Source organism: Mya arenaria, chromosome 10 (assembly GCF_026914265.1).
Source record: "Mya arenaria isolate MELC-2E11 chromosome 10, ASM2691426v1".
NCBI lineage: Eukaryota > Metazoa > Mollusca > Bivalvia > Myida > Myidae > Mya > Mya arenaria.
This window is the reverse complement of record NC_069131.1, coordinates 26,287,567-26,431,745: the sequence shown is the minus strand read 5'-3', so window position 1 is coordinate 26,431,745 and position 144,179 is coordinate 26,287,567. Positions and strand designations below refer to the sequence as shown.

General features: G+C 34.6%; 3 protein-coding genes and 2 long non-coding RNA genes across 5 annotated transcripts in view; 3 read left to right on the top strand and 2 right to left on the bottom strand.

The window, feature by feature from the left end:
• Positions 1-1,598, bottom strand: part of LOC128205368 (uncharacterized) — a 2,164-nt gene extending 566 nt beyond the window's left edge. Inside the window, exons 1-2 of the long non-coding RNA XR_008256227.1 lie at positions 1,494-1,598; positions 167-295 (exon numbers count right to left, since the gene is read on the bottom strand). This is a non-coding gene — a long non-coding RNA (uncharacterized LOC128205368). The remainder of the gene's footprint in view (positions 1-166; positions 296-1,493) is intronic.
• A 34,299-nt stretch (positions 1,599-35,897) lies between these two features.
• On the top strand, positions 35,898-37,507 carry LOC128205562 (uncharacterized). The gene is made up of 3 exons (XR_008256277.1): positions 35,898-35,982; positions 36,325-36,396; positions 37,416-37,507. It is a non-coding gene; the product is annotated as an uncharacterized LOC128205562 (long non-coding RNA).
• A 22,049-nt stretch (positions 37,508-59,556) lies between these two features.
• Positions 59,557-89,436, top strand: LOC128206419 (pre-mRNA-processing factor 6-like). The gene is made up of 23 exons (XM_052908833.1): positions 59,557-59,650; positions 60,762-60,821; positions 65,993-66,077; positions 66,599-66,796; positions 68,088-68,182; positions 69,400-69,481; positions 70,026-70,148; positions 70,776-70,870; positions 72,504-72,696; positions 76,010-76,136; positions 76,730-76,848; positions 77,295-77,457; positions 78,376-78,484; positions 79,180-79,249; positions 79,903-80,024; positions 82,394-82,487; positions 83,037-83,201; positions 83,827-83,928; positions 84,160-84,234; positions 85,873-86,074; positions 86,651-86,789; positions 87,180-87,306; positions 87,927-89,436. Exons 1-23 carry the CDS (start codon positions 59,562-59,564, stop codon positions 88,077-88,079), a joined length of 2,787 nt encoding a protein of 928 aa, XP_052764793.1. The 5' UTR covers positions 59,557-59,561; the 3' UTR covers positions 88,080-89,436.
• LOC128206420 (uncharacterized) lies at positions 64,615-65,486 on the top strand. Its single transcript, XM_052908834.1, has one exon. It carries the CDS (start codon positions 64,678-64,680, stop codon positions 65,377-65,379), a length of 702 nt encoding a protein of 233 aa, XP_052764794.1. The 5' UTR covers positions 64,615-64,677; the 3' UTR covers positions 65,380-65,486.
• Positions 89,437-92,032: 2,596 nt separating the features above from the next.
• LOC128205563 (uncharacterized) lies at positions 92,033-138,068 on the bottom strand. Its single transcript, XM_052907298.1, has 11 exons — positions 137,558-138,068; positions 133,646-133,952; positions 129,636-129,775; positions 123,951-124,093; positions 119,515-119,649; positions 113,154-113,264; positions 110,316-110,474; positions 108,607-108,947; positions 108,179-108,400; positions 106,122-106,271; positions 92,033-100,420 (listed from the first exon to the last, which is right to left on the bottom strand). Exons 1-11 carry the CDS (start codon positions 137,639-137,641, stop codon positions 96,435-96,437), a joined length of 5,778 nt encoding a protein of 1,925 aa, XP_052763258.1. The 5' UTR covers positions 137,642-138,068; the 3' UTR covers positions 92,033-96,434.
• Positions 138,069-144,179: the final 6,111 nt, after the last annotated feature.

Sequence of the window (144,179 nt, the reverse complement as noted above, 5' to 3'; positions counted from 1 at the left end):
AAAATAATAACGTTTCCATATGCTTTTGTGTTTTTGAAGCAGGAGCTCAACTACTTTGTTATTGATGAAAACTTATTAGGTGTGTCAGGATATATTATAATTTTAAAATTAAATTTATGAAAATGAGTATCTACATGACGCATATAAAGACACAAACCAACAATACCTGTTGGTTTAGACATTCGTCTGTTCCACAGATAGCAACCAGCAGCTGTGCAAATAAGCGAAATGCCCAAAACTACCGATAAAGCTGAGAGGGCACTTATTGTTGTAGAACCAATGTAAATTCGTCGTTCTGAAATAACAAAATAACAAAATTTGCATCAACTTGTAGCCAACATTATACAATTACTGACTGTAAACACTTCATATGTCACTAAATCTTATAATGTAGGACTAATCATCAGTCCACCTTATTTGATAAAATGCATGGCGAATTGTTAACATCTTTTTAAATTGTATACATAAACTGTATACAAGTTTAATTATTTTCACTAAAATCAGTGCCCGTTTGTATCAGGTAGATATCAAGAAAAACTGATCAATCGTCCGATCCTTCTCCATGTCTTAACCAATTAGTTGAACCCCATGATGTAACAGATTATATACAAACATGTTTCAAAATTCCATATATACGTCCTATATATAGATCCTTCTCCATGTCTTAACCATCGGATAACTAGTTAAACCCCATGACGAGAAGATTGTATACAAACATACTAGTAACACTATTTTGTTTCAAAATTCCGAATATACGTCATAAAGTGCAAGGTAAAAATAACAGGAAAACCATTGTAAATACTGATAAAGCAGAGAACGTGTACTAAAGCTTATTGCTACCTTTATCGTTGTAGAAATCGAAAACATCTACGTTAATCATTTTACCCTTGAACTGAAGTTAAAAAAGTTATTTTTGTAGATTAACAAGTCGACAAATTAATATAACATTAACCTCATTATTTGTGGGTTAACGCTTAAGCCCTACACCCGGCAAAACGTTTTAAACAAGTAAAATGTACTTCAATGTAACCATCTGTATTTTCCATAGTTGTTATAAAAATGGGCTAAAGTAAAGACATTCACGTTAACATTCAAAGCCGGAATTGATCTCCAAAAACCGAAATACCAATTGTTTATAAATTGCATAGCACTCAAGCAATAATTATTTTAAAGAAACACGGTGAAGATGCGAAAAAATGGAGCAAAAATGATTTTTGTCAGAAATTTCCGTTCTGATCATTTGTTTACAGCAAAAAAAGTTTTTATATGAAACTTATCTTTCAAGCATGATTTAGAATTTTATATATGTAAAAGTAAATTTTGCATTAACAATGTTACTCCTGATTCAGCGAATGGTTTGATATGCAACATCCGATCGGAATGTTTATAAAAAAACTACCTAATTTCAAATGATTTTGAAAATTTAATAGTGAGTCTACAGACAGTCGTATCAAATATGTTTACGCAAACATGTTGATTGCAACAACACGTACCTGAGCAATCTTTGTCTTCAAGACCATCAATGCAGTCATTTACTTTCGCAGAATTGCAAAGCCCACTCATACAGCTAATACTGCAATTTATGCAGCTTCCATAGTCATTTGGATAAAAACCGCCGCTACATTCCAGACACTTCCCATACGTCTGATTGCATCGACAACAGTTCGCACTCAGGGACAAGCAACTTTGAGAACAATCCAAACCGTAAAAGCCGTCCATGCAACCAGAAATACATTCAGGTCCATTCATGCAGACACCATCTTTGCAATGATCAGGACATAAACAACACGCATTGTTATTAACGTAAAACGTCTGGTTAATACATTGATCACATTCATTCTCGAGACAAAATTTCGATTGACACGTGCATTGTTGTTCAGGATTTTCATAACCATTTGTACAAGAAATACAAATATCAAGTCCAACCGCACAAATGCAGTTAGGAGGACATCGGCATGTTGTTCCAGTGTAACCATTTAAGCACGAAACGCAGTATAATGTGTTATATTGTAGACATGTTGCGCATATATTGTCACACGGGGTTGTGCAATTGTCACCCGAATATCCATCAACACAACCATGTGTGCATGTCCCATCATTTCGTGAGCATGTACCCCCTTTGCAAGTATCCGGACAATGTAAGTAACATGAGTGTCCGTAAAGGCCGCCTATGCATTGTTTACATTTATCGCCTGTAAAATTAGGAAGACATTTACAGAAGCCGTTGTGTCTATCACAAGCCATTGTTTTGTTACAACCAACACTGCATACTTGATCACAATGATCACCGTATCGTCCATCTGAACATGAATCACATGTTTTTCCTTGAAAATAGTCTCGACAGAAACAAGACCCATCTTTTGAACATTGTCTATTTACACAGCCTACGGAACAGAGTTCATCGCAGTTTGTCCCGTGATATCCGGATATACATTCACTGCATGTAGTTCCATTAAATCCTGAGGTACAATTACAAGTTCCATCATCATTACAAACACCATTTTGACATCCAGTGGAACAATGTGTTTGACAATAAGTGCTGCTGCCATAGAAGCCATTTTTTACAAAAAATGCAATCTCTGTCAGTCGTACAGTGGCAGTTCTGATTTGCGCAGTTTAGAATACAATTTGAACCATATTTTCCTGGTATACATGACTCGCATCTAGGCCCTTCGAAATCAGCTTTACAAGGGCTACACATTCCATCGTCATAACAGATTCCATCGTTACACCCGACAGAACACCTCTTGCTACACAAACTGTTATTATCATAAAATGTATCTTTGCAGCTGTAACATACGTCGCCAGTATTATATTCGCACGTGAAGCAATTTTCGGGACAAGCTTTATGACATATGTGACCAAATATGGTTTCAACACATTCTTTACAGACGTCTTTATGTGCACACTTTCCTCCTTGACAGCACACACAATTTTGACTGCATTCCACCTCTTTCCCGTCTATAATTACCGTCACTGGAAGAAATTTGTTCCAAAGATGGCAATATTCTGTACCAAATGTTTCCTATGTTTCTTTATCTTTAGATAAAACCAAAACTTTAAGATACACTTAAATATTTAATCTACTTTTACATTTACATACCTGCCATACATGATCGAACAAAGCAGAGTACAGTAAATATCCAAAACATCATTATGTTGGTGTAGTGTCTCTGAAACGAAATAATGAAGAAAAAGGCTTTTTGATAGCATGTTCAATTTCTCAATCAATTTCCATTAACAGTTAGATCATTTATTGACAGTTCATCTGTGTAAAACGAACGAACTCTTGCTTCATCGCAGGCATTAATAACGCCATTCCGAACATTGATTGGCGATTAATATAAAGATTCAAATTAATACAATGATTAATCGATCGAGGTATTTATTACTATTTTCACATGATGATATTATATATAAATAAATTATTTCTGATTGGCGTTTTTATCATAGACAGAATAGAACGTCATATGTACCTAGCTGTAAATAGAAACTAGGATTTATAGGACTTTGAAGACAAAATGTAAATATTTTCTTACCTATAAACATATCTATAGGTCAATTTAGGTATATATTTAAGACTGAGAATGGTACTTCAAACCTATGTATTGTTTAAGTCTAAGTAATGCACATAATTTATAGATGATTCTTGATATTTAGTCCAATACCTGCACTCCGAGTGAAAACAAAACATTATATTCTCAAAGATTTAACATTTTCTGCTGTACTAGAACTTTGTGATTACTTAGGGCTTGATGCAGCATGGCTTCCGTTAACTTTAAACTTTTAACTTTCCGTTAAATTTTGTTTAACTTTAAACTAGTTTAAAGTGAGAGATTTGTCATAGACTTGAAGAAACGTGAAATTCCCCGTTCCCCGTTTTATGTTTAAAAAATGCACTCTTACTAAGGTTAACCACATATACTACGATTGTTTTAATTTATCAAAAAGGATGAAAAAATGTCGAAAGCAATGGTTCCTATGAAGGATACTGAATTTAATTTGAAAGAAATGTGCAGAAATCACGGTATTTCTACCTTATGAGACGATAGTAGTTCACAGTATACATTTTTAGCACACACCAATCATATAATTTGTTTGCGTTTTGCTTTTACATACACGGTTACAATCTTATAAATATTTTACATAAATGCATTATATAGTAAGTAGTTAAAGGTTTATCACTTTAAATAAATTGGCTTTGAGCTGTTTTTAAGGAAATGTATGGTAGTTAATACGTGAAACGCTAAAAAAATTATCATAACTCACTTTGATTGAAAGAGTCCAAATCCAACAGAAACAACCTCATTACCGACTATTAAATTCTTTATTTCATAAACAGGAAGAAAAAAATTTAGAATACATATACGCATTACTACCCTATAAACCTAGGACAGAGATGTTTAACATGATTCAAAACGTTGAAATGAATGAAGAAAATAAATATAACCATATACACATGTTGAAATTTCGAAATATATTTCCGTATTTGTTAAAGGATAAAACAAATACAAATGGCCGGTTTCTATTCTCATCCTGAACATTATTTAAAACTGCAATACTTTTATAAATGATGTGTACTTTATTTTGCTTACGTGTACTGATATTATGTAAACAATACACTTTCATATGCTGCAACAGCTATAAAAGGTGAAAATGCATCAGTTTAAACACTATTAATGTTAAATCAAAACAAACAATCTTAGTGGTTTAACTGGACGCCTTTGCTGCAATATACATAGAAGTATTACCCATCAAAAACAGCTTAAGCTCTTTTCAATATCTACCTTAACTATCTCAGATGACACCTAATCCATTTCAATACCGACACCCTGCGATACCTCTTAATAACAGAGGTCATTGTTATAAGTAAACAATATTATATTTCGTCTTTCAAGCCCTGTTTACGTTTAAAATGCTACACGCGGTTGTAATAAATTACCCATGGAAGATATATCTCCATCAATTTGCTCTGTTCAACAGGAACATTAATGATATCATTCCATTATTTATGCAAAAAGCTACAGAAACAAGCTCAGTAGCTAACTGAATCATATTCTAAATGCATGTATATCGTCGGATGTTTCATGACCGGTTTGAAAAATAAAACACAAGGTTAAATAAAGAATGACAAGTTTCGACTAAATGCAATTAAATCAAGGTAATGCACTTCTACCGTAGACAAAAGGGTTTGAACATCACACACGGGTGATTGCATTTACACATATGTTGTTCTATACACGAGGTTTACATATACACGGATTTGCCATATACATGTATTTTGTTCTATAAACGGGTGTTGGCATTAACACGGGTGTTGGCATTTACATGTATGTTGTTCTATACACGTGGTTAACATATACACGAGTGTTGTCATGTACACGTATGATGTTCTATTCACGGGTGTTTTCATTTACACGTATGTTGTTCTATACACGGGGTTTACATATACACGAGTGTTGTCATGTACACGTATGATGTTCTATACACGGATGTTAGCATTAACACGGGTGTTGGCATATACATGTATGTTGTTCTATACATGGGTGTCGGCATTTACGCGTATGCTCTTCTATACACGGACGTTGGCATATACACGGATTTGATCATATAAAGGGGTGTTAAAATATACACGGGTAATGTCATTAACATGTATGTTGTTCTGTACAGGGTTGTTGGCATATACACGTGTTGTAATATACATACTCATTTCGGAATGACGCACCCGGCATGGCTCTGACATATTTCGTTCGTGCGCTTGTAAGGCAGTCAAGGGTAATCGAGCTGATGATTGACCTGGGATTTATCTAGGTCACCGGTTTTCAGCATGATTATATATAGAGAAAACTAGTGCCGTAGATGGAGAAAGACTATCTGCCAAGGCGGAGGAATTCATCAGATGAGCAAGATAAACTTTTACAGACACATTGCTGATACACTTTCTCCATCCACGGCCTTAAATGAAATATATATTTCCTGTTAATTATCAATTGTGTCAATAAGTACGTACACCGCCACGATCTTAATACGCAAAAGTTGACTCTTGACCTGTATATCGAGCTAGTTTGAGGTGAACGTCATATCCTGTTGAAAATCATTGTACCTTGATTATGTTTCAGTTATCTTGATGGCAAATCGCTTCGACGCGAGCTCTTGATCAAATCGATGCCAGTTGCAAATAACTGCGATCACTATAAAATGCATTGTAGCTGAAACGATTCGATTGATTTGTCCCCAGAAAACGTGTATATGTACGTTCACTCACGACCAAGACATTGTAAGAGGAAAACACAAGGAGTTGGTATTACACTCCAGTTATTGAAACTGGCAAGAACAGGTTTACTGCATAATGTTTATCATCAGTCAATGCTAGGATACCCAGTTCTTCAGTTTTTGTCATGCGTCTACCGAATTGTGATTTAAGTAAATGATACTGCTCAATGTTATAAATGTTTTTTAAATGATATATAACAAGTGCGACGTCGTGTATTATTAAGTAGTTTGACCAATTCAAATGTGGTTCCGCAGAAAAGGAAAGTATTTAAATGTTATTATACAAAAATGACTTTTTCTGTTTACGCTGTTTCAATGACCACATGTTAAATTTAATACCATCTGAAAAACAAAGATCCTTTATATATTTATAGAAGCGGAACTTGTCAATAGTGAAAATCGCAAGGAACACCTGAAAAAATATTAAGGTACGAGGGCTGTATGACAAGTGGTGCCATATTCTTAATTTCAATCGTATAGTTATGAAAATGCTACACATTACAAATATTAATGTCACAAGTAATATTATGAAATACACTCAGGATAAAGTGTCGTTTATAAGCATACACGTGGCTTCTATTGCAGCCATGCAAACAACACCCGGAGCACGTCGATTTTTAAAAAAAGTATACCAGTATTAAATTTTATATATAGAACTGCGCCAAAATATCACGCTCACGTGCGACGTCATTACGTCATTTCCGTTGAGTTTTAGTGTTGTGCGTTGTTTATAACATATGGTATAGCAAAAACAGTGTCATAAGCTGAAAAAAGGAATGACGTCAACAGCCGACGTGGAAGTGCGAGCAAACATAAAGTTTTCTGTCAACCTGGGATTAACACCAACGCAAATATTTAAAAAGCTACAAGAAGGTCATAAACAAAAATGTTTCCGTACATTTGTGTTCAAGTGGCACGAAATGTTCTGGAATGGACGCAAAACATTAGAGGACGATGTACGAACATGACGATCACACATTGTCTACGATGACTCTAAGGAGAGAACCGTTCAAATACTGGATTGTGCCCGTCGTGTTACCGTACGAGAAATATCAAATGAGGTCGGGGCATCATTAAATACTGTACACAAAATAATACGGGAAGAGCTTGGTATGAGTAAAGTTAGTGCGCGATGGGTCCCCCGTCTGCTGTCTAATGATGACAAGAGTAGACGAATGGAAGCATCACGGAAATTTCTCCGACGCTACCGCAGAGAAGGAGAGGAATTCCTGGACAGGATCGTTACGACAGATGAAACCTGGCTATGGCACTAAGATCCCGAATCAAAGCTCCAGTCTTCTATCTGGAAAACTACAGATGAACCTCAACCCAAGAAGGCACGTGTCTCACGATCTGGAGGGAAGTTCATCTGTGTAAAACGAACGAACTCTTGCTTCATCGCAGGCATTAATAACGCCATTCCGAACATTGATTGGCGATTAATATAAAGATTCAAATTAATACAATGATTAATCGATCGAGGTATTTATTACTATTTTCACATGATGATATTATATATAAATAAATTATTTCTGATTGGCGTTTTTATCATAGACAGAATAAAACGTCATATGTACCTAGCTGTAAATAGAAACTAGGATTTATAGGACTTTGAAGACAAAATGTAAATATTTTCTTACCTATAAACATATCTATAGGTCAATTTAGGTATATATTTAAGACTGAGAATGGTACTTCAAACCTATGTATTGTTTAAGTCTAAGTAATGCACATAATTTATAGATGATTCTTGATATTTAGTCCAATACCTGCACTCCGAGTGAAAACAAAACATTATATTCTCAAAGATTTAACATTTTCTGCTGTACTAGAACTTTGTGATTACTTAGGGCTTGATGCAGCATGGCTTCCGTTAACTTTAAACTTTTAACTTTCCGTTAAATTTTGTTTAACTTTAAACTAGTTTAAAGTGAGAGATTTGTCATAGACTTGAAGAAACGTGAAATTCCCCGTTCCCCGTTTTATGTTTAAAAAATGCACTCTTACTAAGGTTAACCACATATACTACGATTGTTTTAATTTATCAAAAAGGATGAAAAAATGTCGAAAGCAATGGTTCCTATGAAGGATACTGAATTTAATTTGAAAGAAATGTGCAGAAATCACGGTATTTCTACCTTATGAGACGATAGTAGTTCACAGTATACATTTTTAGCACACACCAATCATATAATTTGTTTGCGTTTTGCTTTTACATACACGGTTACAATCTTATAAATATTTTACATAAATGCATTATATAGTAAGTAGTTAAAGGTTTATCACTTTAAATAAATTGGCTTTGAGCTGTTTTTAAGGAAATGTATGGTAGTTAATACGTGAAACGCTAAATTTTTTTATCATAACTCACTTTGATTGAAAGAGTCCAAATCCAACAGAAACAACCTCATTACCGAATATTAAATTCTTTATTTCATAAACAGGAAGAAAACAATTTAGAATACATATACGCATTACTACCCTATAAACCTAGGACAGAGATGTTTAACATGATTCAAAACGTTGAAATGAATGAAGAAAATAAATATAACCATATACACATGTTGAAATTTCGAAATATATTTCCGTATTTGTTAAAGGATAAAACAAATACAAATGGCCGGTTTCTATTCTCATCCTGAACATTATTTAAAACTGCAATACTTTTATAAATGATGTGTACTTTATTTTGCTTACGTGTACTGATATTATGTAAACAATACACTTTCATATGCTGCAACAGCTATAAAAGGTGAAAATGCATCAGTTTAAACACTATTAATGTTAAATCAAAACAAACAATCTTAGTGGTTTAACTGGACGCCTTTGCTGCAATATACATAGAAGTATTACCCATCAAAAACAGCTTAAGCTCTTTTCAATATCTACCTTAACTATCTCAGATGACACCTAATCCATTTCAATACCGACACCCTGCGATACCTCTTAATAACAGAGGTCATTGTTATAAGTAAACAATATTATATTTCGTCTTTCAAGCCCTGTTTACGTTTAAAATGCTACACGCGGTTGTAATAAATTACCCATGGAAGATATATCTCCATCAATTTGCTCTGTTCAACAGGAACATTAATGATATCATTCCATTATTTATGCAAAAAGCTACAGAAACAAGCTCAGTAGCTAACTGAATCATATTCTAAATGCATGTATATCGTCGGATGTTTCATGACCGGTTTGAAAAATAAAACACAAGGTTAAATAAAGAATGACAAGTTTCGACTAAATGCAATTAAATCAAGGTAATGCACTTCTACCGTAGACAAAAGGGTTTGAACATCACACACGGGTGATTGCATTTACACATATGTTGTTCTATACACGAGGTTTACATATACACGGATTTGCCATATACATGTATTTTGTTCTATAAACGGGTGTTGGCATTAACACGGGTGTTGGCATTTACATGTATGTTGTTCTATACACGTGGTTAACATATACACGAGTGTTGTCATGTACACGTATGATGTTCTATTCACGGGTGTTTTCATTTACACGTATGTTGTTCTATACACGGGGTTTACATATACACGAGTGTTGTCATGTACACGTATGATGTTCTATACACGGATGTTAGCATTAACACGGGTGTTGGCATATACATGTATGTTGTTCTATACATGGGTGTCGGCATTTACGCGTATGCTCTTCTATACACGGACGTTGGCATATACACGGATTTGATCATATAAAGGGGTGTTAAAATATACACGGGTAATGTCATTAACATGTATGTTGTTCTGTACAGGGTTGTTGGCATATACACGTGTTGTAATATACATACTCATTTCGGAATGACGCACCCGGCATGGCTCTGACATATTTCGTTCGTGCGCTTGTAAGGCAGTCAAGGGTAATCGAGCTGATGATTGACCTGGGATTTATCTAGGTCACCGGTTTTCAGCATGATTATATATAGAGAAAACTAGTGCCGTAGATGGAGAAAGACTATCTGCCAAGGCGGAGGAATTCATCAGATGAGCAAGATAAACTTTTACAGACACATTGCTGATACACTTTCTCCATCCACGGCCTTAAATGAAATATATATTTCCTGTTAATTATCAATTGTGTCAATAAGTACGTACACCGCCACGATCTTAATACGCAAAAGTTGACTCTTGACCTGTATATCGAGCTAGTTTGAGGTGAACGTCATATCCTGTTGAAAATCATTGTACCTTGATTATGTTTCAGTTATCTTGATGGCAAATCGCTTCGACGCGAGCTCTTGATCAAATCGATGCCAGTTGCAAATAACTGCGATCACTATAAAATGCATTGTAGCTGAAACGATTCGATTGATTTGTCCCCAGAAAACGTGTATATGTACGTTCACTCACGACCAAGACATTGTAAGAGGAAAACACAAGGAGTTGGTATTACACTCCAGTTATTGAAACTGGCAAGAACAGGTTTACTGCATAATGTTTATCATCAGTCAATGCTAGGATACCCAGTTCTTCAGTTTTTGTCATGCGTCTACCGAATTGTGATTTAAGTAAATGATACTGCTCAATGTTATAAATGTTTTTTAAATGATATATAACAAGTGCGACGTCGTGTATTATTAAGTAGTTTGACCAATTCAAATGTGGTTCCGCAGAAAAGGAAAGTATTTAAATGTTATTATACAAAAATGACTTTTTCTGTTTACGCTGTTTCAATGACCACATGTTAAATTTAATACCATCTGAAAAACAAAGATCCTTTATATATTTATAGAAGCGGAACTTGTCAATAGTGAAAATCGCAAGGAACACCTGAAAAAATATTAAGGTACGAGGGCTGTATGACAAGTGGTGCCATATTCTTAATTTCAATCGTATAGTTATGAAAATGCTACACATTACAAATATTAATGTCACAAGTAATATTATGAAATACACTCAGGATAAAGTGTCGTTTATAAGCATACACGTGGCTTCTATTGCAGCCATGCAAACAACACCCGGAGCACGTCGATTTTTAAAAAAAGTATACCAGTATTAAATTTTATATATAGAACTGCGCCAAAATATCACGCTCACGTGCGACGTCATTACGTCATTTCCGTTGAGTTTTAGTGTTGTGCGTTGTTTATAACATATGGTATAGCAAAAACAGTGTCATAAGCTGAAAAAAGGAATGACGTCAACAGCCGACGTGGAAGTGCGAGCAAACATAAAGTTTTCTGTCAACCTGGGATTAACACCAACGCAAATATTTAAAAAGCTACAAGAAGGTCATAAACAAAAATGTTTCCGTACATTTGTGTTCAAGTGGCACGAAATGTTCTGGAATGGACGCAAAACATTAGAGGACGATGTACGAACATGACGATCACACATTGTCTACGATGGCTCTAAGGAGAGAACCGTTCAAATACTGGATTGTGCCCGTCGTGTTACCGTACGAGAAATATCAAATGAGGTCGGGGCATCATTAAATACTGTACACAAAATAATACGGGAAGAGCTTGGTATGAGTAAAGTTAGTGCGCGATGGGTCCCCCGTCTGCTGTCTAATGATGACAAGAGTAGACGAATGGAAGCATCACGGAAATTTCTCCGACGCTACCGCAGAGAAGGAGAGGAATTCCTGGACAGGATCGTTACGACAGATGAAACCTGGCTATGGCACTAAGATCCCGAATCAAAGCTCCAGTCTTCTATCTGGAAAACTACAGATGAACCTCAACCCAAGAAGGCACGTGTCTCACGATCTGGAGGGAAGCACATGTTTGTTTTTTTCATTGACCGGCGCGGCATGCTACTACAACATCAAATACAAAACGGGCAGACCGTCAATGCGGCTTAGTACTCTGCTGTAAGGTTATTACTCTCGCAACTTATAATAATAATAATAATAATAATAATAATAATAATAATAATAATAATAATAATAATAATGATGATGATGATGATGATGATGATGATGATGATGATGATGATGATGATAATGATGATGATGATTAATATTTACCATTATGTAGGTAAAATCATAATATTCGTTATTAACAGGTGTTACGGCGCGATCTCGTGCAGGCGCTACGCAAGAAGCGGCCAGGGTTGGACCTATCAAGCGTCATCCTACACCAAGACAACGCCCCCGCCCACAAGGCTTACTCAACCCTGCTGGAAATCCGCCTCCTGGAGTTTGACATCTTGGTGCATCCCCCTTACAGTCCTGACCTTGCCTCGATATCCGGGTATTCCCAGAAGTTAAACGGCAACTGAGCGGACAGCGCTTTGACGATGTCAACGAACTTAAAATTGAAGCGCAGAGAATTGTTGGGTCATTTCCAGAAGACTAGAACATGGAAACATATGACAAATAGATCTCACGCCACAGAAAATCCGTGCAACTAAATGGTGACTATGTTGAAAAAGGAAAAGTTTTTTAACACGTTTATGTACTTTTTGACGTAAAGATGTTGTTTTTTCGACATCGTGCTCCGGGGGTCGTTTATGTACTGTATTAATTCCAGTGTTGTTTGTAAACCATTTGATGTAACTTTAATTTGTTTTCTGTTTTATATCTTATTGATGTTGATAATCATGCCCATTTAAATTTCATAACGATATTCAGTTTTACCTTCAATACGTTGTCCGCGAACTTATCATACAGCCCTCGTACACTAAAAACTCGAAATGTTGAAGTCGTTGAGACCAAGAAGATACTTCGAAATGACGAAAATTCAATATAACCGATATACGAAACAAAGCTTACTAAACCCAACATATTTAAACAAAAGATTGACATATCCAGAACATCGAGAAAACAGATTTCGACTGTACTTTAAGACATCAATGCATGCCAACAGTCTACTTACTATAATAATGATTATTACACTTTTAGAACAAACCGCTCAGATAATGTATCAACGCCCTACCATTTGACAACATTTAAAATTGTTTCACATAAGGGAAGCATCTTGTTATTATTTTTATAAGAAAGATATATTATGCCAAGTGTATACTTTCAAATTATGCTTACGAAGATTATTTCAATACTGATACTTACGATACATCATTAAAACAATAGCTTCTGTATTACGGCCTCGGTCTTATTGTAAAATTAGTGAAAACTCACTTTGATTAAAAGAGTTCAATTCCTATTAAATCGAACCACATTACCGACTTTAATTGTTAATTTCAAAAACAGGGAAAAATATACAAAATACACGTACACATTACTAGCTGATAAACTTAAGACAAAGATATATATCGTGAACTGAATAAGGAAAACTGCTATAACCATATTTACTATCATTATGAAACTTCGACATAAAGTTCTGTATTAATTTTGTTAAAAAAAAAGGATGGTTTCTATATTCGTCGTGAACAGAAATTCAAACTGCAAAACATTCGGTGTTTTTTCGGACAATTATTTACATATGTTTGATAAGACTCAGCATAATATATTAGTAAAATAGCTTTTTTTAGTTTGGGTTTGGATGATGTAGTTCACATAGCCATCCAAAGTTTTCTGAAATAAATGGAGGCTTAAGAAAGGTTTATACCGTCTAGATCATGAATCCATTAAATATCCGACACAAATACGTATGATGAAGTTGTGTGGGACAGTTATTTATTTTTAATGACCCTTCAATACTTACCCATTCAAATGCTACTATAAGACACTGCTATGCATTTGAAATGTTATATTACGTTCGAATTTTATCTCTCAATAAAGTGTGTTTATAAACAGATGTTCAACTAATAATTCCTAAAATATGATAATTTCTGTAACTGGTTGGTAGACGCATTTGCTGTAATTGATTTAAACGCATAACGTATAATGTATAATGCATAAAAATTAAGCCTTATTTCATACCTAGATTTACTATCAAAGGTAGCATACAATACATCTCCAATACCGATGCCCTTCGATACCATTGTTAAAATATAACACTATTCTATTTTACCTTTCAAGCCCTGTTTAAGAACAATAGTCTTCACGCGGTTGAAATAAATAGCTTAAGGAAGTTTTGACTCCATCGAGTTGCTCTTATCCTGTTAAACGCTGTTCGCTATTCATATTCTATATATATCTTTTTACCTATTTGAACTACGAACTAATTAAAAGTTTAGTGAGTATGGACTACATGTAATGTATTGTATCAGTTGGTAAGGTACTTAAATATAAATAATAGGTTTTGAATTCGAAACTCGCATAGGTCTATTAAAGTAACTCGCTCATGGTTTGTAAAATGCATTTTATTTAATAACGAAATAAAGTTTGGCAAATCAGAAGCAGTTTAAACAAAAATACCGAAAGCTGGAACACTTCAGCAAATGTTTATATTTGCTCAAATATCGTCTTTGAAGACCACCAATTTTCATTAGTGTTAGTAATGCGATTAGAAATAATTACGACTATGGTGTTGCGTGATTGGGTGATTGGCATTATCACGTGATGTTATCTTGACTTTACCGGCGGTGGTTCGAATCCCACTAAAACCAAAATACTTTTTATGCTCTAACTGGTTTTTTTCCTGCAATTTCGATATCATAGAGTAAAATAATGATAAAATAAGTGTTTTCAATTGCATTACTGGAAACACTTATTATTGGTCAAAAACATGAGCGGGTCTATTTAAAAGAAAAGAATCATCTTATATTTTATTTTTGTTTTTGTCTTAGTCACATTTCATGGATATTTCTGTCATTATATTTTGTCAAAATTATTTTGATTGTGAAATTATATATCACAATCAATTGTCTTGTGACAATGTAAGACATTACCAACTACCTTGGCCTTTGTTGTCTGTCGAACATCAAGGGTTTTGCACCTTTATTACGGAAACTGGTTATAAAACATTTTATCGAGCATTCGTAGTAATTTTTTAATACCGATAAAAACATATTGCACAAATATTTCAATTATAATGAATAAGAACATATAAATTATTATTTGACAGTTAACTTAAATACCACTACTTTAATAAATTGAACAATATCAATCGCAGTTTGTCATCTGCATTGTAAACTGAACAAGCGTTCCATACAAACTATATACTTTTGCTAAGATTTGGAGAAAAACAATTTAAGATATATTTACCCTAAGTTCTGATCCTTTTCTCTAGATTGTATATGTGTTTCTGTTTGTCTTGATGTTATGTAAGTAAACGCTGATGAATGTAATCTATTTGGATTAAACAAAATAGTGCGTCATTGATATTATTTATGAACACATGTGTCTTTTAAATTATTCAAACAGTAACCTATATAATAAAGGGTTATAAGTAACGCGTTTTTATTCGTTATGACGTATAAGTCTCTCGTGGAATTATTTCTAGTTATTACCTTTACAAAAAATAAGAATTCATTTGATCAAGCCAACAGTTTGGTGCATTGTTCTTGCATTGAACGAAAATTGTTCATTGCGTTACAATCTAAAATCGCCTGTATATAACAAGCGCATTACATTACTTGCTTTCAGATTTGTATCAGTAATTTCCAGTTTTTTGTTAGCACATGCACCTTTTGCGAGTCCATTATGTAATGCCAGTACGATGCATGGCTAAAGGGACTCGCTCATGTTTTTGCATCAAAAAGTATTAAAAAAACAACCTGGTTGAAGTGGGGAGCAAAACGCACGCGTGTACAGTAAAGAATGAATTCGAAAAGCGATAAATGATCCACCCGCCCAAACGGACTCATACTAAACTGATAAATATTCAAACATTTATGAAAAACATTGGAAGCATCACGTGATAATGTCAATCAAACAAACACGCTATAGCCTTTTGTTGAGTCGCCTAAGTAACTCATTTCAAAATTGTAAACTTTAACGACAATATTTTAGCGTGAAGGAATCCATCCGTCAGTTTCTTAGTTTTAACACTGATATTTTACAAACCATGAGCCGATCCCTATAATACCGTTTTTATGTTTTTATACCCCATCTTTATGTTATTATGCCTTCGATATTGATAATTGACCTATGGCAGGGTCAATGACAATGACAATCCCTATAAGCCACATTGACACGATGTACTTAAGAGGTTGAGAATCACTATAGGTTGAAAAACACCATGTGCACGTGAACTTGTACTTGTAGCCTAAGTTACATATAAAAGTTGCACTCTAGTCGTATAATTTATAACTTGTACGTATGTTTTACGAACTTCCTGGCAATTCTCACAACAATTAACTGATTAACTTATGATTTATTTACCCAATCCATGCCACGTTATTGTTCAACAACCTAGCGTGGTCTCCACCTGGAAAACAACCTTTCTTCAAGATTGTCAGAGTGGGGTCTAATAGTGAGAGATGACTGATACCCAGGTATCATAAAATAAACTCTAAAACAAGGGAATGGTTTATCCAATGAGTATACGCAATTGTTTTGCTAACACCTTCGACCTTTCAAATTTTCATTCAATAAAGTAGCGGCGTAGTAATTAGGTCATGTTTTCATGCTCTGTTTAATTTAAAAATGCTTTCGTGCATTAACTGTTATTATTTGGAATATAGATGCATTACTTAATGTTCATTTATTAATGTTGATAAAGTGTTTGCACTTGAAAATGAATGAATAATATTATTATAAAAAAAAACGAATTCTCCACGAACCGGAAACTAAAAATCGAAAGCTACGTCATCAGCTATTATTTTTGCGTGAGGGGCGTCCAAGGCAAAGCGGCACAGAAAACAACCTTTTTAAAAAAAGTGGGATATGTTGAAAAACAAATTAAGGTACTAATAAGACTCCAAAAAAAGATAATTCAGAAACAGAGCATTTGTTGCTTTGATGTGGTTTCTTTCACTTCTAAGGTTGCAGTGAAAATATCAAATTCAATTATGTTATGTTCCTGATAAGTGGAGAATATTGTTGATTTCAGGGTAATGTCGTATTTAACTCCACTCGTAATCATAAACAAATTATATATTCACACGTGATTTCGCCATTCTTGAAAAAAGGTTTTTCTATGACACTCGTAAATATCTAGGTATCATTTACCCATTTAATATCATGAAACAATGTTTACACTTTCAACGTTTCAAATACCCTGTCCAATTTAAAAAGAATACGTGCATTTACTGTTATTACTTTGAACGTTAATGCATTAATGAAAACAGTTTATAAATCGTTGCACTGAAACACGAAAAACATGTTTCAACAATCTGGTTTATTTATCACAAACAGCACAAATCAATAATAATCAAAACTTTTTATTAAATGGTGGTGAAGTTATATTGATCAAACATGAACAATGTGTATTTTTTCTTAAGTTAAAATAACAATATATAAATTGGAGTCATATTACTTATTAGGAAAGAGCACACACACACACACACGCACACGCACACGCACACACGCATACACACACACACACACGCACCCACGCACGCACACACACGCACGCACGCATGTACCCAAAACTTGTTTTGTTATCATAATAATTCCTTAATGATAGTTATACAAATTAAAATGTATAAAAGAAATGCATTGATATAATAGAAAGTGTGTAACAAATAACATAAACAATTGCGCATTTGACCCTTTATGTTCTCTCGATGCATTGATTGGGATGTATTTAAAAATAAGTTCATGGTAAAATTTATGCTGCTAGACCTGTTCATGCAATGTTCCTTGAACTAGTTATATTTATATCATTAAATGTAATATGATGATAAATAGCACAACAGACATACAAAGCCTCTATATAACACTGGAACGAATACTGTTGTTAGTACAGTTTTTAAGAATGAAATTGTGGTCGTGAGCTAGATGAAACACCTTCAGGTTTGGATTATGTTGTAGTGTATGTCTGAATTCATGTCTGCAGTTCTATTTCGTCGAAGGTATTGCATTTATTGTCGGTTTGTAGGTATAACGCAATTCACATACAGCAATTTACATACCGTATGAAAAACATATCGGTACGCGATATTTTGAATTTATTCGTCTCATTGAATGTTTTAAGCGTTGCAAAAATGTATTCAAAGTATTATCAAAGGTAAGAATTAAGTTGCTCCATTCTTCCGAAAATAATGTGAAAGTTATAATGATAATTACATGTTCCGCCTCTGACACAATGGACCTATAAAAAAACGCTAATGAAACACAACGTACATCTCCGAGTTTTTTTAAAGAATATGCTCGGTCTATGCCCCAAACATAAAAATCTGAACTGTTTCTGTCAATTCGTTGCATTCCAGCTCGTTTACAAATAATTTTGAACGAACTTTTTATTTTTATGTTGTTTTTGTCGGAACTACAACCATAATCTCCTTACGATGAGATAGTGCTAGATAACCCTTTTTGATACATGGTAAGCAATTGCAAGTTGAATTCGTTCAAACTATAGTATTTTTACTGAACAATATATATGCAAAAAGCTACAGAAACATGCTCAGTAGCAAAATGTTTAAACATAAACCCGGTTTAGTGGCAATGGGCAAACGCCAAAGACATAGAACACAAAATCACAAACAAGAAACATAGAACAGCACAAAACTCTACAAACAGCACAGTGCATAAATACCGTATATATATAAATAATTGGTATGTTTTTCAAGAATTGTTAGGTACCGCCTTGGAACGGTCAGTAAAATGTAAATTTACTGGGGGTTTAAACCAGTTTATGTGAACAAACCTCACTCTTATCCCAACAATTCTTAATAAAGATAAAACGCAAAAGGTAAATCTTATCAAAGTATGCATTAACTTGAGGAAACTTATCAATAAAACAAAAAGTAATAAAAAACCGAAAAGGTAAACCCCAAGTACTTCAATAATGAGAGATCCCAACTCTATCTAGCCTAAAAATGTATCCAAGATCCTGTTTAAATGCTGGGTTAACCATCAACGGCGCTTACTTAAACCAGTCTGTGAGCGCTCAACCTCACACATGTCCGATCATTTACCAACTGCTTAGAGCATACGGGTACAATACAAGACATGTCGAACAAACACTGCTATATGTACATCAGAAACATGTGTGTGTGTGTGTGTGTGTGTATATATATATATATATATATATATATATATATATATATATATATATATATATATAACTATTAATGGTGAATAACTGGTTATAAAGTTCTGAAAAAATACACGATACATATAAGGACTTCATTATATCTACAAGTATGAGATGTCAACATAAACCTGATTATGTTCTTGTTTCAAAACTGTCGCAACATCTCTAATCGCATAAAAATGACACAGTGTTTCGAACATCTACGTTGAAAGAACAGAATAATTTTCGTCAACATTCTTGTATGTTGGTTAGTTAGTCTGTCTTTGAAGCTGTTCGTAGGTCATTTCGGTTTCACGCTGATTTTCCTGTTCTGAAACTGAAATATTGCACATATCAGAGTTCAAGGATAATACAGTAAAACCCCTCTATTCAGACCAAAATGTTCATTATAGAGCGTTGGTCTAATTACTGAGGTTGTGATGATAAGGTTTATAAATGGTCAAGTGTGGTGGTTGATATTAGATTCTTACTAAGTGTAGCAGAGTATTGGTAATGCACAGAACATACTAAACTTTTGGTTTTATCTTAAGTTATGTACCAGGCAATATGTGCCACTTTATTTCACAAATATGGAGCTATAGTATGAGTCTGCATCTGTGACCGAGTGAATGCTTATGTAATATTATTATGTTCACATATGCTTGTGAGTGTTTGAGGCAGGATATTTAATACGCTGTTTCTTATGATAACTTACCACGTTCGTCCGGATATATAATTATTCCGAAATTAAAATGAATGATGAATAGTATATACATGGTACATACAAATATTCATGATTTGTTCAACAAAAAGTTTATTTAAAACCTATAAAAAATTCAAACCTGTTGGTGATGACCTTCGTCTGTTCCACAGATAGCAACCAGCAGCAGTACAAATAAGTAAAATGCCCAAAACTCCAGATAAAGCTGCGGTTGCAACATTTGTGGGAGAACCAATGTAAATTCGTCTTTCTGAAAGTACAGCTTGAGCATCAACCAGTAGCAAATAATTACAAAGTGTATAAGAGTGTTGCTGCTTTCAGATGTTAAATTAAATGTAATATTATACATGTGCATAATAACATTATCTATAAATCACTTAAGATGCCGATTAATAAAAGAAATTTAAAAAGATTTGCAAATTTTTAACATCTTTCTGAATTAAGGACATGAAATTTATTGTAAACTGGTTATAAATGTCCCATTTAAAAAAAACAATCCGCTTTTGTTTAAGGTGATATAGGTTTTGAGGAACACTCATCATCTGACTGATTCACACGTAACAACACTCGGACAACTAATTAAACTCTACGGAAAAAAATCTATGTAACCAAAGCGTATATTTAACACTATCTTATTTTAAACAGCTGAATAATGGGCATGGGTTGCAATGTAAAATTATCATGAAAAAAAATGTTAATACGTAAGGGTTATTGCTAGCAGCAACGATGATAAAATAACAAAATTCAATATCAAATCTCCAAATACGACAATCGTGTAATTTAACCGATGTTTTTTTTTCAGAATATTTGAATTATAAAAATATCAATGGGTGCATGTTTGCCAAAATTTTGTCGATTTAGAATATGGAACTTTACTCAACAAAACATGGTGCAGTATCGAACAGCTTAAAGAATCAAAGGTTATTGTCAAAATGTTCCATTGCGACCATTTGTTTATAAAAAAAAATACTTTACATATTATGACCCACCTTCCAAGCATGAATTAAGATGTCTTATATGAAATAGATTTGTTTGCAATTAGTTGGCACTTTTAAATATCGTTAACAAAAAACGGATAGTTTTTTTGTTTGGTGTTTATCACCGAAAAAGGCAAAACAATCTGTGAAGATAAAAGGTATAGCTGGAAGAAACATTTTGTAATTTACGCAGTTTATGGAAGCTAGCTGATTTCGATTTTTGCATATCTACTTGTGTGTTATAAAGACAGTATAAAATATGTAACACAAGAATGTTGATGGCAACAACACATACCTGAACAATCTCTGCCTTCAAGGTCATTGATGCAGCCATACAAACAGTCGCCATCGATATTACAGCTCGTTTTTGAATCCCCTTGCTGACAATTTTCAGGGCATTTGATATCGCACATACTTCCAAAAGAATCTCTGGAGCACCCATTGGAACAATAACCAGTCTCTTGTTCGCATTTGCTTTCAAAACACGAGGTGCTACATGATTCGTTACAAGAAAGTCCATGGTAAGTCGTGTCTTTACAAGACAAACAGATTCCTGAATCTAGTTGACAAGTTTCACAATTTGGATCACACGGAATATCGCACTTGTCTCCCCAAAATCTCTCCGTGCAACCATTGATACATACGCCAGTCTCAGTATTGCACTGCCCACTCAAACAGTTATTGCTGCAACTCATGCAGCTTCCATTGCCGTTTGGGTAAAAACCGTCGTTACATTCCAGACACTTTCCATACGTCTGAGTACATCTTAAACACTCCGCACTCAGGGACAAACAACTTTGAGAACAATCCAAGCCGTAGAATCCGTCAATACAGCCAGTAAAACATGAAGGCCCACGTTCGCACGTACCATCTTTGCAATTATTTGGACAATCACAGCACGCGTTGTTATCAACATAAAAAGTTTGGTTAATACATTGATCACACCCACTCCCGATACAATATTTCGATTGGCACGTGCATTTTTGTTCAGGATTAGCGTACCCATGTTTACATGAAACACAAATGTCAATTCCAAACTCACAGTTGCAGTTAGGAGGACATCGACAAGTTGATCCAGTGTAACCATTGAAGCATGACTCGCATTGTGCTTTATCAGATTGTAGACATGTTGCGCATTTTTTGTCACAATGGGTGGTGCAATTGTCCCCCGAAAAACTTTCAACACAACCATGTGTGCACTTTCCCTGGTTTCGTGTGCATGTGTGTTCTTTGCAATTATCAGAGCAATGTAAGTTACATGATTGTTCGAAAAAGCCTGATTTGCATTGGTTGCATTTATCGCCAGAAAAGTAAGGAAGACATTTACAAAAGCCATTGCTTCGGTAACAGGACGATTCGATACATCCTACGCTGCAAATCGCGTCACAGTTAACACCGTATCTTCCATCCGCACAAGTATCACATTTCGCTGTATCAAAATTTGGGTGACATGAACAAGTACCGTCTCCTGAGCACAATCCGTTAACACATCCTTCAGAACAGGATACATTGCAGTATGCCCCATAATATCCTGACTGACATTCACTGCATGTATTTCCCGTATACCCAGCTCGACATTTGCAACTTCCGTCGTCATTACAAGCGCCATGCTGACATCCCGGGGAACATGGTGTTTGACAGAAGGTACTTCTACCGTAGAACCCCGTTTTACAAGAAATACAATCAGCTTCAGTCGAACATCGGCAGTTCTGATTAGAACAATAAAGTGTACAAAGTGAGCCGTATTTCCCTTGTATACACGTCTCACATTTTGATCCCTGGAAGTTTGCTGTACATGTACTACATGTTCCATCTTCATTACACACTCCCCCATCACACCCGACTGAGCATCTCTTCCTACACAGACTGTATGTATCATAAAATTTAGCCTTGCAGCTGTAACATGGTATACCAACTACTTGATTACACGTAGAACAGTTACCATAACAGGCATTGTGACATGTGTTGCCATATATTCCGTCAACGCAGCCATCATGACACACCTTGTTTCTTTGGTCACATCGTTCATTTCCTCCTTTACAACACACGCAGTCGAGCATACAGTCCAACACCTCCCCGTTTTGATTGACCGTCACTAAAATATATTTGTTTCAAACAGTCAACCTTGTCTATAAGATCTTTCACGAAACAAATTGTTTTAATCATATGGTAATATACCGTATAAAGCGTTTTCCATGTTTGTTTAATTTAAAATAAGAAGTAAAACATTCGCATTATTGAAACAATTTACACATACCTCCTAAACATGATTGGGCCAAGCTGAGCAATCCAAATATCCAAAGTATCATTCTGTGGTGATGTCTCAAATAGTTGTCTGCATAAGACAAAAAGTACATGTTTAAGTACATTTATTAATTTTCATTTACAGTTACATTATTGGTTTGAAAACACACATACACGCAAGCAAGCACGCACGCACGCATGCACAAACACAAACATGGGTTCACACTAGTTTACTTTTTTCAGACAATAGCCAGTTTAATTATATATATTGATTGCCATAAAAAGTGCATGGTTGATGAAACCAAACATAAACAGTACATGTACAATGATCAAAGGAGTTTATGGATACTTGATAAATCCATTCACATATCGATCCATGATATTAAACAATCATATATAGCTGATTAGCTGTGTTATAATGATTGATACATAGCTACAGTTCTAGACACACCACACAGTGCCCATATTTACTTACGCCTTGAGTCATAAGTTTAAGACTAAAGTTCGGAAGAGCATTATTTTAAACGTAAAAATAAAATTTAAATAATTTGCTTGGCATTTCATGCTATTGGATACATAATCAGCAAATTGCGTCATAAATGCCACAGCATTACGTTTACAATAAAACAAACTGCATTGTTGAGTCTTATATCCGTAACTTAGACTGAATATTGACAAGGATAGTATCGATAGTGCTTTTTTGACATTAAAATGACCATTTGAAGCAATCATTTTTCTAACCTTCATTTTGTTAAAAGACTACAAAAAATTCCATATTCCAGATAGATGAATAAATGCCTGTATTTGCGTATTGCGTATACGCAAAGCCGTTTTATATGTCCAATCTTGTCAGGCACCGAGATATGCATACTCTTTATGTAAGTATTTAATTGTCAAACATCCGTACGATAATATATCTGGAAATTCAGTTCAACACTAAGTAAATGTCGGAAATCGAATTCGATAGTTCAAATAACGTTTTCATTTTTACTATTTGCTTTATAGTTTCGAACAAAAAACTTCATCTTATCTTTAAACAAAATACATTAGGTATTCTGAATTGTATTCCTTCGTCTGATGATATAGTCAGGTTCTCTCATCATAGAACTTGGGGTTTACCTATAATTTTATTTTAAGTATTTACTTTATTATTAAGTGTCCTCAAGTAAATGCATACTTTGATAAGATTTAACACATACGTGTATACATTATTCGGGATTGTTGGAACAAGAGTGAGATTGTGAACGCAAACTGGTTTAAGCCCCCAGTAAATTTACTTTTTACTGACCGGTTCAAGGATGTACCTCACAATCCATGACAGACCCCATAGTTTATATAATATAGTGAGTTATTCGTAACATTGAAAAAAAATTTGCATACTGCTGTTTTGATAAAGAGACATTATTCTTAACCCTACAAATATATCCATACAAAGCAATGCCGTTCATATTTTGTTTTCTAGCTATATTTATACTTCACTATGTAAATGTATAAATTATATTCCAAGTGACATGTTGTGTAGTTTCTGTCAAAGACAAAGGTTTCGGCAACAATTTATACACTGGCCATCTTGTTGCCAAGTATTTAAAGAAACATATTGTTACGTAGAAATAAACAGACTATAAAGTAACTGCAAGTATACAAATAGTTTCGCAATTTTAAAAATTAATATCCATGTTTTAGGTCAAACGCCTGCCACATTCTCTAGTATTTAACAAAACATATGGTATTTATTTACAATTTTATATCGCTTACACGTTACATGACTAGTTTTCAAGCTAGTACAAGTGGATTCGATTAACTTTATTTACACACACTCACCTTATTGCTATGAATTTAATGCCAAAATGAATAATGCAAGTTCAGAGCTTATGACATGTATTCCTTGTGCATGCTCGATCACTTCTAATTTGTATTTAAAGCCATCGATAGTGATACTTAATCAAACAATTATGATGATTAAGATTACTCCAGTATAATATTTAATTGCTTTGATTTTTATCATGGTGAAGTTGATATCAGTAATCATCCCACTCCCTATTATCAATAATCACGTCCTGGGCAATCACTCAAAGCTTCAAAGGTGCTCTATCACATATTTCATATCAATGACAAATTATTAAAAACGTTCGTATAAATTCATTTACTGTAATAATTAGTATTTACATATAGAACACAATAGCAGCACTCATTGGAATATTAATCACAGACTACCATGCACTATTTTAATTTGATACATATTGATAAACAGTATTAAGTTTGGATGGATTTCAGAAGAGGGCTAACTTCTGTTTAATTTACTTTTCAACATTTTTTTGTGATGTTTCTATTTGTGTAAGTGGTGTAACTTTTCTCTTTTTTGCGGGGGGGGGGGGATTGTGTTTGTAATGTTAATATGTTTGTTTACATTTACTGTAATAATTAGCATTAACATATAAAAGACAACAGCAACACACTGGTACTTATTGGAATATCATTCGCAGACTCCCAATGCATTTTTTATTTATTTTTCGGGGAGGGGAGTATTGGTGTATGTAATGTTAATATGTGTATTTACATTTACTGTAATAATTAGCATTAACATATAAAATACAACAGCAACACACTGGTACTTATTGGAATATTATTCGCCGACTCCCAATGCATTTTATATTTATTTTGTTCGGGGAGGGGAGTATTGGTGTATGTAATGTTACTATGTTTGTTGCTATAACATATAAAACAAAACAGCAACACATTGATACTTATTGGAATATGATTCGCAGACTCTCCAATGCATTATTTTAAGTTTTTTTATATTTATTTTGTTCGGGGGGCGGGGGTATTTGTGTATGTGATGTTAGTATGTTTGTTTCTATAGATCATTGTATAATAGTTAGGATGGATTTCAGAAGAGGGCTTACTTCTGTTTAATTTACCTTTCAACATTTTTTGTGATGTTTCTATTTGTGTAAGTGGTGTAACTTTTCTCTATTTTGCGGGGGGGGGGGTATGCAATATTAATATGTTTGTTTCTATCGTTCATTGTCGTTTGGGCCCTTGACTTTTGCCCATAAGCACAGTTTCTTTTTGAATTTCCATCGTATTATTGCAGATTTATCATGTTTCTAGTCGTAGACGATGAAACCGGAGAACGTTCATTTAACACTCATTTATTAATTGTTAGGCGTTTATTTCCGGACTTGCTCTTACGTACTTAAAAAACAAATTATAAATATTAAATATAAACTTTGAAGTTAGTTGCCATTGCGAATAATGAATCAGCTGAGCGTATAGTTCGGAAGGAAACGTTGATGATATCACTTAATGAAATATTCAGATATAAATGTAGATTTGTATTTGAATAAAACTGCGACATTAAACAATTATATTAATGGTGACATGTATAGAACAAAAGTCTAACATACATATTAGTTCTAGGAAATGTCTTCTGTAATTTAATAACTTCGCACTTAACACTTATTTAAAGAGATATATTTCAAGGAACGATCAGGTTTTGTAACTTGACAATTGCATCTTGTGAAAACATATAGGATATAGGATAATAGGATATACCAAGCATCATATAAAGTAAACATTGCTTGAGAAAAAGACGCTTGCATAGTGATCGCCAAATACAGTGATATGTTATTGCTTTCTTTTGCTTGTTTTGTTTCTTAGCTTTGTTGTGGGCGCCGATAAGAAAACTGTTCATATGTAACATCAAGTCACTAGGCGTGGAAGTCATCACATAATATAGACAAAAAGAAAATTTATTTAATTGATCAATGAATCAAACAATCAATGAATGAATCAATGAATCAATGAATGAATGAATCAATCAATCAATCAATCAATCAATCAATCAATCAATCAATCAATCAATTAATTAATCAATCAATCAAGCAATTAATACAATAAATAAATATAAAAATAAATAAATAAATAAATAAATAAATAAATAAATAAATAAATAAATAAATAAATAAATAAATAAATAAATAATAAATAAATAAATAAATAAGTTAATTCTTTAATAAATTAGTTAATTAATAAATAACGAATAAAAGAATAAACGAATAAATGAAGAAATAAGTAAATAAATAAGTAAATAAAAACAAATAATAATAATAAACAAAATAAATAAATCAGCCAAATTGCACGCTAAAAACATATACATGTATGTATCACAAAAAGCAGATCGACATTTAAACTTTGAACGTATAATAAACTACTACTATTATATCTGACAGTGGTTTTGTAAGCTTCTATAGGCTGACTAGATAAGACCAAACAACACTTCAGATAATTTGGCGCTTTAAATCGTTTGGAAGTTCAAATTCGGAAAACGGAAAGGTACCTTTTTCAACCGTTCCGTTTTCCAAAATTGAACTTCCAACGCGTTATATGTTCTTCCTCCAAAATTTGTTCCTCTTAATTAAATGGGGCATTGTTCCATTTGTTTGAACAAAAGTTCTCTGATTTATATCAAGACTAATTACGGAAACGACCACTTCTTACCACTTCAAATGTTTATGATTTTGAACCAGGAAAGGTGTGTCATAGTAAAATAAGTCGAGTTTATAGTCTTCCTCGTTAATGTTTATCTTTCATCACTGACCATATTTGATTAACCATTAACAGGTTATTTTAATAAATGTTATATATTATAATTACTAAGCAATTTCCAAAATGTTAGGAATTTCCATCCACCATTTAGTGTTAAATGATCATTTCGAGTGATCTTAAGGTCGTTGAATTGGCGTTCTAGTCCCGTGCGCGTTGACGTTTAATTTGAAAGTGAAAGCGGAGTTAACTTTCAAAACAATGAAACACATCCAATTGTTATGACACTGTTTATAACAGTGAACTATCCTTTTTTAAGTTTTTTTTATTTGACAAATAGCACACAAACATACATACTTTAAATGTATAGAGATGAAATACATCACAATGTGTTCGAGGATTAGAAAACAAGATATAACTTATAGAATTCTGTTCTTCTACTCAGATAAAGTGCATAAGAAAAAACAGACGATACATGACATATGCTACGTTGACAATTAGTATAATTTATAGATTTTTTTCTGCTTAAGATTATCTTAAAATGGTAAAAAATGAAAATGTTGGTCGCACACCGATGAGGGGGTAGACGTGCTGAGCCAGATTCGCCAGAGAGGGTTGGTTGTCAGTTATTGTTTGTTGCTGCGCATTGCTAACCGAATCGCCTTCAAGCAATTATGTACGATTGCACACAAGTGAAAAAAATACTTGTTTTTTTTTCAAATGAAAGAGTATCGTTTCTGTAGAGAAGATTTTGATAAATGCGAACACATGGCATGTTGCTCAAGAAGCGGCGACGAATGTCTTCAAGCAGTGGACCGTACAATAAGATGTGTTCGGCAGTTTCGACGGATCTGCAACGACGGAAAGGGGAATCGATCACTGATCTTCGATTAAGGACATAGTTAAATGAGCTACAGCCAAGAGTTAATCTGGTGTGTAGTAATTGTCCAGTGAGTGATCCAAAGCTAAATATCGGTTTAGCTTTGGACATGTTTGAATTAAGAAATTGCTTAAATGATACCAAAGACGGTAGACTTCTGATGTTGTATGATAGTTTATTCAATTCACGTATAATTGCTGGAAGGAAAGAGTTTTCGTGCAATTGTGGTCTTGCTATTATACACTTTTATTTCACTGATAAATGTATATAAATCAAAAGCGAGCATTTTTTAAACCCGAGTCCATTTCCTTTTTAGGAAAAACAAAACTATTCTCATTGTTTATGGTTTTAGAACGTCCATTGGGTGGGCAAATACAATCCAGTAGCACATCAGACGGAAAATGTAATCATTTCTTCAAACTTCTATCCGGTAAGGCCTCGGGATTTGATGTTTAAAACACGAATTGTATTGACCAACCATAATGATGTGATAACATATCAAAACAAACTTGACCAGGAATAATACCAAAGTATGTTTTTAACTGACAAATAAAGTAGCATTAAACTTTAAACTTAAAAACTTTAAAGCCTAATTATCTTCAGAGTTGCTGCCCTGAGCTGTGAATGTCTGGTTGTTACTGTATTGTGTAAAGTTGTTGTCTTGGTCACTTGAGTAATACGATTAATATATGTTTTATAGATACTAAAATGCTTAATGTCTATACCTAAATATAAATACTTCAACACAACATAAAAAAGAAATATACTCAAAACATTTGGAAATGCAAATACATGCAATAAAATGTGCATATTCGAACACAAATTTCCGTACATATGTATAGTCAGATCATAACATTTGCTACTGATATTATGTCGGTGAAAATCGAGGAAACATTACTAGAAAAAAATGTTTTCTTACTCAGTTTATCAAACCTTCTTTAATGTTTTATCCTTATAATTGAATATTAGAAAGCAATTTATCAACAAGTAAAGTGCTTTATCTTTACGGTGACGTTGAGCCTTTTACTAGGCTGTTCTTGCTTAGCAAGTCAATATCATAACTTGTATAAAACGTCGAGGTTTTCAGGTATTTTAAACATAAAATTAATCACTGCATGTCCAAGTTATAACAAGGTTTTTTCCTGAGAGATAAAGTAAATGTTACAAATGTTTGCGTTTACTTAGTATGATTTATTAAGCGTATGACCTTCATGTACGTTGCTTTCTGCTTCTACGCATATGAAATATCATGCCTTGGTGCATTTTTCTAATTAATACAACTAAATGAAAGGAAATCATTCATATTGCGGTAAGACCCAATAGTATGTCACTTTGAACGTATTGAACCTAAAAGTTTGTTTAAAAACTTCCAAGTTGTTATCGCAGCAGACATTTGTTGGTATGATTTGTAAGCATATCTGAGAGTTAACAATGCACATTAATGGATTAAATATACATGGGTTTTTGTTATATGTATTTCATTTAGTAATTGACAATAAACATGACCTTAAAGCTGACGTGTGTATAATAAAGGAAATAGCCAGACATCAGACGATTGTTTGAAACGAACATTTGTCGATTTACTTGAATCAATGCTGATTATTAGCATTGGAGTCGAGATGAATGTATATGTTGCTTTATATGTATATAAAATATAAAATGAATCGTTGTTACATTCATGTCTGAAAGATCGTTTTGACGGCATTTTCTAGCACACCGGATAGGCATTTCCGGTGAATTCAGCCGTGCTGGAAAACTCCATCTGGCATCCCCCCATGCCAGATGAGTCACGCGCTGTGACGTAATAATTTCAATTTCTTTTATTATACACGTTATGTAATCATAATTATGAAATTTAAATTGATGAGTTCCATTAACATTAACTTTACAAAAATAAACTTTTAAAAACAAAATAACCCCTAAAAGACGTAATGTCGAAGGAACTTATTGACGTATGCAGTGAACACAAATTACTGCGCGTCATGACGTCAGTAAACATCATCGCACGCGCTTTTTGGTGATATGTACAAAAATGCGCCTTTTTAATATATTTTCTTCACAAAATATGTTATTTAATGAATGCTAGAAAAAATATTTATCATGTGTGTCCGTTTCAGCAAGCCTCGTTACCTTGCAACGCAGGTGCCCTCGGGCCGGATTTTTCTATCCGGAACGGAAACACATGACAGATATTGTTAGACTACGCTACGATTTTTAAACCGTCGACATTTTGTGTGAAAATAAAATACATGAAGTGTCAGGTTTTGTGCTCCTGCTTTCATTGTTTAATAACTGATTATACTCTAGACTGCTGTTATTTTACTAACCCAGTAATCTGAAAATGGGTATTCGAGACAGCATCGGGTCGGCAAGAACCAGAACCAAGGTTGGTATATGCTTTGTCCTATATTCACATTTTCAATGGTTTTCAAATTAAATTGGTACTTAATTGACAATTTTACTTTTGTGTATCGATAGTATTTATATCAAACTGCACGACGCTTGTTTGAACAAAATAGAGATGAAGAGTATGAAATGGTTTATAATCATAACAGAAGCACATATTTGCATTGCTTTAGTATACTCTTTCATAATGTATAGTACTAAGGCAGTGTGTCGCCTCCACACCCGCCGTGTTTGAGGCTCTAACTCTTACGTGCAGCCTATATCCGGGATTGTCACCGATACTTACGTCCGGCCACTTTTCGTAAACCGACGTCCCATCGTCCGCCTTGGATCACTTTCTTCCTGATTGTCGACATCATTTGGCTTGCAAGCGTCTTAATAAGCATACGTCCTGGTATATATATATATATATATATATATATATATATATATATATATATATACTGTAGAATGCTTAAATCGATATATGTTTTAATTTTTAATAAGATAATATAGTGAAACTGTGTCGGGTTTTGATGGTACCAGTAACTATCATCTCAACTCTTAATAAAGGTCTACTGATCTGTCAAAATGGTTTTGTAACACGTTTATGGAATAACTTCTGTATGAAAATAATAACAGCGGAAAGGCGATCGTTCAAAGGAATGATATCCATAGAAACACAAATATAACAGTCTCTGTTTCTTGAGACTTAAATGGTAGTTACATTTAAATAATTTGATTATACATATTATTTATTGATCCAGAAAAAAAATCTACAGTGTGAACAAATATGTTTTATCAGATTTTTAGTACTGTCTCCCGGCCAATGTCTGGTTAGCGCAGTGGTAAGCGCACTCACTTCTCACCAAGGCGACCCGAGTTCGATTCCCGGGCTTGGCGCATGTGCGTTTGTTTATTAGTCATCAAGCCGGACAAGTGGGTTTTCGCCGGTTGCTCTGGTTCACCCCCACCACAAGACCATACGCTCGCGAAACAGTGTGCCAATGAGAGAGACTTAGTAGAAGGTATCAAAACTTTCTTCACAATCGTTATAAAAAAATAATGTTTAAACTATATCACAATATATGCTTATAATTGTTTAGACGAATGTTTAAAACCCCGCAGAAAAGGATAAATGTGATATAAGTCAAGGCAATCATTGTCCACACTGAAAATAGAGTAAAGAGTATAAAGTAACAGTTTTTCTCAACTTATAAACGTGTTTTATATGACCTATCAAATAGACAGATTTTCATTGGTTATGAGTACGGTTGTCGACGCCAAATGTATCGCATATATCGTTGGTTTTGATATTTCCCTGTATACATCCAGGGTCAATAAGTAGCAAGTACGTGATAACTGTAGCTACTGTACAAACAATCGTTAGCTCGGACAAGCTTGGAAAAATCTAGTAATGTTAACTTTTTCCGGTGTTACGTTGAAAATATTTTTACGTCTTTTATAGAAAACAATTATAAGCGCATTATACTACATTATGTCAATGTCTTCATATCATATTTTTCTGTTGCACATCACGTTTCAGGCGTATTTGAGAACTAATCGAGATTGTGCGTTACAGGAAAATCGATTGCCAAGGTTTGATTATGTTTCGCACATAAGTATTACTTCAATACACAAAAGGTATTCCAAGGTAAAAAATCAAATTATAAAATAAAAACGCAGGACAAGTTGTGTGAAAAATGTGTGTGAACATTAGCAGTATATAATCTGAAATGTACAAGTTAGTGTAGGCAGATATTAATTAAAAGACATTTATGTCAACCGTATTAATAATGAAAATACTATAAATCTAAATACTAGAGCAATGCAGTGCCTTCGTATCAACATACAGCTATATCGTTAGCCTCATTATCACCAGCCACAATGATCGCACTTTCCATGATACCTCGTTTGATTAACAGGAAAATGTGTTTATAACGTACGTTCACGCACTTATCAAAAGGTATCATATATTCGAAAATAGATACACATTCAACCAACCGTTTACTTTTTTGTCGAATCGTATTTAACAATGTCGTTCAATTAACTTGTTTGATCAAACAACAAAATTATAAATTGATAAAGATAAGACCTTGCCATCATTGAACTTCAATTTAATTCCATTAAGAGGGCACATTTTCTTATGTATTTGCCAGTTTTTATATTTTCTTAATTTCACCATGGAACAAGTGTTAGATAAGAGTGCGCCTTTTGAAGCGCTGTTCTGAATGTTTGACTTGACTAAGATAAATCGAGGTTTATAGGTTGTACGTACTCGTAGTTAGGTCAATAAAATAAGGTTGACAGTATCGGTGTCTTCCATAACGATGAAATGTTTGGGAAAGGCAAATTGTCCTTATCTCGAAGTTCGTTTATGTTATATGACCATAACAACTTTTATTTAAGAACTATATAGAAGTTTTATTTTTAAAAGCCCCACAATAATAAATACCGTTTAACTTTGGCATTATGATCAAAACAACTTTTCTACACTAGTAATAAAGTTTCAAATTCGTTCTAGTACAACATTGTTCCTTTGTTGATTGGAACTAATGCTTCCTAGGATACCTAGATGAAACGACTCCCAGATTTTTATAGATACAACGACATGCCCAGAAGTCAAATATCAATTGAGCTTGTTTACAACGCATAATGATCAAAGCCCTGCAGTTACTCAACGGGAGACACACACAGCATTACAAGGAAACATGTGATCAATAAATGTTGACGTTATCGACTTGGAAAGGGCAGTTATGAATTGATTGGAGTTAAACCGGGCTACAAGATCACAACGGTCAAATAAGTTATCCAGTACACATAACATAAGTTGCAACATTTGAAGGCCTAAATGAAAATACCATACATTACACTTTAAGGTTACTCGCTACTCAGAAATTTGACTGTGTAAGATATGTTGAAAAAAAATTGTTCATTAAAAACAGTTTTAAAGTATGATTTTATAGAAATTATTAAAACAAAGCTTGTGTTTAAGATTGTCGTGCTTTTTGGGGTGAGAATAAGAAAACAGTTTAATATCAATTGCATTAATAATCTATGGAATTCAATGAAAACATTTATGATCAGTAAATTATTTTACCAAGAACAATGAATCCAAAATCATACAAGGAAGGTTCTATTTCTGTATATTTTGCTTTCAAACATACTGAAAACGGAAACTTATTTTCATCGAATATCGTTTGTTTCCACCATGTTTCTATAACTTTAACATCTGCATTATTGTTTGACTGTTATCTTGAATTTTGAATCAAATATTAGGTCAGTGTTTGATATAGTGATGGTTTGTTCAGGCGGGAAGTTAATTTTGGATATGAAGGACTTGTCTTTCATGATTTTGAACACTAGAAAAAAATGAAATATGAGACATTTAATGATTTAACATTAATATTTACACTAACATGCATTTATACACATGACTGTTATATTAAGTACAGATTAAGAAAACTCTTAACTGATTATGAGTGAGCAGAGCGATTTTAGCGAGATTACTGTTACCTTAACTAAAATATATTTATTTAATACGTATATATTCAATTACTAAGAATGTATGCTACATTTTGATTGACCTACACATTCGGCGAACCCTCCCGATCATGCTGCATTCATGTATAAAGCGTTTTATGTTTGAATATAGGCGCCTGTTTAGTTATGTTCCCTTGCAAATATAGTTAACAATACCAACCAGAAAGTTAAATTGTCTTATTTATAAAACAGTTAAGAAGTGGTTCCTTCCACATCCTTGCGTCGGATGTCATAAGTCTGTAGTGAGTTGCATTTAATACAATGTCCATGCAATATTTGCTTTACACAAAAGTTTAAAAAAAGCTCAGGAATATTTTTTTGTTGGTTTAGAATCATTACTGTTATAATAAACTAAAATACGAAATATGCTCCTGATATTTAAGAACGCGGACTACACATTAAGGCTTCAAAGTTGTGTTTGCCTAGAAATACTGACAACATTTATCGATTCTCTTTCAAATTGAGGAATACTATCTATTATATAGATATTAAATACTTTTTAGGTCATAAACAAGAATAAACGTTGTAATTACACACATCCCCCGGTAAACAAATATTACAATATCATCTTGAGAACAGAAAAAATAAAAAGCTGAACTTCACCTTTCCTTATATAACAAACGAGCTTTTTTGGCCTTGAAAGATCATTTTTAATTTCAGGTCCGAATTTAGTTTATATAAAGAACAAAAACACACAAAACATAACCTTTTTCTACGATAATTTTTCGGGTATTAAGTCAACATTTTAGTAATCTGCAAGCAATACCCTTTCAATATTTAATGGGTCCTCAGGCATCAACATTAATACCAATGGTCAGATAAAATGACATCGGATACCTTAATGGAGTTGTAAATGGAACATCAAGACAGGGTCGATAGGGAGCGCTCCGTAATCAAGAGGTCAGACATAAACGTTCTGCCTTATCTGTCCTACATCAGTCTGGATTTTAATTTAGACAAGGTAAGATGTGTAATTTTGGCATTCCTTTTCCATTACAACGCAAATATTCTTAGACCCTGTGTATTTCGTCAATCGTATGTTTAGTGTTTTATATTACTATATGCATCAATATTTTATCCAGATGCCAGTGAGGGATATCCTTCTCATCACATTGTTGACTATAATTCAATCAGGTATCATGACTTACGTGTTATGCTAGACTGAACGCGTACAATGGTTATATAAGGAAAACTATAAAAAATAAAGCACTACGAAAATTAAAGTTAATTTCGTTTTTCTTTCCGGGTATGAATATATCCTCTCATTTGTATTAAATTTCCTCAACATGAATTCTGTGTTACGGTTTAGTACCATCATATACTGTTCATAAGTTTGTTTTTTCAAGGGTTTGCATTGGTGTGTCTCCAATGTAGCGGTATATCTCAACCCCGACATTGTAGACTCGTTTCAACATGTGATCCAGGCGAGGTAAATTATTTTTTTCTTTGAAAAAATATGAAGGAAATAACTTGAATCTTTAACTTCGTTTGAAAATACTTCAAAACGTATCTGACCCAATATCGGTTAAACATTTTTTTCATTAAATTTATTGACAACCGAAGGCAGATACTTCACTTGCTATTCCTGATTATGTCCATGAGTCCAAATCCCAATATCACAATCTGTACACTCACAAAGGATACATTGTGTTTGATTGTATTCAAGTAGGCTGAAGATTCAACCTAACAGCAATTGCAAAATCGACCAACGCAATATAGTATTGATGATAATTATGGATATTTGTATTAACATTTAGTTTATATGTTTTAGGTTTGCGCTGTTGAAAAATTAACCACCCTAGAGGGACAAAATCTATACAATGTAGGATGTGTGTCCGAACAGGTACCTTAACATGATTCCGAAATATATCATTTTCATCAGATCCTTATTTGTATATATTTAAATCAATATGTCCAAGTTATTTATGTTTAATAATTCACTAAAATTAATTGTGAACTTCTTGGCGTGTTATATTTATAAATACAATCACAATTTAATATAAGTGTACTAGTTCTTCTGGTGCATGTGTTTTTGAACGTTCTGTGTCTCTCGTTCAGTGTACCTTTGGTTCCAGCATTGTGCCTCTTAATAGAGGTTTTACTTGTGTATATGATCCTACTTCTGTAGCTTTCATCGTATTATTTAAGTATACAGCATGTCTTAAAATGTAATGTAAGCAGTCAGCTCCATCAGCACATCAACATATCTAAAAAATAAACAATTTGTAAGTACGACCAAAGTACGTTTTGAATAAGAATATACTAATGGATCATACCATTTCAATGAAACAATTGAATAAACGCATGATTAAAATGTAGACGCCATACAGGTTACATGTATTAAAGCTTTATTTCATACCTGTTAAATATCCGTCCAAAGTTTGCCTGATTCAAACATAAAACATGGAAATCGGTTTCAAAATCCATATTAAACAGTAGGCTGATGCGCAAGCGCCAATCTACTATCACAATACCACCCAAAATTAATAGGATGCTTGTAGTGGTTTAAATGCTTTTGAAAAGACATTTGTGCAATGCTATTGTTCTAAGGTATAAAATAACTGGACATCTATGTATTTTGTTTGATTGTATCACATCTGGTTGCTTTGGTAAAGATACATCGCACTCGATCTTTGGTTTCGTTCGTTTTGGACATTAGTCAAGTAACTCGAAGTGATACAACATCACAGACCATATATTCACTATATATTGCTATAAACAGACTCTCTGTTATAGATAGTAATCGGTTGACTTTTGATCCACTATACTGTCCTGCTAAAACATACACGATAACTTTAGAGATGGTTACGGATTTCTACCATTTCGCCATAACACTGTTAACTATGTCCCTATCGTCAACAGCGATGCCAGGCAAACAACACAAACACCGTCGACAGCTGTCTGTCATGTTGTCAGTCGGACCTATGTAATGCAGAGGGCTGTGGAGAACCAGGTATGATACACGTTCACACGTTTAAATTTGATGATTTATCTGAATATATTGCATGTATTTATTTCACATAAGATCATAATGTGGGTATATATATATTGCAAGTCATATAACTGATATTATCATAATCAGTCTCACAGGGATGACGGTTTGCATGGTGTTGTTTTGAATGTAGCATAAAGTTTTAAACAGATGCATGCTCACAGCAGGTAAACCATTCGTGCACTATATCATTTATATATAACATGCTAGGTTATCCAGTAAACATGGGTCCAATATGCTACAACTGCCCATTCCATACAAACCCAGACTCCTGCAGGGCTATAGATTTCTGTGAACCACAAATGGTATTTGTATGCGTCAAACTTTATAATATTCACACTTACGTTAATAGAAAGGTTACGAGACTTTCGTGCACGGGTATGCTGAGCCAATTTTGAAAATGCTCATACGTTCCCACTTGTACTTTGAAGATCATTAGTATGTGCCCAGGACCCTTATTCATTAATATCTTGAGTCTCAGTCTCAGGGAAAATATTATGTTGTGTAAATCCTATTACAGAAGCAAAAAAGATCAAAACTGCTATATTGTTTTAACAAATAATCGGTTCTTCAATCGAAACCCGTCTGTTGTCAACAAATGCTGTATAATCAATAATCTTTTAAGAATTCAGTAACTTTAGCTTGACTCTCATACTAAGACTTTGACTACAAACGTTACATAGATACGTTCTTATAGTATTTTGCAACCTCTCGCAGTAACACCTTTTGCACATCTCATTACACGATACAACGAGCAGGACATATTACTATCCATATTATCAAATTCAGGTCTGCAAATACGATTTCTGGCGAGAGTTTGGAGACCTTGTTTATTCTGGCCATTGCGTTGATAAACATGTGAGTAGTTTATGTCATAGAAGTAACTATAATTTATTGCATTCATTTAGCGTCAAAACTGATAGTTGTAATGTATCTTGAATGGTGTATATTATTTATTTTTGGTACAAAACGCTCACGGTCATTAAATAATATTACGAATATTTAAGCATTAAATATCATTATGTTCTTTTGTTACAACCAAATTGCATAGAAAACAATCTGCATATGTAGATAGGCAACTTTCTTATGATCTTTCACAATGGAGTTCAGTTCCCAAGGTAATGGACTCGCGAATAAATCATACCAGCTTATTCTTGTCCTTACACTAAGCTATAATGATTAAGCATCAACTACGCAAGCTAAAGTAATCCCCTACGACTGAAATTACGGTTTTGAAGTCTTGGAATCTTAAACACATAAAGCATAAATACAATTACTCGACCAAACGATCGAATATTACAAAACATTGTACACAAACACCGACCGCACATTTTAGTTTACTTTCAGTTGCATGGCAAACTTTCAAAGGTTCGTTCATATATAGTAATTATATTTACATATTTGTAAAAAGAATGCAAGTCTAAGAGTTTAATCCAACAAAGACTTGAGATTGTGCTTAATAAACAACGCGTCAGTTGTGTAAAGTGCACTGTATTGAAGTTTACAATCATGTAGTACATTGTAACCTTTATGTTTGATAGCAAAACGTATACAAAAATTATGTTTTCTTTAAATACGTTAAAATTTCAATTTCTTTGATATTGTTTCAATTTAGATAATTGAAAATATTTCTAGACTTCAAACAATTACAAATATTGTTTGTTTGTGTGATTCTTTGGATCCTCCAACGGTACTAATGACAAACGACATTATTTATGATAAAGCTTTTGCACTGAAGATAAGAATAGGAAACACAGCTATATAAATTTGATGCGTTAAGTGTTGACATCTAGGCCTTTGCTAGGGTCCTGTCCTTGCAATAGAACATAAACATCGTCATAAATGTGTTATTCTTTTGAATAAGAATATTTATTTATTTTTACATTTCTCTTTCACTGATCATGTTTACTAGATTTGCACTCACGACACATTGGACGCTAGTACGTTGGTTGGACGGGCTTTAGATCAAGAACGTTCGCTTAACCAACACGTCTGTCATGGATGCTGTGATACAAATCTCTGCAACAAACAGTGTGATGCCATCTTGTCACAAGGTATACATGTTTGCCTTATCAACCTCTTGTTTGCTTTCGCAAACGTTAAATCTTGCTTTAAGATACATATTTCGTCATATTCGTTATATGGAAGATAGGTCTATTGACGACATACTATAAAATTATCAAATATGTATGTTCGTATAGTAGTTAACTAATCAATTTTCATTTGAAGTGTTGCTTTCGAACCTATGACCATTGGCATTGCCAAGTTGCACATACTGCAACTGTTCATTGAGCGGATGTAACCTATTGCGTGAGGGTTGGTAATAATTAGTTTACTTTAGTGCTTAGCCAAATAAATAATACTATTTGCAGCTTGCTGGTAGAGTCAGTTATTACACATAATAATAATACCACATATATTTCATAATTGGTTCAAGCTTTCCAAAAGAAATTCTTTTTCCAGATATTTGTAAAGATCGTCCGTGTACACATGGTACCTGCGTAGCTGAACGTAACGGCAACTTTAGCTGTTCATGTAATCACGGATATATGGGACCTACTTGCGACATTATCGGTAATTATTCATATTATTAATGATAGACCATCGTCTTATAAACATATATGGTGGACTAAAATAACAAAAGGACAGTTCGTTGAGGTACACTCGTTGGTTTTAAGGGTACATTTTCGACACGCATATTTTTTCACAGTTTAACTTGACCTGATGTTGCTAAACACTATATATACATCTTCATATCACCCGTATTAATATAATTATACATTGGCAGTTTGTAATTTGTTTTAAAGGCTCGCAATAAAGGTTTATGCACAAATATATTAGCGATATTTTGGCGTGTTTTAACTTTGGAATTTGTGGTCATGTAGCTATGAATTAAGAGAAAAACATATAATAGCAAATATTGTTTAATCTCTTCACAAATCATATGCTTCTTATTGTTATTATCATTTAAGACCTTATTCACGTGATTCTGTAGATATAAGTTACCTTCTTATTTTATTTTTTTTAAACTGATTCACTAGTCGCAATTGTCAGGTGTAGGTTGAAAAAAAGATTTTTTTCGTTCTGCTTTCAGACTTTTGTTCTTCAAATCCCTGTGTACACGGTTCTTGTCAGCAGACGACGGATGGATATACCTGCCAGTGTCACACAGGCTACAAAGGAAGGAAATGCAATGAAACAGGTACACTGACTTTTTGTTCACCACTTTGTTAGCATGTAACTTAGTTAAGGGGCCAATTGTTAAGATCTGTACTTTAGTTCATAACGTTGTTAACGGCATCGTTGTTAACTTTAAAAGATGAATCATTTTGTATGTGTTGATAATTTTAGTTAAAACAAGAATTGTTGAATCAGTTGTCTCAATATTTGTGAAAAGTACTACAGATGTGTGTCGTTGAACACTTTAGATGTATTTGAAAGTTAACAACGATGAAGTTAACTTGAACGCTTATCTAAACAATCGGCCCATGTTGTTTATTTTGACACAAAAAAAACAAATGCATACTATTTAAAAGGACAATTATAGAAGACAAATGATTATTCATGAGAGTAACATTTTTGTTTGTCAAAAGTTTATTAGTCGTCGTGGGTATTTATGGCTTGCATTTCTGTCAAATAACAGTTCCAATCAAATATAAACTTCTCTTTGCATACCCCACATCGAGAATAAAGTTCATGCTTTTGTTACATTTATGTTAGCTTTATAATGAATTAAAACGTATTTATTGTTAAAAATATTCGCCAAAATCCGTTGGTTTAAGACGATTAAAATACTACCGTACTGCCATTCTTATTTTAAAATGTGTACATGTACAATTACTTTTATAAAGAGTATGCTAAAGATACCCTTATACATAATTATTTACAAATTAAAAAAAAAGACTTCGGACAAAAGGCAAATTGCCAGAACGCTATAACTTTAATCAGAGCAATGTTCAATGTTTGATAAACGACATGAATGTTTCTTTACAGATTTGTGTGAACACGATCCTTGTAGTGAAAACGGAACATGTATTTCGTTCGGGGGAGGCTTTACATGTGTGTGTAAAAATGGTACATACGGATCACGCTGTGAACTGACAGGTATGATTAATTCAAATTAAACTGCCGACCTTCTGTAGGAATACGAAACTGCGTTGTTTTCCATCGCATTGATCATATTGTGGTACTTTCGTTGACAGATCATTGTTCCTCCAATCCATGTGTACACGGTGAATGCTTCTCAAGTAGGAACAATTACACGTGCCATTGTACGCAGGGGTACCAAGGAAGGAACTGCAATTTAGGTAAATTTACTAGGCAAATGTATCTCACTTTTATGAATGACCAAATTCATATCAACAAACAAATACCTGTTTTATTTCAGAGTGAAAACATAATTCAGTTTGTCATAATAAAACTCGAATAAATATTTGTTAAAGTATATGGGAAATATATGATACGGTTTTATCAAAACGGTATAATACTCAAAGGATATCTTTCAAACAGTCCATTGAGTTTATTTAATGATCTCTTTCATTACAATCATCGGTTGTTATCATACTTATCTCGGCCCAATGCGAGTCGGAATAAATACAAAGTAAACGGCCGATCATCTGTTTACGTATGAAACTGCATTGTTTTTCATCGCGTCTATCATATTGCGGGATTGTCGTTGACAGATCATTGTTTCTCCAATCCATGTGTACACGGAGAATGCTTCTCAAGTAGGAACAATTACACGTGCCATTGTACGCAGGGGTACCATGGAAGGAACTGCAATTTAGGTAAATTTGCTAAGCTTGTGTAACTCATTTTCATAAATGAACAAAATCATATCAACATATATATACTGATTAAATTTCAGAATGAAAACATAATTTATTTTGTCATAATAAAACTCGAATAATTAGTTGTTATAGTATGTGTAAAATATATATACATGTTTAATGAAACAGTTAAATACTCAATGATTATCTTTCAAATAACAAATTAAGTTTATTAAACGATCCCTTCTATTACAAACATCTGTTATAATCATATCATAGGTACAAAACACTTAACGTATTGATTTCAGAAAATTGTGAAAATAGCCCTTGTGATTATGGAAGCTGTGTTGCAAATGTCAGCGGGTTTACGTGTATTTGCCAAGCGGGTTATGGTGGGGCTACTTGTAGCGAAGGTAACATTAATTAACAATAACAGTTTGGGTTCTTAACATTTTACTATATTTTATGATAAAAGTAAAACGGCGTTTGTCACATTACTGTCTTAAATATGATAAGTATTGGTTATTTTACATTGTTCTTCAACACACGGAGATATATTTACAAGAAAGATGTAGGTATTGATAATCAGCGATATATTGGAACATTATAATTAGAATCGGCCCTATACATGTTCATAATTTACAAGGGTCTATAGATATTTTATTTCTAGATTGTAAGAAAAGTAAATACTCAATCACACATTTCTTTCAATTTTCCTTAATTTATGTTGTAAAGTTTCCGTTTTGATGTCCGTGAATAGTTACACAATCTATATATAGCACGTTTTTAGAAATACAATCGACTGGTAGTAACGATGACCTCTATTAATGGTCAAACGCAGTGGTTATTTCCCTTTGTCAAGGGAAAGCACTGCGCAGTTTAAACGAAAACAAAGACAGGATACGAGTCAAGGTTTACCGCATTGCTAGGATTATTGAAATAGCCTATTAATTTCAGGCTGCCATAATACAGCACCGTAAGACATGTTCTCCACATATTTCTGTAAATTGTTTTTCATATATTTACTGCGAAATGACTGATAGGCCGCCATTCATATGGTGGGGGATACATAGTTTGTGTTTCTAATAGAATATCGCTCTCTCGGTTAAATCAGTATTACATAAATTAATATCATCCCTGCTTATTCCAATCACTTTATAGAATGTAAAACCTTATGTTCAGACTCATTCGAATTATGAAAAGTATAAAATTTATGTTCACGCTAAAACCTATTCAACTGCACCTTTGATTTCTTGCATTAATATTCGTCTTTTTGTTTGTTTAGGATTTTTTTTACTAATTGTCATCAAATGACAAAACTTAGTGCATTGATATGTGTATAGGTGCGTTTGGTCTAGAATGATCCAATGCCCATCAAAATTATTTTACCCATCAGTTAACTAGAAAAAGTGCCATTTTTGCCGTATTGTTTTTTGCGACCTTTATGGAAATTGAAAGTAAATTATAGACAATATGACCGACAACTTCCGAACAAGACAAAATTATTTTTTCTGTCTCTTTAAGTAAATGCAACCGACTGCCTTGATATTTATCGCCAAGATCAGTCGGCAGCCGACGGTGTTTACAGTATTCGTCTCTGGAAAAGCCACACAGTTATTCAAGTATTGTGTGTCATGTCATCTGACGGGGCTGGATGGACAGTGAGTATTTTTATACAGTTCAGGTCACAGTATTTTAGTTTATGTTAATCGCCAATCCTATTTTTCAAACCAAGATGCATAATTAAATAGTACAATGTATGTAAATAGCATCTCAAGTTATCTGGGACCATATTCTCTTATGTCTTGATTTGTATTTGAGACAAGTATTTTGAAATTAAACAAAACATTAATATAATTTATGTTGACGAGAACATCACTGTTTGCTGTATAGAATATATATCTCAAACTCAGATTCAATAAGTTATTGAATACTGGCCCAGAGTCTGAGTTGGAGGCTCAAGACTCAAATCTAGAAATCCTAATATCCCTGTAAAGTTAATATTCTGTATAGTTTTTACTTATGATTAAACTATCATTAGGCACCAATGTACATATAAATTGTCAAAAGTCATTAAATGAAAGATATATTCTGTAATATACTCTCGTTTGAGATTTGGCTTTTTCCTGAGTCTGAATCTCAAGTTCATTCTCAAGACGTCAGTGAATTCAGGCCAGGTGCATCCTGTCGAGCTCCATACTGAACTTGTACAAGTTTTTCATATTCAATTATTGTTATTAACGAACAAGAACAAAAACTTTTGTTGAATTCTTAGGTTTTCCAGAACCGTTTCGACGGATCTCTGGATTTTTACCGATACCTGACGGACTACACCAATGGCTTTGGTAATATTTCCGGGGAGTATTGGCTGGGTACGTAAACCGGGGCTATAATCATTCAGTCATAAATTGTTGATCGTTTGAACGAAGTGTCCAAATTGCACAATATAGTTGTTGAGTGTCAGGTGCGTACCTTTAATACGTGTGTTATTTACAAGATAACGGGGGTGACATCAACATCACATTATTGTTAATTCCAGGCCTTAAGTATATCAAGGAGCTGGCCGACCAAGAGATTACCACAATCAGGATGGAGGTGACTGCGGCGGACGGGACGTCGGCGTTCGAAGAGTGGCCGGACTTTAGTCTCGGTGATGCCCCTGGATACATGCAACATGTTGGGGGGAATGGAAATGGAACGGCTGGTGAGTTGACAGGACTTACTAAATACTTGCAGTAACTGTAGATGCTATAACCATATGTAAATGACAGAAATCTTTGACTTTCTACCCAATAAATCAGGTTGCATCAATAACTTGACTTTAATGGGTGTATTCTCTTCGACAACAAGCCCTTCTCCATTCCCCGACCCACCTCCTTTCAGAGTTTTACAAAAGTGTCGGTCCATTACTTTGGAATTAATCTTTCACGGTTGCGAATAATTAAATTAAAATTCATTACATTTTGATTTATATGGCTGTAGCTAATGCAAAATACATTGTAATATTGCAAGGTATTTGTTTCCAAAACTTTTGTCATGTCGTTGAAATGATTTACCTTAATAAATTTAACTGTGAAAACTCAGTTTCTTATTTTAATCACAATCGCTACAGTTTCAAATTTAATTTCTAATACAATAAATCGAGTGTCGGTTTGGCCGTTACTGCAAACAAAAAACATTAAAGAGAAATTAGTTGCAGCCAAATAGTTCCAAGTTTTTTCTTCGTATATATAAAGTTATCAGTTCAGTTAATTATAGCAAAAAATAATGTGTACTAGCTAGCTAATTTCAAACCAAATTTTGTGCTAGTTTTACTTATCGAAGAATTCGATGTACAAGTACAGGACTGACCAGTTGCGTCGACGTCAGCTTAGTCGATTAAGACCTGGAACATTTGGGTTTGGTCATGTCTCAAAAAGTTAAAACAGTTGTTTAAGGCCTTTGAATGAAAAATAAATATATTTGCGCACGTATAGCAACTAATAACTTGAATTAAGCTTATTTATTCAAATAAGCCGATGCAAATTGCCCGTGAAGTCAGGTTATGCTGTTATGTTTATGAATACATACATCAGTGATTTTTAGTGCAATTTACTGCCTTGTTTCCCCTTGCGAAAAACTGTCCATTTTTCCCAAATTTTCATCTTTTTTTCCCAATTTGATAATTGCAGAATACGTTAATGAATAAAAAAGCAATGAATTCCTTGAAACATAAACAAAATCTTTATAAGACTTACTCTTTCACAGCATACTGTATGCATAAAAAGTTAAAACATGTATATTTTCCATTATATAAGCTATTTTGGCCTGATTTTGTATTTTTCCCAAAGTCGATTTTTTTCCCAATTTGCAAGACACAGGCGTTAAAAATAATTCCAAAAACAAATCAAAGTACATTAATTAAAATCACTTCCTCTCATGTTAGGAAACGCGTGACGTGGCTTGTATAATTGCTAAGTATTCCATTTTTTACAACTTAGGTTGTCTCTTTTGTTTGATTTCGGTCATATTTTATCAAAAGGAAAACAAACGAAATGCAAAAAATATATATGCACCTGTGACGGTATTCATAAAACAACTTAAGACATTTCTTATCTTAAGACCAATTCCTATGTTGTCCATGGATGACTTTGACTGTAACCTTTTGACCAACTTGTTTATTTTTTAAGCTAGAGCAATGAAATTTGGATCATGTGCATAATTTTACAAACAAATATCAATGTTGTCCTCAGATAACCTACACAAAACATTTTGACCAACTTTTTTTTATTTTTGAAGCTACAACAATGACATTTAAATTGTTTTACAAACAATATTGTCCTCGAATGAGCTGTGCTGTGAACTTTGTACTTACTTTCCTATTTTGAAACTATAGCAATGAAAGTTTGACCATGTGTAAAGTTTTGAAAACACATATCAATGAAGTTCTAAGATGAACTAAGCCACTCAGCATTTGACAATACTCGATCATAGTTTTATCCCTAGATGCATTGCCATAAACCAATAAACTCACTCATAGAAATCAACGGTTTAACAGTCACTCAGTTGAGCGATTTAGGGCCATCATGGCCCTCCTGTTTTATTATTATAGATCATTGAACATGATTCTGAAACCTTCAACAATCAATAAAAAAAACATTTCGAAAACGAAACAAAATTACAGTTCTATAAGGAAGTGAATTTAATCAATGTATGTATTCATAAACATAACAGAATAGTTATGTACAGATCCATCATATACACTGATACATTATGCCACACGTGTAACATGCATTCTTACTCAGAAAACAGTAGACAGATAAAGTGTAGTTCAAAGAAAAACATTCAATTGGTCATAGACGTATGTGTCTTTGAAACATTTTGCAAATACCATAATCTAATTATTAAAATAAGCAGACATACAATGTCAACTACATACTGTATTTTCATTTACATGAATATAAGGTAAGTATGTATGCTAAGCAGAACAGATATTAAGAATGATAATCGTGGCTATATTTTTGGAAAATCATGTTTGCCTTTGATCAATTATCGATAATATGTTGAAACATTTTCCCAAAATATATTGATGTAGCAATACGTGTTTTATTAACACCGATGATATCATGAAATGGTTGCCATTTTTGACACCATCGTATAGTTCGTTACTACGGGATTTCGCTATTCAATAGATCTCATATATTAACTGTCTTCACTTTTAAAGTTCAGACATTATGCTGCTTCATGAACCAAAATGATTTGAATATCACGTTGGTGCCCAAAAATGTTGTTGTTTTGTTTTACATTTGCCTAGGTTGGCTCCCTGACTGCTGTTAAACTACGTCTTGCTTTCTACTTGCCACCCAGTTTAATCCAACCTTAAAACATTCATCCTTCTATCATTAAGGGCAAATTACACTGAATTTGGCTGTGCCTATTCGCGGTAGCATGGCTTCTTTCTTTTTATTTACACATGATCAAAGCATGGTTATACAATCTCAGATGATTGCCTACTTTCCATCTTTATATGTTTTGAAGCTGAATGGTTTGTGATTTCAAACAACAGGCTGAACAAGCAATTTAACCGCCCTGTTTGTACTCCTACACCGGATTTGGTCACTTTATCGAATACACAGTCGTTACGTTCAACCAATTTTATTTTTCTTATAAGAAACGTAGCTTTTTTTCTAACGTTGTTGAATGTTTAGTACTCAAGTGTACCTTTCTCTCCATATATGGTGATGGGCGTCGTGAAGCACTAGAGATCAGTGTTATTGCTCGTGCAAATTTTCCAATTTACTATAGGATAAAGGAGGGGGAGAAAGTACAGTGCACTAGGACCAATGACAAGGAGGGGAGAGAAAGTGCAGTGCACAAGAATGGTTTTCAAATGGTGTCGGGTTACCATTATATGCTATCACCCTTAATGGGATCTGATAATTATTTTATCATACCGAACAATTATTTTGTGAAACATCAAGAATGAAGCCAATGTCAAAACGAAACCCTTAATATTTGTTTACACTTGTAACGTCTGCGAAACGCTGAACATTTTCTAACACGGATTTTTAACTTTTTCACATTTCCCATTTCACGTAAGCAGTCAACATCTGTCAATCATAAATGCTAATAGTCGCCATGTGCTTCCGTCAACTACGTCTGCATTGTCTAGATTTTGATTTTCTTTACGATTGTTCGTCGATATGGTTAGAATATGTCAGTGTAATTCTGGCAGCCGATGGGATGAAATTATTCCCGATTCAAGATTGAGAAATTCAAGCGGTGGATTGAAGTTACAGAACAACGACATTCAAGGTACGTATAGGGTGCAGTTATAAATTTCTATTTAAACAGATGCTTAATATTTGAATTTAGAATACGCAAATGTCGTAAGAAAAAGGAACCAATCGTAAACCAGCTTCGTCCTTCCGCATGTAGTTTTCTTCAAAATACAATTGTACGTAAACATGGCCAATTTTGCGGCACAGATGAATTGTAGACCGAAATCAGATGAAGCTTGTGTTCACACGGTGCAATTTCTGTAATTAAGTGTTTAGTGATAGTCTTACGTGATGCCATCAAGTATATTGAGTAAAAGAAAAATGTATAGTGATGTAGTCAAATTAACCTACCTTCAAACCTGGTATTGCCATTTGCAAATAGGTTTGTATAAAAAATACATTGTTATATGATCAAAACTCGTCAAAATATAGTGTATATTATTGATATTAATGCGCTAATTAAGTTATTTCCATACTTTATTTAAGTAAAACTGGGAATATCATCATATAGTTTAGCTCTTCTCAAGACGGACAATGGATAAGTATCCTGACCCTGTTCGGAGTGTTCCTGCTACCCCGCAAAAGTTGCTTGCGTGTCTTCTTTGCAGATTCTGATGTACCAAGAAACTGTGGCATGGCTTCAACAATCAAGCTGTCAAGTATTCCGAAACCACGAGATGCAACTATGAAGCCAATATTTCATGAGAATGAAAATGGTAGTCACCCCTGTAGGACTTGTGTGTATGTGAATACTTCAAAAGAGAGACGTTCAACAGCAAATCAGTTATAATTAAGCAACATATAAACAATGGGAAAGTGCTGTTCTCTTAAATGTATGACCATTTTAGCCTTGAAATATTTACTTAAAGTAGAAAATTTATATTTTGGCATAATGATTTGTTCTCTGCATTTTCTGCATCATGTTGTCATTTAACATATGAAAACACAAGGAATTATTATAAATCTTTCAGGGTTTTTTGTGATATATTTCCATTTCTCTTGTTGCGCCTATTGTCAGAGAAGCAACCAGTTTGGCATATAGTCGTTGAACCAAAGATTACTTTTTGCGTATTGTAAAACCAGTCAAATGAATCTTTTTGTTCTCAATACTAAAATTATTTGTTGATGTATGAACATGCACATCTGACATTTTGTCGGATGCTTTCTGTGTTGTTTTTAGGGAAAGACAATTGGTGTAGTCCATCAATTAATAATTGTAAAATGTAGATAATTAGCCTCAATTGTAAATATAAACTTATCATTGTAACATTGAAATTGTTGGTTTTCATATGTTTTAATGGGCTATATAAAAACTAAGTCATAAAAAATGGCGTTTTCTTTATTTGCATGCACAGTGTACATTAGAATAGTCACTTTTTTTTACTCATATAAAATAGTGCTACAATAGCTTAGCTCATTGTAGTGACATTTGACTCAATTCTTATTTGATAGGAAATCCGGTTCATACTTTGAATGTCTTGAACATTTTACATGAACTTAATCATAAAAAAATTGTTTCCTACAAGATGTAATAATTTACTGATGACATGATTATTCTTCATGAGTTTTACAACAAAATAATGCTGTCACTCTTTTTGGAGCAAAATTTGAGCATCACATATGCATTATAATGTATACAATAATATTGTACATGTTTGTGTATATATTAAATAAATTGTCAACTGCAGCAGAACTGTTTAGTATTTAAAAATAAGGTGAAATTGTTCCAAGTTGCATTAACATAGGACTTGTAAACGTGTCCCTTTCACTCCTGGTATGTATTTTGTAAACTTTAACTATAACGTTTCCGGCAATCTCATTTCAAGCCCGTAGATGCAGCGCCTTACTTCATATTACAATCTTCACGCATTTGCTTGTAGAATTCTAGAGTTATATAACTCAATATCGCCCTACTTATTTCGTAGCGGGTAATCATTGGAGCCATAACGTTTTGTTATGTGTTGAAAATGCTCCAAGGCGTCTTCCGTTATAGTGCCAATGAGAGGAATATTGATGTAGACAGCGAGTATGGTTTCTTATTTTTCATTTTTAGAGGTTTATACGAGTTGATTTATAAAAATGGAGAATGTAGTTCCACATAGGGATGGCCATGAGTTGTTCTAAATGTAAAAGTTCTGAATAAAATTTAATATCTGATCGTCTAGAATTAAAAAATTTGCATAACTTGCTAGACGTTAGTGTTGACAACATAAAAATCTGGATTTTCGTGAGAATTGTTCTCATACCTTAGTTTTAAGCATTTTCTTTACATGTGTGTGGCTTTTTTTATTGACAAAAGATTGCCGCGTTACAAATTTTAGAACTTAATGATATACTTGCTGCACTACGCTCGATTTTCTGAACGCTGTGGTGCCAATGAATAGGATGTGGTGCTCATGAATAGTAATTTAGTAGGAAACGAATTGTGAAAAATAACAATTAACTGAATTAATATTATTTTCGATCTTTTTAATGTATGACCTCCTACCACGCAGCTTCACGGACTTTAAGGTTCATTTGGTTTCTTATAAATTAATACTTGATAGAAAAATGATCTCAGAAAAAAAGATTCCTCCCTTGCAGCATTGGAAAAAGATAGTTACTAAACGAGCACGGTTTCTTTCGCCTATAATACATGCTGAATTATCCCCCCACAAAAGTTAAATCATCCAATGCAAACGAAGGAATTTTTTTTCTGAGATGGCAAGGGAGTGCTTGTTAATTTAGGTGATTGACTGTAAAATACCTTTTCTTGCAAAGTTTGAGCTACGGAGTGATTTTTTTCTCGACATGAATAGCCCCGCCTCCTTTTCCCTTTAAAGACACCCATCTAAAAATATGTAAACACAATCGTAAGATTTTTGCCTTATAATACCTGGAAATACAGAATTAGAATTACGACGATCATTTCTCTATCAAGCATTAATTTATTAGAAATCAGCGTTGGAGCATTTTCAACACGTAACAAAATGTTATGGCTCCAATGATTACCCGCCATGTATTTTGCATCAAACTTGATAAGAATTTTTTGGCGGCGAATTTGGCATGCGATAAAACATCTTACATGAGGTGCCATTTTGGACCTCCATATGGAAAATCATAAAGATCGCTAAAGGCATTTTTCATTTAATGGCAACTCATGTAAGATCCGAAATATAGCGCATTTCTCAATTTAATAACTATACGTATATCTTATTCCTGTAATCCCAATTTAAGTTATAGTGATATAAATTTAGCGCGATTTAACCTTTGACACGTATTTAGTCGAACTCGTAGGATATTCATGAACTATATATATCACGTATTAATTTCATATTATTATTATTATTATTATTATTATTATTATTATTATTATTATTCAGGTGACAAATACAACGATTTTACACAAAGCAGTATTTTCACCGCTCGAGGCAGCTTTTGTGGCGAGATTGACGATGGTGGATGGTGGTACAAAAGCTGTACCTACATCAACTTGAACGGGCCGTACCAGACACCAGGCATAACATCACTTTCGGTTCTCGATACACCTGTCATGTATTATTACTCATTTAAAAGCATGGAGACTTTGAAGACATCAAGAATGATGCTGAGAAGACCATAATGTACATGGTTTTGGGTTTTTTTGTAAATGTAAGTGCTTGTATATGTGCTTTTGCTTTCTTTTTAATAAACAAATACAGGTTCTCCATTACTTGTAAAGGTTTTAATTATACTGGCATGTATGTGCCATTACATTATTTATTATTATTTTGGATATTTTTGTACAGCGAAATATTATTAAAAATAATTGATAACTGTTTTGTCTACAGATTATCCGACACTAATGAACCTTTATAAATACTTTCCAAGATTGAATTTATGATTTTGTTATTTTTAATAATATTAATAATTTCAAATTTAAATTGTGTTATCATGTTAAATACAATTTTATTTTTTGCTATTTTAAAAAAAAAACCCATCTTGATTACTTCACTTAACCCATATACTACATTGCCTTATATCATACTTCTGCAATGTTAATTGCCTTTTGGATAAATGTGCATATGTAAATTGATAAAACACCGGAGCGTGATTATATTCATACGTATACAATTTTCTTACAACTATTTTAAACCAATAAAATGACTTGTTATTGTCGAATGATCAAATTCACATGTAGTAGATTCATTATTTTTTATCAGTTTTTTTTATCGCCGTACCAAAGAAAATGAGGACAACGCAAACCAGAACATTTATTTATGGATGGATTTCAGCATTAAAATCGGGACCCGAGCACCCGAAACTTTCAGTATACTATAGGTTACTTTTGAATTTTGACAAATCTCATTTTATGTTTAAGGCAATGTATTATATTGATGATATACATGTTCAAGTATGTGTAAAATATATTTTCCACTAGTAAACTGATGTTTTTATGAGCTCTTGTCATCAAGCCATTGTAAATCAGTTTAGCTGCATAGCTATAAATTTTCTTTCTTGCCTTACCTTTGCGTAATTAACACTACTGTGGCGTCACCTGAATTTTGTAACCCCGAGACCACTTTACCCCAGCCACCACATATCGATGTTTACTAACTCTGATTTGTGCCCCGGGGCACTTCCTGCTAGCCAAGAACGCTCGTTTTAGTAAGCATGAGCCGACCAGCTAAACTGGAAAATGTTAATAAGGAGCTGATAGTATGACCTTGGGAAACGGCGGCCAATATATATTTATACAATACATTAAAAGGGAAACCAAGTTCCGTCGGATGTAAGGGCGGACTGAGTCAGAACGCAACCTATCGGCGAGTTTTATTTAATCAAATTGCACCTAATGTTAGGATGTGGAGGTTGCAACCCCCCCCCCATGGGGGCTAAAGCAGGCAAAGTTTAGACCGGAGTGCAGCATAGATTTTTTAAAACTGCCGAGAATTGGTAAGGGAAACCATTGAGGTGACACAAGTGGGGACCGTCGGGTTTTGGTCGTATGCTTAAGTATCTAGACATTGATGTAACGGAGATTATCGGACCACAAGTTGCCTGTAATTCGATCAATTATGACGCCCTAAGTTGGTCAGTTTTAGAAAAGCGAAGCCTTATTTGCATGGAATCGTTACATAACATTAAGTCAGCTATTGATATTATTCTTTCTAGCGAATTTTCTTTCCTTTGTTTACAAATCCACAGGACCCAAGAAAATGCTATAATTTATTAAAAGTTTTTTTTTTTCATCTACGTTGCTACAAATAACTGTTAGTAGGCTAAAAACCAAGCTGAAAATCTGAGGCGTGATTGGTAAGCGTGTGTCCTTGCGGATACTCTGCCTTTTTAGTCCGTCCAGCAACTTCGGCGCAATAAAACTAGTAGATATAGATGTAGGATCAAATACGCCAATGAGTTTACATTGGTAACAAATAGGCGTGCATAGGCGGCCAGTGATGTTGAAGCGGCCTAAAAGCGATAGTGAGGAAATGAACAGAACTATAGTCAACGGGAAGTGGGCAGTGTTCCGTTAGTTAATGATCGCACCGGAACAGCGAGAAAGTGCAAATGCATTGTGTGAACGACAATCTTGTGTTTGTGGAATGGGCAGCAGTTAACATTATATCAGCTTCTTCGAATAGACCACTGATATAAACGCGTGCGGGAATGGGTCTGGGGTCTGGGGTCTGGATGGTATTTGGAACCGCATCACAAATTAAATTATTTTTGGAAGAAAGTGGTAAGCCTTAAATATTATGTTGTTTGATAGTATGCAAAGTATAACAGACCGAAGGTAAGACGTTGCTTGGTTTGATTTAGAACTTTGCTTATTCAGTCTGGACAAACCACGTGGTTTTTGTAATTGCTAATTACAGGAAGCAAAAAACCCCATCTCAATTCAGATAGGAACGCTGTAAATTCGTTCTTTTCATATCAATTTTAACAAACATAGCGCAGGCTTATGAAAAAAGTATGCTATAGTCGGTTTCTCAGCGATATGTTGAGCAATTTATTTTATTTTTTTTTTCAAAAATCGCGGGCGAATGCTCAGACACTATAAAATATTGTTTGTAATAGCGAAAAGCAAATTACGTTCTTGTCTTCATGTTTGAATTTGAACTTGCCAAAAATTATGTTTATATATGTTTTTCTTTAAAACGGAAGTCTCGGAATGCATATTATATGCATAAGGTATACTCATGCCTACAAATTAGGCTCAAATAATATAGTAACATGTAATGTTTGTGTTTTGTTATAACAAAAAGCAAAAATTATTAGGTGATAGCGAAAAGCAGTTTCTGGAGGTACAATGGTCAACCTTTATCTTTCTTTCCGTGAGCCCGATTAAAACATGTTTTCCAAAAAATGTTTGCAAAGACAGTAGATATGAGCATCGGTGATGTTTAACAGCAATTAAAAGACCTATATATGCGAAAATAATATCACAATCATACTGCTTAGTATGTCACTCAATTTATTTATCAGGGACATATCCCAACAATAGTTGCATATTCTTCATAAGCTCGTCTGTTTTTTACAAAAATGGAGGTAATGCATCGTATATAATTCTAGTTTTACTATTAACATTGTAAAAAACTACTGAAAGTTATACTCGCGTATTTATAATCAATATTATCAATACATCAAACACAAAGTTTGATTGATAAACCTTTAAAATAATTACTAAATAATGCATTTATGAAAAATATCAATAACTGATAACAAGAGTGTTACCGTGCATTTAATTGCTGAAAACGCATATATATTAAATGACTGGTGGATCCTAAATTATTTACGGAGGTCAACGATCGTTTACGCAAAAGCGTTCGGGTGATATCGTAAATGCCATTGAACCTATCTTGCGTACTAATGAGATAGCGGTAAAATCAAGACGAATGCAACAAGATTAGGAATATCGTCAAGTTCATCATTTAAACATGTTGCTTTACTGATAAACCATGAACTGGTGTCTCTTTCGGACACGTTCGAATGCGATTCACTTGTACTCTCCCGACTATTCACCAAAGTCAACGTAATATTATTTAGATCCGGTCTTTCACGGCAACAAGTTTAAATGCCGTGTTCAAACTTTAAATAGTCATTTCTTTTAAAATGAGTTTATAGCATTTCCCTAGAAGTACAATTATTTTCTTATTAAACACTTAAGTATTAAGTTAACTTCTTTTCCGCATTAAATTAATTATCAGTTTAATCAATGAAACTGACGGTAGCCACTTAATGAATTAATACATATTGTGTTTCCTTTCGTAGTAGTGATATAATACTCCCCATTTAGCAGTAATGATGTTGAACTATTGAAAAATTGAATTTACATACTTATGTCCAACGAAATCAATCATTTAATGAAAGGGTTCGAATGTGTATGTGTCCAGGATGTATTACATACAGCTTCTTGGACTTAAAGGCCTAGTTTAAGGAATGTTTGGCATGATAATCCCATGCTGTGCATCTCTTGCCAATTGCACTGGTGTCACAGTAGGGGCCAATTTCCTGTGTATTCGTTTATTGGCTCAGGGCCATTTAGGGTCCATTTCTATAATAAAACTTCCAAAACTGCACAGCAGGATACTCAGATCGGAGATCTGATAAGAGGGATCAAGGCAAGTAGATTAAGATCTATAAACAGAGATTGTGTTGTTGTTTTTTGTTGTTGTTGTTTTGTTTTTTTTTTGTTTTTTTTTGGGGGGGGGTGTCACTTATAGAAGGCTTAAACTAGGCCTTTAAGTTCTGTGTAAGTACATACATGTACTTTGTGAATCGAATAACACGTTGATTAAATTACATTTTGACCCGTTACGTACACCTAGTACAGTCATCACCAAATCATTTAACCAGCTGTTGATCAAAACCCATTTGACGTAACACTTTTTTGCCATATCAAAATTATTATTTTGCAATTAAACATAGACATCTTGGGTTGAGTGCAAAAAAATAGAACAACGTGTATACAGGATCAGAACTTTGCTATGTAAGCCCATTCTCATTCATCAGAGGTTCGATCGTGATAAATCTAACCTGTGGTACGCATAATATCATCACTCTGGTGAACGAGAATGTGTAAGCATTGTTAAAGAATATTTTGACTCGATGCAGATATCCAACTTGATTTGGGGAGTTTACCTTTAATAGATCATTATTCATAATGATTCCTAGCAAACGATATCATATCGATATCGTATATTACCATTTTGCCAATACTGAAGTACCTGAAACTTTAAAATTTTAAAGTATTTTTTTTAATTCAAAACCTACATCTAAACTGAGAGTAGAATTTTGTTTTTGGACCCAGATATAAACAAAAAAAACTGCGATACAATTTAACTTATTAACATCAAATAAACAATAACAAATGATAAAAAATACATTATAACTGTGTCACATCGAGCATCATAATTTGAACTCATTAAGGATACAGAAAAAATGATGTCGATTTTAACCAAAACTATTTTTTAGATCGAACAAAAGAGTGAAATAGTTATGAAACAAATGTTATTTTATTACTTTAATAACAAATGCCATAGAACTTGCCGATGGATAAGTCTTTCCCCGCTGAGATTACGCAGAAGTAGTGGCATCGATTTACTACTAGTTTTAAAAAAAAATGTTCAAAAAGGACCAAAATACATTTTTAAATTCATTTTTCAGAGAAGTGCATTTGAAAGAAAAAAAAATATCTGCATTTTTATTCGCTAAGCTTAGAGATCAGATGTCAATAAAAAACTTCGTAATTCATTAACATTATTCATAAACATATTTTTGGACCAGAAATTTGCTTTTCGCTATTTAAAACAAACAATATTTTATACATTCTGAGCATTTGCCAACGATTTTTGAACAAACAAAAAATGCTCAACATATCGCTCAGTTACCGAGTAAAGTGTACATTTTTTTGCCTAAGCCTGCGCTATGTTTTGTAAAAATTGATATGAAAATAGCAAACTTACAGGGATGATAACCTATCTGAATCGAGATTCCAATTTTGCTTCCTGCAGTAACCAAATGTGACGTCACAAACCACGTGGTATGTCCACACTGTACATATATATCTAATCTCAAGTATTTCATTATATTCGGTACGCAGACTTTTAAAACAGCTTTACCATATAAAGAAAAATACAATTGAACATAACGCAGATTGGAGCAGAAAATAAAATTGTATTCGGTACGCAATGTGGAAGAGGATAAAACCAGTATATTTGTAAGTTCATGTGAATTTCAAATTATGTATTTAATATACATCACCAGGCATCAACATCCATTACATTAGTCTATATATATTGGACAGATACCGTCAGTATTCAGGACTCGGATGATAAAAAAACTGGAGTATTGAAGACTAATAAAAAACAGTTGCTGGGACATATATATATATATATATATATATATATATATATATATATATATTGAAGATTGTTGTATTATATACACAACTCAAACACTACAATAGACAATGAATTAGCTTACTAGTACTTCCTTTTAATCATAAACTCTGCTGCATATATTATTTATTATAATGTAACGGTCCGCTGTATGCGGCGGGTGTGCGTTCATAGTCTCCACTTCTATGCACTTGCTAGAAAGCTCAGCTGTCCTGTGAGGCATAGTATTTTGGAACTTCAACAATATTTAAAGCTCTGCTTTCCTGATGGTTGAAGTGTAACGGTCCCCTGTAGGCGGCAGAGGTCTACAGCGGCGGAGGTGCGTTCATAATAATATTCCGTATAAAACGGAAATACGTTCATACCGGATGTAAATTTGGTTGGTAATATGCGAATTAGCAAATCTCGGGCTATGTGAGAATAGAGAAGTTAGTGTATATAAAGACCAGTGGACCCCTTAAGGGTCGAGCATGCTGTTTGACGTCGCACGTTACAATATACTGCTGTTGTACACCTTAATAAAACTTGTTAATTGAACTTCACACAGTATACATGCAACCATATTAACGTTGTGTCTTTGTACATCTCACACCCATCCCTAGATATACAACAAAGATCATCCAGGGCCTTTTGACTGGCTTAATCCCATCGCATTCCCTGTGCATTTTAAAGATATATTTAGACGCTAAATGGTCGAAATAACCTTCATCTTTGACTGAGATATATATAAAAAACAAAGATATTAATTTAGCCCCAAAAGTTGGCTGTGTATCAACGTTGAATGGCATTTATTCTAAACAATTTTTTTTTATTGAACCTACAATGGAAAATGCTTCATATTCGGTTAATATCTCAAATTTTATTGAAATTGATCAAAAAATGAGAAAGTTATATAGTAACAGTTATAGTGAAATCCACTCATAACTCATTTATGTTCTATTGTGTCCGGAGTAATGGACAACCTGGTTTCACTATGTATGGAAGTAATAACAACACACGTTTGAATTGAAATAAGGGCATTCATTCTAGAATGCCGTAAGTTTAAAGTTATTTTTCCATATCTGGACAGCTTAGTTATTAAATAAACTGCCACAAGGAACGACCGCCAGATAAAAACTCATTTATTTTAAACATATATTTTCTTCTATTGAACCTATAATGGAATATGCTTCATGATCGGTTTATATTTCAAAGTTTATTGAAAATGCTAAAAAAATGAGAGTTAAAGAATTTTTTTTTATCCCAAATCGAAGTGAAATCCACTTTTTGAGAAGTGAAATGCACTCATAACTCATTTCTTTTAACAAATATTTTTATAGAACTGATCATTGAATATGCTTCATAATGGGTTTATATTTCAATTTTTTTTAAAATAGATCCAAAAATGAGAAAATTATAGAAATATTTCGAAAAAAGATGTGAACTCGAAGTGAAATCCACTCATAAATCATTGATTTTAAACAAATATTTTCTTCTATTGAACCTATTATGGAATATGCTTCATAATCGGTTTATATTTCAAATTGAATTGAAATTGATAAAAAAATGAGAAAGTTATAGAAAATGTAACCGGTAATAGTGTTATGTACCCGAGGGTACCGGAGGCCGGTAAAGTAACAACAAAGATGTCGGTGCAGTCGCTCGTCAGTCGTAAGAAAAAGAGTTTCATTGGATTACCAGCTCCCCTTGGATATGTCCCAGGTCTCGGACGTGGGTATGTAATGTTATAGAGAAAAATTGTATATAATGTGCAGATAGTTTGTCAGTTATTTCTGTGAATTTTAGTAAAAGTTAAATTGTCATCTATTTCCGCGACTGTTATCTTGGGTTTTTGTTTTGCATTTTAGCGGTCTCCATTATCGCTGCCTATCAATTTTTGGAACAAATCCTTTTATGTCAGGCTGGCAGCAGAGTAACTCACGTATTGGGCAGGGGTGTTGGTGAATCAGCCCCATAATTACATGATGTCATAATTTTACACTTCTGGTAGCTAGCTAAAGAACTTCAGCGAACACGTTACAGTATATATTACCTTTTTGGACGTGTTAGCTGAAGAGAACGCTGTATCCAAACCCTACCAGAATTCGTGACATTTTTATGTCACGCTGATATTTCACTTGTATGCATTGTACAGACAAAATAACTATATCCTCAGGTAAATGAAGTAAAATGTAGTTCACAAACACATTTTCAAAACCAAAAGACACTTAATAGATAGTTAATTTATCATTTTAATAAATCCGATTATAAGCATTCCATAACTAGGTCATAGTTGTGTTCAAAGTTAATCACGTGACACCAAGATTTTCAGAAAATACCCATGTGACCTACATTTGACCACACAAATGTAGTGTTTATTTTGCTGTTATTTTTTCTATATTGAATAATTAGTAAATAACTAATTACAAATTTGGAATAAATCAATTGTTTTCCCTTATCAAAAGGTATTTTCAGCCTTACTGCAATTGGATTCAATTAAATGAACAATGTGAATCCGATACTATAAATAGAATCCATCGACGTCATCATGGTCATGTGATTGCATTGCATCATCACACTCAATTGATTCTGGTTGACTTTACTATGGGGGTTACGCCATAACTTTAATGTGTTGTAAACATCAAAAAAAAAATATCAACATTAAAGTTATGGAAGCCAGAACTACTGGTAGCGACTTAAGTTAATGGGGACCGCTAACTAAGTCTTTACATATCTTTCTTTAATTGTAATGGTAAATGTCACAGGACAACTTAATCGTGTCTTGTTACTGTTAAAAGTTAATTAATTATATTGTCTTTCATTTGCAATAACTCTTTATTTTACAGAGCAACTGGTTTTACAACACGATCTGATATTGGTCCTGCTAGAGATGCCGATGATATTTCGTAAGTAAACTTGTTTGTTTATTTAATCAATTCACTTGTAAAAAGCTTTTTGGCCCAAATCATCCTTAAATTCAGGCCCATTCCCAAATCTCAAAATGTTGAGAGAGAAAACACTGGTTGCCAGTGTTCTGCCAAGGATTGAAAAAGATGGGGCCGAATGGCCCAGCAGTCATGAAAATTAGGGGCCATTTTCAAAAGTGAAGGGTCATGACCTTTTCCAGGGGAAAAATGTAAACTTTTAAATGAAAGTGTTTTATTTACCCATTATATACATGGTGTAACATCCACATGACTTCAGTATTCTCAAACATTGGACAGATCAATTTAACATTTTGAAAAAAACTATAAACATGGCACAAATGAGACACAATGATATATGTTAATGAACAGTTTCACATGTCAATGTGTAGTTATGCTTTATCAGGGATGTGATTGACCTGGCAGCTTGAGGGCTGAAACCATTTCGGTCATTGGGGCACTTTTGGGGTCAAAAGCACACTGCCGTAGAAGAAAAACTGGCCCAAAAGCAACTGCCCAGTAGTATCTTTTTTAATCAACTAAAAAAAAAGAAAAATCTTTTTTTTTATTTATATCTTTTGTTGTTTTTTTTTTTGGGGGGGGGGGGGTCCTTGGGGCCATTAGATCCGCGGAATTTCGCGAATCCGTGGACAAATCACATCCCTAAATTATAATCCTCCCCACCCAGGCACATTTTCCTCTGTTTTGCATTCCTCTAATGCACCAGGGCCTCATTGAAATTGAATTTGTTTATATCTCCCCCCTCTAATTAAAGATGTCAGCGATTTCCGGTGGTAGCGAAGGGTCACTTCCTCTTCTTCTCTTGAAGAAAATATTTTTTCTCTCAATATCCAGGACCAATTTTGAACTAAATTTTTGTGCATATAATTTATTACATTATTTTCTTGAGTATGATAGATGCAAAATCACATTTCAGCTTTTTTCGGTAAATTTATTAGATTTTCTGTGTGAACCTGAAGTAGGTCAGGAAACTTCCGTCATTTTTCTTTTTCCCATGATGCAATATGGAAATGTAAACATCCTGAAACCCTTTTTTTTCAACTTTTAAGTAAGTAAAATGCTTTTTAAACACAATATTGTTTTTGGTTTCATAGCAGTTTCTTTGCTAGTATATAAATTGATATCTTTACCAGAGTCTCACCATTTTTGTAAGGACAATGCCCATGTTCTTCTTCGAAGCAGCCCGCCGTCTCTCCCCACCCAGTTCATCACTAGCATGAAGCTCGACATGGGAAACATCAAAGGCCCAGTATGTAGGAACAAGCTGGTTCTACTGTATCTTTGCTCCCTACTTCTTGCGGAGTCCTATGCACCTGAGCCTAATCCAGGACCAAGACCCCCCAAGTTTCCGTGTGCTGTGTGCGGCAAGGCCTGCAAATGGACAACACCCTGCATTTGTTGTGATACTTGCGATTGCTGGTACCATCAGGCATGTATGGGAATGAATGACCAGGTATTTAACGCCTTAGCCAACTACAGTTGGGAATGTGTTCAGTGTGGCATACCAAACTTTTCAACAGGAATATTTGATAGTACAATATTTGATACAAGCAACAGTTATGAGAACCTTTCCAATGTAACAACTACTGACAGTGAGATAAGCTTTTCCTGCCCAAACGCCACATCTTCACCTCATAAACGTGTTAACTCTACTTCTTACCAAGCACCAGATCAGCGTAACGACCTACCTATGAGAATCTTGTTATTGAATTGTCAGTCTATTAAGAGCCCAGGGAAGACTGGACAACTAAAGAACATGATCACAGCATCACAGGCAGATATCATCATAGGCACAGAGTCATGGCTTGATGAAAGCATCTGTTCGGCTGAAGTCTTTCCACCCAACTTCACTCCATATAGACGTGATCGCTCTACCGGATCACAAGGTGGCGGAGTGTTCATCCTAGTATCAAACAAGTATACAAGTGACAGTCCCCTGGAACTCACTGATGAATCCAATATCGAGATGGTATGGTGTAGGCTGAAGGTCATAGGATCGCGACACTTGTACATAGGGGCTTTCTACAAACCACCTTCAACGTCTGACCCCGAGTATTTAGAATGCCTAGCCAACACACTTAGTAGAATTCCTAGCAACGCCCACCTTTGGCTAGGAGGCGATTTCAACCTTGCTGATATTAACTGGAAACATGAATGTCCCACAGCTTATGCTTCTAATGCAAAACAGTGTCAACAGCTTATTGATATAACCAAAGATGCCTATCTTGAGCAAGTAGTGGATTCTCCAACCCGCATTACTGCATATTCAAGCAACATCCTTGACTTGTTCTTCACCAACAACAAATCACTTATCAACAAGTGCGAGATCCTACCCGGTATTGGTGACCATGAAGCAGTCTTCATTGAATCCAGCCTCAGACCAATGTAAGCTAAGAAGTGCCCTAGAAAAGTCCACCTATACAAACATGCAGACTACAACAGCATTAAAGAACATTTGGATTCCAACTATAATCAATTCATTAATGAGACGAGTGACTATTCTGCTGATAAAACCTGGACTACTTTTGAAATGACTCTGAAATCACTTATAGAAAAATTTATTCCATCTAAAGTGATAAAAGGTGACAAACTGAAGAAGCCATGGATAGATAAGAACATTCGCTCAAAACATAGGAAACTAAAACGTTTATACTCAAAACAAAAAGCAAGTGGAAAGGCTGAAGACCGCCGGAAATATGAAAAGGCTAGAAGCACCACGCAGAAACTAGAACGCCAAGCTTATTGGAAACATGTCGAAGACCTAATAGAGGGTGATGATGACGAACTAGACCAACCACCCAAGAAACAGAAAAAGTTTTGGGCCTATATTAAAGCTCTTCGTAAGGATAGCTGCGGCATTGCACCCTTGAAGGACAAAGGGAAACTACACAATGAGCCGATAGACAAAGCAAACATTCTGAATCAACAGTACCAGTCTGTCTTTACCCAAGAAAACAACTCAAATACACCAACACCCGATGGAGATCCATACCCATCCATGAATGACATAGAAGTAACACCAGAAGGAGTACTAGCTTTGTTAAAGAAACTTAACCCCAACAAGGCCACAGGTCCAGATATGATACCATCCAGAATCCTTAAAGAATTAGCCGACCAGTGTGCACCATACCTCAGCACGATCTTCAATAAGTGCCTACAGTCTGGGGAGGTCCCATCTATCTGGAAAACTGCCAACGTTTCTGCCATTTTCAAGAAAGGTGAACGTTTTAAGGCCAGTAATTACAGACCAGTGTCCCTAACCTGCATATGCTGCAAACTTCTTGAGCACATAGTTGTAAGCAACGTTATGAAGCACTTCGACAGTCACGATATCCTCACAGATAGCCAACATGGCTTCAGACGTAAGCGTAGCTGTGAAACCCAACTTGTAACACTGGTTGATGAACTCATATCTTCTATGAGTAAAGGAAAACAGTTTGACCTCGCCGTACTCGACTTCTCCAAAGCGTTCGACAAGGTGCCACACAGACAACTCTTGGCTAAACTAGACCACTACGGTATTCGAGGAACTACTCTGCCTTGGATTAGATCGTTTCTGTCAAACAGATCCCAGAGGGTAATTGTTGATGGCGCTACGTCCGAGCCAGCACCCGTAGTCAGCGGAGTCCCACAGGGAAGCGTACTCGGGCCCATATTATTTCTAGCGTTTATCAACGATCTGCCACTTCAGGTTTCATCCAGCACGAGACTGTTCACCGATGACTGTGTGGTTTACAGACAGATAGACAACCAATCAGACTGCAACCAACTACAAACTGATCTACACAACCTAGCTAAATGGGAAGAAAAGTGGGGGATGTCCTTCCATCCGGAAAAGTGCAGCATCTTGCGGGTTCACAGGAAGAGATCTCCAACTGTACACGATTACAAACTTAAGGGCCATACATTAGAAACAGAAGACTGTACAAAATACCTTGGTTTGAACATCTGTACCAACCTCTCCTGGGACACTCACATCAGTAAGATCGCTAAGAAGGGCAACTCAACCTTGGGATTTCTTCGACGCAATCTACGTATCTCAAGTGAAGAAACGAAAGCCCGCGCCTACAACGCTCTAGTGCGCCCACAACTTGAGTATTGCTCAACAGTCTGGAACCCCTACACCAAAACACACATTAGGAGGCTTGAAATGGTTCAGAGAAGAGCTGCAAGGTATGTGACAAAACGCTATCACAACACCAGTAGTGTAACATCCATGCTGGAAGATCTTGGATGGGAGACCTTAGAATCGCGTAGGACCAAGGCACAACTGACCATGATGTATAAGATCGTGAACAACCTGGTCGACATACAAGCTGATTCCTACCTCACTCCCTCCAACCGCTCCACAAGAACCTCTAACAACAGGAACTTTACACAGATATCAACTTCTACCTCTTACTACAAGTTCTCCTTCTTTCCACGGACCATCACAGAGTGGAACAAGCTACCATCAAGCATTGTTGAAGCCCCAGACTTGGTATCCTTCAAGCAGGGGCTGTCCACCGTCTTCTCTTAAGGGTTAGGGGTCAGTTACAAGTAGCTTTCGAGGATTCTTAAGGCTGTGCCGGCAGTGGCCACCATAACCGGATTGGCTTAGGTTAAGGAGGTGAAAACGTAACTGACAATAAGTACTTTAGACTTTTTTCTTCTTTTATCTATCCGCTTACTCTAATCTTTCCTATCATTTCATTCTTTTTTCTTGACCCTATACCACCCGTCACATAAAAGTCAAGCGTGACTGAGATGACGTAACATATAGATAGAGATAGATAGATGTTTTCTTTTTCTCAGCCATTATGATGACATTGAATTTGGGTAAAAAAAATATACTACCCCTCGCGGTTGGATAGTTACACGTATACGGACCAATGAAAATCGTTGTTTTATCGAATGAATGCTGTGCTGTAAAACTTCTGAAAAAAGAAATTGATTAAGTCAAAACGGCTCTTTAAAGATTTGATTAAGTCAAAATGGCTTTTTGAAAAACGGGCGCGCCGATCGGCCCGTCTACAGGTATTTTGTTGCGCCATCCCTATTTTTTCTGCGCCAATGGCGCAAGGGCGCGTCATTGGCTGAACACTGCTGGTTGCAATTTCATTTTGTTCACAATTATTAATAATCACTTTCAGAGATGATCGCCATGGTCCACCAGTAAAGAAACCGCGGGATGGTGATGATGAGGAGGAAGACCTTAATGATGCTAACTATGATGAGGTAACAAATCTTCTTCCTCATGCAGAATAATAAAGATAGCAATATTTGAATCGTTACACTTTTTATCTCTCGCTATAATACTGTACATGAGTTACAAAGTTCGGGAATAATTCTGAAGTCAGGATTGAGTGTTTTTTATTTTACTATTGAATAGTTGTTTATATCTTGTTTAGCTCATACCTTTGAATCAGTAACAGTAGGGAGTACCTTGAAATTTCTATAAACAACTTTGGAAACAATTGAAAAAAGTGTTCTAATTCAATTAACACTGCTTTAGACATGAATCCCTCATTCTCAAACAACCCCCAGCAATTTTTTTAGGGTTGACAATAATCAGATGTTTGAACCCCTGTTGTTATTGTGTTTTATTTGAAATTGTCATTATCTTTTTACCATTTCTTAATTTTTCATGCAATATTTTTCATATGAGGTGTATAGTTCTTTAATTGGAATCATCATCTTTAATCAAAATATTTATGGCACAGTGTTTAAAGCTATATAGTCTGTATTATGTTTCCCAGTTTACCGGATATGGAGGAAGCTTGTGCAGCAAGGACCCATATGACAAAGATGATGAGGAAGCGGATGCAGTGTACGAGGCAGTTGACAAACGCATGGATGAAAAGCGCAAGGAACGTAGGGAGAAAAAACTACAAGAGCAGATTGAGAAATATCGGCAGGAGAGGCCTAAGATTCAGCAGCAGTTTTCTGATTTAAAGGTGTGTGTTTGTTCTATTTAAAATAAAAAAAATATATAAATATTAGATATTTGTTATATTAGAAATGAAGCTGAAATTTGTCACCATTCACAAGTCCAAGATGTATAATTTGAAAACATACAAAGCTTAAAAGGTTAGAAGGAAAATACAATTTAGTTATATAAAGATAACTTAGAAAAATGGAAAATAAAAAAGTTTCTCTGTGACAGCATGGATAAAGGTTTGGGCCATGATTACAAACAGTCTCAAGTCTAGACTCAGACTCAGAAAAGCATGAATAAAATGAATATAAATGAACAAAAAATCATATTTATCCATTTCTTTAGCAAAAGTGTATGTTAATAAAAGTAAAACATTCAAATATTAATGTATTTCAGCTAATTTCACCATCATTGCTATAATAGAAGAAAAATTACATTGAAATGAAGTTTTGCCATAAGGAGTCTTGAGTCTGAACTCAGACTTGAGACTGTTCATTATCACTGCCCCAGGTCCTCTGGATGAATATGGAAAATGAATATCTGTCATATATTTCCAATATTCTGACTGAACTTGAAAAAAACTTTGTCCCTACCCTACCATGGGTAGAATTTTTGGGACTGTTGCCCTAAACTCACTCTCAGATAAAATGTTTAAGCCTTAACTTAATTTATTTTTTAAATTTTACCAGAAGCACTAAATATTGAATCACAAGTTGTCAACTTTTGAAAGTTAATGGTTATTATTTTCATGTTTTGCAAACATCCTTTTTAAAAAAAAACACACTTTTTGAACAAAGGTGTCTAGCATATCAGGTAGTAGGGTTATATTGAGAAGGGTTCAAGAGGCCTGTCAACCTGTCATTGATTTATTTTTATATATAAACAAACTGCCTTTAACAAGAATTTCAGTTTAAGTTCTCTATTTTCACTGTATTTAAAAGGACTGGTAAAAAATACTGAAATAAGAGAGAAAAAAGAAGCTAAGATGTACATGTAGCATAATTAACAATATTTTTTAATTGGCATTAAAGATATTCTCATTCCATTGAGTCTAAAAGATGCTATTTATCTGATTAAACTAAATACATGTATTTATTATATGTTTATCTCTTTGGTGATGGTTGAGTTTTAGTGTTTCAGGGAACACTGGATCAGAGGGTCTCTGGTTCGATCCTTCGATTTGATAATTTTGTACTGGTGTTCACCCAGTAATGGTAAATTGTTCTCAATTACATGTACATAATTAAAGTATATTATAAAACTGTGCAAATTTTTTCGCTATGAAAGTTCTCTTAACCTTCCATTCACAGAGAGACCTTGCAGATGTCAGCATGGATGAATGGCTCAACATCCCGGAAGTCGGTGATGCGAGGAACAGAAAACAACGCAACCCCAGGGCAGAGAAGTATGTACATTTGGTTGACGTCTGGTTTAGCTTGTCCATTAATTATTGAAGAAAAAAGTTAAGGTATTGTGATAGTTTTGGTGTAGGCATTGACAGTTTGCAAAATGTTAAATTAACTTTGCTTAGTCCATATTCAATACAGTACTTATAGTTATTCTTATACATGCCTCAATGATTTAATTCAGTTTATTGGCCAACTAATTGTATGGGAGTTTTAAAGTTCAGAATGAATTCTAAAATCGGGATCGAGAGCTTTTTACTTCAAACTATTGTAAAGATTGTGTTTTGTTGAGAAATTTGCATCAAAGGGGTAGGAAGTACCTTGAAATAAATTTAAATTATTTTGGAACAATTTCAAAGGGCTCTAAGCTCTGTTACTTTCTTTGGGCATGAATCTCTCTTGTACTCAAACAGACCCCTGGCTATTTTTCAGGACTGATAACTTGTATATTATTTTGTTAAAATTTGAAAGGGTTTTATGTAGAAAAAGAACACTGTAGTTGTTATACATAAAACATTAGATACAAGTTTATGGTCTTGAAAGATTGCAAAATACATGAATGTTGTTTCATATGTGTTTTCAATTGATATAAAGAAAATAATATGAATTCTAATTATAACATGATCAGTAATGGGTTTTCGGTCATTAATTGTTCATTTTAAAGGCCCACCATCACTTGAATGCATTATCATTTTGATGCATATTCGTTTGATATAAAATAAACAAGCATATGATTGAGTCATAAACAAAAAATGAAATATAAGCCTTTATAATAAAACAAAATGATAGCTATGTGGCCACAAATTTCCCAGTTAAACGGCGCCAAAATATCCCCAATATTTTTTATCTGTGCCTAAATCATAGGATATGCGTTTTTTTAAATGGATCATTTAAATCAAATGAGTTAATAGCAATTCAATTTATGCATTCAAATAAAAACAAATTGCATCTACCTATACATCTACCACCTTGACAGTCATCGAAATTAGACTTTCGGATGAACAAGCCCGAATTCTTATACTTTTGCATGGAATCATATTTTTGAACAAGCCCTGCTATGTAAATTTTAGAATTTGAGCAAGCCCGGAAGACATTTTACCAGTGCAGGGCTTGCGGGCTTGGGCTAATTTCGACCACTGCCTTGACCTGATGATCCAAACATGCATTTTGTTTTATTTAAAACTTGATGGTTAAAATCAATACTTTCCCTTCCCAGGTACACCCCAGTGCCAGACAGCGTGTTGTCGAGAGCCGCAGCACAGACTGGAACTTCCAAAGTTCTTTCAGAACACGATCAGGTATTTTAAAAAAAGAGTTTTAGCTAAAGAGTTATTGAAGGGCCCTTAGCATGAATTTTCCGAGGCACGAGGTACTTTCGCCAGTCCCTGGGAGTTTGAGCCAAAGGGATTCGACTGAAAACTACTGGCTATTCTGGTACTGTAATTGCATTTGTTTCTAGTTATGCTCTACCAAGGCTGTCTTTCTAATGATTTTAGGGGTGAATTTGTGCCCAATTTCCTCGCATCTTAAAGCATAAATTTTTCCAAAATTTAAAAGTAGTTCTGTAACTAGAACCCAGTTATTACTAAAGTTAATGTAACTGTCTATATGACACCACAGTTAACATACAGTTAACTATATTTTAGAATAAGAATATTTGTGTCTATGGAAATTCCCTTTTCCTTGCTAAAGTCTCCTTTGGCAGATTTGCCCCATTTCCTAAGTGTTGACAGACGGCCCTGTCTACCTTTCTGTTCAATGAGTAATAAAACTGTTACTTACTTTAAATGCTATTTGTGCTTTAAGTATCTTTATTGCAAATGTACTTTGTCAAAACTTCAGAAATTCGGAGGTCTTAACACACCATATGGCACTAACACGCCGGGTGGGTCAACTCCAGGAGACATTGATATGAAGAAAATTGGGCAGGCGAGAAACACACTGATGGACATTAAGCTAACACAGGTGGGTAATGGTTAAGAGATATTCAGTTGCATATGTTCGCCAATGATTAAGTTATGGTGTCAAAAAATTCCAAACTCCTAGTTCTTAATTGGAAGCAAAATTGCTGAGTGTGTCTCTCCCGTTTCTTATTTTTCACAACCATTGGTCCTGGGGCTGTATTCAATGAGCAACTTAGATTAAACTGAATTTAAGATTAGAAATTAAGAGTTTTGATTGGCCTGTATATTTAGCTGACCAATAGTTTGAATGTGATCACTGAGGCATAAATAAGGATAAGATCAATATTGAATATTGAATACCATTGTAGAAATGGCTGAAGTATCAATCCGTGTGCAATAAATCATGACAGTTAATATTGCATACTAATCTCTGAATGTGAAAAAACTACATCGCACAATAAAGGATGTTGAAAGAACCATTACAGGTCAAAAGAATTTCTTTTCTGTTTTTTTTTGTGATTTTTCCTAAGATTGGGGAAAATATCATATATTTTGCTAGGGAAATTGGTCTGATAGTTTGACCCGTGGGTACTGTAGAAAAATGGTTTTCCCCAATGCCATTGTGCCAACAAACATAACAAGTATATTGTTGTGAAATAACTTGTATCATAATTTCTTTCATCCTCAGGTATCGGACTCTGTGAGTGGACAGACAGTTGTGGACCCGAAAGGCTACTTGACGGATCTCCAATCTATGTTGCCATCACACGGTGGGGATATCAAGTAGGTTTCTTTGATATTGTTTCAGGGGTGTGATTTGTCGGCAGTTTCACAATTTAAGCTTTTGTCATACCATTGACCAGTGTTATGCAAAGACATCAAACTTGGCCCTTTCTCATAAATTGATCAAGATATTAATATAAACACGTGTAACTATTGACACAAATCAAGCAGGACCCATAACTCTTGCTTTGATACTTGAGCTTTGTGGAATATTTTCTCCTATAATAATCAGTGATTTTTTTTTGGTGCAATTTACTGCCTTCTAAAATGTCCATTTTTTCCAAAATCTTATATTTTTTTCCCAATTTGATTAATGTAGATAACGTTAATGAATAAAAAAAGCAATGAATTTCTTGAAATATAAACAAAATCTTGACAATACTTACTCTTTCACATCATAATGCATGCATAAAAAAATTGAACATGTCTATTTACCATTATATTAGCTATTTTGGCCTGATTTTGTATTTTTTCCAGAATCAATTTTTCCCAATTTGCAAGGCACAGGCAGTAAAAATAATTCCAAAAAAAATATCGTATGTTAAGCACCAAAATGAATACAAATTTGAAATGTTGATGAACTCGAAGGATAGAACTGTACTTGTAAAAATAGCACTTTTTTGTAAAATTATTTGGGCCAAAATCTAATTAACTTGATTCTCATTAACACATGCTGATAAATACCAAATTCTTCAAAAATACTTATCACTTTGTTTTATAATTCACTGTATAATATGTTTAAACAGGAGTTGAGTTGTTTTGTTTACAAATGTTTATCCGTTTCATGTACAAATCACATGCTATATGCCTTGATTTAGGATGCTATATGCCTTGATTTAGGATGCTATATGCCTTGATTTAGGATGCTATATGCCTTGAATTAGGATGCTATATGCCTTGATTTAGGATGCTATATGCCTTGATTTAGGATGCTATATGCCTTGATTTAGGATGCTATATGCCTTGATTTAGGATGCTATATGCCTTGATTTAGGATGCTATATGCCTTGATTTAGGATGCTATATGTCTTGATTTAGGATGCTATATGCCTTGATTTAGGATGCTATATGTCTTGATTTAGGATGCTATATGCCTTGATTTAGGATGCTATATGCCTTGATTTAGGATGCTATATGCCTTGGTTTAGGATGCTATATGCCTTGATTTAGGATGCTATATGCCTTGATTTAGGATGCTATATGCCTTGAATTAGGATGCTATATGCCTTGAATTAGGATGCTATATGCCTTGATTTAGGATGCTATATGCCTTGATTTAGGATGCTATATGCCTTGATTTAGGATGCTATATGCCTTGATTTATGTATAACACTTGAAACCTATGCAGTGATCTCCCTTGACTCGCAGAAAAGATCACTACCACCATGAACGCAAATATCTTGATTTTAGCTAAAGATTTTTTTTGGAAAAATGGGATTTTATTCACATATTTATGTGATATTCTATTTAAGTCCCATTAAATAATTTGGTTGTCAAATTCGAGTCGATAAAATTAAAGGGGCGGTGGAAAAAATAGAAAGAGGGCCTGTTTGTCATTTTAATAAAGAAAATGATCACTGAGTCCTGCATGCAGCACTTATGTCGTTATAAAACTATGGTATTTCAATTACAGTGATGTGAAGAAGGCTCGGCTCCTGTTAAAGTCTGTCCGGGAGACAAATCCCAAACATCCGCCAGCGTGGATCGCGTCTGCACGTCTAGAAGAGGTGACGGGGAAGATTCAGGCAGCGAGAAATCTCATCATGAAGGGCTGCGAGGAATGTCCGAAATCAGAGGACGCTTGGTTGGAGGCAGCCAGGCTTATGGTGAGAGATATGGCATATTTCATGTACATTTTGTACTTCACATTAGAGTTTTAGCGAAAGAGTTATTGGAAGAGTGCTGCATCCTGTCCTTTCTCGGTAGCTCTCTTCTGCCCTCATGCAGACCAGCAGGTGTAGAATTAAATGCTTAAGATAATAAAAAAATCTTTTGTTTTGTTTTAAGCTATAGATATTATTATCAATTCATACGCACTTGACATATTTGGCAGTTGAAACCTTCTATTACTTCAATTTAAAACAATTCCTACAATTGTTTGTGAAATTCATTTCCCCCTAAGCACCCTTTCCTCTTTCTGCATCACCCTGTCCCTTTGAAAACCTGGTAAAACCCTATTTATATAGAGGATAAAGATTACTGTAAACACTAAAAATGAGAAAAAGCGTCAGTCTTCCAGATAAGTGAGTGCAAAAAGGAAGCTTTAAGAACAGACTGGAACCCGTTTCTAAAATTTTATTTACCAAAATTGATCATTCTCAAATACATTGAATTAATCAGTCTAATAATTCTGAGAACTTCCAGTTGTCAGAAACATGTAAACAAATATTCAGATAAAAAACTTAACAGGAAATTTTCCTAATCATTTAAGTCGTAATGATTTTGAAAATCATAACGAGTATTATTGTGAAAAAAGTCTGGTGAAACATCACAAGCGTATTCGCAGTTGCAATATTAATTTAAAATTGAAAGAAAATATGCCTATTGGCAATAAAAAACAACATTTACACAAGGTTTTCATACTTTGAACATTGAAGCCTTCTACTTTTGAAGTTTATCCAAATTGAAGTGTCTGCACATCCAATTACTCAATTTGGAAGTTTGTGCCCATTTCTATGTAGTAATATACTTCTAAACTTCCTAAAAAGGGAAACTCTGTTAGCTGATTTTAAACTGTAATTGTTGGTCGCTATAAAAGCTTCTATATTTGTTCATCATTAGGCCGAATGTTCAGAAATTAACGTTCAATCTGTGAGAGTGCAGCTTTAAAAGAAAAGTTAAGATTATAATTAACGACTTGTTTTTAACTTTTAAACGTAAAATATTTTATTATCTGCTCATATATTTGAAAAGAAACAAGTACAGCCTAAACAGTTGTCTCAAATCTTGTTACAAATACAGCAGATCACAATTGTGTCCACTTTACACCCAGAGCAGTAATGATTTAAAATTTAACAATGCTGATGTTAACAACATTGTTAACTTGAACCATTTTCTGAACAAACAAGCCATTGCGATGTTAAAATACATCGTTCTTATACCTTATTCTATCTCACATCGTTCTTATACCTTATTCTATCTCACATCGTTCTTATACCTTATTCTATCTCACATCGTTCTTATACCTTATTCTATCTCACATCGTTCTTATACCTTATTCTATCTCACATCGTTCTTATACCTTATTCTATCTCACATCGTTCTTATACCTTATTCTATCTCACATTGTTCTTATACCTTATTCTATCTCACATCGTTCTTATACCTTATTCTATCTCACATCGTTCTTATACCTTATTCTATCTCACATCGTTCTTATACCTTATTCTATCTCACATCGTTCTTATACCTTATTCTATCTCACATCGTTCTTATACCTTATTCTATCTCACATCGTTCTTATACCTTATTCTATCTCACATCGTTCTTATACCTTATTCTTTCTCACATTGTTCTTATACCTTATTCTTTCTCACATTGTTCTTATACCTTATTCTTTCTCACATCGTTCTTATACCTTATTCTATCTCACATCGTTCTTATACCTTATTCTTTCTCACATCGTTCTTATACCTTATTCTTTCTCACATCGTTCTTATACCTTATTCTATCTCACATCGTTCTTATACCTTATTCTTTCTCACATCGTTCTTATACCTTATTCTTTCTCACATCGTTCTTATACCTTATTCTATCTCACATCGTTCTTATACCTTATTCTATCTCACATCGTTCTTATACCTTATTCTATCTCACATTGTTCTTATACCTTATTCTATCTCACATCGTTCTTATACCTTATTCTATCTCACATTGTTCTTATACCTTATTCTATCTCACATTGTTCTTATACCTTATTCTATCTCACATCGTTCTTATACCTTATTCTTTCTCGCATCGTTCTTATACCTTATTCTATCTCGCATCGTTCTTATACCTTATTCTTTCTCGCATCGTTCTTATACCTTATTCTATCTCGCATCGTTCTTATACCTTATTCTATCTCGCATCGTTCTTATACCTTATTCTATCTCGCATCGTTCTTATACCTTATTCTATCTCGCATCGTTCTTATACCTTATTCTGTCTCGCATCGTTCTTATACCTTATTCTGTCTCGCATCGTTCTTTTACCTTATTCTGTCTCGCATCGTTCTTATACCTTATTCTGTCTCACATCGTTCTTATACCTTATTCTGTCTCACATCGTTCTTATACCTTATTCTGTCTCACATCGTTCTTATACCTTATTCTATCTCACATCGTTCTTATACCTTATTCTATCTCACATCGTTCTTATACCTTATTCTATCTCACATCGTTCTTATACCTTATTCTATCTCACATCGTTCTTATACCTTATTCTATCTCACATCGTTCTTATACCTTATTCTATCTCACATCGTTCTTATACCTTATTCTATCTCACATCGTTCTTATACCTTATTCTATCTCACATCGTTCTTATACCTTATTCTATCTCACATCGTTCTTATACCTTATTCTATCTCACATCGTTCTTATACCTTATTCTATCTCACATTGTTCTTATACCTTATTCCATCTCACATCGTTCTTATACCTTATTCTATCTCACATCGTTCTTATACCTTATTCTATCTCACATCGTTCTTATACCTTATTCTATCTCACATCGTTCTTATACCTTATTCTATCTCACATCGTTCTTATACCTTATTCTATATTCTATCTCACATTGTTCTTATACCTTATTCTATCTCACATCGTTCTTATACCTTATTCTATATTCTATCTCACATTGTTCTTATACCTTATTCTATATTCTATCTCACATTGTTCTTATACCTTATTCTATCTCACATTGTTCTTATACCTTATTCTATATTCTATCTCACATCGTTCTTATACCTTATTCTATCTCACATCGTTCTTATACCTTATTCTATCTCACATTGTTCTTATACCTTATTCTATCTCACATTGTTCTTATACCTTATTCTATCTCACATTGTTCTTATACCTTATTCTATCTCACATCGTTCTTATACCTTATTCTATCTCACATCGTTCTTATACCTTATTCTATCTCGTTCTACAGCCCGGGGACCAGGCTAAAGCTGTAGTTGCCCAGGCAGTGCGACAGCTCCCCCAGTCTGTAAGAATCTGGAGCAAGGCTTCTGACCTGGAAACAGAACTCAAGGCAAAGAAAAGAGTGTTCAGAAAAGGTAGGGGAAGATTATTTCGATATACAAACATATAGGAATTAATTTATGGGGTTTTCCCGCAATAAGCAGGGGGTTTTAAGTTCCAGGTCAATCCAGGATTGAGAGGTTTAACTTAAGATTATTGTTTAGTACTAAACAGAGGGTTTTTTCCCCTGGACATCAGCAAATTTGCATCAGAAACAGTAGGAGGTAGCTTAAAATGGATATTAATGATTTTTGAAACAATTTCAAAAGAGGTTGGGCAAAAATTCTTCATATTCAAACAGATCCCCAGCTATGGTTCAGGATTGACAATTATCAGCTGTTAGAATAAGGTGATGGTAATTATTGGAAGGGAATGAATGTCATTTTCATTGCTTTGTAGAAATATAGATAAGTTATTGTGAGTTTTAGATGGTCAACAAATCCTTTTATTCTAAACGTTCTTACACCGTAAATCACTGTATAAAGGATACACTGTTTCCCCCAGAATTTCCATAAAAAATGCTAGCATCCTACATACGGTGATTTACGGTATTACAATAGTTTAATTTCTTAGAGAGTACTGTTACCTTTGTTACATCCTCACACAGAATACCTTCTATTAATTTCAGCTCTTGAGAACATACCAAACTCTGTGAAGTTGTGGAAACTTGCTGTCGAAATGGAGGATGAGGAAGAAGCTCGAATCATGCTTAGCCGAGCTGTTGAGTGCTGCCCCACCAGTGTTGAGGTATGTTGTGTCTTAACATTATTATGAGTTTAACTTTTTGATTAATTGAAACGACTTGACCTATTATTGTCAATAACAAAAAGTCATGATTTGGAAATAATTTTCAAGCTTTATTGTGTTATATTTTTTAACTGTCAAGAGCTGCAACACACTGTTGTCAACTATAATGCAGAGTTTCATCTCTTGACATTCACTGCAACAATCTTTAATGATGAATAAAAAGTGATTTTTTTATGAGTTTACACCCTATATATATTCCTATATATTCTGTATTTTGTCAAATGCATACAAACAAATTTCTGCCCTGGATTCTGGAACTATGAACATCAGACCTGAGTTTTCTTTGTTTTGTGTATTTCATAATTATGTCAATAATAACAAATTAAACTTGTAACCAGTTTTCTTTGTAAATGGTATGTAAGGAATGTTTTCATCATCTATTTCAGCTCTGGTTAGCCTTGGCCAGGTTGGAGAACTACTCCAATGCCCGTAAAGTGTTAAACAAGGCCCGTGAAAACATCCCCACTGATCGACTCATATGGGTCAGTGCTGCTAAGCTGGAAGAAGCCAATAATAACATACCAATGGTGGAAAAAATCATTGAAAGAGGTGAGCAATGGTCGAAATAAGCAGAAGCCTGCAAACCCTGCACTGGTAAAATGTCATCCGGGCATGCTGGGTTTTATAAAGCAAGGCTTGTTCACAAAATTGGTGCTAAGCATATATGTATAAGAGTTCAGGCTTGTTCATCCAAAAGTTTTATTGCCTGGGTGAGAACCTTTTGCTTCTCTGTTTCTTGAAGGGTGAAGTTTGTTACAGCCTTGGGGTCATTCAAATGTTGCGGTGTGCAGAAACTTTAACCATAATTCAAAAAGCATTCAAAACATGACAATTGAACTTGGTACACATGTTGCCGGAGGAAATCCACACATGCACAGCATGGTCTATAACTCTCGTTTATTGAAGGCAATGCACGAGTGGTAAGCACGTTGGATGCTGGTTCAGTAATTGCGCTCACAGCCCACAATTGTCATACATACACACATGTTAATGATTACATAAATAGAGATGATAATTCATTACATAGTGTAATAAATCTGTAAGGCTGTAAACAAATGGCAAAATTTTTATTTGGGAATTCTTTCGATCGAATATTTGACCAAAATGAATCTTATAGAAGTTTCAATAACTATTATTATCTGCTATAGTAATATGCAGAGCTTTTTAACCCTTCTTTGTTGTAGCTGGTACATGCTAAGGACCCTCATATTTCCCAAAATTAGCCTCTGAAATTGCCCTTTTAAAAAACAAAAAGCAACACATTTTGAACAAATAAAACTCATATTCAAATAATTTCCATTCCACTGCATTCATATTTGTAAACAATGCAAAATTAGATTGGCGAAGATTGTAAAATCCCAGTTAGATCCAAAGGACCAGCAGCCATTTATATTTGACATCTGTCATTGTTAAAAGTTGCTATCTCAAGTCACTGAACCCACTAATTGATAATTTAATTGCTTTCAGCACTAAACTCTCTCCGCGCCAACATGGTCGAGATCAACAAAGAGCAGTGGTTAAAAGATGCCGAGGACTGCGAGAAATCAGGCAGCATGCACACCTGCCAGGCCATTGTGTGAGTAGTGATGGGGGAGGGAGGGGTGAGGGGATGGGTTTAAAGATGCCGAGGACTGTGAGAAATCAGGCAGCATGCACACCTGCCAGGCCATTGTGTGAGTAGAGATGGGGAAGGCAGGGGTGAGGGAGAGGGGGTGGGGTTAAAGATGCCGAGGACTGTGAGAAATCAGGCAGCATGCACACCTGCCAGGCCATTGTGTGAGTAGAGATGGGGAAGGCTTGGGTGTAAGGGAGAGGGGTTGGGGAGGCAGGTGCTGAGGACTTTGAGAATGCAAACTTTTTCACTCAAAAACATCCTTGGGGTCCAATTGTTTCTTTAAAAAAATCTTTATGATTTAGCATTGGAAATGGAGCCAAACTTAGTAAAACAAATATGTAAGTCATATTTTATAAGCAAAATAAATGTATAAATGTTTTACTCCAATAAAGAGTCCAGATAGTGCCTTGACCTTGTTGATTGTGGTAATCATTGATCAATATTTCACAATTATACAATCAAACAGCTGATTTTCTATAAAAGCCAGCAGTCCATGCAAATATGAAGTGGAAAAAACATATCAATACTCAGGCAAATTGATGAAAACTAAAAAAGTATTTGATCAACATCATTTTCCTCTATGAAAAATAAAAATAAGACAAAAATATATATTACACAGAAACAAACATTGATTTTTTTCTAATTAACTGTTTCAGTCAAGCAGTGATCGGTATTGGTGTTGAAGAGGAAGATAAGAAACACACATGGATGGAAGATGCAGAATCTGTGAGTATTGCTTGTTTTGTTCATATGTTCTCACATTGCACAGTCCCTGGAACTCTCACTTTTTCTTTGAATCTCTCATTTTCGCTTTAGGACTCTCACTTTTGCTTTGAGACTCACACTTTTGCTTTAATACTTAAACTTTTGCTTTGAGACTCACATTTTAGCTTTAAGATTTAAACTTTTACTTTGAGACTCACACTTTTGCTTTGAGACTCACACTTTTGTACTTTGAGACTCACACTTTTGCTTTGAGACTCACACTTTTGCTTTAAGACTTAAACTTTTGCCTTGAGACTCACGCTTTGCTTTAAGCCTTAAACTTTAAGATTTTTCTGGTTCAAGACTCACATTGCTTTGATAGTTCTGCCTTCATAGAAATAATTGCTTAAGACTGTCAATATATCTTTTGTTTTAAATAAATTTGGTAGTTGAAATGTAATATTACTTCCATTTAACACAATTCCTAACATTTTCTGTCAAATTCATTATGTTCAAGACTTAGTTTTTCATAGACAGATATAATAAAATGTGTCTTATCTCCAAAAGCACCCTGTCCTTCTTTTGCATCGCCTATCCTTTTAAAACCTAGCTTTAACCCGTATATCTTTTAAAGGATGTATTCAGATGTTGACATCCATAATTCTCCATTACAGTGTGCGGTCCATGGTGCATATGAGTGTGCCCGCGCCATCTATGCCTATGCTCTTTCAGTTTTCCCCAGTAAGAAAAGCATCTGGCTGCGAGCTGCATACTTTGAGAAGAACTATGGAACAAGGTAAATTGTCATTTGTAAATTTAAATTAATAAACAAAATAGGTATAAAAATGATTTATTCATTGAAGTGTTTCTGTTGGTTCATAGAGAATAATAAGGTTACTAAAATACATTATAAGTATAATGCTCTTATAATGATGAAGGGATGATAAATTTCAGAGAAATATACCCAGTTTAATTTGTATATTTTAACATGAATATATACTATGACAGCCAAAAATGGGTATTACATTAACTAAGGATTAATCATAGATAGGCTTATGTTATTTGACATAAAGAATAATTAACTTGAAATGATAAGGAGAACAGGACTTATCTTAATTATATGAATGGTCCAGTGTTCTGCCAAGGACGCGCCCTTGCGCCATTGGCGCAGAAAAAATCGGAATGGCGCAACGAAATACCTAGAGACGGGCCGATCGGCGCGCTCGTTTTTCAAAAAGCCATTTTTTACTTAATCGAATTTTTAAAGAGCCGTTTTGACTTAATCGATTTCTTTTTCAGAAGTTTTACAGCACAGCATTCATTTGATAAAACAACGATTTTCATTGGTCCGTATACGTGTAACTATCCAACCGCGAGGGGTAGTATATTTTTTTTACCCAAATTCAATGTCATCATAATGGCTGAGAAAAAGAAAACAACTCAAATTAGAGGGGGGAGATATAAACAAATTCAATTTCAATGAGGCCCTGGTGCATTAGAGGAATGCAAAACAGAGGAAAATGTGCCTGGGTGGGGAGGATTATAATTTAGGGATGTGATTTGTCCACGGATTCGCGAAATTCCGCGGATCTAATGGCCCCAAGGACCACCCCCCCCCCCCCCCCCCCCCCAAAAAAAAAAAAAAAGATATATAAAAAAAAAGATTTTTCTTTTTGTTAGCTGATTAAAAAAGATACTACTGGGCAGTTGCTTTTGGGTCAGTTTTTCTTCTACGGCAGTGTGCTTTTGACCCAAAAAGTGCCCCAATGACCGAAATGGTTTCAGCCCTCAAGCTGCCAGGTCAATCACATCCCTGATAAAGCATAACTACACATTGACATGTGAAACTGTTCATTAACATATATCATTGTGTCTCATTTGTGCCATGTTTATAGTTTTTTTCTAAATATTAAATTGATCTGTCCAATATTTGAGAATACTGAAGTCATGTGGATGTTACACCATGTATATAATGGGTAAATAAAACACTTTCATTAAAAAGTTTACATTTTTCCCCTGGAAAAGGTCATGGCCCTTCACTTTTGAAAATGGCCCCTAATTTTCATGACTGCTGGGCCATTCGGCCCCATCTTTTTCAATCCTTGGCAGAACACTGATGGTCTAATCTTACAGGGTTTCAGCTGAACTGGCCTTAGGTTACAAGGAATAACTAAACTAGTCTTATCTTAACAGTGATTTATTTGAACTGGCCTTCTTTTACATGAATTTATCTTAACTGTTCTTATCTAACAGGGATTTAACTTAACTGGTTTAATATTTCAGGGATTTATCTGAACTGGTCTAAACTTGCAGGGATTTATCTTAACTAGTCTAAACTTACAGGGATTTATCATACCTGATCTATATCTTAACTGGTCTTATCTTAACTTTCATATCTCATAGAGATTTATCTTAACTGGTCTCACCAAACAGGGATTCATCTCATCTATTCTTATCTTTACTGGTCTAAGCTAACTGGAATTCTTTTGACGCCCTTTTACATTACTACTTTTGCTGATCGGGACAACCTTTTCTCCCACCTCAAATAAGTAGATCCAATAATTTAACCATAAGATTCTAGATATTCTTATCTTGCCCACGGGCGAAGATAAAATGCCCGTATGGAACTCCTTTTACCACATTGTAATTACCTCCCTTGTTGAAGACTGTCGTCAGTAGCATCAAGGAAATCTTGTCTTATGGTAATATTTAGAACGCGAGTTAATTATTTCTCGCTTCAAATGTCACCATAAAACAGTTTTCAGGCACCATTCAAGAAATAATGCTTCATTCTCCTTAGAACTATTTAAAAAGACCGATTTGACTATTAACATTAACTGGATCACTGCGCGTATATCCATGACAACCACGTGCTATCGCTTATCCATACGCAATTATTTTCACTAAGCAAAAAAGAGTTCCAGCAAAAAATACATTTTTACTTAATTTTGTTTAACTGAAGTGGGAGAAAAAGCATCTACCATAGCCGCTCGTATAAGATAGGTTCATCCCGACCCTCGCGCAGGGTGTTTTGCGGAAACTCGGTAAACCTCGTTTCCGCAAAACACCCTACGCTCGGGTCGGAATGAACCTATCTTACACTCTCGGCCATGGAAGATGCTTATAATCTTAACTTGTCTTAAGTTCACTTGCCTTATCTTTCAGGGAGTCTTTGGAAGCTCTTCTACAGAGAGCTGTGGCTCACTGCCCGAAAGCCGAGGTCCTTTGGCTGATGGGAGCAAAGTCTAAGTGGTTGGCTGTAAGTAACTTATATCAACAGATACAGATGTATGTATGCATTTCCTTAGTTTGAACATTAGCCTTTATTGGTTCAATTTTGTCTTAAAGGATTTTCTGATATTATAAAAAATTTTTTTTATATTTTTCATTCCGAAAGATGTGTTCATAATATGTGCTAATAAAAGTGGAGCATGTTATTTGTGATACATTCAGCATGATTTACCCTTCAATGCTTTTTTGTAGTAATTTCACAATGATATTAATATTTGCATATTTGAGCCAAGAACACTGGCTCAAGATGTTGAAGAATAATTATGTTCTATGACGATAACATTTAAGAGCAGTCTTCATCTCTTCTTTTCAAAAGTTTAGTGATACGATCAGTTTCGTAATCTCTGTCTCTTGAAGGGCGATGTACAGCAATTATTGAAAATGTATACCAGCCAAAAGAAGCATGTTGAAGTCCAATCAAGGCCAATCTCTATTGCCCATCTTTTATATGAGTTAAATCCAAGACTTTCAAGCCAATTCACAAAGTAACAATATTTCTTATCCCTTTCCCTTGTAGGGTGATGTCCCGGCTGCTAGGAGCATCTTAGCACTGGCGTTCCAGGCCAACCCTAACAGTGAAGAGATTTGGTTGGCGGCTGTGAAACTGGAGTCAGAAAATAACGAGTTTGAACGTGCCAGACGTTTGTTGCAGAAGGCAAGAGCTAGTGCTCCAACTGCTCGAGTGAGTGAATTTCTTCATCCTTATTTATGCAGTATATGAACATGGCGTTATACATAGAAAGGAAATATATAAGGCAAGTTTTAATGCTCATTTAATTTTGGGCATAATATTTGCACATTGCATAAGATGATAAGCTGAGGGTGTTTTTTAATATTTATAAAATATAATAAAATTCTTTTTTTAGTTCAGGTAAGGCCTAAAAAAAAATTGTTTGGTTAGGGTTACATCCTTTTCAAAAATAGGTAGGATAGGTAGGCTCTTTTTATTTTTTTTATTTTTTTTATTAAGCTTTATATAAGAATGTCATTTTCATCTTTGGAGAATGATGTTAAAGTTATCTTCTATATAAGCAATTAAGGTTTAAAACTACATATTGAAAAGCAAAAAAAACAAAACAGAAAAAAAAAAAAAAAAATTTTTTTTTTTAGTTTTTCATTATTATTTTTTCAAACTGACTATAAAAACGGTAGGGTCGGCGCCTATTCAGTAGGTAGGGTCGGGTAACCCGAACCAAATGTATTTTTTGTTAGGCCTTGTGAAACTATTTGTCCTTTTGTTTCCATATATGTATTTGAAAATATCATGGTTTAAAGTGTTATTGACATTTTGGTATTTTGTGTCACAGGTGTTCATGAAGTCTGTGAAGCTGGAATGGTGTATGGGTGAAATAAACAACGCCAAATCCCTGCTGGAAGATGCCACAAAACACTACCCTGACTTCCCTAAGGTAAATGGATCAATCCAAACTTTATGCTGATTTCCCCAAGTGAAAAATTGATCATTCCAACACAAACTGACTTCCTTGTTGATTGATTCAAACTTTTTGATTTTTTCAAACTGGTCACAAACTGCCCTAATGTGAAATGAATCAATTCAAACTTTACGCTGTCCATCTCTTACAGTCTAGATGTTTTTTTTATTATGTTTTCACCATTTTCCTGAACTGTTTTTGTTGTAGTTATGGATGATGAAAGGTCAGATTGAGGAACAAGAGGGACATCTAGTAGAAGCCAGGGAGGCTTATAACCAGGGGGTAAGTGAGATAAAACGGATTATGTAGCCAGGGAGACATCTTATAGAAGCCAAAAAACTTACAACTAGGGGGTATGTGATATAATACATATAAAGCAGCCAGGGAGACATCTCATAGAAGCCATGGATGGAAGTCAGATAGGCTTTTAACCAGGGGGTTAGTGAGAGGATTGAATAGCGAGAGGATTGAGTAGCCAGGGAACCATCTGACAGAAGTCAGGTAGCCTTATAACCAAGGGGATAGTTAGAGGATTGGGTAGCCAGGGAACCATCTGACAGAAGTCAGGTAGCCTTATAACCAAGGGGATAGTTAGAGGATTGGGTAGCCAGGGAACCATCTGACAGAAGTCAGGTAGCCTTATAACCAAGGGGATAGTTAGAGGATTGGGTAGCCATGGGAAAATCTAATAGAAGTCAGGTAGGCTTATAACCCGGGGTTTAGTCAGAGGATTGTGTAGCCATGGGAACATCCAACAGAAGTCAGGTATGCTTATAACCAGGGGCTTAGTCAGAGGATTGTGTAGCCAGGGGAACATTTGACAGAAGTCAGGTAGCCTTATAACCAAGGGGGTAGTTAGAGGATTGTGTAGCCAGGGGAACATTTGACAAAAGTCAGGTAGGCTTATAACCAGGGGGTTAGTTAGAGGATTGTGTAGCCAAAGGAACATCTGACGGAAGTCAGGTAGGCTTATAACCAGGGGGTTAGTTATTGGATTGATTAGCCAGGGGAACATCTAATGGAAGTCAGGTAGGCTTTTAACCAGGGGGTTAGTTATTGGATTGATTAGCCAGGGGAACATCTAATGGAAGTCAGGTAGGCTTTTAACCAGGGGGTTAGTTATTGGATTGATTAGCCAGGGGAACATCTAATGGAAGTCAGGTAGGCTTTTAACCAGGGGGTTAGTTATTGGATTGATTAGCCAGGGGAACATCTAATGGAAGTCAGGTAGGCTTATAACACTTTTGGTTATGAGATTATTAAATTATAGACATGTGTTTAGGTGCAAATGCTCCTAATTGAGTTTTCATGTAACAATTCCTGTTAAGTCTCTCAAGAAAAGATATACAATGTGTGAAGACCCGGGCATCCTGACCCAAAGACTTCAGTCATCAAATTAGACTTGAATGAATAAACTAGAATTCTTAAACAAGTATTTCGACTTCCTATTTTGACAACTGATTCTTATGGTTTTTATAAGAGCATCCTTCACATGTATCTCCTTTTCAAACTTTTAAAGCACATTGCATTTCCCTTAATTGCCTTACAGTTGAAGAAATGTAAAATATGAAAAAGTTCATTTGTACATGTGTTTTCTGCATAGCATAGTTTTCTGATCCAATTAGAACAATCTGTAAATAAGTCTCAAGCCCAAAAGGAGTAAAATATTAGCATGCCTCATAATTGAGTAACATATTGCAATTCCTGATTATGTCTTTAAAAAAAGAAATACATTCTGTAAAGACCCTGGCATCCTGACACTAAAAACTTCAGTCATCGAAATTAGACTTGAATGAATAAACTAGAATTCTTACATAAGTATTTTGAAGACTGATTCTTCTGAAATTTTTATGACCCACACAAACATGACTGTATCTCTTTTTCAAATTTTTAAAACGCATTACCTTAATTTCATTTCAGTTAAAGAAATGTCCACACGCCATTCCCCTGTGGTTGCTTCTGTCACGCCTGGAAGAGAGGTCTGGGCAGCTGATAAAGTCTCGGTCTATACTAGAGAAGGCTCGTCTGAAGAACCCGCAGACTCCCGAACTCTGGTTGGAGGCAGTGCGTCTTGAAAACCGTGGCGGAATGCGGAACATTGCCCAGAACCTCATGGCAAAAGGTATGACCAGTCAAACGTTTTTAGACTCTAATGAGCTGATGGATAGATCTTCAGAGCAGTGTACCATATTTCATCCACTTTTTTAAGGCTATATTTTTGTCAAATAAAAAACAACATTTGTGCTAGGATAATGAGCATCTAAAGAAAAAAGCTTTTACAGTTAAATTGCTTCACAGATGTACGTTACGTCTACACGTGCATATGACCATAACATTTAGTTTCAATGGTAAACTCCATTCTGTACTTTATGTCAAAGAAACTAGAAGATCCTGTTCTTTTCAAAGAACAGAATTTCTACCTGCCAGATATGTAGGATTTTAAATTGGACCCTGACACATAGAATCAATTTGATATACCCTATATATATATATAAAGTATAAACTAGCAGGATGTTCTGAAATAGGGTGGTTTTTTTCAGAAAGAGAAATCGATGAAACTCACTGCATTTTTGTAAATACCATTTCTCTCTTAATTTATCATTTCTCCTAATGTGACCTAATGCCTTTGTCCAAACATTATTTACTAGCATCTAGATGTTCACACATAAATCTTAATCATTTAATGATTCCATTTCAGCTCTGCAGGAGTGTTCAAGCTCGGGTATTCTGTGGTCGGAGGCCATCTTCATGGAGCCTCGACCCCAGAGGAAGACAAAGTCAGTGGACGCTCTCAGACGGTGTGAGCATGACGCAAATGTACTGCTGGCAGCCTCAAAGTATGTGGCTGGTGTTGACAATTTTTTTGGTGTCTTAAGAGAAAACTTCTCTTCATGTAATAACATCTAAAAACATCTAGATTCATGAAATACATGCATAATTCCCCTCCACTATTACTTAACACAACTTCATAATCATTAACTTGGCCTTGTATCTATCACTTGTTCAATTTTCCTAAATCTTTTGACTGTGCAAATTGAAAACCATTTCCATGTCTACACTTTTTATACATTCTCTCTTTGAGCTTGTCATATTTGGTATTCTTACATTTCAAAAAAATATTTAACTGGTACATAAATTTTGCATTACTAGTTTATTAAAGCTAAAATAAAGTTCACTTATTCCAACCTTAATCTCATCCCAATTTAATAGGGTTGTGTTTCTTACAGAATGTTCTGGTCTGAGCGTAAGATCGGCAAGGCTCGGGAATGGTTTAATCGGACTGTGAAGATTGACCAGGATAACGGTGATGCATGGGCAAACTTCTACAAGTTTGAACTAATGCATGGAGATGAGGTATGTTAACCTTTATGAATTAGCTTTATACATATATCTTTTAACTTAGTGGTGGCAGAAGCTTATGAGGTTATAGAATTCATTACCATTTTGAGGAGCCATGTGAAAGTATCCCCCAGTGGGGATCAAACCCATAACCTGTTATATGACAGACAGACTTTTATATGCTCGGCCACTCACACTCTTGTTAAATTGGTGGCATCGTTGGCGGAAACGTGTCTCGCGGAGGCAGTTTATTAATCTAATGATACTTCCATGTGGTTGAATTTAAAAAAAAATACATTTTTTACATGCTTCCTGGTAGTAAACATAGATTTTAGTGAAATAAAATTTATATTTTGTTGTTCTTAACAGTGAAAATATTTATTATTTTTAAAGGAAAAAAAAAAGAGTTTTAGCCCATTATGTCTTGATCAAATGTCAGCTCAGCTCGCACAGGGCTGGGACAAAAATAATGTCATTTCCGAAAAAAACACTATAATCACATAAATTGTGGCTTGCATTTCTGAAAAAATATATTTATTTTTTTTAAATCCTCTTTATGCATAAAATAAAAAGTAAAAAATTGATTATTTCAGTGTAAGATCACCAGATGAATGGTAAATTGTTCTTAATTCCAGGAAACGCAGACCAATATCCTCAAGCGCTGCACAAATGCCGAACCTCGACACGGTGAACACTGGTGTGTTGTGTCGAAAAACATCAAAAACTGGCGTCTCAAAGTGGAAGAGTTACTTCCCTTAGTGACAGAAGCCTTGCCAATACCAACATAGTTTCCTCCCCTGATTCAGAAAGATTAAATGTGATGTCAGGATTTTTGAAATGTCTATGTAGTTATTGGTCCCTTGGGTCTGGTATTAAAACTGCGAGCTAAAGTTGTGCTATGACCATTTATAAACTTTCAACATAGTATCCCTTTAAGCAGGTCATTTTTTTTTAAATCTCTGCATAGTTGAGTTACCTTTGTGGAGGAGCTGAAAATTGTGAAAATCAAGTTGAAAGCCATTATTTATGAACAATCGACATAGTTATCTCCCTTGGAGCAGGAAATGAAGACATGATGGCATTATTCATGAACTGTAGCAACAGAGTTCCCTCTCTTGGGTCAGAAGTTAACAAGGTGATGACATAATTCATTTACTATCACCATAGCAAAAGCAAGATTGTCATTGTGAATGTAATAATGTGAATAAGGATTAAAACAAACCAAATATTACCACATGTATCAGTCATCAAAATTAGATTTTTGTATGAACAAGCCCGAATTCTTACACTCTTGCTTGGTGTCAAATTCCCGAACAAGCCCTGCTGTATAAAATTCAGAATTTGAGCAAGCCCGGAAGACATTTTACCAGTGCAGGGCTTGCGGGCTTGTGCTAATTTCGACAACTGATGTATACAACCGTGCTGAAAATAATCTAAATGTTTATATATGTATATGCTGTAGATTTATTTGTTATTGTAATGGTTTTATTTCACTTATATTTCTGATAAATTTTGTCCCATTCAGATATTTTTTCTCGAAATACAATATGAAAAAGCCTACAGCAATCTATTAAAATTATTATTATCAAGGTGTCGGATTTGTTTTTCAGAAAATCTCTGCCAGCTTGAATAAACAAGTCAAGAAAAACATCATTCATAATCATTATTTCAACCTCTGATTTCACCACAGCTCTATCAATTTATGGCTATTAAATGATGACAATATCATGCCTTGATACGTAAAAATTATAAATATTCGCTATAATGTTGAAATGAGGATTTTTAATGATGAAAAAAAACGAATCTTATTTATAATAATATTTAACTGCATGAGTGTTAATACAATGAAACTATCAATACAACATAAATAGGCTAATATAGTATTTGAGACAAATAATTCATTATCAAAAATGCAAAGGTACATGTATTGGGCCACGAGTTATACCAACCTCAATTACGGCCCTCTCCAAAAAATCGAATAGAATAATGAATAAGAAAGAAATCTATCCTTCATAACAATTTATCTATAATATAGACTTAGCTTAATTGTGAGTGACAATTTTTTTTCATGTGTTTTTTTGTTTCGGAGATATTCATTATACTTCCATGTTTTGTCTCTAATGTTACAGAATAAATGTCATTGTCTGTAAATTGTGTTTTAATTAGTTTTCTGCTAGTCTGTTAAATCTGTGGTCAGCAATGCAGAAAGTAACTCTTTTTTTCCCTCCCAAAAAACATGCTATGGCCATGGAACTTGGTAACTTGCTCTTGACAAGTTGATGACCCCAATGCGTTTGGGTGGTTGTGCTGAGTAGTTGGCTATTCAGACTCGGGATAAGAAAGAACAACACCATGCGATCATGAAACTTGCCCTTGAAAAGTGGATGATCTCAATTAATTTGAGTGGTCATCGCCAAGTAGTTGGCTTACAGTTTAGACTCTGAATTAGAAAAGAAACATGTTGTGGGCATGGATCCTGGTAACTTACCCTTGACAATTAGATGACCCCAGTCCAATTGCTTTGTGATATCCGACTAGATGGCTCACCAGAAGGTAAGGGGTTCAATCTCTAGCTCATAGCCTAGTGTATGATTGGTTCAGGTTATTATCCCCCAGGAATGTTATTTGGTTCTTTAACACATGACATGTGTATAGCTGAAAGTTTCTCAGTTTGTTTCCTAGTCATCAGTGCATAGTGTTGTAAATCCTGCCATTTCAGCTGAAAAAAATGCCTGCTTCATAACAATAGGTATATTTAGATCACGACTGTCAATGTGAAGGTCACAGATGACATGCTTGCCTCATAACCACCAGTATCTGTAGACGACTGTCAATGTGAAGGTCACAGATAATTTGTCTGCCTCATACTGTAACAACCAGTATTTGAAGATGACCCCTGCCCATGTGAAGGTCACAGATAATATGCCTGCCTCATAACCACCAATCCTTGTAGATAACCCCAGCCAAAGTGAACTTCACAGGGAACTTGCCTGCCTCATAACCACCAATATTTGTAGATTACCCCTGTCCATATAAAGGTCGCAGGGAACTTGCCTGCCTTATAACCACTAATATTTGTAGATTACCCCAGTCAATGTGATGGTCACAGGGAACTTGCCTGCCTAGTAACCACCAATATTTGTAGATGACCCCTGTCCATGTGAAGGTCACAGGGAACTTGCCTGCCTCATAACCACCAATATTTGTAGATTACCCCTGTCCATGTGAAGGTCACAGGGAACTTGCCTGCCTCATAACCACCAATATCTGTAGATTACCCCAGTCAATGTGAAGGTCACAGGGAACTTGCCTGCCTCATAACCACCAATATTTGTAGATGACCACTGTCCATGTGAAGGTCACAGGGAACTTGCCTGCCTCATAACTACTAATATTTGTAGATGACCACTGTCCATGTGAAGGTCACAGGGAACTTGCCTGCCTCATAACCACCAATATCTGTAGATTACCCCAGTCAATGTGAAGGTCACAGGGAACTTGCCTGCCTCATAACCACCAATATTTGTAGATGACCACTGTCCATGTGAAGGTCACAGGAAACTTGCCTGCCTCATAACCACCAATATCTGTAGATTACCCCAGTCAATGTGAAGGTCACAGGGAACTTGCCTGCCTCATAACCACCAATCCTTGTAGATTACCCCAGTCAATGTGAAGGTCACAGGGAACTTGCCTGCCTCATAACCACTAATATTTGTAGATGACCACTGTCCATGTGAAGGTCACAGGGAACTTGCCTGCCCCATAACCACCAATATTTGTAGATTACCCCTGTCAATGTGATGGTCACAGGGAACTTGCCTGCCTCATAACCACTAATATTTGTAGATGACCACTGTCTATGTGAAGGTCACAGGGAACTTGCCTGCCTCATAACCACCAATATTTGTAGATTACCCAAGTCAATGTGAAGGTCACAGGGAACTTGCCTGCCTAGTAACCACCAATATTTGTAGATGACCCCTGTCCATGTGAAGGTCACAGGGAACTTGCCTGCCTCATAACCACCAATATTTGTAGATTACCCAAGTCAATGTGAAGGTCACAGGGAACTTGCCTGCCTAGCAACCACCAATAATTGAATATGACCCCTGCAAATATGACAGTCACAGAAAATACCTGCCTCATAACCACCATTATTTTTAGATTACCTCTGCCAATGTAAAGTTCACACATTACTTGCCTAACTCATAGCCACCAGTATTTGTAAATGACCCCTACCAATGTGAAGTTCAAAAGGCCAACGGTTTATCCTCGTTTTCAGAAATCTGATTAAGAACTACATGAAATTTATATAGTTAAAACATAAAATCATTAATCTTTCTACACATGTAGGTCACTTACATGAGTCTACTATTGACCTTTCATTTATTATAGGTCACTAGGTGAAAGGTTGAATACAGTACCTTATTTTGTGAAAAGTGACTGAGCAAATGTAATAATGAAAAGGTGAAAAGGGTTTATCATATGAACATTGATCTCAAAGATGACCCCTGTTAAATTTGGGGTAAGGAAGTTGAAGTCGGCCATTATGAAGCAGCTTGCAAAGCGTGGCAAACATGCATAATATGTTGTCCGGTCCTCCGCCACTCGTGAAATATATCTTTTGGTGTTCATTCGGTGAAATGTTTTATGATCTTACACTAAAACATTCAATTATCCTCTATTCAATATTCATCCACCTGTTTAAGCAATGAAAAATAAAAACGCTCACACGTGGTAACAATAAACAATGCCTTTATTCAGAGATACAAACATGAATTGTAGCATGATTATATATGGTACATTCAATGTACATCAACAACCAGTCATAAAGTCACTAACAAGTCTTAAGGTATCAATTAATACAATACAATTTGATTAAACAAATATTATACAATACTTAATAATAATGACTTTCATTCAAAAGCATTTACAAGTTAACAACATTGCCGTCAATCATACCTGTACAAAGATTTCTAAATAAATAGTGAATGAAAAAAATTGAAGATCTTCAAAAGTGGCAGGCAAGAAAGGTTCTATCAGTTTCTTTATATAATGTCATTAAAGCTGCACTCTCACAGATTGACCGTTTCGGCAACTTTTTATTCTTTGAACTTTGAATCCGCCATTTTGGCATAAATGTCTGGAAACCAGTGATTTAAGACTGCTGACAAAAGATCAGATGGCAGGTTTTCATATAAATTTACCTTCAAAAATTAAAATTTATAAAACAAAATCATCTTTTCTTAAAGCGTTAGGAACGCTTTTAGCCATAAAACATTAAATTTCAAACATACATATAAACACTGTGATGTGATCTTTTGACAGAAGTCTTATACCACTGGTTTCCAGACTTTTACACAAAAATTAGTCCATTCCAAGACAAAAAATAAAAAGTTGCCCAACAGTCAATCGGTGAGAATGCAGCTTCAAGCACCATGTCTCAGTCATCCCCTCTAGTAGCATATTCAATGCAAAACTTCCTTATTTGTACTAACTTCTGCAGCAAATTTTATAAAACTGGATAACTCTTTTGTTTGGGTTAAAGTTAATAGCCAAAATGTTCATTGATTGGTCAGTATTTATCTAATAATTAGTATCGACCAATCAAATACTTTAAATGTGTAAATCTGCCAAAAGGTAACCTGTGGACAACTTATCAAGGTCTTATACAATTGGCTGCTGGCGTTTTTCCTATGTGTCCTTTATTAAATAAAACATACCAAGTTTGATTGAAAATAGGGGATTTAGTTAGGGTCTCCTACAACTTGAAACAGACCTCACAAATATTATAAAATGAAACATACCAAGTCTGATTAAAAATAGGGGATTTAGTTAGGGTCCCCTACAACTTGAAACAGACCTCACAAATATTATAAAATGAAACATACCAAGTTTGATTGAATATAGTGGATTTTGCTAGGGCCTCCCCATAACTTGAATAAGACACTACAAATGGATTATAAAATTATTTTTATATGAAAATAAGTCCTTTTTAGTGTATTTTAGAAGCTTTAAATTGCATCAAAAGCATGTTAGTTTATAATAAATCATTTTAGCTTGATTTTAAAGAAAGCTGTAAGATGGTATGAATCTCTCTCAAGTTGGTTTAATGGGTTGGGATCAAATCCATGATCTCTGGTGGGAGAAGCCAACACCTTTACCATTAAACAGCTCTCAAAGCCAGAGTTATTGCCCTTGTTACACATGTTGGCATTGCGTCTGGCAACATGTGAATGAAGTTTCATGTGAATGTCTAGTCATACAGTATTTTAAGGCTTTGAAGATTGTGTTAGTGTAATAAGAGGAGAAAAAAATGTTACATCTAACTATTAAATGTCAATCATCCGGCACATTCATTTTGATTAAAAATAAAAAAAGTACACCAATAAATTAAAATCTATAACAAACCCTTCATGATTAAACAAAGTACCCCGTAACTTGAAGCTTAACAATATATGTAACATGCAGATCAACTACACCCCACTCCATTTTATTTATACAAATAAAAGCATTATGCACTAAACAATATCTTTAAATATGCACTTCATATCACAAAGCTATCAAAATCAATACTTAGAATAATAAACAAACATGACACTTAATTGTTTGATAACCATAACTTAGTAATCATGATTTATAATGACAACTATAGCTAAGTAATAATCATTTATTAATGATGATTTATAATGACATAACCATAGCTTAGTTATAATACTAATTCAAAATTTATAATGACATAACTGTAGCATAGTAATACTCATGATTTATGACATAACCATATCTTAGTAATCATTATTAATCCCGATTTATATTGACATTATCATAGCTTAGTTATAATCATTACTAATCATGATTTTTAATGACACAACCATAGCTAGGTAATAATCATTTACTAATCATGATTTATAATGCCTTAACTTAGCTTAGTAATACTCATGATTTAATCATGATTTATGACATAACCATGGCTTAGTAATCATGATTAATAATGATTTATAATGACATAATCATAGCTAAGTAATCATTATAAATCCTGATTTATAATAATGACATAACCATAGCTAAGTAATCATGATTTATAATGACATAATCATAGCTAAGTAATCATTATAAATCAGGATTTATAATGACATAACCATAGCTAAGTAATCATGATTTATAATGACATAAACATAGCTTAGTCATCATTATTAATCATGATTTATAATGACATAACCATAGCTAAGTAATCATGATTTATAATGACATAAACATAGCTTAGTAATCATTATTAATCATGATTTATAATGACATAACCATAGCTAAGTAATCATGATTTATAATGACATAAACATAGCTTAGTATCATTATTAATCATGATTTATAATGACATAACCATAGCTTAGTAATCATTGTTAATCATGATTTATAATGACATAATCATAGCTAAGTAATCATGATTTATAATGACATAATCATAGCTTAGTAATCATTGTTAATCATGATTTATAATGACATAATCATAGCTAAGTAATCATGATTTATAATGACAAAATCATAGCTTAGTAATCATTGTTAATCATGATTTATAATGACATAATCATAGCTAAGTAATCATGATTTATAATGACAAAATCATAGCTTAGTAATCATTGTTAATCATGATTTATAATGACATAATCATAGCTAAGTAATCATGATTTATAATGAATAATCATAGCTTACGTAGTTATCATTATTAATCAATGATTTGATCTTGTTGATGGATATATCAATGATAATAAAACTTGAACAATGAAAGCATTTTACAAACAGTACAAGACGCTTAATAGAATTATTATGATATTCAAAAGTCCATGAACGTAGGAACAACATGCATATAACTATATAATCTATGATTTTTTTCATAATAAACACACCTAACAGAATATATATATATATATTTTATCAATTCAGTAAATTAAATCATGTAATAAAGGGTTTTAGCCACGATTTAAAAAGGACAGGGTGCTGCAGAAGAGGGACAGGGTGTTAAGGCAGAAAATAGCGCATTGTATAAGGCTGTGAAGAACTTGATCATTATGAATTGGACAACAAAAATTAGAAATGGTGTTTATTTTAAGTCATAAAAGGTTTAAAGTGCCAAATATGTACAGTTTTTATGTAAATATAATCTTACTCTAATTTTTAATTCAAAGAAATTCTTCATTCTATGAAGGCAGAAGAGTGCCCATGTTCATCTCCGTAAGGGCAGAATGGTGCTTCCAGAAAAAGTCATATTTGTGTAAACCAATTGAAATCAGATTGAACAAAGAAATTACTCATGCTTGTGATTTTATTCAATTTCCAATTTTATTGAGTGTTCAACATTATCTTTTGTTACCAATAGGATGGGAGTATTTTTCAAATGTGCTGTACAATTATTTTGTTAAATCAGCCATCAGTCATTATTGATTTAATCAGGTGAGTCAAGAGATTAAAACAGAGGCTGGGCCCGTAGACAAATCAAGTATAGTTGGTTAATAGTGTGTACTGTGCTGGGCCTTACCACATTTAGTGGTCAGCTTTATATCTTGTCCAATGAAAAGGCAATATTTTTCAATTTTAATAATACATTTATTTATGTAAATCAGCTGTTACCTTTAATTGATTTTAATCAGGTTAAGCAATAGAAATAAGCATTGGCTGGCCCAGTTACTGGGTGGTGTACACAATATAATGTAGACAGCTAAACAACTTTGTTTGTAAAAATTGTTTGTAGGTACTGACATAAAATGAATGTGACTGCGTCACATCAAACCATTTATTTTTAAAAGTATATATACTATATTTAACCATTACTTAAATTGGTGAATGCATATTAACAAACTCTAACCAATATTTAATACTTACTTAATAAAAGTTTGGACAAAAACTGATGAATCAGGTTAGATCAGATCATTATCAATACCTTCTCAAAAACAGTCACCCTTTAAATCAGTTTAATCATTATTTTCACTTGAAAAGTATAAGTTGCTTTAAAGCAAAATTGTACCACCTAATCCTCTTAATAATAAATACAATGTCTATAATCAAAATACAATTCTAGAAAGAAAAAAAAAGATGAAAAAACTTCTTTCTACAACACAGACTAAATAGATCTGATGTAACACACAATGTTATAATGTAAATTTAACATCACTGCCCATTTTCAAATTTTCAGTTTTCTGATAATCTATTTCTGCGTACGAGACTGTCCCTTGTGTTATGTCATCATTGGACGAGGTATGCCTACTTTTTACACGAGGAGATTTATCATGGACGTTTTCCTTGGAATTGTTCAACTCTAGATCAGCATAATGAAGCTCATTTGAGGTTTTACTTGCCACTTCATTTAAATGCTGCTGAGATGTACACTTTGTCTGACTTTTCTGTCCCAGTTTATCAGCAGGAAAAGACATTTCTTCATACTGTGTCAGATCTGAAAAACTGTGCCGACTTGGGTGACCTGAATCTTGTAGAAGTTCAGAAACGTTCGGCACTTTCTCAAACACAGGAATATTCATACACGGCATACTTTTCTGCTTGTGTAATTCCAGTACGGAAACCAAAGGCTCTAAGCTACTTGTATTTTGCCCAGGTCCTCTTAAACCGTTCCCAGATTTTCCGTACTGAGTCGACATTACAGCAGGACCACTTGGGTGTCTCGTTCTTCCAGAAATCTGAATTTCGCCACTAGTACGCGGACTTTTGCTGGGTCCTGTAGGAACACTAGTCTGCCTGGAAACTCCGGCTACATGAACATTACCCTGACTCCCGTTTCCCAAATTTCTCCCAGGCATACTCCCCCTTAATACATCACTATCCTTGACAAGCCCAGGGGAGGACCTTCTACCCCCAAGTGGAGGTTTCATCGGAGACCCTACACTACATTGTAAGCCTGATGCCCCCTCACCAGTGTCGTCTGCTATAAAGCTTACAGTATTATCAGGGACAGGTAATTCACCGATGAAACTTCGTGCTGGGTCTGGCATCGGTATCTCGTCTTCACTCGTCATACTGTCCAACACTTTACGACTTCTGTCGCTATTGGAGCTAGAATTGCTCCCTGACCTATGGTGCATCTTTGTGGTACATGGGTTCGAGATGGCTTTATCTTTTTCAATCAACACTTTCTCATAATCAATGTCACAGTAACCTTCATCCTGAATCGGCTGCCCTTCTTGAGCGACAGGCATTGTAGACTTAACGACCATCTGCCTATGAGCTTTATCTAGAGAATACAATTTCACAGAGCCTATACTTTCTTGTGAACTCTGAGAAGGTTTCCGCACTAATCCTGTCGAACTGTCTTGTGACAACTTTCTTACAGAAGACACACTTTCATGTGAGCTCTGTGAGCTCATTCTATGGAAGCCCATACTGTCTTGTGAACTTTTCCTTGTTGAATGAGCACTACTTATACTACTTTGGGAGGTCTGTCTATCAATTCCTGTTGTTACATCACTCAAGCTCTCTCCTCTTTGACCAAGGTCAATACTTTCAGAGTTGTTTCCACTTTGCTGAGAGACTGATCTGTACAATTCAGTCTTTCCACCTTTCTGCTCAGTACTGGTATTGCTCCGTGCGCTACATGTAAAGGTTATCCCACTATCCACATCACTTTCCTTCCGTGTCAGTCTATCATTATCGCTTAAAGATCTTCCTTGATTAGAGCCACCTATCATTACCTTATTCGAAGCAGTATTAACAAATATTTCATCATCTTTACCAATGTCCTCAGCCACAACAGAATGAGCGATATATGATTTCACACGTTGCGGAGTTGTAATACTTTCACTTTTTTCCTCCTTTCCGGCCCCTGTATCTTTATCAGAAGCTGGGTCAAAGTCCATGTAAGAGAAATCATCAGATGTTCCCTTCTTCTTAACTTTTGTAGGTGAACTCTCATGACTTCTTTCTTTTTCTTTCACTATTCTCAATGGCGATGCTTTCAAAGGGGCTGGGTCCGCCTCCATGTAATCAGAACTTGGTTTTAACATATCACTTTCACCTTTACCCGTTAATTGACTTTCAGAAGATTTCTTAGGCGTTTTTTCAACACCACCATTCTTGCTTCCATTTGAATCATCCAATGTTTTAACAGAACTTTCGCTATGCTTCCTTGTAGCAAAACCTTCACTTGATTTTCTAGAACTATTTGTCCTTTTGGGAGTCTGATTTTCACCACCTTTCCTACTAGCGTTACTAAGTCTTTCACTTTCATTCTTGTTTATAACGTGATCTGGGTTCCCTTGCTCGTTCACAAGTTTATCCTGTTCAACTTGTCCCGGAAAATCAATCTCACAATACTCTCTATCTGGAAACACCCTTCTAGGTTGCTCCATTCTAGCTTCAAGATTAGGTGACTTGGGACCGATTCTATCTCCAATTTTATCTGCTTTATCGATCCTATCTACACCTTTATTAGCTACACTGTTCTTTACGCCACTTTTGCTGGTTCCACTGACTTTACTGTTATAAACACTTGTTGAGGTAGCTGGATCGCCAGGCAGATATTCAAGATAAACACCATCATCTTTCTTCACTTCTGGTTGGGTGTTTTTGTTTGTAAACATTTTATTTGAGAAAAGATCATCATCCGGCATACTGGTATAGTCCAATTTCTTTTCTATCGTAGGACTGTGGCTTCTTGATGTTTTATTAGGGGGAGTAACTCCACCATGATTATTACCTTTTCGTAATCTAGATTCTAACCCTGGGGATTTAACCAATTCCTTTTCACTTTTTGAACTATATTTACGGCTTAAAGCCTTTTCCTTATCTGTATTGATTTTCTTGCGAACACATAAACCTTCATTTGTTTTACTCCTATGCTTTTCCTCATGTCGGTACTTTCCGCCGCCTTGGTAGTCATTAGTAGAATCGCTCATTCCAGCAGCCATTTCCGGACTAAAAATGGCTGAATCATAAGATTTACTGTAACCATGTTGTACTTTAATGTTCGGTCGGGATTTTAAACCGTATTCCTGTGTCTTGTAGGAATTATCATCAAAAACAGTGACTCCGATTGGCATTGCTTTACTTGGCTTGAACTGTACATAACTCTCATCCTCCGATTCCTTTCCCGAGCTACTTGGAGATCTTTTATCATTCATTTTCAACCTTGTGGTAACTTTGAGGTGATTTTCTGAGGGTACATTTGGGGAAAGCGTTTTGTAGCCAGATTTCTGTATGGGTTTTCCAGAGGCCTTGACTATTTTTGTACTGCTATGGGATTTGTCATAAAGGTTATGGCCAACGGAGGAAGCGGGTGATGAGCCGAGGCTATGAGTTGAGGAGCTTGGTGAAACTCCTCGGGAAGTTGACTTAGGGGTGCCTATTGTCATATCTACATAACCAGTAATATTTGGCTGTGGGGACATCGCAGATTGAACATTTGGGGAGGGTGTCTTGCGTTTATCGAATCCCATGTCCATATATTCAGACGCGGGGAAGTTTTTTTTTGCATAAGAATCCTCATTAAGTTTTTTTAAAGAGTCATTTGAGGAATTTCGACTTGAGCTAGACATTTTCTCAATGGATTCCTGTGATCGACGTCTGCCTGACATATCTGTTGATGTGTTTCCAATTGATTCAAAGGAATCATTTCTCAAATTAGCAATCAAGTGCCGCATATTGCCTTTAGACCCCTGACCATAGCTGGATGATCTTGGCCTGTGGGGCTGGGTGACCTGTTTGCCGAAGCTTGATGCTCGGGGTCGACAGCCGTAACTATCACTCGAAGTTCTTGGACGAATGAAATCCATTTCCATAAAACTGTCCGAGTCTTCCGATTTCACTGAAGTACTTAAAGGACTCGACGCGTAATATGAGCCATCTTGGTGACCTTGAATGTATGGAGGTCGCTTGTTGGTAATCAAATGAGGAGCACTGCTGCTTTTGCTGCTATCTCGTTGCTCCCTTCGGAGAAAATCCGGCTGCTGATGATACTTATAAGTGGGCTTGGTAACTGGGCGACTTCCTACAGAGTAAGCCCGTTTTGGAAAATCGCCCGATACTGAATCGGAATCAGAGAGGTAGCTGTATGCTTTCACTGGTTTTAGGCTTTCCATGGACATGGGGCTTTGACCAGAGGGCGACATCGGAAGGTACGCCTCACCACCTGTAATTAACATAGGGATTAAAAGTGATACTCGTATTTAAAATCACATGTATGACAAACATATATTTTGAGTGATAAACCGTTAACTACATTTTTAAATGTGTGTTTCCACAGCAACTGTCGTAACACAATGACAATGTATGGTGAAATTGAAGTATTTTTCTGCAAAAATGGTACCAGGGCTTCCGTTAAAGGAAGTTTGGAAGTATATTACTCACAAGAAATGGGTTTAAACTTCTAAAATTGATTCCTTGGAAGTACAAAAACTTCCATAATTTTGAAGAAAACTTCCAAAGTTGAAAGCTTGGAAGTTCAAAATATCAAAACCTTTTGTCAATATCACTTTTAGTCACAATTTCAATCAGTTTAACTGTTTTTAAGTAAAATGAATTATTATAAGTTAAAGTTGCACATTACTTGTTTTAAGGCCAAATAAAAAATAGGTATGTTTCAGGTTACCCGACCGACCCTATTTTTTCCCGCCGACCCTAACCTATTTTTCCCTGAAAAAAATGTGATTTGGGTACGAAAAGCATTTGTTACGAAATGTATGTAAGTAAAGTTGACAATATTAGAGTTGGATTACTGAATGTATTTACCGTACTTCACCTTAGAGTTCGGACACCTTAAAATAATTAATTTTTCGCTCTACGAATTCATAGAAAATAACCATTTTTACATTTTATTTACATGTATGGTAAACCTGCCTTTTTTCTTCATGTCTGCATTTTACCACTTATTAATTTATCCATAGTTATCAATGGTTATTACGCCTATAAGTCACTGTAGCTCCTTCATCAAGATAATTAAAATCCCATTCAACACCATTTTATACATGCATTGATATGAATAAACACCTTTTATCGGCTTCAGATCAAACAGTCACATTGTGTGACGTCACATAACTCAGTTATACCCACGAGGATCTCATGGAGAGCATGGATATTGTTATGCAGGATTATGTGTCTGGTGTTTTTTTATTGTAACTTAAGTATTGCATTTATAACTTTAATTCATCACATTTAATAGTTACCTGTATCATTGAATGTGTTGACTTTATTGTTTTCATGCCAAGAAATCCTATCCAATTTTCGATTAAGAAGGAAACCCCTGTATGCCAGCATATACCTGGATTTTAGCAGCATATGCATTATGTTCCATTCAGTGGTTTTGTGCTAAGGGTTAAAGGGCTGACTTGGTTCTCCATGAAATTTTTATCAGTTATCTGCTGTTACAGCTAATTTATTTCATTTAATGGCCATTACGACCAGCATGAAATTCAGGGGAGCAATAATTTTGGTCATTTTTCGGAAAAATCTTTCTATAGTGCATGATTCTTAGATTTAATGGTTCATCTCATTTTGTTTATTACGACACTTGTCAAAAATAAAAATAAAAATTCAATAATAGTTTATTATTAAGTATTGACATGATTTTCTTAACTATAAAAAGTATAATTATTAATTAACTAAGCTAAGCATTACATCTTTGATATTGTTTATGAACAATCTCCTTGATAACAATATTTAACTATCTAAACCACACTCTTGTTATTATGTTTAATTATGTTTAAAGATTGAAAACATCAAGTACAAATGTATTAACTATATTTCTTAGTTCCCCGACAGCTAAATATTTTCCTCACGCCGGCCAAATCCTAATAGCCTCTTATAGAACAATACCGTAATCAAGTCGTTTAATTTAACAACTTGAGTATGGTATTGTTCTATAAGAGGCTCTTAGGATTTGGCCGGCGTGAGGATGTTTTTTGAAACAAATAGATTCACAAACCCCAGTCAAACTTATCAACTTCTGGCTCAAAATGTTATGACTCATGTATATTTAATAAAATGATACCGGGGAGTTGTTTATCTGTGGATGTCGAAAATCTGCTTAAAGGGGCTATACTCCGTATGATAAAATAGCTAAAAAAAAGAGAAAATTTTCGAAAACTGACATAAACTTGGCATCGATGTGTACAATGCATTGAAACTTACTAACTGAAGAACCCGGTCTCCGACACAGTTTTTTTTTACATTTTGGTACTTTTTTTTTACAATTATGATAAAGCGAAACACAGTCCATTAGATAATTGTCCTGAGATTCGTTACAGAAGAAACTTTTTTGGTGCTAATCTGGTGTACAGTCCCTTTAAGGGTTCATTGTACTTTGCGCTCATTATAAATAGATAAATGAAGGGTCTTCGCATTGATACAAAAAGCTTAGTTCCTTCATTCACAGCAACATATAGTTGATTAACGCAATATTAGCAGCATCAGTAGAAGTTATATGATAGTTAGTAGAAGGAATAGTATTAGCTGTTGTTGTAGAAGTGGCAACAACAACAACAATTCAGCAGGAGCGGCAGTAGTTTTAGGGGTATCATCATCATCATCATCATCATCATCATAATCATCATCATCATCATCATCATCATCGGTGGTGGTGGTGGTGGTGGTGGTGGTGCTGACGGTGGTGTTGTGGCGGTGGTGTTGACATTGGCAATAGCAGAAGCAGTAGTGGTAGTATCAACAACAATAGCTGCAGCATTACCACCTGTATTACTAAGACTTAAGAGCGTACGTATTAAATGACCAACATAGTCGGTTCTGTTCGGTGGGGTTAAATACCTATTTACAGTAACGATCGTTCTGAGTCATGTTATTATTTGGGGTGGAGGAGGGGGGGGGGGGGGGGGGGGGGGGTCAATATTTTACAGAAAAGGAGTCACTCAAGGACAGCGACCATTGTCATGAGTTTATGTCGGTCAAAATATGTTTTTTCACAGGTCACAGTATGAAGACAATGCCAGATGAACACAAAACTAAGCAATTTTTTAGATTGAAACATTGCAAAAACAAATCCCAATCAGTTATACGAAAATGCATTTTAACCGCCTCAGAATGTGTTCATGATAATATGAACAAAATTGAAGTAAATTTAACATTCGGAGATTCAGTTTTGCCAATGTGATATATTTTTTCAAGTTTCGTTTGTATTTCACATTTTCCATGGTGTATACGTATACTTACGAACTCAATATTTTTTACAGTGAAAAAAACAACAACAAAGCTTTAAAAATGAACAATAAGAGTGTGTTTTTGTTAAAAAATGTGAACCCAATAAATCTGACATTTTAAAATCAATATCCATACGCTTAGTAAAGCATACCTTTAAATATAATTCGACCTATGAGACGGCCAGATTCATATATAATGTAATATAGGTTACATTTTCATTCCAAATAAAACGGTTGGTTAAGCATACCATTTTCATTAACATCTGTCATATGTCTAAAACGATAATGTTACTCATTAAAAACAACATATTTTTGTTTAAGAATAAGTAAATAATAAGTTTTACTAAATTAAGTACTCTGTAATAATGTCTAACATTTGATACTTCTTCACGTCTTTCTGGGCAAAATTTAATACATTCTTCCAAATCTTGACCCAAACTACAGCAACTCCCTAGATATGAAAACATGATTAAACACATGGTCAGATTCTCGGTCAATTAGGGGTTAATGTGTAGCTGAAATTGGCTCTTGTGTAGAAATGAAAAGTGGAAAAATTGGCTGGTATTTCTTGGCATGATTGATGTTTCAATGAGTATTACTGTACGATTATTGCTTCATAAAATCTATATTAAAAGTGTGATACAAGTTTCAAAGTTAATTGGCGGATCGTTTTACAAACATGTTATGTCTGTGTTTTCTTAATCTCTGCATTGCCCTTGTTGTTTCTTTAATCCTCCATTAAATATATCACACATCCTTTTCACCAGGCAATAAATCGTTTAGGATGGGTAGTAACCAACTAACTTATCACAGTGATGTATACGGTTAGGTAATCTAGCCAGGCATTGTAACGATAAAGATCAATAATTTTTGTCTGTGAGACTTAGTAACTGTAAAAGTTCAGTCGATGTCCTTTGGGTGTTCGAAAATTAGGTACCTAAAATAAATTATTTTTGAAAAATATAATGGATGTCCGAATTTATAGAATGTCCGAACTCTTAAGGTGAATTACGTTTGTGCTTGTGTGGCAGGTATGTTTCAATTCTTGAACTATATTTTCTTGTCAGATACAAATGTGTCAGATACTGACTTTCGGATTGATATGTCAGACTTAAGTGTGCAATTTTGGCAATAAAACCTGCATGCTACTTGTTCTTCAAACCTGAACCCCCAGGTCCTCTTGACAGCATTGAGGTTTCCTTGGCTGATGGCTTATATGGTAAATTTGCTGTCCCACTCTTCATGTAATTATGTTTCAGGGAGGTTAGTATTCTACAGAGGGTGATTGAAAGCAAACGGGTGCATAAAGAAAAGTAAAACCATTCCTGGAAAGTCTTAAATAATAGCAGAGTGGTGTACCATAACTTAGTTGAAATCCAACCATCATTGTCAAAAGTATTTAACCAGACAAATAAAGAATGTTTCCTTTGAAGCATGTAACATGTTTAAAAACTACTGATAAACCTGAAAATTGATGACTTTTATTTTTGTTACTTTCTGAGTCAACAGTTACTGAAATCAATATATAAAAAAAAAAAAAAAAAAAATTCCGACCTACCTACCCTATTTTTTTTAGCAGTGTTACCTGAAACACACCTATTTTTTTATTTGGCCTAATATACTTGTTGAAAAATAGTTGAAAAATATATTTTATTCGGGAGACTTAAACTTCCACATTTCAGTGTAAAACTTCCAGAATTGATTGACAGGAAGTTCATACTTCCAGTTTCAAATTCTTAATGGAAGCCCTGTGGTACGATCAGCCAAAAAAAATCATCTATTTATAAAAAATATTTCATATCCAATAACAAAGTGCATTTAGGTTATATGGGAACAAACTCCAATATAAATATCTCAGAAAATCGTGAAAATTGAGTTTCCATTGTCCATTGTTGTCTTTCAGTTACACAAGGGCATCAATTGACAATAATGTGCCAGACTATTTGCCCTGCTATGAATATAATTAACTCTGGAGACATACATACCTAGTTTTATACAAATATCTAATAAAAAAAAAAAATCAAGGATTTAGTCTTCAGTGTGCCGATTGTTCAGAACTTTATTAAGGTTAACAACATGATTAACGAGATTATTGTAAACTTTTCAACATGAAATATTTGATGATGTGCTCAATATTTAAATTTAAAAAGTACAGCTGATGCAGATGTCTCGAATCTGGTTAGAAATACAGCAGATCAAAAGTGTATCCATTAAACTTCCAGAGCAGTAAGGATATCAAAGGTAACAACAATGACAATAACAACTTTCAAAAGGTTCTGAGCAAGTGACCCAACAAATGGTGGTCAGTTAGGAGCAATCAACCGGTTTAAGACAGATAACAGTGACCTTTATACAGTCAAAACCTGTTGGCTCGATATCCCACCACCGGCCAAAATACTTTAGGGTCTCGCGATTATCACGACAAGCAGGAATGCTAACACCGAGTTAAACAAAACCAGCCCTTTACATCCAGTTTGAGCAAATTCAAACAAGAATATTGAGCCAAGAGGGAATGCTTTCATGAAGGGAACAAGGTTATGTTTTTGCCGAAAGTGCTGGAGTCTTTCGAAAATTCAATGTGACATCCAATATGGCTTCGACGACACCAATGCTATCAAAATACCCAAACATCATTCCTTTGAAAAAAAGACATGGTAAGTAACTTCATAACAGTCAACTTACTACCGCTCTCCTTGACTGTAGCCAGAGGTTGACCAGTGGGTATCATATCCATGTACCCTGGCTCCTTGGGCCTGATGGGGATAGGGGCCGTCATGCGTGGGGTCTTATTGCCTTCCATTATCATATAGCCCGGGCCTAGGTCTGTGGGAGCTGAAATAAAACGTGAAGCTTGATTATTATTTTTGCACTCGTTTTTCAAGCTAACACGTCAAGTGAACACGTTTATTCTTGCATATTCATGTACAACATGAACTAGAAGCGCCGCAATGCGACGAAACCAGGTTTTTGTTATGGGCAATCAGAAATAATAGCCAATTAATTTGTTGAATGAGCAAGTTCAATCTGCAGCTTCATATAAGCTATATTCACATTAAGATTCATCACTATCCATCAATTCTAACTAAGTTGTTGGGCAGAGAAACATTTTTCTATTTTTAGGAACAGTGACCTTGACCCCACCTCCCAAGCTAGCTCTTCACATAAGCTACCTTCGCTCTAAGTTTCATCAATATCTATCAATGCTAACTAAAGTTATTGGGCAGAAACCATTTTTCTATTTTTAGTAACAGTGACCTTGACCCCACCCCCCTCAAAAGAAATTCCAAGCTTGCTCTTCACATAAGCTACTAGTACCTACACACAAAATTTCGTCAATATCTATCAATCCTAACTAAAGTTATTGGGCAGAAACCGTTTTTCTATTTTTAGTAACAGGCGACCTTGACCTTAGCCCCACCCCCCTCAAAAGCAATCCCAAGCTAGCTCTTCACATAAGCTACCTACACACCAAGTTTCATCAATATCTGTCAATGCTAACTAAAGTTATTGGGCAGAAACCATTTTTTTTTTATTTTAAGTAACTGTGACCTTGACCATTTTTCTATTTTAAGTAATAGTGACCTTGACCTTAGGCCCTCCCCACTCAAAAGCAATCCCAAGCTAGCTCTTCATATAAGCAACTTACACACCAAGTTTCATCAATATCGGTCAATGCTAACTAAAGTTATTGGGCAGAAACCATTTTTCTATCTTAAGTAACAGTGACCTTGACCTTAGCCCCTCCCCCTCAATAGCAATCCCAAGCTAGCTCTTCTCATAAGCTACCTACACACCAACTTTCGTCAATATCTATCAATCCTAACTAAAGTTATAGGGCAGAAACCATTTTTTTTGTTTGATGACCGTCCGCCCGCCCGTCCACCCGCCCGCTCACATGCAAAGTAGCCCTTGTGTCCGAGGCCTAGTTGTAATATGCACTCCACTTTTTCCGTTTAGCGCAGTGGTAAGCACACTTGCTTCTCACAAAGGCTTACAGGGTTCAATTCTTGGGCTGGGTGTATGAGTTTTGTTTGTGATCACCAAATCAGACAAATGGGTTTTTTCTGGGTACTCTGGCGTCCCCCCACAAAACAGACCAAAAGGAGTGCCATAGCATAAGTAAATATAATCTTCTTAAGGAGTTACTTTATAGCATAAGTAAAAATAACTGTCTTGAGGAGTTAGTTAGCATAAGTAAATATAACTGTCTTGCGGAGTTACTTAGCATGAGAAAATACGACATTCTTTAAGAGTTACTTGGTATAAGTAAATATGACTTTCTTGGGAGTTACTTAGCATAAATGAAGATAACTTTCTTTAGGAGTTACTTAGCATAAGTAAATATAACTTTATTGGGAAGTTACTTAGCATAAGTAAATATTAATTTCTTTAGGAGTTACTTAGCATAAGTAGATACAACTTTCTTGGGAGTTACTTAGCATAAATAAAGATAACTTTCATGAGGAGATACTTAACATATTAAGAAAATATAACTTTCTTGAGAAGTTACTTAGCATAAGTAAATATAACTTTCTTGAGAAGTTACATAGCAAAAGTCAATATAACTTTCTTGAGAAGTTTGATAGCATAAGTAAATATAACTTTCTTCACAATTGTTCTAAAATAAATAAAGCTTAAACTACCATGCCAGACATACGATAAACTAGGTCTTCAATTATGCTCAATCTCTGGACCAACTAGTTAAGGCCACTATAACCCAAAAACAACGTTCAACTTACTTCTCTGTCCAGGCGTCATATCAATGTAACCACTCCCTGCTGCTGTGACAGGTGGCGCCATGCTGACATATCCGCTCTTGTCTGGTGGAGCGTGACCAGAGGGGGGTGGGGTCCGGCTCATATAACTATCGTTACCCGGGCTGCTAACGCCGCTACCAGGCTTCATGTCCATGTACCCGTCCCCTTTACCCGTAGAGTCTTGGCCTTCCGAGCCAGCTGAAGCTGAAATAAAGACAGACAGGTTGGATGTTAAATTGTTCATCATTTTCAACAAAATTCACAAAAATACAATAATCATGCACCTCCTACCATTTTCAACAATGACCACTTATGACAATGCCTTAGAATTAAAATATTTGCTGTATAAAACGGCTCAAATAAAGAAATGAGAAAATGTTATAAAAATTATTCCTGAAATATAACTGTACCTGGCCTTTCTAAATGCCTGGTTGGAGATGGGGTCATTGACCTTTGACCTGAGCCTGGGGTCATTGCCAAATAGTCACTATTTCCAGTCGGTGGTGGAGGGGTCAGTGTTCGGATCTTGTGACCTTGACCATGTCCATGAGCCTGACCTTGGGATGCTGGCTGACCGGGGGTCATCGACAAATAATCATCATAGAAGGCGGTTTGACCTTGCTTCATTTCCAGTGTCTTAACTGGTGGTGTAGGTGACCTTGACCTTGACCTTTGAACCGGGCTGGCCTGCCCTGGGCTCATAGGTAGATAGTCATCATTGCTACTGGATGGATCGTCGTAATCTTCTAAGCTGTTGGACAATAAGACAAAAAAATCTATATATTCAGTATTATGAAGTTATTCAGACATCAATGTGTATACATGGATTTTAGCTAAAGAGTATAATAGGAGGGTAGAGTTTTAGCCATGATATAAAAAGGGCAGGGTGCTGCAGAAAAGGGACAGGGTGCTGCAGAAAAGGGGCAGGGTGCTAAGGGAGAAAAGGGCACATTGAATCAGGCTATGAAGAACTTAACATTAAAAATTGGGCAGAAAATGTTAGAAATTGAGTTTAATTGAAGTCAAATTAGGTTTCAACTGCCAGATATGTGAAATGTTATGTATTTATAATATTATAATATTTTTTAATTTAAACAAAAGAAATATTTGACAGTCTGGAGCAATTAATTCTATGAAGGCAGAAGGGTACCAATGCTGGTCTCTACTAAAAAAGGACAGGGTGCAGCAGCCTCCCATAACCCTAAAGCTAAACCCCTTTAGAAGGGTGCTGCACCCTGTCTATAGCACTCCTCCGCCGTCATGGAGACCAGCACTGGCACGCTTCTCTCTTCATTAGGATTAAATGCTGAAGACTGTCAAATATCTTTTTTTTATTTATTAAAACTTATATGACTACATACTCATTCAATCTTAGCACCCTTGCCCTTTTCTGCAGCACCCTGCCCTTTTTAAACACCTAAAATCCTATACCAAAACATTCAAAGTTAAGAGACAGAATTCACATTTAATTCTAACTTGACCTATACTATACACCAAACTAACAACATTACATAGGCTTCGTTTCCAAGCACTGTCTCCATTTCAATGCAAAAGTTTGAAATGACGAAGGACCCATCGTTGAAAAGTTTTCAGTGTTGTTAAAGTTAAACACTTCATCCCTTAACTTTTGAAGGTGAAATAGCTTACGATGTGCTCATATATTTCAATTAAACAACTACAGCTTAAACTGTTCTTTTAAAATCTGTAGGTATTACTGCATGTCACAAATGTGTTTATGAATCAACCATTGAAAATGAGCAACAATTGTGCCAACATCATTATTAATTTGAACAAAGCTCTGAACAATTGGCCAATTTTCTTTTTAATAATCCTAGAAAATGAATATTTATTTGGCAAGATTGTTGATTTGTTGTAAATACTGGTTATTAAAAGCTCTTTTTAGTTGGTACTTCACAGACAATACCAGGCATGTTTTTTTATCATAATTTTGATATCTAATCAAATACCATGTATATGTATATAATACAATAATACAATATACCCCCACACTTTTTGTTTGATTTTCTAGACATAAACTTTGAGGTGTACTTCAAATTTCAAACAAATTTCAAAGAGCTACAAGTACACAGCAACAATCCTGCAGTCACAAATGCCTTACACAAAAGATCCGTCCGGCATGGCACGCTCTATATTCTCGTAGGAGGAAAGACCGTGGGCCAGTTCTGAGTGTCGACTAGTGTGGGACGTGTGAGAAGTGCGGGAGTTCGTGCTGTCAGATCGTAGTCGCATTTCTTCTAACAGCGATGTGTCAAATGGGCTGAAATATAGTAAGGAGAAAAATAATTCGGGAGCACAAAATGCAATCAGTCAAGGATGTAATTCACCTGGCAGCTGCAGGGCTAATAAACATTTTGGCGATAGTTTTTGGGGGAAGGGCACTTTCCCCTGCAAATGGGGGTCAAAAAGATTGAAGCACCCTTCTGCGGAAGCAAACCTGACCTTTCAGAAGCCCTCTTGAGAGCTCTCTTGACTTTTAATTTGAAGAAAACTGGAGTGTCAATACTAACATTAAATAAGGTACCAATCAAAAGCAATCAGTGAACCTTTTTAATCAGTAAAAACAAATTGGTCCCTGGAATCATGAGATTCATGGAAATCCACAAATCTGCAGACAAATCACATCCCTGAATGTGAGCTAATGTCGGCAATCAATGACATGGTACGGTAAGGCCTAAAAAAAATACATTTTGTTCGGGTTACCCGACCCTACCTACAGAATAGGCGCCGACCCTACCGTTTTTATAGTCAGTTTGAAAAATAAATGAAAATCTTTTTTTTTTTTGGTTTATAAATATGGAGTTTTTTTTTTGTTTATAAATATGGAGATAACTTTAACACTATTCTCCAATGATGAAAATGACAGTCATATATAAAGCCTAATAAAAAAAAAGAAAAAAAAGCCTACCCACCCTACCTATTTTTGAAAAGGATGTAACCCTAATCAAACAATTTCTTGTTTAGGCCTAATGGCAGTCTCGTTGTGAATGAGACTGTTCATTGACTGTAATTGTTAGTGCAACAATTAGTATGTCTGTCATTAAGTTATTGATAAATTAAATGATCACAGGTTAAAACAATTTCAATGTCAACTAACATGTTATTTTTTTAAAGTAATGTATATTTTGAAAATATTACAGCTCTGTTAGTTATAACCATGAATGCTAAAATAAATATGTCAGTGTTTTTTTCAGCCAGGAATCAAGTTTAAAAATCAGTTGCCAGTCTAACAATATAACTCCCACTTCAAGAAAGTTGCCAGTCTAACAATATAACTCCAGCTTCAAGAAAGTTGCCAGTCTAACAATATAACTCCCACTTCAAGAGAGTTGCCAGTCTAACCACATAACTCCGAATTCAAGCCATTTGCCAGTCTAACAATAAAATTCCGAATTCAAGACAGTTGCCAGTCTTAACATATAACTCAGAATTCAAGAACGTTGCCAGTCTAAACATATAACTCAGAATTTAAGAAAGTTGCCAGTCTAACCATATAACTCCGAATTCAAGACAGTTGCCAGTCTAAACATATAACTCAGAATTCAAGAAAGTTGCCAGTCTAACCATATAACTCTGAATTCAAGACAGTTGCCAGTCTAACCAACTAACTCCAGATTCAAGCCAGTTGCCAGTCTAACTATATAACTCCCAGTTCAAAGAAGTTGCAGTTTATTCAGTTAACTGCCAGATATTTTTTTATGACTTGTTTTCTTCCAAAAGTAACAATGGGGTTAATCGCAAAATATATCAAACCACTATATTTTTGCATGTGACCTATTGGCATTACATAGTGCCACCATAATGGGAAACAGATTATGAGGTCGCTGTTTGCCAAAATGTGTTTAAAACATTTTCAAACACGACAGTTGTTTTGAAAACAAAATCAGATGTCTCCCCCAAGCTTGTCTGATTCTGTTCCACTAGATTTGACGTTGGGAGATATGGGTCATATTATGGGTGTTGTGTCAATGAACTGAACATTGGACACACGAGTAATGAAAATCACTGAAACAGAGTGAATATGTACAGACAATTTCATGAAAATCTTCAAGGAGTTTCGAAGATGCGCCGTTGACACAAAATCAATGACTTTATCCTATGACCTTAAAATGTGACCTTGACCTTGAACCTCATGCCTGGAATGTGAGTTCTGCACTCAAGCCAAGATGTGGTGAATATTTGACCAAAGTTTCATAAAAATCTTTTAAGATGTGTACCGAACACACAGCTGTCACAAAAAGTATACACAAAACCTATGGCTAGAAGCTTTGACCTTGAACTTTGCCCTTGACCTTCTGCCAGCGCCTGAAATCTGGGTTCTGCATATTGTCTCGATTTTGGTGAACATTTGACCAGAGTTTAATGAAAAAAAAATTGTGGTTAACAAATTTTGAGCAAACATGAAATTTATGACTTGAAACATTGACATAAACTATGACCTTGAGCTGGCACACATGTGTTGAGGGTTCTGCACATAGTCTCGATGTTGTGAACATTTGAGCAAAGTTTCATTAAGAATTCAAGGGGTTTAAGAGACACAGAGCAGACACAAATATATGGCTTGAACCTTTGACCAAGAACTGAGCTCTGACTTTGACCTAGAACAGGCGCAACTGGGATTAGGAGATATGGAGCAAGCACAAAAGTGTGACAGACAGACGGACACACAGACATCCATGCTTAAAACATATGTCTGCAAAGCATGGGGGGGAGATGTAATGTTTTAGTACTCGCCAACATCAATAGTTTACTTTGATAAGATCCGTGGGTTTTCAACATATATTATTTAGCGATGCAAAAAATGGTCTCGCAAACATCGATAACCACCTTGGGTTCTCTATATATATTATTAAGCGAAGCCAAAAACAGACACAAAACATTACCACTTACGAGATTAAAGCAATATTTTTATTACCTACAGTAACGAATAATTATTTACCTAGGTGAAGAGCCACCACTCGGTATATGGTCAAGGTTAGGATGGGAACTTCGAGAATACACAACTGTTGACTGAGGTCTGTTTATAGGTGCACGTGCTCGCCTAGGACTCCTGGATGAATAGAAAATTTATATTAAAGTATGTAATATTATGACAGCCCTGGTTTTATCTACAGTAGATTGTGGTCTAGTAATTACTGCACAAGCTCACTTCAGACTCCTGGAAATATATCATTTTATTACGAATTATCAAATATTATAGCACCCGTGGTTTATCTACAGCAGACTAAGGTCTGGTAATTGTTGCATTTGTCCACGTCAGACTTCAGGAAAAACAGATGTTTAAAGGAGGTAGACACCAGATGGTCCAAAAAAACGACAAATACTGTATTTCCTTAAAACAGGCCTGGAATTCTCGATGCAAGCTAGTAGGAGTCCGATAAAACATCATTTTACCTGATGAAAAGAATAAACGCACCAATCATGTTGCTAGCTCATCTGAGTTTCCCTGTTTAAAAATAGCGCATGATGGTTTCCCAGACCAAATCATATCTGTTTATGAGTACAGATAAATTATGCCAACACTATTTTTAAACTTACTGGAATTGACATGGTAGACAACCCCAGTAAATTTCAAATTGGAAAAATGCGCAAAAACTGTGAATGATGCACATGAAGTACACAGTGTGAAACATCAGTAAGTAAGATTCATAGTATTGTACACCTGATGACCGCCCCTCCGCCCCCCAAAAGAAATCCTTCAAGTATATGTTTTATTTCAATAAAGGAGATAAAAGGTAGTAAAATATGTCCACAAGGCACCATTTCAGACTAGAAATTGTTTACATTTTCAAGGGGGAGTACCCCTCACGTACCCAGAGGCGTAGCCAAGAGTGAAATATTCCCTTTGGGTTAACATTTTTTATTTTTAAAAAGCAACTTTACAAAAAGCATTTTTTCTATAATAATGGATGAATTACCTTAACCCCACTTAAATAATGTTAAATATTTAAGATTCAATTTTCTTTTATACATGACCGTTATGATACATCAGCTTAACTTAAGATCTTCAAACAAGGAAAACAGTTTATATAAACATGTACTTGTTATTGTATAAAGTTCAGTTGGTTTTATCAAAATAAGCTGTAAATGAAGTAAACAGGTCTTAAATCTGGAACAGCACATGTATTTACCATTATAAAATACAGACCTTCAAAAATGGTAAACAAATTATACCAGCAAGAATAGACAGTCTGATTCTATTTATTACTCTTTTTTAAGTTTATAGATAACATTAATTATTTTCAAACAGAAAAAAACTTGTTTGTAAACGCCAGTTCATTTTAGCATAAAACAATTAAAGGGGGGAATATAGGCTGAAACTTAATTGATGCAAAAAAAAATAAAAAAATATTTTCTTTCATAATCATGTTTATTTTCTTTCATAATTATGTTTAATAATAACTCATTTGATTTTCATTTAAAGGATAAAATAAAAAATAAAAATTTATGAGCGATATATTGGCACTTTTTTAACTGATAAAATTTGTGGCCTATTATTTGATAACCCCAAATATATATATATATATATGTTAATATTTGTTTAACTCTACACAAATAATTTACACACTTGCCACTATAAAGGCCTAAAAAAAATACATATGGTTCCAGTTACCCGACCCTACCAGTCTTTGCCTTAAAAAAAATTCAGCACTAGTCCTTTCGAGCAAGTAATTGAAGAAAACCACTTGCCCTAAAACAGTTTACTTGCCCAAAATAATTTTTAAAAAATCACAACAAACAAAAACACAAACAACAGAAGTATTTAATTAATAAGTGTCCAAGTGACGGGAAGACGCTTAGACGCTTATTAGTTGAGTACTACAAATGCTGAGCACGAGGAATTTTGTGACTTCACCAATTCATGCGTAAATATGCTAAAGCCAATATTTAGAACGTTCATTTAGGATTTGCGAATTGTTGCTGAAGAAATTATGAAAAATGAGGGATTTAAATTTCGGAAAAATGCACTTGCCTATTCAGGCAACCACTTGGGAATTTTTACTTGTCCGAAACAGCATTTACTTGTCCCAGGCTTCGGGCAACCCATTTACGACGAAGACTGCCCTACTGACTAAAAGGCGTCGACTCTACCATTTTAATAGTCATTGTTAAATTTATTTATTTTTAGTGTGTGTTTTAATATGGTGTTTAAAACCTTTGAAGCTTTATACAAAATATTTCTTTTTCACCATTTTAAAATGATGACAATAACGTTAAGTTCTTATATAACATAAAAAAATAAAATAAATATAAATAAAAAGCCTACCTACCCTACCTGTTTTTGAAAAGTTTGTAACTCTAACAAAACCATTATTTTTGGCCTAATTTATTTTAATAATTTATTGATGTTCATGTTCACTGTCTATCTATGGCTGTTTACCTTCTTAAAAACCTTGAGAAACATTTTTTCTATTTCCATAATTGTTACAGTCAATATCAATTGAACAGAATAAAATTATTCTTGAATGCATACATTTTCATATGCTGCAACTTTCCAGATTGTAATCAAAATTTGATTCCATTTTGGTGGATATCCCTCTTCCCCCGGATATTAACCCCTCCTAATACCCAACCCCTTCTCCTAGGGACCCCCAAAACAACGAAATAAATCCAATCTACCATGATTTTGGGTGAAATGAAACCAGAAACCGATACCTAAAACACCTATCTGAAATAAAATAGGTCAAGCTATTCACAGGCTTAGCCTATTTTTATTCTTCATATTGATTTCAAGTTCATTTAAGTTATTTTCTTATTTAATGAAGGTCAGTGTATCAGACTTATTGAATAGCCACCGATCTATGAATAGCTGAAATGAACAGGTTATGTAACAGAAACACTAGACTAGCCTTTTAATAGAAATTGTAAAGAAATCCTTATCATTCTCTGACAGGGTTAGAATTCACCTATGTTATGCACTTTCAACATGACAAGACAATCGCAAAACCTATGTTATATATGATGACACAAGTCATTAATTATCATTCTCGTACATCATAATGCTGCAGCTTCATTTAAATGCATGCATCCGCCTTAGCGAAATAAAAGTCATAAAGTTGGCTTTTTTGACTCTGTGTAACCAACATCATCTTTCCAAAGACCGTCATTCAGTATGAAAACATTATTGTTATACTCCTGCTAAACATGTTTTCATTTATTAAATTGCACTTAATTGATGTATGTGTGTATAACAGTCCTTTTCAAGTTTAACCTCTGAATTTAGAGCAAACCCAATACAGTCGAACCCTGTTGGACAAGCGAAAATACATCGAGGGAAATTCAAGCCAAGCGGGCCAATTTGTTAAATGCAGTAGAAAAAAATCAGCCCTTTACTTCCAGTTCGAGAAAACAAGGATATTGAGCCAAACGAATTCCAGCCAACAGGGTTCGACTGTACACCCACTATCTGGAGACTGAAGCTCTCCAATCAGCCATTGACAAAGGCGAACAATAGCGTCATGACCATTACCAGTACACTCGCATGCGTGCATGACCAGCGTGTGCGCATCAAATACAATGTATAAGGAAATCGAACAGCTGAGTTTAACAATAAAGTGCTGTACTTTTGATCTGAGAAGATAATTATATATCCACTTGCAGAATTTTGCAAGCTCAGGCTAAAGTCACTTGCCATATTTTAATTTCACTCCCTTTTTTGCTAGTATGGGAGTTCAAATTCGAGCTCTGAATTTTATATTCATATATTATTAAAGAAACTATTATTGTTTTTGAAAAAAGGGCTCCAGGTACCAACTTAACCAAATTAGAACCCTGAATATTCATTCATATAACAGAAAATATTATAATTTTAAAAATAAAGGCAACAGGTACCATTTTAACATGCACACATAAATTTTGAATAATATTCAATGATTATGTAAGAAATTAACCCCATGAAAAACTGAACTTCTTTTTAATAAAATGTGGTAATTTGCAATACCATAGTGCTCGAAATTAACACAAGCCCGCAAGCCCGCTTTGGTAAAATGTCTGCAGGGCTTCATCAAAATTAACACAAGCCTGCAAGCCCGCTATGGTAAAATATCTGTAGTGCTTGATCAAATTCTCAATTTGATAATGCAGGACTTGTTACAGTTTTTTATTCAAACAAGTGATTAATATAATAATTCGGTCTTGCTTATCCTGGAAGTCTAATTTTGATCATTGATAACCAAGTTTTCTCAATAATTATTATCAAAATAAAAATCTTTAAAATCTTTAAAAAAATAACATAAATGAAACCCCCCAAAAAATATATCTAATATCTTTTTAAGCACAAAATGAGGAAAGATTATCGAAATTTATAATGACAATAAATATAAATAATTGATCTAATGAGACTGGATACCTTCAAAAAAACACTCCATGTAACAAGTTGAAGCGCTTTACAAACATCAGATATTGGTCTATGCTTTGTGATCAAGGGTGCGAAATCATGGATTATATCACTGGTACCAGGTACTGTGTGTACATTACATCAGGAAGTGATCATTGCAAGACAGAAGTAGATTTCACAGAAGAAAAGCGATTTGTTCTGCAATATTTTGTTTAGAAATAGCTATTTATATAGACTTGATTGTTATTAAAATAGCATAGATATGAATCTATTCCTTGATGGAAACTATTTCCAGGGGTTCGAACAGCTGATATTTGTCAATATTGGGTGTCTGTTTGAGTTTGCCGTATTCATGCCCGAAGCATGGAAAAGGGGCTTAGATCCCCTTTGAATATGTTTCCAAAGTAATTTATATTCATTTCAAGGTAATTTCTACTGTTTTTTTTATGCAAATTTCGGAGGAAAATAAATCTTTACAACAGTACACTGTATAATCGTCTAAAGAAAAAAGCTCTCAGTTCCGATAGGAAGGGTTAATCTTGAACTTAAAAACCCCTTTAATACTGGTGCCCTTTTTCATGGGCCATAAGGTTTCTACCAATTTAGCCACTCAAAAGTGAAACCTTGGCAGGTATTCATAAAACATCTTAGGTCATTTTCTAACTGAATTTATTTTCTTAAAGTGGCACTCTTATTCAAAATCAATTCATGAACATGTATAACAAACCAAACTTAAGAAAAGTAATCTTTTAACTACTTACTAAATAATGCATTTATGGAAAATATTAAATACTGATAACAAAATGGTAACCGTGCATTTAATAGCTGAAAACGCAAATATATTAAATGATTGGTCAATGGTGAATGCTAAAAGATTTACTATCATCTCATAAGGTAGATTTATTGTGTTTTCTGTACCTTTCTTTCAAATTAAACATGGTATCCTTCATAAAAACCATCGTTTTCGACATTTATTCACCCTTTTTGGTATAAAAAAAACAATTTTATTAATTGTGGTAAATCTTATTTTGGAGTAAGAGTGCATCTTTAAGTTAAATATCTCACTAACCATAAGGTATTATGACCTCCTAATATCTGATATACATTATTATCATTGATTTGATGCAAAATACTTTCATGTTAAAACCACTTTAATCTTTTTTATTTTAATTTGACTTTGAAAAATTTAGGAAATTGACTTTTAAAGTTAAGAAATGATTTAAGATGTTTTATGAATATCGGCCCAGGGTAAATTTTTAATACATTTAAGATAGTACAAAACCAGATCCAGTATTAATTCAAATCCTAACTTAAGTCATTTGCCTTAGTAAAGTATCTCCATTGTCATATAAATATAACCTTAATAGTTTCTAAAAACTTAATTTTTCATTAATTTTATAGAATTTACATACTTTTTATGTAAAAAAAAGTATATGAAAAACATTAGGAAATAGACTTAAATTAAAAAATGTTAAGATATTTTATGAATACTGGCCTAGGCCTCTTTTTAACCACTTTGGGTCAATTCACATAGCTAAATATGCCATTTTGCAAAAAAATAATCGCTTTACAAAAAAATTTGTGAAACCTTACACTAAAAAAAAAGTTTTTCTGTCTGCTACAAATGAGGAAATTATTATTTCTTTTCACTTTCAAGACTTGAAAATCTAAAATATCAATATGTGCGAGTGTAAATTATGTATTGCAATTAATCATGACAGTTAATATTGCATATTGATCTCTGAATGTGATGAAGAACAACGATTTCTGAATTCAATAATACCCAAAACCTACATTACATTCTTTTGATTGGGATTTTTTTTTCTCCAGATAGGGAAAAATATTATATATTTTGCTAGGGGAATGGGTCCAATAGTCGGACCCATAGGAACTTGGCCTGAAAACTTGACAAGTGCTTTAAGACTACCACCTCACCAAAACGCTTTCTTAACCAATATCTTACCCAGGGTTATGGTGACTCTCACTTGTTGTCCGGCCTCTAATCTTATAGCTGTGATCTGACGAGTGCGGGGGTCCCCCTGTGTTGCTACGGCGACGGAATCCTTCCTGCTGCTGGGCTCGGGAGGTAGCCATTTCCCTGAAAACATTGACACGCAATTATTAGCCATCTACATGCATTTGTACAGTACATATACTAGTTCAGGCTTTTTTCATTTAAAAGCTGCGCTCTCACAAATTGAACGTTTTGACAACTTTTTTTAATTTTTTTCTTTGTCTTGGAACAAGCATCTTTTAGCGAAAATGCATGAAATCCAGTGATATAAGACTGCTGACAAAAATCAGATCATAGTATTTTTATATTTTTGTTCAAATATAGATGTTTTATGCATTTTTCTTACAGTGTTAGTAACGCTTTTAGTCATAAAACATTAATTTACTAAAAAAAATATTTGAAAATCTGCGATTGGATCTTTTGTCAGTAGTCTTATATCACTGAGCAAAACTTGGCTCATTCCAAGATAAAAGATAAAAAAAGTTATCAAAACGATAGATCTGAGAGAGTGCAGCTTTAGTGCCATGCTTTTCTGTAATTAATTGAACATAAGAAACAATAAAGCAAAAATAAACAATGGGCCGATTGCCCAGAACTTTGTTTAAGTTATCAACGTGATTAACGACACTGTTGTTATATTTTCAAATATTTCATGATCACATATTTAAGATTAAACAAGTACAGCTGAAACAATTGTCTAAAATCTCGTTTGATTTTAAAGCTTCACTCTCACAGATTTAAAGTTTTGACAACTTTTTTATTTTTTGTCTTGGAACGAGCCAATTTTTGCGAACATCCATGGATACCAGTTATATAAGACTGCTGACAAAAAATCAGATTTCAGAATTTTATATTTAAGGCCACAGCAAATTGATATTTCGTTCCGCGGATTTACCGCTCCTATTTTTTTGAAAATGTAAAAAAAAATTTTTTTATTTTTTTGTGCGCCCGCACCTCCATTTTGATCGCCAAGCAGATTTTTTTCAGGTAATAATTTATTAAAAGGCTAAAAATAATCAAGTATATTTTTTCTACGCTAGTTTTCATGCTTTTGTAAAGGGAAGTTACCGATGCGTAGTGTTTTTATACTGTATATCGATCGGTTTAGCATGGGTTCAATAAATTCAATCAAAATGGCCGCTTCCGGTATAAACAATGTGGATCGAAGTTTGGAAATTAAATCTTATTTTTGACACTAAATATGTTTTGAGCATGCTTGAAGTCATTGTTGATCGTCTCATGCACTAAAGGATCATTATTTAAAGCAATCATTATGCAATAAAGCATGTGTATCTGAGACTGGTAGCGATTATATTGCGTAATTAGTGACTTGTTTTGAATGGAAATCGGAATGATCAACTTAGTACTATTTTATTCAAGTCATAATACAAGGGACCAACATTTTACCTCGTTACGACGATGCTGAAGATGTCACAGGTCAACTTAACTGGAACACGAGTCATTGTTTGGTCCAAATTGATGTATCAAGCTCATTTTTTATCAAATTCTGACAAAGCAACAGTTTTTAACAAATATCTTTTCACAAATAGCGATATAAACACTGATCTGGATATACCTCAACATAAGTAAGCCTAAGTTTATCACCTTATATTTTGTTTTTATTTGCAACATAATCCGGGATTGTAATGCACTTGTCAATTGTAACCACTGCCCCGCCCACCCCTCGCCCTTGTTCCAGGGGTATACCGGGGACAGCAGAGGCAATGGGCTGTGTTTTTACCTTTCAGGTGGCCCCGCAGTGCCTAGTAAATGGTTTTGTCTTCATATTGAAAATAGTCGGGAATGGTCCTCACATAGGTATTCGGGGTTGCGGGGCCATTTGGCAGGGATTTTACCAGCAGTGTGTCCCTGCAGGTCGGGTATTTTACCTGGGTTTTGAGAGACTGGAAGTCAAAGTCCCCGCTATTCGGGACTTAGGGGGGGGATATACAATTGGCTGGTGCATAAAAACATCTAAATAACCCAAACTAGATATTTCACCAACAAACACTTTCATGAAGTTTGGTGGAAATTGGATGAGAAATGTTCAAGTTAGAGAGCGGACAAAGCTAAAATGGACAATTTTGACAATTCAGGGGGCCATAACTCTGGAGTGCCTAAAGCGATTTGGCTGGTTATTGAACTTGACCGAGATATTTCACCAACAAACACTTTCATGACGTTTGGTGGAAATTGGATGAGAAATGATCAAGTTATCGAGCTGACCTAGATATTTCACCAACGAACACTTTCATGAAGTTTGGTGGAAATTGGATGAGAAATGTTCAAGTTAGAGAGCGGACAACATTGTGGAGCCGCCCGCCCGCCCGCCATGGGTGTTCCCATAATACGGCCATCGTAAGATGGGCGTATAAAAAGTACTCTGAAAAATACCCTTGTTCTTTTTGTTTTAATATGCACATCTCATTGCATTTCCTGTGATAATAAAAACAAAATTTAGTCTATGTTATATGGAGTCTGATGTTTGATGATGCCAGTGTGTAAGTGATCTTTTTTTACAAATCCAAAATCAATCCTAAGTTATGTCTAAATACAGTTGCATATTATGTTAAACTGATTCAGGTAGATTTATATAAGTCGTTTCAAACTTTTTACTAAAAGCAGGGTTATTTATTATTATGAATGATCGTCTTATTAAAGTATGTTTTAATTATATAAGAAATTAGATTTATCCATATAATGTTTGTACTAAACACGGATGAATAAATAGTATGTATTCCGACATTTTCCCAATGTCCATTAGAGGTTCAGTTCAAGATGGCATTAAAATGGGTTTAAGGGCAATTATTTTGAACAATCTTTCTTATTTATATTGAATATAAGGAAAAATATATTTTCGCTCTTTGCTTGCTTCGGTTTTTATGAAAACTGACAAAAAAAGTATTTTTTTTTTTCGCTCGCTCGCTCCAATTTTTTTTTGGCAAAAATCCGAGGAACTAAACATTAATTTGGTGTGGCCTAAGTTAAAAAATTGATGTTTTATGCATTTTTCTTAAACCGTTAGTTTTTTCGAATGGAAATATGAAAATCTACGATCTGATTTTTGTCAGCAATCTTATATCATTGGTTTGCAGATATTTACGCAAAAATTTGCTCTTTCCAAGTTTAAATGGCCAATCTGTGAGAGTGCAGCTTTATAATACAGAATATAACAAGTGTATCCATTAAACATCCAGAGCAGTAACAATTTAAAGTTAACAATGATAATGTTAACAACACTGTTAACTTTAACAAAGTTCTTAATAATCAGTCCAATATTTGCTTAGATTCCATGGGCGTGTGCTCATGCAAAACATAGCTTTAATTTGAAACATTTTGGATAGAGATCTTAGTTTTCAGCTTGCAAATTTACTTGGCAGATAGACGCACCAGTAAGTGATGTGAAACAGGTAACAAGAGTGGATTTCCCTTAACGGTTAAAATTCCTGTTAAAATTTGCACTATTCTGTTATCAAATTGGATTTATTCTTTCTTTGTCAGTATGATCAATACAAAGCTCTTTTCTAATCAGTAAATCAATACGTGAAAACTTCACAAGTAAGCAGAAAACTGCATTTTATGTTTGAAACATGTTACTTAGTATACAGAAAATCTGCTATGAAAGCATTAAAGGAACCCATTCATTACCATAACTTATTGAGGGAGTTTATGATGCAACCTTAAAATAAAATGTTTTCAGTTAGTGGAAAAATGCTTAGTCGAGTGGCTAATGATAGATTTACGAGAATCATAGAGCTTTGGGAGTTTTCAGATACTAGGCCCAGTGCTTTTTCACCTCCTTTAATAGTGCTTGAAATAAGGTAGGGATTAAGTCAGACCGGGGGCTGCAGAAGTGGGACAGGGTGCCTCGGGAGAAAAGGGCACATTTTTATTGCACTTTGAATGACTTTAGCAACATGAATATAAACAATTATTCCAAAAATATTGGAAACTGCGTTAAATTTAAGTAATTTTAGTTGTACCGATAATAACCAAACGTGTACATTGTGTAGTGTGTTTGTATAAATTTATGATTGGACAGGAAATTTTGTTAATAAAACAAACAAATATTTCATGCTTATCTCTTGAGGGTTGAAACGTGGGACCAAAAAAGGCATGGAGCAGCAGCCTTTAATAATTGCCTAGTTAAAACCCTTTAAGGCTATTTCGCAACTGCAAAAATTGAAGAAAAAAAAAGATATCTCAATTTGATTCATAAAATGTCCCTTATTATTGCAATTTTCACTTCAAATGATTTTTCATGTGATCTTTACGGTAGAGTTTCCACAATCATAGATTTAGATACAATGGGTTTACGAATTAACAGTTCACATAAGACACAACAAAACAAGCAAAAACAATCAACATTAATTCATTGTACATACTCAAGTATTCTGTTGTGCATATAGAGAGAGGTCTGGGTGTCTTCAACAAGCATCCACAACTCGCCGCTCCCAGTGACGGCAGTACGGCCAACCTCCATGAAGAAGAAATTGTCAGAATGTCCACACCTTCGTATACTGGAGAACTGAGGAGATAAAAATCAAATAATGTTACATGCACATGCAGGACCTATGTCTAATGTTACATGTAGACCCAATGTCTTATGTTTCATGTAGAACCAATGTATTATGTTACATGTAGAACCAATGTCTTATGTTTCATGTAGAACCAATGTATTATGTTACATGTAGACCCAATGTCTTATGTTTCATGTAGAACCAATGTATTATGTTACATGTAGAACCAATGTCTTATGTTTCATGTAGAACCAATGTATTATGTTACATGTAGATCCAATGTCTTATGCCACATGTAGTACCAATGTCTTATGTTTAATGTGGAACCAATGTCTTATGTTACATGTATAACCAATGTATTATGTTACATGTAGACCCAATGTCTTATGTTACATGTAACCCCAATGTCTTATGTTACATGTATAACCAATGTCTTGTGTTACATGTAGACCCAATGTCTTGTGTTAATGTAGACCCAATGTCTTATGTTACATGTAGACCCAATGTCTTATTTCACATGTATAACCAATGTCTTATGTTACATGTATAACCAATGTCTTGTGTTACATGTAGACCCAATGTCTTGTGTTACATGTATAACCAATGTCTTATTTCACATGTATAACCAATGTCTTATGTTACATGTATAACCAATGTCTTGTGTTACATGTAGACCCAATGTCTTATGTTACATGTATAACCAATGTCTTGTGTTACATGTATAACCAATGTCTTGTGTAACATGTAGACCCAATGTCTTGTGTTACATGTATAACCAATGTCTTGTGTTACATGTAGACCCAATGTCTTGTGTTACATGTATAACCAATGTCTTGTGTAACATGTAGACCCAATGTCTTGTGTTACATGTATAACCAATGTCTTGTGTTACATGTATAACCAATGTCTTGTGTTACATGTATAACCAATGTCTTGTGTTACATGTAGACCCAATGTCTTGTGTTACATGTATAACCAATGTCTTATGTTACATGTATAACCAATGTCTTGTGTTACATGTATAACCAATGTCTTGTGTTACATGTATAACCAATGTCTTGTGTTACATGTAGAACCAATGTCTTGTGTTACATGTATAACCAATGTCTTGTGTTACATGTAGACCCAATGTCTTGTGTTACATGTATAACCAATGTCTTGTGTTACATGTATAACCAATGTCTTGTGTTACATGTATAACCAATGTCTTGTGTTACATGTAGACCCAATGTCTTGTGTTACATGTATAACCAATGTCTTGTGTTACATGTAGACCAAATGTCTTGTGTTACATGTATAACCAATGTCTTATGTTACATGTATAACCAATGTCTTATGTTACATGTATAACCAATGTCTTATGTTACATGTATAACCAATGTCTTGTGTTACATGTAGACCCAATGTCTTGTGTTACATGTATAACCAATGTCTTGTGTTACATGTATAACCAATGTCTTATGTTACATGTATAACCAATGTCTTGTGTTACATGTATAACCAATGTCTTGTGTTACATGTATAACCAATGTCTTGTGTTACATGTAGACCCAATGTCTTGTGTTACATGTATAACCAATGTCTTGTGATACATGTAGACCCAATGTCTTATGTGACATGTAGACCCAATATCTATGTTACATGTATAACCAATGTCTTATGTTACATGTATAACCAATGTCTTATGTTACATGTAGACCCAATGTCTTATGCCACATGTAGAACCAATGTCTTGTGTCACATGTAGAACCAATGTCTTGTGTTACATGTATAACCAATGTATTATGTTACATGTAGACCCAATGTCTTATGCCACATGTAGTACCAATGTATTATGTTACATGTAGACCCAATGTCTTATGTTACATGTAGACCCAATGTCTTATGTTTCATGTAGAACGAATGTCTTATGTTTAGGGATGGAAGCGAATATCCGAGTATCCGGATATCCGGATATCACGCAAGTATTCGGATACCAAAATGGGTATTCGACTATTCGTTAAGAATTAAAATTTCAATGAAATAGCTTAGCAGAGACATAGCAATTGTTATAAAACTTTTGAGATGAAATATTTCAGGTGATCAACAGTGTCTGTCGCGAAGCGGGTATGTGTCACAAATCGTCTGCTAATTGGGTGTTTGCACAAGGCGTGGTATTGTGTCCTTGTGCAGCACCCTGTAAAGTTCTATGACCTTGTTTACAATGACAAGTGTTGTTTTATGATCTCAGATGTGCTTAATTGACACTAATTGGCACTAGTTGATATTAAACAGATTGATCATTAATCCGTAGGAATTGTTCGTCCAATCAAAAGATAAGGGTCGTGCAATCAAAGCTATTAATGACCAATCGTATTTTTGATGAATATGCATGAAGAAATTATTGCTATCTGAACAATAAATACAAAAACAAATTTGTTTATCTTTTCACTTTTCAATCAAATTTCGATCATTTTGCATCTTGTAATTTATTTTTCATACGATATGCAAACATGTTTAGTTTATTGATAAATAAAAAAAGTACACCCATGTAAATAAAGAAAAATCAGATCGTCTTTTTCTCTTCTTATCTTTTCCGCAATTATATCCTTCATTACAAAACTCGCAGAAATTGTAGGTATTGCATTAAATCAAACAATGTAATGAAATAAAACTACAATAGACGACCAAATAATCAAAGCGTCATTTAACATGAAACCTGCTGATAAATAACAAAATCGAAAGCACGTGGCAGTAAACAAGCAACCACCTCGGCCGAAGTGACTATCAAATTCGCGAGGTGTTTATGTGGTATTCATCATGAGTTTTATGACGTAAAATGAGTTGTTTAGCTTTGATTATAACATTATAAATTATTAAGACTGAGAAAGAATGAATGAAAAAGTGAAATTGCCATATGACGAATTATAAATTAAGTGGACAATTATGTCAAATAACAGAAGGTGGGTGACATATAATAGGAAATTTACTTATTATGAAAACAATTTGATACGAGTATCCGGATAGTATTCGAATACTTGATACGAATACCCGGATACCGATTTGGTATCCGGTTTCCATCCCTACTTATGTTACATGTACATGTATAACCAATGTATCATGTTACATGTAGACCCAATGTCTAATGTTACATGTAGACCCAATGTCTTATTTCACATGTATAACCAATGTCTTATGTTACATGTATAACCAATGTCTTGTGTTACATGTATAACCAATGTCTTATGTTACATGTATAACCAATGTCTTATGTTACATGTATAACCAATGTCTTATGTGACATGTAGACCAAATGGCTTATGCCACATGTAGAACCAATGTATTATGCCACATGTAGACCCAATGTCTTATGCCACATGTAGAACCAATGTATTATGCCACATGTAGACCCTAGTGATGGGCAATCGGTTGAATTTTACAATCGATTATCGGTTACAATCGGAGACCATCAACCGATTAGACATCGGCTATAATCGAATATTATAGAGCAGTGGTTGCTAGTGATATACTTGAAGGTAATGGGTATCACTTCGTCTCTGTAAGCTGAATTTAATGTATAAACCAAAGAATAGAACTTACATATTTATTTTTCAGGAAACTAACAAACATAAAACAGAAAAAAAAAATTAAGTTAAAAAGAAAAAAAACATTAAACTGAAATGTATGCATCCGAAATTTCAAAGTCACCAGTATGAATCTATCAGTAGATGTTTGTTTGGAAATATTGTCTGGTCAATGAGATATGGGTTCATTCTACATCCCTACTTATGTTACATGTATAACCAATGTCTTATGTTACATGTAGAACCAATGTCCTATGTTACATGTAGAACCAATGTCTTATGTAACATGTAGAACCAATGTCTTTTCTTGCATACTGGACGTGTGTTTCCGGTCATGTGACCAGTGCTGGAAAAACTCATCTTAAACCCCCATGTAAGATGAGTCACACGAAACAACGCGCCACTTCTTATTTCTTTTATTGTATGATTTATGAAAGTATATATGCAATTTCAATAAAGCGGAATCAAAAATATAAGAATACAATACTTTTAATTAAAATTGAAAATAAATACTCGTAAAAGCCCGATTTTTAAAGGAACTATTGACATCGATAGTGATTTAAAATTACTGCGCTTTATGACGTCAGTACACAACGCCGCACGCGCTTTTTGGCGAAATGTACAAAAGTGCGTTTTCTACGTCAATTTTTCAACAAATTCATAATTTTAGGTATGCAAGAAAAAATATAAATCATGTTTTACCGGTCCGGATCGAAAAATCCGACCCTCAGGCACGCTGCGTGACCGGTAACTCAGCAAGCCTCGTTACCGGCTTACGCGCGTGCCCTCGGGTCGGATTTTTCTATGCCTACCTACCCTTTCTGTTTTTGAAAATGATAACCCTAACCAAACCATTTTTTGTCCTTATCAAATATAAAGGCAAAAATTGACCAACTCCAAAATACATGTACAGTACACTCAACGAGTTACACCCACTTTCCGTTTCCCTTCGCGGATTTTTGCTATCGCGGCCAACACAATGATTTTATCGACTGTCTGCGTTCCTCGGAGTTTGAATTTAAGGACCTCGGAGGGTGATAAGTCGACCGAAGAATAACGAACTCTGCGTTCCTCGGAGGGGTTAACTCCGCGAAACTCTGCGGACACTAGATAAAAATCTACGCTAAAGTTATATTTATTTTATTAAAATTTTCAACAGATTACGACGGCTCCAGTAAATTGCTATTATTCTTTTTCCTCTGCCTGTTTTGCATGAAGTTAGCTTACCACAAGAATGCAGTCGTATTTCACTAGTTGCACATGCATCTTATAAACATGTTTTACTAATGACTGATAAACACATGTAATTCTAGGTTACACATTTTCGGAAAATCAGGAGGTCAAACACGCGTTCAAAGTTCACAGCGCATGGTTTTGAAGGCCTTTTTGCTACGTTTTCTGTGGAAAATTCCATGAAACGTCATAGCTATTTTTAACCAAAAATAATAAATAGTATATTCTACATTGTATTGATCACGCGCTTGACGTCAGAGGTCATGGTTCAGAATCTCGTACATAGTCGGCTGCTTTATGATGCAATAACTTAGTGGATATACTTTAATGATTCAATGTTTATAATTCAAGACAAAATTCAATTGGCATTTACGGACATTAATACAAATTAAACGTTGGTACATGTAAGAATCTTTTACACTAAACAATGTGCATAACAATAAAAATATGTAACTTCTGAACAAGAATGATTTCTTGCTTATCTGATTAGACTCCGAGTTCCGCCGCAGGATCATAAAATCGGACGATTCTCAAGGCTATCGTTCATATTAAACTCGGCGGTAAGCCAGCCACTCGGAGGAACTCGGGGGGGATTTTAGCGAGGGCAACAGTTTTACCCTCGGAGGAAACCCGCGATCATCGACTTTATCCCTCGGAGTGAGCGAGGAAAGTGGGTCTAACTCGTTGAGTGTACTGTACAAAGGTCACAAATAATAAATATTCAGCAAGTCAATACAAATGTAGTATTACATACCTGAAAGACATATGACGGATGAAATTTGTCAAGCTCAACAAGACTAACTTCCTTGTTCGACAAACATAATCTGTATGGTCCTTCAATCCGTGTACAAGAGGTCTTGGACTTCTTCTTGATACTGCCTTGCCACACATATTCTGTAAAGACAAATAAAACAAATACGTTACAATTTTCATCAGAACTCAGGCCTAAAAAAAAAATTGTTTGGTTAGGGTTACATCCTTAAAAAAAATAGGTAGGGTAGGTAGGCTTTTTATTTTTTTTTATTTTTTTTTTTTATTAGGTTTTATATAAGAAAATAATTTTCATCATTGGAGAATGGTGTTAAAGCTATCTTCTGTATAAGAATTTAAGGTTTAAACTTAATATTAAAAAGCAATTTAAAAAAAAAAACGAGATTTTTTTATTTATTTTTTTTTTTTTTTTTTTTTTAATTTTTCATTTTTTTTTTCAAATTGACTATAAAAACGGTAGGGCCGGCGCCTATTCCGTAGGTAGGGTCGGGTAACCCGAACCAAATGTATTTTTTTTTAGGCCTCACGGTGGTCACAATAACATTTAGCAGACGCCCGCTTATTGAAAATTATGCGGCCAAGCTGAAGTTAATAATTCAAGCTATTAGCTCATTGAACAGTTTTTAACTGAACTCATATAAGCTATTCATCTGAACTACAATATTTTATGACAGTTCTTTTTTTAACCTTATAGTAATAGTAGACAGAAAATAAGCTTCGTTTTTCCCATAAAAATATAAATTCCCCTACAGTGAGTATTTATAATCTTTTATGAAAATTTCACAATTAAATAAATGATGCTTCTGTGTGACATATCTATTGCTCTAAAGATATTTTTTCTCAGACGGATCCAAATTATTTAAAAAAGTACTGGTACTCTGTGATGTTTCCTCGAAACTGAAAAAATAAACAAATGTTGTTGTTTTTCCTTTTACAAAAAGGACTTCCCCATCACTGGTAAAAAAGGCCCTAAAATTGTTTAATAGCAAATTGAAATTTAAACATGCACATCATATACAAAAAAATCCCCTTTTTCACTTAAACGCAGCAAATTTTTCCCCTCTCAAAGGCCCCAGACACCTTCCATTTTAAAGAAAAAAACACACCCTGTATGAGATGAAATTTCATTGAATCATGTCTTGCCAATGTAAATGTAGGCACTGTTACGGGTCTGATACAGGAATTAAAAATTGTATTTGAAACACAGTGATATGAAAATACAGTGGGGGTTTTCGACCCTATTCTCTTCCTGAAAAAAGTATATTTTTCCCATACCCACTTAAATAATCCCTTTTCTGGGGAGAAATGCCCTCTGATCATTCAGTAAATGTAGCAATTAGTAGTCATTTATGAATTAGTCCATAAGTTTGTTGTATAATAGGTTTGAAAACAAGCTAAAACTTATATAATTATGTTAGTATTATTCCCCTTATTGCCAAAACTACGCTTTTTTTACCCCATCAAATGGCCCCGCCACTATTCCCCTAAAAGGGAAAAAAACACTGCCATTTGCAAATGCAGGCACTATTGGGCTTGATTTATTAATTGATAAAAATATTCAAAACACAGTGATGTGAAAATCTACATTTTAAAGGGTTTGGTAATAGCACAGTACATTGTTTTAGTATCAGCATAAATTTTGTATTTTAATTCCTACAAGCAGCAGTGTGTGTAATAGCGGGGGCAGGCTTTTTAGACAACTGGTTTAATAAATCACGGTTTATACAGATGCTTATAAGTCTTAGTCATCAAATGTTAATATCACTGCTAAACTGCTATTATGATTATACCAAGATGCCCTTTTAAGAAAATTTAAACATGGTCACGTTATTTTTTTGCCCTTTTATGTAAAAATTGCCATGACATTTATCCATCCTGGAGATACATATAACTCTTAGAGTAAGACATCTAATTCTTGTACTAAAAGTTTTAACTACCCAGGGCTGACATTTAAGGAAGTTTGGAAGTGTATTTAACTCTAAAATGTGACAAAACTTTCAATTTGAGTCATTGGTAGCACAATAACTTCCATTATTTTGGAGAAATCTCCCAAAAGTTAGTGTTTCTTTGTCGTTGTTTTTTAATCTCTAACATAATAGTTAAAGTGGGACGCTTATTCAAAATTAATACATACACGTGTATAACAAACAAATTTTTGTGTGATGTATCTTTAGCTACACACTAAATAATAGATTTTTGGAAAATATTAATTACTGATTTATATAACAAGATTGTAACTGTGTATTTAATAGCTGAAAACGCAAAAATATTAAATGATTGGTGAATGCTAAAAGATTTACAGTGATCTAATATTGTCTCATAAGGTAGAAATATCATGTTTTCTGCACCTTTCTTTCAAATTAAACTCGGAATCCTTCACAAGAGCCAGTGTTTTCGACATTTTTTCATCCTTTTTGATATATCAAAACAATTTTATTATTAAATTGTGGTTAATCTCAGTTGAGAGTAAGAGTGCATCTTTAAAAAAAATATTGGAACAATCTGCTGTGATCAGAGACAAAAACTTTCACATTTCAGTGAAAAACTTTCAATATTTATGGTACAAGGTATTGTGATGGCAGTTTAAAATTCTTAAGGGAAGCCCTAAATTTACAATTGAGCAAGACCCACTTCGGAACTTTGCATTTCAACATGTTTGTCAGGGCTTCCTTTAAAGGAAGTTTGAAAGTTCAAGTATATTACTCCCTAAAAATGGGTTAAAACTTCCAAAATTGATTCCTTGGAAAACAATCTAATGTATTGCATAAAAGTCCATACATGTATATGTAATTATGTTTGGCGTACAGGTACACGTACATCACAGTTTTACTTTATTTTGATTGGATAAGAAATTACTATTTAAATGAAGGCTGAATTGATTGGTCAAATTGTTGAACTAACTATAATGTCAATGTAAAAAAAGGTTTGGTTAGGGTTCCATACTTTTCAAAAATAGGTAGGGTTGTTAGGCTTTTTATTTTATTTTTTTTAATTAGGCTATATATAAGAATGTTATTTTCATCATTGGAGAATGGTGTTAAAGTAAATATACTGTATAAAGCATTCAAGATTTAAACTACATATTGAAAAGCAAGTATGTTTTTTTTTATTTTTCATTTTATTTTCAAACTGACTATAATAATAAAAACGGTAGCGTTGACGCCTCTTTCGTAGGTAGGGTCGGGTAACCCGAACCAAATGTTTTTTAGGCCTAAGAAGATGATTTTTTTTTCATAAATAGGGTTTAGCCATGTTTAAAAAAGGGCAGGGTGCTGAAGAAGAGAGCCTACAGGGTTCTGAGGGAGGAAAGGGCACATTGATGAACTTGAACATTACGCATTTTATTTTGGAAAAAATATTACATTTCAATTTATAAGGAAGCTTTTAACTGCCAAACAAGCTTGTATGTATAAATTAATAAATGTATCATATATGTGTTAATCAAAACAAAATAAATTTTGACAGTCTGAAGCATTTAATTTCATTTTATGGCAGAAGGGTGCACATGCTCGTATCCATGAGGGCAGAATGGTGCTACAAAAATGACAGGATGAAGCGCCCTTCAATGACTCTTTATAGGGTTTTAGCCAGGCTTTCAAAGGACAGGGACCTGCAGAAAAGGGACAGTGTGTTGCAGAAAAAAGGAATGGTGCTTAGGGAGAAAAGGGCTCAGTCTGTCTGGCATGGAAGAATTTAAACATTATGATTTTCACAAAATAAAAAGTAAGAATTGTGCCTAAGGTACCATTGCCAAATATGTCAAGTTTGTATGAATTCATAATGTTATGTTAAGATTTTTGAAAGAAAAAAGTTTTTTTTATCATTTTAAGCATTTAATTCTATGAAGGCAGGAGGGTACCCATGCTGGTCTCCATGAGGGCAGAAGGGTGCTACCAAAAAGGGACAGGTTGCAGTACCCTTCTATAACTCTTAGCTTAAACCCTATTTTAGCAAAAACTCCGCATAATGAAAAAAGTGATAATCTGTACATACCAAAATGAGGTTTAGGGCCCTCCCCATCGGGCAGATATTCATTCTGGTATTCAAGAAGTTTGCTTAACCAATCTTCCTGTTCCTCTTCAGAATCCGCAATAACTGAGAAACATTCGGTTCCTTCGAATATTGAAATCACACTTTTATGCTTATCAATTTTCTTGTTAATATTAAAGCATTTAAAAAGATGGATGGAGCGCTTAGGAAGATGTCCAGTTTTGAACTTCTTCTCACTGTCGTAGTAATCCAGACGGGAGGGCCCACTGCTGCTTGTTGATCGGAGAATAAAATATTTCTTCTTCATTGTCTGAAACACAAGTAAGCAACATTTTAACTTCTATAATATTTTAAACTAAAAATTAAATAGTATGACATTCATTAATGATTTATTGATTGCTGATAATGCTATGATATCAACTGAATTAATAAGGAATTCATTATAATTGTACAGAAGATGATCAACGATTGTTTCACAGTAAAATTTTGATATGTATTTCACTGTGAGTGCTGCAGCAAAAGACATATTTCACTCATGAAGTACTCAGTGAGCACCAAGGCTATATTTCACTGATTGCAACGTGACATTTTTTTTTTTTAGAAGCACAACCTCTTTTAGCAAATGTACCGTAGCAATAAAGTGCCATTCATGAATATCTTGATGGGTTTGTTGAATAAAATGTATGAAAACAAGATGCACATTATATAAATCCTGTTAGTATTTTTCTGCTTTTGACGAAACAACGCTATTTTCCCCTAATCAAATGGGCCCCGCCACCATGATTTCATTTAAAATGAAAAAAAACATGGATAAATTTTTCATTGTATGATAAACAGGACAATTATGATAAACAGGACAATTATTGTACTTTTAAAAAAAATGTGCCAAATTGTAAGTGAAATGCCTTTTATCAAAAATGTATCCCAGCCCTGAGCGCGCTGACATTCGTTTTCAATATCAGAGCTGGCTATAATTTCAAAGCAGTGAAAGATATCAATTTGATATTTTCCAAAGTGAATTTTAAAACCGTTTTTTTTTATGAGAATGAATGAGTTTACTGGTTAATGGCAAATGGTTAGGGATTAAACTATGATCCAGTATTGTTAAATGCTGTAGTGGTAAAAGCTGCACCCTCACAGATTTACCGTTTTTACAACCTTTTTATTTTTTGTCTTGGAATGAGCTATTTTTTTTGCGTAAATATCTGCAATCCAGTGATAAAAGACTGCTGACAAAAGACCAGATCGCAGATTTTCATAATTCTGTTCCAAAATTAATGTTTTATGGCTGAAACTGTTACTTATGGTTTAAGAAAAATAATAAAATATCAATTTTTAAACTTAAATATATAAAAATCTGCGATCTAATGATTTGTCAGCAGTCTTATATCACTGGTATGCATGCATTTTCGCATAAATTGGCTCGTTCCAAGACAAAACTTAACAAGAGCTGTCACAGAGACAGCGCGCTCGACTATTCCGCCGCTTTTCAGTGTAAGGATTGAAAAGTTTTGGCGAAACATGCATGGATCACTTTTAGATTAGATTTCAATGCAATACATGATGTGCAGAGATATTAACTTAATGTTGTTACATGCAAAATTTTAACAAGAATTTTTAAGTGTAATAATAAAGGGCCATTATTTGCAAAACACAGTTATCTAACTTGATTAATCAATTAGGTTGGGTGGTTGAATACCATTGTATAAAGTCTCAATGCAATACATCAAGAAGTTGCTGAGATAGTATCCTACATGTATGTGTGCTAACTTGCAAGACCTTAACCAGAATTTCTAAGTCGCATAATAAAGGGGCAAAAATCTTACTTGATTAAATAAGAAGGTTAAATGGTTAGGAGCCTGTATGTAAAGTTTCAATGCAATACATGATGTATTTGCTGAAGCATTGACTTAAAAGTGGTTACATGCAAAACCTTAACCAGAATTTCTATGTTGAATTAAAAAGGGGCCATTATTTGAATTTAATGCAAACTAGAGTTATCTTACTTGGTTATTTAAGTAGATTGTATGGTTGAGTACCATTTTATAAAGTCTCAATGCAATTCATCCAGTAGTTGCTGAGATATTAACCTATGTGTGCTAACATGCAAAACCTTAACCAGAATTTCTAAGTCAAATAATAAAGGGCAATTATTTACATTAAATGCAAACTAGAGTTATCTAACATTGTAAATTAAGTAGGTTGGATAGTTGAGTACCATTGTATAAAGTCTCAATGCAATACCTCAAGTAGTTGCTGAGATATTAACCTATGTGTGCTTGCACGCAAAACCTTAACCAAGGGGTGACGTCGACGCAGACGCCGACGCTTGGGTGAGTAGTATAGCTCTCCTTATTCTTCGAATAGTCGAGCTAAAAACGTTCAATCTGTGAGAGTGCAGCTTTAACATCATCCTAGCACAACATTGATATTTGTTTTCAGAACTGTAAACATCATCCAAATTTCATTGCTGTAGCTTCTAAAATAAGAAAGTAGATCAAAAGGACACAGAAAAGCTCATCCAAAGACAACATAATATAAGTAGTCATGGTCTACATTTTATTGCTGTTGCTTCAAAAATTACAACGTAAGTCAAAATTGTTCATCAAATTTTGTAATACAAAAATATCATCAACGGTTCTCATTTTAGCCATGAAACCAGCTTCTTGTGCCATCAAAGATATGGGCCTAGCGGTTTCAGACGAGAAGATTTTCAATGTTTTTCTTGCAGCAAAATTGTTTTGATGCCATTCATTCTGATTGGGATCCTGGGATAAGCATTATTACGTCTATAAAAGACCATAAAACAAGCCATATAATCATTATATGTAATTTCATATTAGTTCTGTGCACGAAAAGTCAATATCCAACCAACAGTTATGAGTTTATGGTTCTTGTTTTTTATTCCTTACCATAAAAACATAACAGTGTTTAAATGAATCTACCGATAACAATGCAAAAGTGTTGCCTGTGCCATTAGAAGCTTTGTTGAAAGAAGTATTTAAAGCCTATATTTTAATGCAATTAATTCTTGTTTTGTGCAAAATACTTTCGAAGTAGCATGGTAAAATATGAATGTAGCCTTTAATAATCTATTTCAAACATCAAATACTTGTTTAAATACAATTTCAATATTTTTCAGAACACCCTTTTTATGACCAACCTGTTTAGAACATGATTTGTTTTTAAACTAGTGCATTAGGCTACAGTGTGATATGGAATAAAAAAACAAACATCCTGTACGAAAAGTTAAAGCTACACTCTCACAGATTGACAGTTTTCACCTTTATTTCAATTTTTTGTCTCAGAATCAGCTGTTTTTGACATCATTACATTCAATTCAGTCATATAAGATAATTCACTAAAGAACACATCAAATTCAATCGTTTGGAAATCTGCCAAAAAACTTATTTTTCTAAAAGCGTTACTAACCCTTTTGACCATATAAAGTAAACCTAGGAGGAAAAGTGCGCCCGGTGTGGGGCTCGAACCCACGACCGCCGGAACACTAGCACCCACACACACTACACATAAAACATCAATTCTCGAATGTTCATATGAAATCTGCAATCTGATATTTTGCCAGCAGTCTTATATCACTGGTTTTCAGACAAAAACGCAAGAATTAGCTAAAAAAATAAAAAAAATGTCAAAACGGTCAATCTATAAGAGTGCAGCTTTAACACATACAATGTATGAAATAATGATATAAACATTTAACAAAACAGCAGTAAAAACAATCAGATAAAAAATTGACAATATTCAATTAAAATTAACCCAAGATACCATTATTAATCCCAATTCATTATACAGTAAAAAATATACAATATCATGATAAAATTATTTGAATATTCGTATCCTTAGATATAAATTAATAGTGTTATTTTTAACCACTGTATTAATGCAACTTAGTACCTTCAATTTCTTCAGGAGTCCTTGTTTCACAATGTCAGAACCAGGAGCTTCCCGGTACTGACCGATTCTGCGCTGTGCATCCATAGAAATGATTCTTTTTAAACCCGCTAATTATTCTTAATTGGCACAAGGCAATCAACCGGAACCTCTGAACACAGACACATTCTTGACATTTTGAAGCTCACGTTTTCATGCGTATGCTGCTTAAAACATTAAGGTATATTACAATGAAATAAAATTAACCATATATTATAAACTGCAAAAAACAAATGAGTACGAGTGAATGTCAATATTGTAAACAACTTCTTGCAGAAAGTGTTTTTTTTAATATTTTGTCTTGTGTTATAACTTTTCAGCGTACAGCGGAAGAATCATGGCAGTCTAAACAACAAGTTTCACACTTGTTGTTTGTCTTGCCCACCAATGCTAAGTTGATCAAGTTCATTGTTGTTTACAAAAACATTTTATCCCCTGCAACGTTCTAATTTGCTCTGAGGAAGCCATCTTTAGATTTATTGTCACGTGACATATGTACATGTAAACAACTTATACGCATGCGTAATAGCTTTACGGCTACACATCACTAATATGTTTAACAAAAAAGTCAATATTTGTTTATTTCCGAATGTCAAATGCCAAAAATAATGCAGACACGGTGCATGACGAAAAATACAAAAAAGAAGAATAATATAAGCATACTTAATAAGAATCAATTATACACACATTCTATGCTAGTATGCAACCTGGAAGCATGATGTTTCGTCTCAAATATCTAACTACATGCACTCACAGGGGGTTCTCTCTAAAAAAAATATTCTTATATATATATATATAAGAATAGTTTTTTTCGAGAGAAACCCCTGTGCATGCACTAACAAATAAAAAAAACTTACAGCAGCTGTTAACCTTGTCATAGTAAAAAAGACATGCTGATAAACAGAACAGACCTTCATATTTTATTCCTCGTAAACTTTACGGGGTTTTTTTTTTTGGGGGGGGGGGGGTTATATTTACATATGAATGTATCAACATTAATTACTTCTATATGCTATGCATGCAGTGAGCGACTTAATTATATTCTGATTGATATATAAAGGATGAACTAAAAATAGTTCTATTGCAATTCATCAAATATAGTTCAATATCATTTGAATTTCGTATTTATACAATTTTCAACATATGACTTACTAATATGACCAATAAAATATTAAAATCATCGGCTAAACATAAGAATAAAACATTACCTTAATATTCTAAATGTTACTGTAAAAAGCTGCTTATTACGATAAACCAATTAATTATCTGGTTTATATATTCATTTATAAAGTATATCGGATCTTAAATGCTTCTGATATATATATTTACCTAACATCAATGCTTCAGATTTATTTTGTGTATTAGAAAGTTGTACAAGCTCAAACATAAGTTAGCCACGATCCAACTTCATTGAACATATAGCTCTTAATGGTTTAGGTGCATACATGCAAAATCCCGCGGAATTCCGACCCATCCCCTGGTCCTCCGCCGGGAGATCCATATCCTCTGAAATTATTTTTTTCTTTCCTTTTTCTTTTCTTTTTTTTAAATTAGCTCAAGGTTGACAGTGGCAAGCATTCATACTAGTATGAGTGTGAAATTCCATGAAGGCCCACGATGACTAAGTCCAAACATTATTGTAATTATTATTATAACCAGAGGGTGTATCTGTATTTATTCTTATACTAGTATCGTAAATGTAGATATTGCGCTAAATTTCGCTGCGTAAAAGTCCACTGGTGTAGTATCAAAATCACCCGGAATTCAGACCAAATTCCCCTTGGAAGCCTCTCGGAAATATGACATGTATGTTGGTTCACTTGATATTCGTAACCTTTATACACTATATAAAAGAGGGTATGTTAAACAGTTTTATTTTAATGAAACAATTAAATCGGATAAAAGACATAGAGATGGTTGTCATTTATTATATGCTTTCCAGCGGTTTATAGAGATTTGTCAGTGAAATAAAATTAAGTTTTCATTGTTCAAACAGTGAAAATATAAAATTGATATTGTTCATTGTTTTAAAATTATAGCCCGCTCTCATGTCCATATCAAACTTTAGCGCGCACAGGGCTGGGACACAAATTCAACGAGGTCATTTCCTAAATGACGTTACGTGCGCATACAAATTGGCGCGTGTATCCAAAAAAGTGTAATAAATTGACTTTATACTCCATTTTTAGGCAAATAGTAAAAAGAATAATTGTTTGTTTCAGTGTATGATAGCAATATATTTCACCTTGTAAACACCAAAATTGAATATATCTTTTTGCTCACTCGGTGAAATATATAACGACCTTAACGGAAAGAAATAATTATCCTCTGTTTATTTGATGGATTTGATCATAATATCGTTTTCTTCTGCTTCCACATTATCGGCAACCATTTTTTCTTCAGTTACACTTCATACACAACGAAGCGTAGTGGAGTGGTGCATCGGGGGTATTCGACGATGCCGCTTCAAATACAGTAATATTTTATGAAGTAAGTTATATATAGAAGCTAGTTAATTTCAACAGAAAAGAACCGCATCATTTTTTTGCCAAATTGTGAACATTTTTTGCCAAATTGTGAACATTTACTGTTAAAATAATATGTAGAGGGTTTTAGTTTATTTCAGTGTAAGATTGTAATATAATTCACCGAGTGACCCCCAAAAGCTATATTTTACGAGTGGCGTAGCCACGAGTGAAATATTCACGTTTGGTGTTCACGAGGGTGAATCTCAAGATGCTTCGAGAACTTGGGAGCTGGTCAATGATATTCAGGAGGCATTATGCACCAGTCAATTGTTACCACGGCCCCCAGGTCCGGCGGTAAACCGGGGATAGCCAGGGAAATGGGCCGTGTTTTAGGTGGCCCCGCAGTGCCGGGTGAATGCGGTGGTTTTGTCTTCACGCAAAATATAGCGGGGAATGGGCTTTACCTAGGCTCCCTGGGGTGCGGTGGCATTTGGCTGGGATTTGACCATCAGATCGTCACCGCAGGACGGGGGTTTTACCCGGGGTTGGCTGAAAAGTCAAAGTCCCCGCTATTCGCCGGACCTGGGGGTTGGTGGGGGAGGGGTTACACTTGACTGGTGCATTACCACCAGCTTGGTAATGGGTCATTGACAAGCAGTTTGTTGTTCATAATGATTATTACTCATTAGTATCGTGTAAAACATTTGTTTCCTAATCAAAATAGTCAATATATCCCAGACAACATGTGCTAGTTCACAATGGTGAAATTCAGCAATAATACCGAACACCACAGACTAGACCCCTATATTTTAACAAATTTAGCCGACATCACAGGCTACTTCTCGTTTTAAAACAAATTAACCATTCGGAACTCCTCGGCCATTTTTATCAAAAACAACATAGGATGTATGCCGGTACATCAGTAGAAGAAGTTCATATTTTTTGTAATTTTATCATGAATTAAATGTAGTGTTTTAGCTTGTATTTATCAAAGGTGCTCGTCACATTGCATGGATACAGTTTTTTATAAAAAAAAAAAATATTATTTTTTAATTTTAATTATTATTTATTTTGGTCAAAATAGTGAATATATGTCATTTAAAAAATTATTTCACAATTTTTCATAAAAAGAAAATTAGTATTATATATAAATAAATATTTATTTATATATTATACTAATTTTCTTTCATGAAAAATAGTGGAATAATTTTTTAAATGACATGTATTCACTATCTTGACCGAAATAAATAAATAAAACAAAATATTTAAAAATAGAATGTATTACTGTATCCAGGCTATGTGACGAACACCTGTGGTATTTATTGATCTAAGTTTAAATTGATTGTCGGTGAAGTGTATTATTGAAAACATAATTCAGATTCCCAAGAGTTAAGTCATAATATTTAACTGCTTATTACTACTCGATCTACTTGCAGCGGACTTTATCGATTTCTGAGTATGTAAACCGACCAAATACATCCGAGGTTGATTTCGATAAAAATTGCCAAGGAGCTCCGAATGCAAATAAACACTTAACAGGAACATGGCTTGTTATTGGCAGCAAATACACAGATCAATTGAAAAAAATTGTATTCTAGTTGAACTGTGTCAGATGGAAGTCATATCACATGAGTGCCGCTTTGTCGAATGTGAAATCGCCAGAAAACTGTTCCCGCAAAACACAATTTTTTAAACGACAGATAAAGTAATACACGTAGCGCAACGTAGCGTAAAGTAATACACGTAGCGCAACGTAGCGTAAAGTAATAAACGTAGCGCAACAACAAACGGGGTCGCACAAATCATCTGAAACGAAACTAAAATATAGCATAACAACAAATTGATACAGTCTACTCAAGAAACTATCTGTTAATCCTAGATAAATCTGCCTCCTATATGTAGAGACTATCATTGAATAATATCATTCAATATAAACAGGTGGATAGGTGGGAACAAGCATATATCACTAACGTGTTCAGGCTGCCAATAAAAAAGCCTCGAGTGAAGAAACCACACCGCCCACTATCTTGAATACCCCTGCACGAACACCCCGTGCGTTCCCGCCAATATTCATACGACAAATAACTCGAGCAGACGACGTATCGTCTATTTTGAAACATTTAAAAAAATATCTAGCAGCACGGGTCGCAATCGGAACACTTCGGCCATTATCCGACAGAATTGATCTATCTCGAAGTTTGACGGAGATGGTCGATTGTTTAAATACCGTAACACGGGTCAGACGGGAGGATTTTTTATATTGGGGTAAAATATGTAAGGAATAACCACACGAAATGTTTTTGGTGTTTGTATTTTTTGTGGTCTAATTAAAAATAGAGGATTTTGTTTTGTTCATTAATTTTACGTACAATATATTCTGACAATTGCACCAAATAATAGTTTCATAGAGCCTGCGACCGAGGAACACCCGCACCCACTTCCTGGCGATAAAGGGCCCCTAACCAATACGGTATATAATAAAATACATAATATTGTGAAAATTTTCAACTTTAGCAACTTATTCATTTAAGATTTAATACGTGTACCGCCAAGATATTATTTTGACTACTGGGTTACTTGACATATAGCGGCATGTCAATAAATCCAGCCACTCGATAATCGATTGACCTTTTTTTCTTTTTTCGCTGCCCCTTAAATTTTATTGACAGAAATAAAAATGTTGAACTGGATTTGCGTATCGGACCGGTACTGTCCGGGAACGGCGTTTATTCATACCTTTGGTGTCGATGTATAACATTCACATCTAAAAAAAAGGAAAATTGTTACGATTGTGTTCGTGGTCCGTCTAGAAACACATGTCTGTGGTCCCTGGAGCAATAAGAAAGAGCATGACCTCATATTCAACGGTGAAAGGGTTATCCAATATAAAAAATGTCACCCACTCCATTAATAAAATAATTGGATGAAAATCTAGCAATTAATTTATATTTACCTTAATGCACCAGTCAATTGTAACCACGCCCCCCGGTCCGGGGGTATACCGGGGAAGCCGGGAAAGTGGGCCGTGTTTTTACCTTTCAGGTGGCCCCGCAGTGATGGGTGTATGCGTTGGTTTTATCTTCGCGCAAAATATAGCGGGGAATGGGCCTAACCTAAGGTCTCTTGGGTGCGGGGGCATTTGGCGGGGATTTTATCATCAGTTCATCTCCGCAGGGCGGTGATTTTAGCCGGGGTTGGCTGGACCGAAAGTCAAAGTCCCCGCTATTCCCCGGTTCTGGTGGGGGGGGGGGGGCGTGGTTACAATTGACTGGTGCATTATTAGTCTATGTTGCTATTCACCATGACCTCCGTCTAAGCAGCAACAGTCAATGTTGTTTAGGCCGTTTATTTTCCTTCGAGTCATTTCGTTAATTGGACGAAATAAACTGGTTAAAAAAGATGTGAATGGCGTATTTGTGACTCAGACTATAAACATCCTGAGTATTCCGTTACGCGTGCGGAAACGGACTGCGGTGGTATATAGTGATCAAGTCGCCTCAAGCGGCAGCACGAATCAGCGGTCCTTTGTCAGTGCCTTCTTCAGTGCGCGTCTGCGCACCGGAATATCACTATATTGTTCTTTAAGATTCGGCACACATTTTAAATTGTGCATAAAAGTTATACTGACGTCTCGGTGCACCCGTTTAAATACCAAGGACGGCAGAGCATGCATTAGCATCATGTGCTCCAACGTTCATCACATTTTAGGAAGTAAAACAATTTACAAATCACAACAGCCTTTACAACAATATAAACAGCTTGACAGAGTGGCAGAAGCAGCTTCAAAGAGTGATAGAAGCAGTTTGAACGAGTGGCATAATCAGCTGGAAAAACGACAGAAGCAGCTTGAAATATTGATAGTAAGCCGGTTGAAAGATAGACAGAAACAGCTTGAAAGAGTGACAGAAGTGGCTTGAAAGAGTGACAGAAGTGGCTTGAAAGAGTGACAGAAGTGGCTTGAAAGAGTGACAGAAGTGGCTTGAAAGAGTGACAGAAGTGGCTTGAAAGAGTAACAGACGCGGCTTTAAAGAACGACAGAATGAGCTTGAAAGAGTAACAGACGCGGCTTTAAAGAACGACAGAAGAAGCTTGAAAGAGTAACAGACGCGGCTTTAAAG

What these genes read in the sequence shown, in the direction of transcription:
- LOC128206419 (XM_052908833.1), top strand. Translation starts at nt 59,562, where the DNA reads ATGTCGGTGCAGTCGCTCGTCAGTCGTAAGAAAAAGAGTTTCATTGGA. An exon ending in GAGAAGAACTATGGAACAAG is followed by an intron (nt 80,025 to 82,393) that starts GTAAATTGTCAT and finishes CTTATCTTTCAG; the next exon opens with GGAGTCTTTGGAAGCTCTTC. An exon ending in ACTACCCTGACTTCCCTAAG is followed by an intron (nt 83,929 to 84,159) that starts GTAAATGGATCA and finishes TTTTTGTTGTAG; the next exon opens with TTATGGATGATGAAAGGTCA.
- LOC128206420 (XM_052908834.1), top strand. Translation starts at nt 64,678, where the DNA reads ATGTCCTTCCATCCGGAAAAGTGCAGCATCTTGCGGGTTCACAGGAAG.
- LOC128205563 (XM_052907298.1), bottom strand. Translation starts at nt 137,641, where the DNA reads ATGGATGCACAGCGCAGAATCGGTCAGTACCGGGAAGCTCCTGGTTCT. An exon ending in ATCCGTCATATGTCTTTCAG is followed by an intron (nt 124,094 to 129,635) that starts GTATGTAATACT and finishes TTATCTCCTCAG; the next exon opens with TTCTCCAGTATACGAAGGTG. An exon ending in AGTGGTGGCTCTTCACCTAG is followed by an intron (nt 110,475 to 113,153) that starts GTAAATAATTAT and finishes ACTATATTTCAG; the next exon opens with CCCATTTGACACATCGCTGT.